The sequence below is a fragment of the Polypterus senegalus genome, chromosome 18 (assembly GCF_016835505.1).
Source record: "Polypterus senegalus isolate Bchr_013 chromosome 18, ASM1683550v1, whole genome shotgun sequence".
NCBI classification, from domain to species: Eukaryota; Metazoa; Chordata; class Cladistia; order Polypteriformes; family Polypteridae; genus Polypterus; species Polypterus senegalus.
The window spans coordinates 56,637,338-56,781,516 of record NC_053171.1 but is presented as its reverse complement, the minus strand read 5'-3'; the positions used below and the strand labels follow the sequence as shown (position 1 = coordinate 56,781,516).

At 38.1% G+C, this 144,179-nt stretch overlaps 2 protein-coding genes across 2 annotated transcripts in view; one reads left to right on the top strand and one right to left on the bottom strand.

Moving 5' to 3' along the window:
• Positions 1-50,238, top strand: part of pex19 (peroxisomal biogenesis factor 19) — a 55,612-nt gene extending 5,374 nt beyond the window's left edge. The window contains exons 3-8 of the mRNA XM_039741482.1: positions 5,369-5,534; positions 11,177-11,262; positions 19,362-19,535; positions 24,872-25,024; positions 45,949-45,993; positions 49,614-50,238. Coding sequence (XP_039597416.1) covers positions 5,369-5,534; positions 11,177-11,262; positions 19,362-19,535; positions 24,872-25,024; positions 45,949-45,993; positions 49,614-49,694 — 705 coding nt within the window. The 3' untranslated portion in view covers positions 49,695-50,238. The remainder of the gene's footprint in view (positions 1-5,368; positions 5,535-11,176; positions 11,263-19,361; positions 19,536-24,871; positions 25,025-45,948; positions 45,994-49,613) is intronic.
• Positions 50,239-66,870: 16,632 nt separating this feature from the next.
• Positions 66,871-131,418, bottom strand: copa (COPI coat complex subunit alpha). The gene is made up of 30 exons (XM_039742232.1): positions 131,154-131,418; positions 130,154-130,267; positions 124,509-124,582; positions 123,476-123,556; positions 123,303-123,379; positions 110,229-110,338; positions 103,646-103,755; positions 103,406-103,505; positions 92,165-92,383; positions 91,935-92,085; positions 83,491-83,557; positions 83,244-83,319; positions 82,256-82,338; positions 81,133-81,358; positions 80,857-80,995; positions 79,745-79,907; positions 79,485-79,631; positions 79,127-79,316; positions 78,662-78,757; positions 78,486-78,574; positions 74,953-75,076; positions 72,327-72,410; positions 71,679-71,779; positions 71,378-71,524; positions 71,125-71,261; positions 70,841-71,027; positions 68,835-68,945; positions 68,139-68,300; positions 67,848-68,042; positions 66,871-67,129 (listed from the first exon to the last, which is right to left on the bottom strand). Exons 1-30 carry the CDS (start codon positions 131,191-131,193, stop codon positions 67,070-67,072), a joined length of 3,660 nt encoding a protein of 1,219 aa, XP_039598166.1. The 5' UTR covers positions 131,194-131,418; the 3' UTR covers positions 66,871-67,069.
• Positions 131,419-144,179: the final 12,761 nt, after the last annotated feature.

Genomic DNA, 144,179 nt, shown 5'->3' with positions numbered 1-144,179 from the left:
ATATTCCAGCGCTTACTTTATATATTCAGAAATATTCCAATGCCGTCTTTATATACTCAGGTTTTGACTTTATATATTTGGGAATGACTTTATATATTCCAGCGCTGACTTTATATATTCAAGTTTTGACTTTATATATTCGGGAATGACTTTATATATAATAGTTTTGACTTTATATAGTTAAATTTAGACATCATTGCATAACTTTTTCTTTACCATAGAAATTTAAAGACTAAATTCAACTTACATTCCTAACAAAGATATTTCTGGCGACTAAATAGAACTTACTTATATCCAAATTCGAGCTATTGAGCTGTTGCCTGCCTGCCTGAATAAGTCACCCTCGCTTCGCTCTTACTTTTTTACCGTTCATTTAATCATGGCTAGTGGCGAAAAATTATAAAATGGAAGGAGGATTACACTGAGTATGGCTTTACCAAAACAATTATTGATGGTGAATCGATTATTCATAAAGCTTCAATTGGTGATCTGTTTTTCTGTGTTAACCTCATATTTTTTCATACTTCTTCTCAAACCAAGCGGGTGCGAGGGTAAAATGAATCGGGAAGCGCTGATCAATGTAATCGGTGTACCAGGAAATCATGCATTGACAGAAGTTCCCCTTTGCTTGTATTGCAAAGTGTGATTAAATGCATGATTTTATTAACGCGTTATGGAGCACATGCATCAAAGCTTCTCAGCTGTGCTTGTGCTAAGAAAAGGAAACATTTTAAAAATAACGTAACACGATTGTCACTGTAAACTTTTGTAAGTAGTACCTGGAGGATTCAGTGTGGAGAAACTGTAGAGACAGCATGTGTATTAACTTGTGGATTTTTCTATGAGCATTTGGTGGCAGTGTCACAAAGTCACTTCCGTAACACTGCATTATAGTGATGGGTCATTCTTGAACGATTCGTTCATTTTGAACAAATCTTTAATGTGACTCGGGAAGAACGAGTCGTCTCGTGGGAGTGATTCGTTCAGTCGCGCATGCACATTTGCACAACTTCCTATAGTTTCTGTATTGGAATTGATTCACCTGTCTTTGGGTTTTTCGAGTCGTTCGTTCATCACGTGACAGCCCCATTAGCTTAACCAACTCAGTCTGAGCCGGAAAGAGAATTGAACGAATTGACTCGAAAAAAAGATTTGTTCATTTTGCTGACCGAGACTCAAAGGTCCGAGTTGGTAAAATGATCCGAACTTCCCATCACTACTGCGTTAGCTGCGGAGCTCAGCTCAGAGCGAAATGAGGTGAATGGGAAGGGAGATGATGATGCGACTCCCCCACCCGCTTTAACTGTCAATCCCTCACAAACACAGTCTCTCGGAATTTGCATAAGCACAGCCCTTCACCTGCAATTTTAACTTAGTTACAAAGTGAACAAAACTCTCGTTTATATCCTGCGTCCTCTCATTAAACTTGTATCCCGCATTACCTGTGGGCATGGCAAACGCCAGCGGCAGCCTGTCTGTGAACTTAGTTTAAACTTAAGGTTTACACCGTGCTTTGTTTCTGAAGTAGCAGCACTCATGAATATGGTTGTATATGTCACTCGCTTGCCTTCTTATTGTTTCGCTGCCTTCTCAATTATATAATGCATGTTTTCTTCAGCGCTTTTTGGAGCTCTTCCTGGTTTTCTATGCACTGCGTTGACAGTCAGTTCACATGATTACGTGGGAAGCGTGATGATGTCACACGAAACTCCGCCCCCCCCTGGCTTTCGAGCTCAACTCCATTACAGTAAATGGAGAAAAATAGCTTCCAGTTATGACCATTACGCGTAGAATTTCGAAATGAAACCTGCCCAAGTTTTGTAAGGAAGCTGTAAGGAATGAGCCTGCCAAATTTCAGCCTTCTACCTACACGTGAACTTGGAGAATTAGTGATGAGTGAGTGAGTGAGTCAGTCAGTCAGTCAGTGAGGGCTTTGCCTTTTATTAGTATAGATGACAAATGCTATTTAGGCAAAGTATTAAAAGAGAGTCATGAAAAGGCTTTTATTGAAAAGACGTACATGAAAAAGAAAGATTTACAAAATAAGGACTTTCTTATTGAGCAAAACGAGAAAATAAAATATGAACCTACTTGTTGCAAAAACTAAGGAAAAAATTTTATTTTAAATTGCACTGAAATGCAAATGGGGAATTCCCTGTCTGAGGCGAGCGTCAAAAGTCACGTGACATTAGAAACGTCATTAACGGGAGCATTTTATACTTTGCTGGTTTGTCATTTGGCATTGCATAGAATACCTAAGAAATGTGTGAAATCTTAATCGTTTCATACTTTGATGTCCAATTTTTGGCATTCTACAGTATAGAATACCTGCATTTCATACATTGCTAGTAACATATATACAGCATGATATTTATATGTGTTTGAGGCACTGTAGCCTCAATGGGCTGAGTTTAGTAGGTAGGTTCTAGAACATTCTCAATCCATTTCAGCGTTTTGTGGACCAGAGGCTGTCCCAATGGGACTGGGCAAAAGGCTGACAACAGGCCTAGGCAGGGCTCTTATCTATCACAGGGACCACTCTTACTCACACAAGCACACAAACACCCATATTCATGTATAGTGACAGTTTGTAAGTGTTAATTTAGCAAAACCTAAATAAATAAATAAAACCTTTGTAATTAATTCCTCTTGTGCAAGTCTAGCCATTGTAATGTATCTTGAATTGGAACCTGCAAAGCTATTTAGTTATAATAAATGTTAAGGAGTAACAGAAGTGAAAGGACAACTTTATTACAGCAAGTGACACTGTGGATATCATGTGAATGTGGCACTCTGATGTTAAATTAGAGTGACCAGATTTTCAAAGACCCAGAATGGAACACTTGTGTAGCATGTATGCTTATTCATAAAGTTCCATCCTCATTTGTTTAATGCTTGCTGTAACTCCTCCTCACAGACAAATCAGGGCATGGAAAAAAAATATAGGTTTGCACAATATGCTTGAAGTATAAACAAATAAATACTGGTGCTCAGTTTTTTTCTGCTTCTTGTTGTGATGCTGCTTAAGTATTATACAAGCTGTTAATCAAGTGGCATTCCATCTTGGAGTTTTGTGCATGCTGTTGTAAATATATTATGGTGACATTTGTTTCAGTGAAGCAATATTTGCAGCAATGAAAAATTTTATTAGATTGGCAGCTGGTTAAAACGGAACATTTTGATAATTTCCAATTATTTATTGTGGCACATATCCTGAAATCAGGACTTTTTCTGTTACCATGATGTGTGTCATACAAGTAAATTATAGTGTTAGTGAAATAGTGCTTCATTCATTTGTTTTCCTTGCTAATATTTTATAATTTTACAGTTAGGAAGGTCAGTTAAATTACGGTGGTTTTCATTCTCTTTGAAAAGTGGACTGTTTTTAATTATATAATCTGTTTCTCAATCCTTTTGGGGTGGGTGGCTTGATTGATTAATGTTCCATTGAAGAGTAAGGGTCCCCTTTGGGGCTTTCTTCGACTTGGTCAATGCTTTTCAATGGGAGATTCTGAAATTTCAAACATTTGTACAGGGCAATCTCAATTAAAATTGGAACTGTCTTGACAAATTTCCTTTTAGAAAATGTGTGCCTCATTTCAGCAAAATTGGTCCACTTGGGACAAAGTTGTTTTATGTGGACAGACATCGAGCCAAATGGGGATTGCAATAGGTGCTTTGCACATTATAGACAAATGCACCTAGAAATCAAAGCCTCAGGCCTTCTCCCCAACTGCAATGCTCTTTACAGAGAAAACAGGATTTCACTTTATCTTCCTTGTCAATGTTTTTCAATACTATAATTCAGAATTGAACAGTAGAATCGGGTATTTGGCATAATAAGATAACAGTACTGTAGGCCCTGCAACAGTCCATCGTGGTGAAGAGGGAGCTGAACCAAAAGGCGAGGCTGTCGATTTACCAGTCAATCTACGTTCCTACCCTCACCTATGGCCACGAGCTTTGGGTAGTGACCGAAAGAGCAAGATTGCGGTTACAAGCGACCAAAGTGAGTTTTCTCCTCAGGGTGGCTAGACTTTCCCTTAGAGATAGGGTAAGGAGTTCAGTTATCCGGGAGAAACACGGAGTAGAGTCTTAGTCTGCTACCCCCACGACCTGACCTCGGTTAAGCGGTGGATAATGGATGGATGGGAGATAACCTCTCACAGAATGGGCTGCAGAACTCTTTCAAGTCAGGCTTAATCATTTCACTCACTGATGATGTGCACAGTGAGAACCTCTTAATACAGTAAAGATTCCTGTGCCAACACATTTCCTTTTATAACACAGGCATAGAATCTGTGAGGTTTTAGTCAGGCAGCCAGCAAACAAATTAGAGAGAAGCCTTGAGACTGAAATGCTTGAAGGTGTAGTATGGGCACACTAGAAAATAAGTTTCAAAGCTTTCTTGAATGCCAAACAGAGTATTACCAGTACACATCATAAACATGAAACTAAAGCCACTCAGGATTGACTTTTAGAATCAAATATCCATTTCCCCCTCTCAGTCATTGACCAAAACACTGCTTTTATACTGACAGCAGTTTTTAAAGTAAGCCAACAAATCTTGGGGCACCTGTATGAATTGTTAGCATCAACTTTCAAGGCTTAATTAACTTCCACTGCTGTTCAATAGCAGTAAGCTGTTAACCCTTATTTGCTCCTTAAAAAATACTTTTTTGTATAACTGTGCAAATTACCTTATTTTTCACTTTTTGGTAACTTTTTAAACCTCTAGCAGTTTGCAACTTACCTTTATACTACTCTGGGTTTTTCAATGGATCGAACATCTTACATTTCACTAAAAACAGAAACAATGAGGATGTTCTAGAATATTTAAACTGTAGTGTATTTGCCCCTTCCCCAATTGCTGCCACAGTTTGCTATATAACTACAGTAATTTGCAAAACATTTAAAGTGATATTTTTTTGTAAAGTCTTAATAAAACATAATTTAAAATTTTGATGAGTCACAACTTCTTTCGTTAAAAGTGAGAACATGGCAAATTACGCTGACATTGTGCCCATGCCCTTTCTCTAGGTCAGTCTCCCAGAGGTGTGTGTAAGGTTAACTACTTAAGACATTTAAACTTATTACACAGCCAGTTTATAGTGAGAGTTTCAATTGCTGTACTTCATTGTGTTATATTAAATTTGTAGATTAAGTGAATGGCAGAATTTTGTATACAGGAATTCAGAGACAGAGTTGGGAGGTTCGGAGATAAGAATTATTGCAGTCAAATAATTTCTCAATCCTGTTACTTGTCATTTTTATGTGAAATTCCATGTCATTACCTTGTCTTTTAATGTCTTTTGACATAAGTACATTTTTCATCCTGTTATGATCATCTTTTCTTCTGTCTTTATAGTGCCCAACACTGTTAGAAGACCAGCAGTTTTTTGAAGCTTTGTTTGAAGGGGAGTTTGCCAACCAGGCACGAGAGGAATTTGATAGAGCAATGAAGGAACTGGCTCAGGAGGAGCCTCAACTAGTGGAACAGTTTAAAAAGCTTTCAGAAGCAGCAGGGAAAGTTGGTATGTTGTATGATAATGATTTTATTTTTCATTTTTCTAATACTGAGGAGCAGTGGAAAATATATACAATAGAGGACAATTTTATCACAACATTTAGAAGTGTTAAACTTTAAAAAGCTCTGCCGTGAAGAAACAAGGAGCAAAGAAGTTACAAAAGATGAAAATGTATGATGTGTACAAGAAGTAATTTTCAGCATTTGCTGTAAACTTTAAGAGTATTCATGGACAGTGGTTACAGTCAACATCAGAAAAGCTAAAAAGCAGTTAGGAATAATGTAGAAGAAACAGCGTGAGACAAAGAGAACCTCAGTTTTTAGAAGTAAATGAACAGTTTCGGAGGTGGAAATTACTATGGAGAGTAAGGACAAAATAAATTATATATAAAAGGATAATAGAAAATGATCTCCCTTCGTATTTTCCTTAGGGTTTGATGTGTAAATAAGTTGATTAGCTCTGTGTATCCATATGCACTATTAAGGTAGCACTCTGTGATTTGGAAATTGAACTGACAGAAAATCTTTTAGCATTAAAAAGGCTAATGTCACATAAATCAATAATAAGTAACCATTTATGCTAGGGTGCTTAAGGAAGTTACTGTTTACATTAATAAATTCTTAACGCACTTTTCAATTCCTAAAAGCTGGAAACTTGGAAAAAGATTTTTCAATTATATATAGATAAAATGTATATATAAGTAAAATGTATTGTAAAAGAAAATCTTGAGACGAGACTATTGCCAAGAGATTTTTTCAAGTCCCGCGAGACGAGACTATTGAAAGAGATTTTTTCAAGTCTCAACCTCCTCTCAACCATTTTCAACCATGCCCATGGTCCTCTCATTTCTCATTCGAGTGAATGCTGTTGTTAGACAAAGTTCTTGTGCTCTCAGCTCTTATAAATTTTTACGTTTTCCTCACTTTAAGTTCCCAATAAAAGAAGACTTACTATGTTCAAATCTTATTAAAGAATTTCATCCCGAAGGGTTATCAACAGAAGAAATGAGTACACGGGCAATCATAGCACCGAGAAACGATGAAGTCAAACGAATTAACATGAAAATTGTCGATCGGTTACACGGCAAATTGGTTAAATGCGCATCAATAGACTATGTTGAAACGGTTGGTGGTGATGGTGTGGAAGATGAAAACATCAACTCACAATATCCCATAGAATATCTACAACTGTTAACACCATCCAGTCTTCCACCGGCCGAATTACTGTTGAAAGAAGGATGTATCATAATGTTATTGCGTAATTTATTTCTTAGTGATGGGCTATGCAATAGGACAAGATTAGTTGTATTCAAAATTGGTCCAACAATTCTGACGTAAAATTTTAACAGGCGACAAGAAAGGTAATATCTTCCAAGGATAACAGACACCAAAGGAAATCTTGATATGCTATTCGTATTAAAATGTTTACAGTTTCCCGTTAGAATAGCTTTTGCAATGACAATAACAAATCACAGGGACAAACATTCGAAAAAGCCGGTTTATTTATTAGAGAGAAAGAAAACGATATTCACTCATGGGCAGTTATACGTTGCGTTGTCACGATGTAATTCCAAACAGAATCAAAATTCAGTGCCATATTGATGAAAATTTAATTCAAAAAATTGTTTTTACTGACGTTTCACAGTAATAGTGTAAGTATAAAAAGTATTTGCTTGTTAATTTCAAAGCCAAACAGAATTAAAATGTATAACACAAGAAACATAATTTTCTTTCAATAAATAAGTTTTACTATTTTTTACTATGATTAATTACTTGCTGTAATGTAAAATAGTAATATTATGCATATGTAACAATTCCCATGAAAATAACAATCTGTTTAAATTGTACATCCACTTCCCCACACACGAGCGGCAGAGCTACGAAGTGGCTAGCGCATAGCACCTGCCTGGGGGTTGGCAAGCGCAGCAAGCAGAGGGCAGAACCCCGTAGTTATTACTATTAGGATAATGTAGGCAGACTTTTGCTAGTATATTCTATAGTTCTGTGAAGAAGGCAACAAATACATTTTATCAGTATACATACATTATCTTAAGAAGCCTTTTGGTACAGTACCTCATGAGAGGCTGTTGATCAAACTAAAATAACTAGGAGTCCTTTTTGTATTGTGTACTGTAAATAGGTGCAGAATTGGCTAATACAAAAAAACTAAGGGTTATGGTGCAGTGAAGTTTTTCAGGATTGGGTAATGTTAAAAGTGGTGCCCCTTACAGATCTTGAATGGGGCATCTGCTATAATTTATATAAATTAAAAATAAAATGTTGATAATGTTCCTAGAGGCAGGTTAAGTTTGAAGGTGGTATCAGTGGATCATGAAACACGGACCGGAGCAGAATTTATACTTTGGCAGTTGTGTGGAAGATGAAAGTTAACATAAATAGCTATAAAGTGTTATACCCAGGACATACAATTATTAGATACAATTAAACTATGATATAGGGTCTGAAACTTGAAAGTATGCAATATGAGAAGTATTTAAGAGTCATAGTGGTCTTGTCACTGTCCTTATCTAGACAGTGTACTAAAGCAGTTATGTTATGTTGGTCTCATCTTGTCATCATTGGTCTTTGATTTGCAATACGCTTAATGTACATTTATTTCCGAACTGCTGGTAATGAGGTACAGTGGAGGAGTTTAATCTTTTTACCTTAAGCAAAATGAATTTAAGAGGAGAGGCGTTACAATTATAAAGATAATCAATACGATGGATGCTCTCTGTTATTTAATATAATTACTTGAACACAGGAGCATAGATGGAATATAGTTTTATGTAAATTTGTCAGAAACATTAGAAAACTTTCTATACACGGTATGGCAGAGATTTTACCAGACACTAAAGGAACACGTAGACCTTTAGTTCTCAAATCAAAGGGATTTAAAAACAAAGTTGGAGGGCATGCAGTGTGAAATTCTAAAGCAAAGGAAATGTATTAAAAAAAAAAAGAAAAGAAAATTGCACAGTAAATCAAAAGAGGAAAAGAGTATTGTCAGATAGAAAGATTCACAAGACTAGTATTGTAAAAAGGCATTCACTTTGCCTTGAAGAAAATTGTGTCAAATATTGAGTTTTATAGAAATTTGTGAAAAAGCAAAGTATAGTTTTCCATGTCAGAAAACTAAGTAACAGGCCAACATTGTTTAAGGTTTGTCCTTGGGCTTTGATGGTCATTGCAAAGGCTTGTCAAATGGGAAATTGTCTGCTTTGAATTTAAAAGGGCATTGTGTGGTCTTCAGTACAGAAATCTATGCAAGGTAAATGAAAAAAAAAGGATTTTGTCCAATAAAAGGTTCTATCTCTACCTCAATCGTGTTTTGAGGAAGATGTGTAATCACACATCTGGTTACACTGACCATTCCTTTAATGCTGTTGAAGTTTCTGAGAACCATTATGATAGTTCCTTTTTTAGAATTAGTTTGTGAGGTGGTAGTCCATACAGTATCAATGAGTGAACGAAGTTAAGTTGTTCATTGGCATCTTCAGAAGTAATACTGACTGTACATTTTAATCTTCCATATGGTCGCATATGGTGTGTGTGTTTATATCAGAACAGTTATATTTTTGGACACAGAATTACATTGTTTTTGATGCAATAAGTGAAGTCAAGGCTCACAAATGGACTAAATGTGTGATTTCGTTTAAGCTTAGAAGCTTATCTGTTCCTTCCAAAAAGTGAAGGATTCAGTTGTAAGGAATGAGAACAGCACTGTCATTATTGTGAATTGTATTACTGCTGAGTGTACCATTTCTTAGTTGAAGTTAATTGTTGGTCAAATTGTAGTCGTTCTAGAGCAGTTTTCATTTTTCTCTCCAGTCTAAACCTGACAATGCGATTCCAAATAAGACTGTTTTTTAATGCAGACATCAGTATTGAGGGTTGTATTTCCATGGTGGATAACAGGTAAGACTTGTCTAAAGTCACGATGCCAGAATCTTTGTATTCACTGGCAATACCAATGAAATTTTAGGATACTCTGTATCTTTCGATACCATGGAAGAAAAAGAACTTGCATTCAGTAGCTTTTATTAAATAATGTTCCTTCATTATTGAAGTGAACAATATTGTGCCTTTTTCTGAAATTCAATATAAAATATATAAATACTAACAGTAACAACAACTTTAAAATACTGCTATATCCGTCAAGTACTTATCCAGCTATCATTTAAGTAAATAAGTATTGTCATTTATTAATATAAAAAAATAACGCAGGGCTTGAATTCTAATGTGTGGAAGAGATAGCAGTGTAACAACAAATGGGGTTAATAATCTTGGGGAATTTCAGCATAGGGTTTATAAAGAATGATATATCATGAACTTCATGAATTATGTTACCACATGAACATTTTACATTTATTTTCAAATTTAAATTTCAAAATCCAAACATCATTATATACATACTGTTGAATTAGTGAATTCCAAGATAATTCCAGATATGTCCCTTTAAACAAGCTCTGTTTTTGTAACAACATGCTTTTTAAAGTCTGGTTTATTAGTGAACCATTTGATTAGGTTTGTAACATTTGCTTTTATAAGATAGATTTTTGCATCATTGGCTGGTTAAAAATATTTAATGGAAAAATCAACTTAATTCAAATTTCATATGTCAGAAACTTGTAGTGCTTTAAGTTTTCAAATCTCAAATTCTTTTTTTAACATTTGTTCCAACTTTAAAGCTTCTTGTATGAAATCAAACTTGTCAGTTTTGCATTAACTGTTTATTTCGTAACTCCTATAAAACAGCCTTTGTTTGGTTGTTTTCATGGTTTGTTGCTTGATTGATCTAAATTTGGTGTTGCTTATGCCAGTGTATAAGTTTAGAATTTGAAAATTACCTGGGTTGTTGTTACTTGTATTTAATAAATTTATAACGTAGACAATATACACTCTTCAACATGCTGTATAAATATACGACTTGTGTACTTTTACTTATGAGTTATACTAATCTTCAAAGCCAAATGAATGACACAAATTTATGTTTTCCATATTTTTATTTCACTATCAAACATGCTGTTTTGCTTGGCCTATTAAGAAATTGTTTCAGTGATTATGAATCTCTGCTAAATACAGTACACTTCATCTTAATAGGGAGATATGTTTTGTCCTTCAAAACATTGAAACAGTATATCTTGTTTTGGTATTTACAAATGGAGTAACTTTGGTCAATCCTGGTATGATCAAACCGAATAGCAGTCACTTATCTGACACTGCACCTAACTACATATTTTTGCTTTGAGTATGATGAACCTACAGAATGGTTTTCTTTGGGTAGAGCCTATGGCAAATTATTTCACACTTACTGTCAAACACAACATCTCCCTTGGCTCCAAGTATAAGTCTCACTGTCTCCTGTTTAGTTCATGGTTTGCTTTGTTTTAATTAGGACAGTCATGGGGTTACATTTTGCTTTATTCTTTGTCCGACACCATCCCTTACACAATTTTGTTTATTCTTAACTGTTGAACAAAACTCTATGCCAGAATGAGCTTAATGATTACTAATGTAAACAGAATTTCTCTAGCATGCGAAGGTCAAGCTGAGGAGGGTTTTTTTTTTTATTTAAATAACTACTAGCAAACCAATACTATCCTTATTAATTTGCTGTCCTTATTTCTTTTATGTCCACTTCCCCAGGAAGTGATGCATCATCTCAGCAGGAGTTTACTTCTTGTTTAAGGGATACTTTGAGTGGATTGGCAAAAAATGCAGATGAGCTACAGGTAAAATTCTTTTATTAAGTTTTTGCTGTTGATCAGACAGAATGTGTATGTTTGCTACTTTTTTTTTTTAATAGTTCCCTGAAATAAGCATTTGCTTTATTTATCAGCCAGAGCCCTGCATCTGTTTATCATAAAAATTGTCCTGGCAAAGTTTACAAGACTGATTTATTTATTACAAAGATCAGGAGATGGGCCTTAACCATAGTGAAGTTAATACCACAAAATTGGAGAATTAGACTGAAAAACCGAAAGGCAAACCAAATCATTTGTCATTAATTGGTCACAAAGAATTCAATGGTGATGAAACACTCAAACACCAATGCACTTAAATTTTACTATGCACAATGTCAGATTCATCAGGCACAAGCCACTGTCTATTTAAAACATCAAACTGGTGACTTCTCACAGGGTAACTATCAGAGCCATGCAACTGAGGGGTGCCTTTTGGCAATGACTTCTCAAATTGGTGGTGCCCATGAGAAAAACAAAATGTGTACTTGGGGGAATCGGGATTTTTTTTCAGTTTTTTTTTTATGATTATGCCTTAGCTTTACTATTCTTATTACCTATCCTATATGTAATCACAAAATTAAATGGGCTAAGGAATTATATCCATCAAGCCTTTTGGGCGTTTTAATATTGATCTGACGAGATAAAAATGGAGATTGTGCCCCTTTCAACCAGTGTTTCCATTCCTCTAATGTCAATTTAAAAACCAATTATTTTCTATTTCCTATGTCATAATTCTTCTGGGTAACAAAGTGTGTCCTGGAGTAAAACCCACATGGAGACAGGTTGTGAAACTCATCTTACTTTTGGGAAAGGATTGTTCCAGGTCCAATATTTGGAGTTATCTACTTTCATAATAAACTTTTTTTATTTGAACTTGGGTACCAAAAGATTGATACTATGGTAGATAATTGTATCAGTTTGTCAAAGAATCTAGGAGAACAAAAAATCTTTTTATGCCTCTTTATAGTTGTAAAAAGGTAGTTGGGCAAATTAATAGAACTATAATTCTTAAATTCATGACAATCATTAGGAAAACCAAAAAATGTCTTCATTTGTTTAATTTCTTTTATACCTTGGACTTGTCCATACTTAAACCTTTATGAGAAAGTATGTATCCTGATAATAATCCCAGTCTAAGATTTGTGAGAACTTCTCAAACTTATTGTACATGATTGTCCAAATAGATAAAAAACATCAGCACTAAAACACCAAGCAGATCACAGATAATGTAATTTAGAAAGTTCTGGAAAAAAGTAGGTGCAGTTGTTAAACCGTATTGCCAGGTCTTGAATTTGTAATTGACTGGTGTATGTACAATTACCATCTTCCTTTGACTCCCTTCCTTTTTATCAACTTATATGCAATAAGAAAATCAAGCTTAATGAAAACTGCTGGGACACATACTTAATTCAGCAATGCTGAATTTAATGGTAGAGGATAGCTATACTTAACAGTAATTTTATTTAATTCTTGGTAATCAATACAAGGACATAGAATCCCACTCTTCTTAATGAAGAAGCTTGTGTGATGGGCACTTCACAGCACTACAGCTTTAAACACAGCTTAACAGTGGTCAGAAAAAGCAAGTCTTGGTTTATATTGTGAAGGGTAGACTTTGTCCAGTCTGCAGTAGTCCACAGCCGGTACTTCAAGATCCTATTTTGTCCTTCAATGAATGGCTTTCTTACTGCCACTCACCCTGTCAAACCTTGTCTGCTATATTTCTCTCTAACTGCCTTCCAGCCTCCTTAATATCGTTCTTAATGGTTGACCTCATTTACTCATACACCCTACAATTCACACTGGAGTTATTAATCTTATATGCCTCATCCATCTGTTTTATTCCTTTGCAGCTTCTTTTTAAACTCTTTATTAACCCACTGCTGAGATTTTTTTATTAAATTTTCTAATTCCAAATTTAGGTTCATACCTGTCCTGCATTATATGTAAAATGTTTGTGAACCTGCTCCACTGCTCTTCAACTGTGTTCACATTTAAAAGCTTATCCCAGTCTGTTCTCCTTAGACTTTGCTACATCTGCTCAAAATTTGCCTGACTGAGTGGTTAAATCACCTCTACACTGTCAGTTCTATCCTGATTATTACAAAATACTAAATTAGGACTTGCTTCACCCTGTGTTGGTGTTTTAACATATTGTGTTAAAAAAACTACCACTGAACTCCTGCTCTTGGCTTTGCTATTTGCAAGGTTATCTTAGTTAATATCCTGGTAGTTAAAGTCCCCATGACTATAATATCCCCCTGAAAACTTGCACATCTTTTTAGTATTATTAAAAAGGCATTGCTGGTCTACAACACACTTCTTAAATAAAACCTCTTTCTCTAATGCTTTCCAGGCAAAGTCACACATTCTCACTAAGATGGAGCTCGTTGTCCAACTAAAGAGAACTTGCATTTAAATTCTGTTTGACATATACAGTAGAACAACCCCACCTCATTTTCTGTTCTGGCTATCCTTCCTAAAAATATACGTGTTCCCATCTTTGTTAATTAGCCAGGTTTCTGTTATTGCTATAATATTATAATTATGCTCCACTACAGACAACTACAAATCATTTGTTTTAGTTTTGATGCTTCTAGCATTACGGCAAGTTATTATTATTGTGTTAATTATTTTACTTTTACATATGTAAATAACCACATACACACACATATACAATATGGTCTGAACACACACCAGAATGACTAAAAAGAGAGGGGTTGGGAGCACTCACCGATAAACCGTGTTATCGCACCCACCACACGACGAACCATTTCAGGATCCCAAATTAGGACCTGAGTGCAGTCATGGGATGGGTGACACCTCAGCACACCGCTAGTTCAAATGGAGTGGGTTTTTTTTTGTTTTTGTTTTTAAAATATACAGTGACTGGAGTGCTAATCCTGCCACCAACCACCAAGTTTTCCCTGAAAGTTGGAGGACACGCTTGCAGGGTTGAATGCAGGTTGCCATACGCACAACTGGGTGGATTCACTTCTGGCATTTACGGAATTCAAACTGGTAACCTTCCTTCCAGATCCCAAGCCTCAGGGCCACCACTCCACCGCAAAAAGAAAAATTAAAAAAGAAATAGTCAAAATGAGACATAATTCACATATGTTGCTGTTGGTATAAAGGAGCTCCAGTTGTGTTTCTTGACACACCTCTACTGAATGATTCGTTGGCTGAAAGTACTTGGTGTTACTTTTTCAGAGAGAGGATTTAGAGCATTGTTCACAATGATAATCGGCTTTGTTTTAATTCTCTCGTCCTCCTATTACCTTTGGGGGTCAGAGTGAGCAACTGAGCTTGCCATTTTAATTAACTTATTGATTTGGTGGGACTCTTTTGAAGTGATGTTATCAGCCCAGCACATCACAGCGCTGAAAATAGCACTGCCCATCACAGAGTTGTAGAAGAAATGATGAATGTCACTACTCACATTAAAGGAGCACAGTCAACTAAGCAAATAGAGCTTCCTCTGCCCTTTCTTATATAGTTCCTCTGTGTTACAAGACCAGGCCAACCTGTCATTGATGTGGACACTCAAGCATTTCTAAGATTATACCACCTCAACATCCAATCCATGATGAGTGGCTAGACATGGAAGCTTTTTATTGCGGTGAAAATCAATAACCAGTTATTTGATTTTGCTGCAGTAAGGATGCAGACAATACTCTTTGCACCAAGAAATGAACTTCTCCATCTGACTCCTCTCCTCTGTCTCCTCCCCTTTATCAAAACACCCCATAAATGCAGAATTATCTGAGAATTTTAGCAACTGACATGACCTGCTGTTATTTTTATAGTCGGAGATGTACAGAGTGTGGAGAAAAGGAGACAACAGGACTGTTTCTTGTGGTGCTATAGTGTTGCTTACATAAGTATCGTAAACACAGTCTCACAAAACTGTGCCTAACAACAACATTTATCTATATAGCACATTTTCATACAAATAATGCAGTTCAAAGTGCTTTACATGATGAAGAAAGAGAAAAAATACAAAATAAATAGGAATTTAAAAAAGGGATCACTGATTAACATAGTATAAAAGTAAGGTCCAATGGCCAGAGAGAACAGATAAAACAAAAGAAAAAACTCCAGACAGCTGGAGAAAAAAAAATAAAATCTCCAGGGGTTCCAAGCAACGAGACCACCCAGACCCCTCTAGGCATTCTACCTAACATAAATGACCTCAATCAGTCCTCATGGTATTTAGGGTTCTCATGGAAGAACTTGATGATGATGGTCATGTGGACTTCTGGTCTTTAATCCATCAATATAGGGACATCATGGTGCTTTGATCAGGTGGTGGTGGCTCAGGTCGCCACCCCAGAAAACCAGAAAAGAACAGAAGAGAAAGTAGGGGTTAGTCTGGATTTTGAACATGAATACCATGAATAATAATGATAGTTAATTTAATATACAGACCATCAGGATTAAACTAAGATGAAGCTATGAGAAAGCCATGTTAAAGTAATGTGTTTTCAGCAGTTTTTAAAGTGCTCCACTGTATTATCCTAGCGAATTCCTATTGGCAAGCTATTCCAGATTTTAGGCGCATAACAGCAGAAAGCCGCCTCACCACTTTAAGCTCTTAGAATTCTAAGCAGGCACTCATTTGAAGATCTAAGGTTACAATTTGGAGTGTAAGGTGTAAGACATTCCGAAATATAAGATGGAGTGTAAGATGTAAACTATAAGCAGGATTTTAAAGTCAATTCTAAATGACACAGGTAACCAAGTGACATTAAAACTGGAGAAATGTGCTTGGATTTTCTTTTCCTAGTTAAGGTTCTAGCAGCTGCGTTCTGCACTAGTTGCAATCGATTTATGTCTTTTTTTGGGTAGTCCTGAGAGGAGAGTGTTACAGTAATCTAGTCAACTGAAAACAAAAGCGTGGATTAATTTCTCAGCATCTTGCAATGTTATAAGAGGTCTAACTTTTGCTATATTTCTTAAATGGAAAAATGCTGTCCTAGTGATGTGATTAATATGTGATTTAAAATTCAGGTCAGAGTTAATAGTTTCACCTAAATTCTTTACCTCCGTCTTGACTTTTAATCTTAATGCATCAAGTTTATTTCTGATAACCTCATACATTTTATATATATATATATATATATATATATATATATATATATTCAAATAATCCATTATTGCCAATCACTAAAATTTCTATTTTCTCTGTATTTAGTTTCAGAAATTACTACTCATCCATTCAGAAACACAAGTACTGTAAGACATTGTGTCAGTGAATTAAGAGAGTCGGGGTCGTAGGGCGCTATTGATAAGTACAGTTGTGTGTCATCAGCATAGCTCACATTATGCCCCAAGGTAATCTGACCTAACAGAAGCATGTAAATCGAAAAGAGCAGCGGACCCAGGATAGAGCCTTGTGGAACACCATATAGAATATCATGGGTCTTTGAAGTATAATTACCACAACTTACACAGAATTTTCTACCTGCCAGGTAGGATTCAAACCAATTTAAGACGCTGCCAGTGAGGCCCACCCATTGACTAAGGCAATTTCTAAGAATATTTGTGATCAATGGTATCGAATAAGGCACTCAGATCTAAGAGGATGAGAACAGATAAATGGCCTCTGTCTGCATTTACCTGTAAGTCATTTACTACTTTAATGAGTGCAGTTTCTGTACTGTGATTTGTTCTGAAACCCAACTGAAACTTATCAAATAACAGTCCATTATCCAGGACACTATAGGCTTATCCACCTGCATATTTCTGAGCTTACTCCTTAAGAGGGATGGTTGGAAGGAATTGAAGGCACTTGAAAAATCAAAAAAACATAATTCTCACAGTGCTACCAGATTTGTCCAGGTGAGAATAAGCCTTGTTGTGCAGATAGATAATTTCAATGGGTCCAGGTGGTCTACCACAAGAGCACTCCTACATTCCAGTACCAGTCTCTCAAAAGTCTTCATGATGTGAGACTTAATTGACACTAGTCTGTAGTCATTAAATGAAGAGGAACATGCCTTCTTTGGAGCAGGAACAATGCAGGATATTTTCCACTGCATCAACACTCTCTGGTGCCTTTCTGTCAGGCTGAACAGGTGACAGAGCATACCACAAAGTTGGTCAACACAAGCTTTAAGAACTCCAGGACTAACTCCATCTGGTCCATCAGCTTTTCCTATGTGTAGCTTCTTCAGTTGTCTCCTTACTTGAAGCTGTTACTCTCAACTTTAGTATTGTAAATTTTTAGTAGAAAGATATACAGAAATAAGTTTTTCAATGTGCACTTAGTCAAGGCACAACAGAGCAGGTTTAAGGTGTTCTGTGTATAAAGCAGGAAAACATAAGAAGACATATAGAAGCAGTAACTGGAGGACTCCAGTGTGGATAAATAAAAAAAACTTAAAAATAAAACTGTAGTGTGTACAAGGCAAAATATTTCAGCACTATCCATACCGAGAGCAGGGGTTAAAAATAATATTAGGAATGCTAAATGTATGTGTCGAGAAATACTGCAGAAAAGGTGAAAAATTACCTAAACAGATTCTTTCATTATTTAAGTAGTAAAACAACAGTCGAGGAGGGAGTGAAGAGAATTATGAAAGGTAGGGGTGAAGTGTGAATGAAAATACACAGCCAGTGAAAATAGTAAATGCTTACACATGTGAAGAATAAGACATCATCTCAGTAGAAACGGTAACAATCAAGGAGGTTCTTAATAATTTTGTAATTGTGCTGCTTATAATAAATATTATAAAATCTGACAACACACTGGGATGAGATAATATTTATCTTAGAGTGCTCAGGGAGGTTAGTTAGATCTTACATAAACTCTTGGCATATATTTCTCGAAAATCACTGTACGCTAGGAAAATTTGTGAACATTGGTAGCTAGAATGTATTATCCTTTTATATAAAATGAGTGATGTGATTGGGCTGTTTCAAGTCATTATAGGCTAGTAAGAGTAACATGCATCATGGGTAAATTAACAGAAGCAGCTTTTAAATAACTAATCAAGCATCATTCATTAAGCACAATTGTAATAATGAGCAGTCAATATATGCTTAGAAGTCAAATAAGTTAAACTAATATGCTGGAATAATATGAGATACTAACAAACGCAAATGATCATAGAGAGATACATATGATGTTATTTTAAGGTTTTAATAATGTAACTCATGAGAGACTAAAAATTAAAACGATTTGGGAATTCAGGGTGCAATGTGTGTAGATGGGTGCGATATTGGCTTAAAAGAATGGGAACAAAAAGGTTAAGGTGAGAGCAGCTTTTTGAGAATTAGATGATGATGAAAGTGTTGTCCCTCAGGGAAGAGTTCTGGGGTGCTGCTGTATTTTATTTATGTAAACAACCTGCACAAATATATACATAATAAGATGTTTACATTTGCAGATTATGTAGAATCGGACAAATCTTGACAGAATTCCAGTTTGGGCAGATTTTTGACATTAAATTTAGTTTAAGTAAATGCAACGTATTACACAGGACATAAAAATATTGGATTTGAATACACAGTAGGATTTTTGAAACTACAAAGTACATCGTATGAGATAGACCTAGGAGTAATGGTGTACGACTCACTATTTACATTCAGGATGTCATATCATACAGTACGATGTGTAGAATACAAAATAAGGGAAGTTGTGCTTAAGCCGTATAGTGCACTTATATAATGCAGTAGTAAGGCCTCGCTTAGAATATGTGTGCATATTTTGTCTACATGTTGTAAAAAAGACATATGGCGGAAAGACTAGAGGAAACCGAGAGAAGAATGACTCTGCTGATTCCAGGCCTGCAAGATATGAACTATGAAGAAAAATTAAAAAAGATATGAGGGAAATAAAATGGGGTTTTGCATTAATGCACTGTATGTTTGACAAATCCTGTGCTGAGTTTTGTATTATTAATAATAAATAAATTCTATGAAACAGAAATGGAGGTAGTTTTTAGAGTGAAATGTTTGATGAAAAAATGTTATTCGTAACTGATAAACCTGTGTAATGAGATTTCTTAGTTTTCCCAATGATGACACATTTCATTATTTGTAAATGTGTATTGTTCTTTATTCTATTTTACATTTTACAGAGTTCTGGAATAGTTGGAGATGACCTTGTCCGGGCGTTAGAAGGATTAAGATTATCTGAGGGCAGTGAAGACGGAGGAGAGGATACCAACATTTTACCAATTATGCAAACCATTATGCAGAACCTACTTTCTAAAGAAGTGCTGTATCCATCACTGAAAGAAATAAAAGAGAAGGTAATCATAAACTGAAACTTTGTGGAATATTCACTTTTAATTAGGGTTCAGTATGTTATGTTCAGTGTATGTTTCATTTATTGTCATACCTTTGTAATTTAGATAAATCATTTGGAAAAAATATGAAAGAAGTGTTTCATTTTCTCTCTCTCTCTCCCAGTTTAACCACTGTTTTGTAAGTTCACCCAGGATGGCCATTTGCTCCTGTCAATGGAGGTAGGGGAGCAGAATATTTGCCCTTTCTGTTCTCTTTTTGTTGCCTATTGCAACAATTAAGAGGGACAGTGAACTTATTTTAACCACAGGGTATTTTCTTTAAATTTATACAGTCATATGAAAAAGTTTGGGAACCCTTCTTCATTCGTTGGATTTTTGTTTATCATTGGCTGAGCTTTCAAAGTAGCAACTTCCTTTTAATATACGACATGTCTTATGGAAACAGTAGTATTTCAGCAGTGACATTAAGTTTATTGGATTAACAGAAATATGCATCATAACTAAATTAGACAGGTGCATAAATTTGGGCACCCCAACAGAGATATTACATCAATACTTAGTTGAGCCTCCTTCTGCAAATATAGCAGTCTCTAGAAGCCTCCTATAAGCCTTTGATGAGTGTCTGGATCCTGAAGAATTTGTTGATATTATGTTGAATTCATGCAACCCTCCACTTTAACAAGGGCCCCAGTCCCTGAACTAGCCACACAGCCCCACAGCATGACGGAACCACCACCAAAATTGACAGCAGGTAGCAGGTGTTTTTCTCGGAATGTGGTGTTCTTCTTCCACAATGCAAAGCGCTTTTTGTTATGACCAAATAATTCAATTTTTGTCACATCAGTCCAAAGCACTTTGTTCCAAAATGAATCTGGTTGTCTAAATAAGCATTTGCTTACAACAAGTGACTCTGTTTGTGGTGTAGTGCAGAAAGGGCTTTCTCATCACCCTGCCATACACATGTTCTTTGTGCAAATTGCACTGAATTGTAGAACGATGTACAGATACACCATCTGTAGTAAGATGTTCTTGCAGGTCTTTGGAGGTGATCTGTGAGTTGTCTGTAACCATTCTCACAATCCTGTGCATATGCCGCTTCTGTATTTTTCTTGGCCTGCCAGACCTGGGTTTAACAGCAGCTGTACCTATGGCCTTCCATTTCCTGATTACATTCCTTACAGTTGATACTGACAGTTTAAACCTCTGAGATACCTTTTTGTAGCCTTCCCCTAAACCATGATACTGAACAATCTTTGTTTTCAGATCTTTTGAGAGTTTCTGAGTTATGCTGTTACTCTTCAGAGAGTCAAAGGGAAGAACAACTTGCAATTGACCACCTTAAATACCATTTCTCATGATTGGACACACCTGTCTATGAGTTTCAAGACTTAACGAGCTAATCCAACCAATTTGGTGTTGCAGATAATTAGTATTGAGCAATTGCATGCATTCAGATCAGCAAAATTACAAGGGTACCCACAATTTTGCACAGCCAGTTTTTCATATTTAATTTCATACAACTAAATACTGCTTCACTAAAAATCTCTGTTCGGAAAACACCCCAGTACTCAGGTGTTCCTAGGAAATGAAAGACATACCACTGTCATCTTTTTTTGTTGAAAGTAGAGTTAATTATTATGCAGGCTGAGAAGGGTTCCCAAACTTTTTCATATGACTGTATATAGTACTGGAGGCTTTGCCCCCGCTTGCTTCGCTCGCCAACCCCCGGGTCTGCGTTACACGCTAGCCTCTTTGCGTTTCCATCGCTCACGTATGGGGACATGGGTGTACAATTTTAAATAGATTTTGATTTTCATGAGTATTGTTACATATGCATAACAGAACTATTTTACATTACAGAGAGTAATTAACCATATTAAAAAAATAGTAAAATGTAATAATTTGAAAGTAAATTATGTTTCATCTTGTGTTAGTTACTCATTACATAGTACAGTTTTGTTTTGTTTGGCTTTGAAATTAACATGCAAATACTTTTTAAACTTGCACTTTTACTGTAAAACAATTTTTTAAATTAAATTTTCATCAATATCGCATTGAATTTTGATTCTGTGTTTGGATTTTCATCGTGACAGTGCAATGTAAAACTGCCCATGATTGAATTTCATTTCTTTCTCTCTATTAAATAAAATGACTTTTTCGAATGTTCGGCTCTGAGATTTGTTAATTGTCTTTGCAAAAGCTATTCTAATGGAAAACTGTTAACGTTTTAATATGAATGGCATATCAAGATCTCCTTTGCTGTGTAGTGTTATCCACGGAAGTATATTACCTTTCTTGGATACATCCTTCTTTCTACATTAATTCGTGTGGTGAAAGACCAGACGGTGTTAACGGTTGTAGATATTCTTCGGGATATTGTAAGTTGATGTTTTCATGTTCCACATGATCATCACCAAGTGTCAGCCTTGTTTTTTACTAGTTGTTTATAATCTTGTCTAGAGACAAGCTGATCAGCATTGGCTGTGTTAAAATCAAATTTGTAACCTCACCCAGGCTTGAATGATAAGGCCCAGTGCCCAAATTTTGGAACCTCATAAGACAAAGTCAGTTATCCTATTAAAACTAAAAATTTCCAAAAGAGTCTTCACCGAAAATTTTACATAGAGCAAATGCATAGTCCACAATACCCTCAGCTTCAAAGTAAGTACATAAAATAGCTTAAAGAAGTACTATATAAATAGAACTTATTCTGATGGTAAACAATATAAGCCAAATTAAAATTTTCACAGCCTGTTTGTGTTTATTGCACTTAGAAGCCATTTAACAAGTAAAGTTGACCTTCAAAAGATAGTAAATCAGTATGATATAGGGCTGTTCGATATAACGATATATATCGGATGACAATATGAAAACGTCTATCGCTGCACATTACGCTATCGTTTGTTTCGTGGTGTCGCAAAATAAACTGTTTACGGCAATATTTTTTTCATTGTTTTGATGGCCACCACGTGAATGCAGACACACTAGCATGGCTGATGAAGACGAGTCAACACCAGGTAGCTCCACACAGAAGGACCTTGTTCCTAAACGAGGGGCTACCTCTGTAGTATGGAGGTGGTTTGGATTTGAAGAGTCTGACACGGGCCAGAAAACGGTACTGTGCAAATTATGCTGCAAACCGATCGCTACCACAGACTCCAACACGACAAACCTCTTCTACCACCTCTGCAAAAAGCACGTGAGCGAGCATGCAGAGAGTTTACAACTGAGAGGCAGGCCACGTAGGATATTACAGTTGTAAAGGTACTATTTAAACAAGCATGTTAAAAGCTTGGAAGATTAATTGCTACCAAAACAATTTGCTTAAGGCATAATTTTCCCTGCAGCGTTTGCTGTCAGCGTTAATCTTGTTAAAATTACGTTTACACCACAACTGCATTAACACGGCAAATCTCCATTAACGAGTTACCGCGGATCGCCCCGTGCTTGGGGCTGGATGGCATCAACACGTTAGCGCCGTCCAGTCCCACGCACGGGGCGATCAGCTGTAGCTCATTAACGGAGATTTGCCACACTACGATGTGCAAATTAACATTTTACTAGAATGTAGCCTAAAAAATATATTTAATATTATATATTTAATATATTTTTGTCGTAAGCCTTATTGCTGCTACAGTTTGAAGTACAATGTTTACATTTGGTTTTGACAGTTAATGTTAGACTAGTATTTATTTTGTTTAAAGGGTTTATATAGTTTAGTTGTTAGTGCTTTGATCCTTTTATATTTAATATATGTTGTGAGAGTTATTGCTGCTACAGTTCACATTTTGTTTGTCAGGCATTTTATATAGCAGTATTTTATATTGGGCCTTTAGTAATTGTTTTTGAAAAGTGTTTTATATTTGATACAGTAACATTTTATGTTTACATTCTAAGTCAAACATTTGCTCAAATGTTCTAAATAAAAGAACAGAAATAATTACAAGTTGAGTACTTCTCATTTTGATTTTTTTTAATTTAAATGAAAAAAAAAGGAGTGGTGATTATATAAACTATTCACTGAATACAAAGAAAATGTACTATATCGGGATATGAAATGAAATATCAGGATTTAAGATTTTGGTCATATCGCACAGCCCTAGTATGATATTAAATGGAAACCTTGCAAATGTGGTATCATTTTCATAAATGAAAGTGAGCTGTAGTTTATTTGGTTGCTCTGAATCCTAATCAATTTCTTAACCATAAATTTTAATGTATGCTGAATATATATCATCATAGATTTTTTCGTTTTTTTTCTGATTGTAAGTATAAATTAATTCTCTTATGCGATTGTTTAAGCTGTATCATGTCAAAGAAATCGTTATGTTTTCCTAGAAAATTACATTTTGGTTTTCTCAGACTCTAAAATCAAAAATATCAAAATTGGGCCATTGCTTAACCAATTTGCAGTTTTTAGTGTTGCATTTCTTATATTTAAATCCACAGTGGGATGTCTGTGACAAGAACACTAGCATACAGCAACAGATCATTTTTGAAAGGCGACACTATGTCCCAGTGCAGTGTATTGAGGACAGGCAGTTGTCAGTGCTGAGGAACCAGTGTGAGTCCATGGCAATAGCAGGCAACGAGAATCATAGCAGGACTCCCCCATACCATTTAGTGAAAGGTAAAGAGAACTGCTTTGTGATTAGAGTAAGCAGGCAACAATGGAGGATAGCTTTGACCTTTAATAGAAGGGTAGAGTTCATGATGGAGAATATAACTGATACATTAGGGAGAACTCTGACAGTCTGATCCCCAGGGGTTCCTTAGCTCTTTCCTGACCCTATAAGTCTTAATTAGATTTCCTTTGAATGTAATCCCTACTGATCGTAAGTCAATTGTACTTGCAGCAGTAACTGACCATAGTTCCTCAATTAATTGTGTTAAAGTTCAGAAATTAATTGTTTTAATCAGTTCAACTTTATTTTATGTGTATTTTAACAAATCTATGTATTAATGTGTACTAAATCGGTAATTAGTGATTTATAAAACTGATACATTTTACTTGAGAACTAGGCACAGCGCTCTGCACCTGCAGAGAGCTATAAAAAAATAAACTATTGAATTGAAGGAGTAGATTAGAAGGACATAGTATGATTTTTGGGCTAGAGGACGGAAGGCAGTGTGTAACAGTGGAAGGAGTTATTTATGTACCCGATAAAAACATAACAGTAAACATTTTTCTTAGCCATCACTACAAACCATGTGCAAGTAACCTTTAAAAAATAATACTTTTTGGGTGGAGTATTACATTAAATGGGTGACTACTTTATTTAGTATTACTGCTGTCAGATTTTATCACACACATTTTAATCAGTTTTTCTCTCTCACAGTATCCTGAATGGCTGAATACACACAAAGATTTATTGTCCCCTGCTGATTTCAAACGCTATGAACAACAGCACATACTGATGGGAGAAATCTGCCGACATTTTGAAAATGAGGGGGAACACTCCTTTGAAAACATTTTGGAACTCATTCAGCAGGTAAATTAGAGACCTAGGTTTTTTGTTTTTGTATATTTTTTTTAAAGAGGGCAATATAATGCAAAACCTAATGCATGACTTTGTAAAATATACCTCTGTTGCAGTTATGATGCACTGTTGTATAAAAGGTCCTGATATGCAGTAGGTTAGAATTTTTCTCGGGACTCTACATAATAATGAAAGTGACTTTTGTTGTATAACATTTATAAGAACAAACAATGCAGTATCGTTTGTATCTTTTGAAAAATGCAGAGTGTCTTGATGAGAATGGAGCATTCAGCCAAACTTTTGTACAGGGGAAACAGAATCAACTTCAAATGGCTGTAATGCGTACATAGTACAGTGAAATTCCAAATAGCCTCAGAACAGTGTCAACAGTACAATGTCAGTGTCAATTTATTTATATAGCACATTTAAAACAACATAGGAATGCTGTGGCCAAAGTGCTTTACAATAATAGAATAAAAGAAAACAAATAACATAAATAGAAATAAAATATGAGAACATAAATAAAATACATCTATACTAATAAAAGGCAAAGCCCTCACTCACTGACTGACTGACTTACTGACTCACTCATCACTAATTCTCCAACTTCCCGTTTAGGTAGAAGGCTGAAATTTGGCAGGCTTACAGGTTACTCACAAAAGTTGGGCAGGTTTCATTTCGAAATTCTACGCGTAACGGTCATAACTGAATCCTAATTACTTACATATATATACGGCCATAGCCTGCAGCTCAGTCGCTGTGTGAGGCGGAGTTGCATCTCCCATCACCATGCCTCCCACGTAGTTGGCTACCTGCCTATATTGCGTCCTCCATCCCCACGCCTCCCATGTAATTGACTGCCTGCCCATATAAGGCTATCCGTCAGCAGCAAGAAAGCAAGGTAAAGAAACGGAAAGAATATCTTATTTATAAACGCGGCAAATATATTCACATGTACTTAACCTATATTACAACTATATACACATATAAATTAGACACCCAGGCACACACAATCCCCACATTTTCCCCAGTCCTTTATCTGAACTTTCTTTTAAAAGATTATAATCACACCGCCTGGGAAGTCTACAGTGAATCCAGTGACCAATCCTGATGTGCGCCGCAGACACGTTTACTTAATTTACATGTCAAGAAGCGCTCTCACCGGCTCGGCAACAGTTCCTTTATTATACTCTCAGGCAAATCCACAACTTCATACAGACACTGACGAAAATTAAACGGCGCAAATATATTCACATGTACTTAACCTATATTACAACTATATACACATATAAATTAGACACCCAGACACACACAATCCCCACACATTCCCCAGTCCTTTATCTGAACTTTCTTTTAAAAGTTTATAATCACACGGCCTGGGAAGTCTGTAGTAAATCCAGCGACCAATCCTGATGTGCGCCATGGACACGTTTATCAATCAATCAACATTTATTTATATAGCACATTTTCATACAAAAAAAATGTAGCTCAAAGTGCATTACAAAATGAATAGAAAAATAGAAGACACAATAACAAATAAACATAAGTCAACATTAATTAACATAGAATAAGTAAGGTCCGATGACCAGGGTGGACAGAAAAAAAAAACTCCAAAAGCTGGAGAAAAAAAATAAAATCTGTAGGGGTTCCAGACCAAGAGACCGCCCAGTTCCCTCTGGGCAATCTACCTAACATAAATCAAACAGTCCTCTTTGTATTTAGGGTTTTCATGGAAGGACCTGATGATGATGGAGACTTCTGGCTTTCAGTCCATCAATGTTGGTTCAACATGATGCTTTGAGTAGGTGGTGGTGGCGCAGGCCGCCACCACAAAGAAACCGGAAAAAGAAACAGAAGAGAGAGTAGGGGTCAGTACGGATTTTGGAGCCACTGTGAATTGTTATTATGATGAATTGAACATACAGAGTATCAGTATTAAGTTAAAGTGAAGTTATAAAAAGGCCATGTTAAAGTAATGTGTTTTCAGCAGTTTTTTAAAGTGCTCTACTGTATTTGCCTGGCGAATTCCTATTGGCAGGCTATTCCAGATTTTAGGTGCATAACAGCAGAAGGCCGCCTCACCACTTCTTTTAAGTTTAGCTTTTGGAATTATAAGGAGACACTCATTTGAAGATCTAAGGTTACGATTTGGAATATAACGTGTCAGGCATTCCGATATATAAGATGGAGTGAGATTATTTAAGGCTTTATAAACCATAACCAGTATTTTAAAGTCAATCCTGAATGACACAGGTAACCAGTGTAGTGACATCAAAACTGGAGAAATGTGTTTGGATTTTCTTTTCCTAGTTAGGATTCTAGCAGCTGCATTCTGCACTCGTTGCAAGTGATTTATGTCTTTTTTGGGTAGTCCTGAGAGGAGTGCGTTACAGTAATCTAGTCTACTGAAAACAAAAGCGTGAATTAATTTCTCAGCATCTTTCAATGATATAAGAGGTCTAACTTTTGCTATGTTTCTTAATTGAAAAAATGCCGTCCTAGTGGTCTGATGAATATGCGATTTAAAATTACTTAATTTGCATGTAAAGAAGCGGTCTCACCGGCTCGGCGACAGTTCCTTTATTGAAGAATGAACTCCGTCTCACCCAGGTGACTTAGCGTTAGCGTCGATCCATGGCCGACACCCGCTCCACAACAGACAAGTAAAGCCATCAGCTCCGAATATTCGTTTTAGTCACCCCTTCTATGTGCACCCAACCGTCCTTATTACGGAGTCTTCCTTGCTTTACCGCTGGTTATGTTATTTTTAAAATGTTTCCTTTTCTTTTTCATAACTTCTTTAACACACTACTTCTGCGCTGCGAAGCGCTGGTATTTTGTTATCTACACATATAAAAGGCAAAGCCCTCACTGACTCATCACTAATTCTCCCATTTTCCATATATGTGGGAAGCTGAAATTTTGCGTGCTCAATCCTTGCAGTGTACTTATAAAAGTTAGGTATGTTTCATGTCCTATTACAACACCCAAGGGGGGGTCTAAACTGTATATATAGATGGGGGAAACCCCTCCTTACTATTTCTGCTACTTCCAATTTTCCCATGCTCATCGTTTACACTGTACTTACAAACATCAAGTATGTTTCATTTCGTGTTGTGCCCCGTAATGAACTTTTGAAAATAATGTCTTCTTTTTGGCGATTCTCACCATTACGCCATAAGGAAGTTTAGGAATTGAGCTCTCCTTTTGGCGGTTTCATTCCTTATTTCCATTAAAAGAGGATTTATTTCACACACAAGGGCCACCCCCGGTCCCCCTTCCTTTTTCCACACGGCTGCTGTCCACACACCTACCACGTGGTTGGCTCCCTGCCTATATACATTAACGACATCCCGTGCTCATGTGCCTCCTCACTCGCTTCCTTACTGTCCTCAGCTGTTCGTGCTAACTGCTCCCTTCTTCTTTATTCCACCGCTTCAAGCCTGTTATTGTTCACCTTGGTTCACGTCTGTCTGCTGGTGACTCTTGCCTTTTCGGGTATTTTGCTATACAGTAATCCCTCATTTATCGCGGGAGATAGGTTCCAAAGCCGGCCGCAATAACTGAATTTCCGCGAAGTAGGGAGACCATATGTATTTAATAATTTAACGTGTATTTGGACGTTTTTAAACCCTCCCTGTACTGTTTACAACCCACCCTTTAGTCTATTAATAACAGGGACAACTGTTAAGTAATATGAAATCGGTAGATAAGTTTACAGTTACTGTATACCGAAGTACACGTAATATATATGACGTGATGATGGTGATGAATATGCTGTGCAGTAAAGATGTTGACGATGAAGGTGATGATGACTTTTACTGTGCAGCCGATGACTGTATTTTACATCTCTTCAGACGGCGGTGCCATTTCCTGGGGCACCTCTTCCACGGTTTCCGAAGGCGTATCCGTAGTAGTAGTAGGAACTGGCTCTTTTTTGCGAGGCTGCAAAAACATTGTGATTGACAGCTGCTGCCGCTGCTTCTATTTCCAGTCGAAGAGCAGCTTGTAGGCAGTCATGACGTCGTCCACCTTGCTGCAAAATTGGACAGATCGAACCATATCGTCGTCCCATTCCTGTGACCGCTCTTGCAGATCCTTAGCCAGTCTGCAGCCACAGCCGCAAACATTCTCGCTTCCTTCAACATATCCAGAAGTTTCACCTTCTCAGCGATCGTCGTCATTCTTCATTGGCGTTTAGGCTCAGCACCAGCCTTGGAAGAAGGAGCACGTTTGGGAGCCATTGCAGGGGGTGAAAATTGAAGCAAAGTTAAACACAAAGATACCACAAAAAAATCTATCAAAGTACAGTGTAAAGTAAACTACTTGGAGAGAAAGCTTGAAGTGAAATGGCCGCGACAGAGAGACAAGGGGAGGTGCTGTGGGATCTGGGCATCAGTCAAAGCACCAATCACAGGCCTGATTAGAAAGCGGGAAGCTGTGATTTGTCGTCTCCCTCCCATGTACCAATCACAGCCCGTGTTACAACGCACTTAGTCACCGAACTTGTTTTGTTGTTCTTACACTAGGAAATACTAATACTATATTTAAAAACCCGCGAAGTCGTGAATCCGCGAGAAGTGAACTGCGAAGTAGCGAGGGATTACTGTAATAAATAGAAGTAATGTTATATAATCACAATGAGGAAACCATCAGTATTACTGAAGGTCACGGAATGCAAATGAATAGAAATGAGTCTTTAATCTTGTTTTGAACAGTTCAATTGTAGACGACTCCTTTATATGATGAGGTAAAGAGTTCCACAGGCAAAGAGCAGCAGCTGCAAAAGCCCTGTCCCCCTTGGTTTTACACTTGGTATGAGGGACAAGAAGAGACAACTGACCAGAATATCTAAGCACTCTAGATGGCTGGTGTAAAACACACAATTCAGATAAATAGACAGGAGCCAGCCCATATAACAATTTAAAAACAAGCAACAAGATTTTAAAATCAATTCGAAAAACTGACAGGCAGCCAGTGTAAAGAAGCTAAAATAGGAGAAACAGAGTCATACTTCCTTGCCCCAACCAGAAAGTGAGCGGTAGCATTCTGGACCAACTGTAACCTGTGTATCAGGGATTTGTTAATCCCAGAATACAGCAAGTTGCAGTAATCGAAGCGAGAAAAAATAAAAGCATGAGTAGCTTTCTCAAGATCCCTAGAAGATAAAAAAAGGCTTGATCTTACCTAATAGTCGAAGCTGGAAAAAGCAACTCTTGACTACAGAATTTACTTGTTTCTCAAAAGAGAGGTTACTGTCAAAGATAACACCAAGATTGCAGACGAGGTTTGCAAAAGACAGAGAGAGAGCCGAGAAGTCCATGACCAATTTGGGCTTTAGCTGATGGACCCACTATAAGCACCTCTGTTTTATTTTGTTTCAGATCAAGAAAATTGTTAGCCATCCAGGATCTTAGTTCAGAAAGACAGTTGTGGAGTTGATTTATTGCCGACAGGAATATAAACCTGAGTGTCAGCAGTGAAAAGAAATGTTAAATTTCCTAAAAATAGCTCCAATAGGGTAAAGGTATATAAAGAATAAATTAGGACCCAAAATGGATCCCTGAGGAACACCATATTTAAGAGGAGCAGTAGACGAAAAAGAGGAATTTAAAGTAACTGAAAAGTGTCTACCAGTTAAATATGACCTGAACCAGTTTAAAGCAGCCCCTTTAAGTCCAACAGGATGTTCAAGCTGCATCAGCAATATCTCATGGTCAATAGGTTCAAAGGCAGCGGACAGGTCAAGGAGAAGGACTGCCATGTCACCTGAGTCAGTAATAATATGAGATGTCGTTGAAAACTTTCTGGAGGGCCGTTTCAACACTATGATAACGCCTAAAGCCAGATTGGTAGATCTCAAATAAATTATTGGAGTTAAAGTGATCAACCAATTGATTATAAATAATTCTTTCTAGAATTTTAGCCAGAAATGGCAGTTGGGAAACTGGGCGAAAATTGGCTAAAACTCCAGGATCTAATTCTGCCTTTTTTAGATGGGGACTGGCTGCAGTATGTTTAAAAAATGATGGCAGAACACCCGCACTTATAGAATCTTTGATAAACATCAAAGGCTTCCACTAAGAGGTGTGGTGGTACTATGTCGAGGGGGCTGGGAGCTGGTTTAAGGGTGTCAATAGTTCTTTTTAATTGTGAAAGTAAGACTGTATCAAAGGATTCTAAGACAATGTCATGATTAACAGTAGGAAGTTCATAGCCAGTTGGAACAATACCACAGCGGATAGTATCAATTTTGTTGACAAAGAATGATAGAAACTGCTCACATGAATGAACAGTGCTATTTAATCCCATCACAGATTGAGAGTGAATGGCCACATTAATTGAATTAAATAAGACCCTAAGATTCTTAGAATGATGGGATACTAAATCGGCAAAGAAATCTTGTTTAGTTTTCTTAACTGCAGCCTGGAAATTGAAAAGGGAAGTCCTAAAAATCTGCTTAGAGACAGTCAGTCCATCTTTTTTCCAACGCCGTTCATTAGTTCGATAGGCGCGGCGCTAGTGATACAGTACCAACAAAGGTGCATAGACACACATACAAAATGGCATCTGATGATTAGTTATAATTTGTCCAAAACAGGTCTTCCAGTTGTATAGTTCTCTGAACAATAAATAACTTGCAACAAATTCCTGATATTTGAAGCAAAGAAGGAAGCGATCCATCACTGATCACTGCTTTTCATGATATGTCAATAGGCAAAACAGCAAGTCTAGGAAGAATGTGATTTTTTTTTGTGAAATGTGAAGGTATGTCTTCATTGTCAAAATATCATAGCACATCCAAGGTTTCTTTTTTGCTTGTCACGTATCATGTATCAAATTACAGCAAGTTGTACACAATTGAAGGGATGTCCCTCCCTTACAGCAGTGGAATCAGAAAAAAAATTATTCAGGGGGAAGATTCAAACTTAAATGAGGATTAATGGTGTGTTGCATTACAGGAAGGAGTTACAGCACCTGGTAACGAAGTGTGCCTAATATATTGTACTAGCAAAATACCCGCGCTTCGCAGCGGAGAAGTAGTGTGTTACAGAAGTTTTGAAAAAGAAAAGGAAACATTTTAAAAATAACGTAACATGATTGTCAATGTAATTGTTTTGTCACTGTTATGAGTGTTGCTGTCATATATATATATATATATATATATATATATAATACAAACCGGATTCCAAAAAGTTGGGACACTAAACAAATTGTGAATAAAAACTGAATGCAATGATGTGGAGATGTCAAATGTCAATATTTTATTTGTAATAGAACGTAGATGACAGATCAAACGTTTAATCCGAGTAAATGTATCATTTTAAAGGAAAAATATGTTGATTCAAAATTTCACGGTGTCAACAAATCCCAAAAAAGTTGGGACAAGTAGCAATAAGAGGCTGGAAAAAGTAAATTTGAGCATAACGAAGAGCTGGAAGACCAATAAACACTAATTAGGTCAATTGGCAACATGATTGGGTATAAAAAGAGCTTCTCAAAGTGGCAGTGTCTCTCAGAAGCCAAGATGGGTAGAGGATCACCAATTCCCACAATGTTCGCAGAAAGATAGTGGAGCAATATCAAAAAGGTGTTACCCAGCGAAAAATTGCACAGACTTTGCTTCTATCATCATCAACTGTGCATAACATCATCCGAAGATTCAGAGAATCTGGAACAATCTCTGCGTAAGGGTCAAGGCTGTAAAACCATACTGGATGCCCGTGATCTCCGGGCCCTTAAACGACACTGCACCACAAACAGGAATGCTACTGTAAAGGAAATCACAGAATGGGTTTAGGAATACTTCCAGAAACCATTGTCAGTGAACACAATCCACCGTGCCATCCGCCGTTGCCAACTGAAACTCTACAGTGCAAAGAAGAAGCCATTTCTAAGCAAGATCCACAAGCTCAGGCGTTGTCACTGGGCCAGGGATCATTTAAAATGGAGTGTGGCAAAATGGAAGACTGTTCTGTGGTCAGATGAGTCACGATTCGAAGTTCTTTTTAGAAATCTGGGACGCCATGTCATCCGGACCAAAGAGGACAAGGACAACCCAAGTTGTTATCAACGCTCAGTTCAGAAGCCTGCATCTCTGATGGTATGGGGTTGCATGAGTGCGTGTGGCATGGGCAGCTTGCATGTCAATCAATCAATCAACATTTATTTATATAGCACATATTCATACAAAAAAATGTAGCTCAAAGTGCTTTATAAAATGAATAGAAAAATAGAAGACACAATAAAAAATAAACATAAGTCAACATTAATTAACATAGAATAAGTAAGGTCCGATGGCCAGGGTGGACAGAAAAAACAAAAAAAAACTCCAAAGGCTGGAGAAAAAAAAAAAAAAATCTGTAGGGGTTCCAGACCACGAGACCGCCCAGTCCCCTCTGGGCAATCTACCTAACATAAGTCAAACAGTCCTCTTTGTATTTAGGATTTTCATGGAAGGACCTGATGATGATGGTCACGTAGACTTCTGGCTTTCAATCCATCAATGTTGGTGCATCATGATGCTTTGAGTACAACAACAACAACATTTATTTATATAGCACATTTTCATACAAACAGTAGCTGAAAGTGCTTTACATATTAAAGAATCAAAAAATGAAAGACACAATTATAAAACAAAATAAATCAACATTAATTAACATCGAATAAGAGTAAGGTTCAATGGCCAGGGGGGACAGAAAGGCATGTCTGGAAAGGGACCATCAATGCAGAAAAATATATTCAGGTTCTAGAACAACATATGCTCCCATCCAGACGTCATCTCTTTCAGGGAAGACCCTGCATTTTTCAACAAGATAATGCCAGACCACATTCTGCATCAATCACAACATCATGGCTGCGTAGGAGAAGGATCCGGGTACTGAAATGGCCAGTCTGCAGTCCAGATCTTTCACCTATAGAGAACATTTGGCGCATCATAAAGAGGAAGGTGCGACAAAGAAGGCCCAAGACGATTGAACAGTTAGAGGCCTGTATTAGACAAGAATGGGAGAGCATTCCTATTTCTAAACTTGAGAAACTGGTCTCCTCGGTCCCCAGACGTCTGTTGAGTGTTGTAAGAAGAAGGGGAGATGCCACACAGTGGTGAAAATGGCCTTGTCCCAACTTTTTTGGGATTTGTTGACACCATGAAATTCTGAATTAACATATTTTTCCCTTAAAATGGTACATTTTCTCAGTTTAAACTTTTGTTCCGTGATTTATGTTCTATTCTGAATAAAATATTAGAAGTTGGCACCTCCACATCATTGCATTCAGTTTTTATTCACGATTTGTATATTGTCCCAACTTTTTTGGAATCCGGTTTTTGTATATATGTATACATATACACACAACTATAACTAACTATATATATATATATATATATATATATATATATATATATACATACATATATACACATATCAGCATATATATACATACATACATACCCATACATACATACAGATAAATATTAGGGATGCACCGAAATGAAAATTCTGGGCCGAAAACGAAACCGAAATTTTTGGATGCACTTGGCCGAAAACCGATACCGAAACCGAAAATGGCTTCATTAAAAACATGTTTAAAATATTTTCTTTTTGTTTGTATTAAAAAAACTACAAATTAATTAAGCAATCAAACTTTTATTGATAATAAATAACAGTAATAAGGCTGTTTAACAATAACAAAACTAAATAAAATTTCTTTCTGTAACAAAATTGTGCAAAAAAAATGCTAGCTGCTTTTTTACTTCAATTTTAAATTACTGTACCAAACAACAGTGCACAAACAGAAGAAAAATAAATAAATCCAACCTCTTACTGTAAACAACATAACTATACACACTAAATTGGTCTGCTTTTAATTTAAGCAAAAGAAGCAGGTTTATCTTTATGAACAAAAGTTTTTCAGTTTTCTGGCTGAAGACACAGTTCCTCTTCTCATGAAGAACATACTGCACTGAATAAAATCACTCAGTCTGTGCTAGCTTTTAGTGCCTTTACGAATTGTGCAAAATATTACCTGCATTAAGCGTTTTACTTCAATTTTAAATTACTGTGCAAAACAACATTGCAATAACAGAATAAATAAATCAAACCTTTAACTGTAAACAACATCAAATTAGGCTGCTTTTATTTTAGCAAAAGTGGCAGATTTCTCTTTATGAACAAAAGTTGTTCAGCTTTCTGGCTGGAGAGACGATTTCTGTTCTCATCAAGAACATGAGATGCTGCACTGAATAATCTCTCACTGTCTGTGCTGGTGCTTGGGGCAGATAAGTACTTGCGCAGTCCATGCAAGCAAAGGAAAGCAATCTTTGTTCGCGCGCCAGTAGTCAAGTGGATTGTCACTTCTGCCAATGGGTAGTTCAGCTAGATAGGTTGCTACTTCTTGTGAGGCTGCGCTTGCTCTTACACCACTGTGGGTTGGGACGCTTTCCTGTAAAATTTCGTCAAACATATCAGAAAGCGAAGGAATGTGCGCCTCATCACTTATGCGTGACCGTTTCTCAGGCACAGTTTGCTCTGTTCTCCCCGTCGCGGCTTGTGCTTCACCAGAGGTTTCAAGAGCCGTAAGCTCTGTTTGCACCATTTCGCGTACATCCTGCCTTTTCTCATCGTCAAAGTAATGGTCTTTAAAGCGTGGATCTAATATTGTTGCAATGCCGTAAAGAGGGTTGGACTCAATGTCTTGGAAGCGTTTGTTAACAGCCTCCAGTAGAGTTTTTTTAGCTGTTTTTACGCCATGATCTGTTTCCGCCTCTTTTCCAAGCAGGCGCTTCAGTGCTGCGATCAGTGGAATAACTTCAGCAACAGACGCTTGAGCTGAGCTTATTTCCTTGGTTAACTGTTCGAACGGGCGAGAGAGACAATGTTTTCCACCAACATCCACTGATGTGCACTCAAAGTTGCTGGCAGGTCGTGATCTGTCATGTATGCAGCTAAAACCCGCTTCTGTTCAAGTAATCCTTGCAACATATAGTATGTACTGTTCCAGCGAGTGGCCACATCTTGCTGTAGTCGTTTGTTGGCATCCCAAACTGTTTTTGCAAATCTTGTAGTCTGGAATAAGCAAGCGGAGAATGCTTAAAATGTCCCACAATTTTTCTCCCAGTTGCTGTGATTTCTGATATACTCCGCTGACTAAGCACTCCCTCATTCACAGCCAACTGCAGCGTGTGTGCCATGCAAGGTATGCTCTTTAATCCACTGTCATCCATAGCCTTTATCATGTTCCGTGCATTATCTCTCACAATCACATGCACTTTAGACTTGTCTATGTTCCAAGTTTCAAACATGTTAGCCAAAGCATCGGATATTGCTGCTGCAGTGTGTGAGCCGACAAACTCCTGTGCATGAAGCAGAATGTTTTGCAATTTAAACTCGCGTTTATCCACTGCGCTGTCAAACTGAGCATGCTAGTTGGACTAACGTCAGAGCTCCATATGTCTGTGGTAAAACTTAGAGCAGAGATATCTGTGGTCATGAGCTCATGAACATGTTTTGCAACACGGTCATACATTTCAGGTAGAGAGGTCTCTGTAAAATACCGTCTGCTTGGCAGTGTGTAACGCGGCTCAATGTGGTGTATTAGCCTACGAAATCCGATGTCCTCCACGACTGAAAACAGCTCGTCATCTAAAGCAATGAATTCCATTACTTTCTCTGTTATGTCACGTGCTTTAGCACTGTCATTTGCAAATTTCTTAATTTTTTCGAAAAATGTGGCAACCGAGGGTGTTGATGTGCTAGTTGGCTTAGTTTTAACCAACGTTGTTTGACGGTATTCCTCAAATTCAATTGCGTGTCTTGACTTAAGGTGGTGTATTAAACCTGTAGTCGAAAATGTCTTTGCTGTTGAACCCCCTCTTGAAACTTTTGCAGAGCAAATGTTGCATATTGCAACTTTGCTGTCCTCATCTGAAACTTTGAAGTGCTTCCAAACCGACATACTCCGTGTTTGATGCGTAATGACAGCCGAACGAGACGGGAGGATGGGAGGCGTGGCGACAATTTCGACTTTTATTTTCGGCGCTTTCTTACGTTTCGGCCGAAACCGATAATGCTATTTCGGCCGAAAATTTTCGGCGGCCGAAATTTCGGTGCATCCCTACTAAATATACATATATATACACACATACATATACGTAGTGACACTGACTGTAGCCAAATGCAAAACTAGTGAAGAAACAGTCAGAAAAGATGAGGAGGGAAAAATGTCAGTGGCCTCCACCTGTTAAACCATTCCTGTTTTGGGTGTCATCTCATTGTTGCCCCTCTAGTGCATCTGTTGTTAATTTCATTAACACCACAGCAGCTGAAACTGATTAACAACCCCTCTGCTACTTAACTGACCAGATTAATATCCCATAAGTTTCATTGACTTTATGCTATACTCTGATTAAAAAGTGTTCCTTTAATTCTTTTGAGCAGTATATATATATATATATATATATATATATATATATATCTATATATCTATATATCTATATATCTATATATCTATATATCTATATATCTATATCTATATATCTATATCTATATATCTATATATATATATCTATATCTATATATATCTATATCTATATATATACATATATACATATATATCCATATATATATATATATCCATATATATATATATATCCATATATATATATATATATATGTATATATCCATATATATATATATATATCCATATATATATATATATATATATATATATCCATATATATATCCATATATATATATATATATATCGCGTTTCGACTTTCGCGGCTTCACTCCATCGCGGATTTTAAATGTAAGTATATCTAAATAGATATCAACGATTTTTCGCTGGTTCGCGGATTTCTGCGAACAATGGGTCTTTTAATTTAAAGTACATGCTTCCTCATGTAAAGTACAAGGGACACTATTGGCGGATGGCTTAGAAGCTACCCAATCAGAGCATGTATTTCGTATTAACTAAGACTCCTCAATGATATACTGATGTGCTTCGGCGTGTTTGATTGTTTGCTTTTCTCGTTCTCTCTCACTCTCTCTGACATGCTCTGCGCCTTACAGAGGGGGTGTGAGCAGAGGGGCTGTTTGCACAGAGGCTTTTTGCCTAGAAGATACGGAGGCTACTCTAAAAAATGCTGAAAGACTACCTTTACATTGCTTCCTTCTTTGCGGCTGCTTTATCGCGCTGCGCATACTTAAAAGCCCAACAGCCCTATTGATTTTTTGATTGTTTGCTTTTCTGTCACGCGCTCTCTCTCACTGACATTCTCTGCTCCTGACAGCGCTCCGTTGAAGAGAAGATATGTTTGCATTTTTTTTTTTTAATTGTGAGAAAGAACTGTCATCTCTGTCTTGTCATGGAGCACAGTTTAAACTTTTGACTAAAGGGTGTTATTTCATGTCTAGAGGGCTCTAATAATGTTAACAGTGTGGGAGAGTTTATAAAGGCTTAAAATATATAAAAATAACCATACAAACATATGGTTTCTACTTCGATGATTTTCACCTATCGCGGGGGGTTCTGGAACGCAACCCCCGCGATCGAGGAGGGATCACTGTAAACATACATACATACATACATACATGCATACATTCATATATATATATCTATATATATATATCTATATATATATATATATATATATATATATATATATATATATATATATATATACTGTATATATATATATATATGTATATATATATATATACTGTATATATATACTGTATATAGCAAAATCTCCAAGCTTCGCAGCGACGAAGAACTGCTTTTAAATTTTTATTAAGAAAAAAAGAAAACCTTTTTAAACTGAGGGGAAATACAGTGGGATGCAAAAGTTTGGGCAACCTTGTTAATAGTCATTATTTTCCTGTATAAATCGTTGGTTGTTATGATAAAAAATGTCAGTTAAATATATCATATAGGAGACACACACAGTGATATTTGAGAAGTGAAATGAAGTTTATTGGATTTACAGAAAGTGTGCAATAATTGTTCAAACAAAATCAGGCAGGTGCATAAATTTGGGCACCACAAAAAGAAATGAAATCAATATTTAGTAGATCCGCCTTTTGCAGAAATTACAGCCTCTAAACGCTTCCTGTAGGTTCCAATGAGAGTCTGGATTGTGGTTGAAGGTATTTTGGACCATTCCTCTTTACAAAACATCTCTAGTTCATTCAGGTTTGATGGCTTCCGAGCATGGACAGCTCTCTTTAACTCACACCACAGATTTTCAATTATATTCAGGTCTGGGGACTGAGATGGCCATTCCAGAACGTTGTACTTGTTCCTCTGCATGAATGCCTTAGTGGATTTTGAGCAGTGTTTGGTCGTTGTCTTGTTGAAAGATCCAGCCCGGCACAGCTTCAGCTTTGTCACTGATTCCTGGACATTGGTCTCCAGAATCTGCTGATACTGAGTGGAATCCATGCGTCCCTCAACTTTGACAAGATTCCCAGTCCCTGCACTGGCCACACAGCCCCACAGCATGATGGAACCACCACCATATTTTACTGTAGGTAGCAGGTGTTTTTCTTGGAATGCTGTGTTCTTTTTCCTCCATGCATAATGCCCCTTGTTATGCCCAAATAACTCAATTTTAGTTTCATCAGTCCACAGCACCTTATTCCAAAATGAAGCTGGCTTGTCCAAATGTGCTTGAGCATACCTCAAGCGGCTCTGTTTGTGCTGTGGGGGAGAAAAGGCTTCCTCTGCATCACTCTCGCATACAGCATCTCCTTGTGTAAAGTGCGCCGAATGGTTGAACGATGCACAGTGACTCCATCTGCTGCAAGATGATGTTGTAGGTCTTTGGTGCTGGTCTGTGGGTTGACTCTGACTGTTCTCACCATTCGTCGCTTCTGTCTATCCGAAATCTTTTTTGGTCTGCCACTTCGAGCCTTAACTTGAACTGAGCCTGTGGTCTTCCATTTCCTCAATATGTTCCTAACTGTGGAAACAGACAGCTTAAATCTCTGCGACAGCTTTCTGTATCCTTCCCCTAAACCATGATGGTGAACAATCTTTGTCTTCAGGTCATTTGAGAGTTGTTTTGTGACCCCCATGTTGCTACTCTTCAGAGAAAATTAAAGGAGGAGGGAAACTTACAATTGACCCCCTTAAATACTGTTTCTCATTATAGGATTCACCTGTGTATGCAGGTCAGGGGTCACTGAGCTTACCAAGCCAATTTGAGTTCCAATAATTAGTTCTAAAAGTTTTGGAATCAATAAAATGACAACGGTGCCCAAATTTATGCACCTGCCTGATTTTGTTTGAACAATTATTGCACACTTTCTGTAAATCCAATAAACTTCATTTCACTTCTCAAATATCACTGTGTTTGTCTCCTATGTGATATATTTAACTGACATTTTTTTATCGTAAAAAACAACGATTTATACAGGAAAATAATGACTATTAACAAGGTTGCCCAAACTTTTGCATCGTGCTGTCAGTTCAGCACTCCGGTTGTAATAGGACCAAGCTGTGCGCTGAGCTTACTTTTGAGAATGCAACGTATAGTTGTCCAGGAGAAAAGCAATGTGGTCTCAAATCAATGAAAACCTTTTGTAGGGTCTGTTCCTGAGACTATTTAATTGTAATCGCGAAGCAGAGCCTTACTGGAAATTTGAGGCATTTGAATTGAAATGGGAGATCAGAGGGTATAATGGTGATGTGAGGAATACATTCAGAGTGTGGCACTCTGCTGTTTTTTTGTGTAGCTGCCTTCACACAGCTTCTCCGCTGCTTTATAAACGAACGCCATATAAGGCCGTCGTTTCTCCTTGCTTCACAATTCTGTACTGTTTTATTGTTCGTTTATTACGATTGTTATAGGTATTGTGTAGCTGTTCGAGACTTACTTTACTGTTCAGGTACCCATTTCCTTTATTTAATCCGCGGCTTGTACGCTATTTTTTGTTTGTTTATTACGATTATAGATATTTATTGATTCCCTTCTTTAGCTGACTGGCTGCTCATATAAGGCACTCCGATGGTTTTTTTAAAGCGCCTTTACACAGCTTCTCCGCTGTTTTATAAACGAACGACATATAAGGCCATCCTTTTTCCTTGCTTTGCCAAGGAAGCTGCCTTTTTATTTAATCCATGGGTTCTCAGCTGTTTTATTGTTAGTTTATTACGATTGTTATAGTTCTCTTTATATAGCACGCTGTCAGTTCAGCACTCTGGTTGTAATATGACGAAGCTGTGCGAGCTCACTCTTGAGAATGCAACGTATAGTTGTCCAGGAGAAAAGCAATCTTGCCTGAAATCAATGGCAACCTTTTGTAGGGTCTGTCCCTGAGACTTATTACTTGTCATCGCGCAGCAGAGCCTTACTGGAAATTGGAGGCATTCGAATTGAAATGGGAGATCAGAGGGTATAACAGGGATGCGAGGAATACATTGAGTGTGGAGAAACTCTAGAGACAGCGTGTGTATTAACTTGTGGATTTTTCTGTGAGTATTTGGTGGCAGCGTGACAAAGTTGCTTCCGCAAGACCGCGTTAGCTGTGGAGCTCAGCTCGGAGCATATTCTTTTCCTACCCTGTCAATTGTGTAATGCGTTTTTTGAACAGGTTTGATGCATGGAAGTGATCAAAGTTTCTTGCCACAGCAATTTTAACTCTGTTACAAAGTGATCCAAAGTCTCGTTTATACCTCGTGTCTTTTCATTAAACTTGTATCTCACAAATAAAGTATTCGACGAAGGCATGACAAACGGCAGCGGGAGCGTGTCCATAAACTTAATTTAAACTTGAGGTTTACATCGTGCTTTATTTCCGCAGTATCTGCACTTATGAATAAGCTTGTATGCATTTTTCTTCAGCGCTCTTTGCGAGCTCTTCCTTCTTTTCTACGTACTGCGTTCACAGTCAGTTCAAGTGATTACGTGGGGGGCGTGATGATGTGACACGCAGCTCCGCCCCCCACGGCCATCGAGCTAAAGTCCATTACAGTATATGGAGAAAAATAGGATCCAGTTATGACCATTACACGTAGAATTTCGAAAATGAAACCTGCCCAACTTTTGTAAGTAAGCTGTAAGGAATGAGCCTGCCAAATTTCAGCCTTCTACCTACACGGGAAGTTGGAGAATTAGTGATGAGTGAGTCAGTGAGGGCTTTGCCTTTTATTAATATAGATTACTGTCCATTATCAAGTCATCTGTTAATGTGTCTTCTTGAATCAGTTTTTGTGTGCGGAGAATCTCATTTTTGTGAATGGCTCTGTTTTCAAATGCTACATTAATATGAAGGATGCAGTTAACCTACTTGTTTTTATTAACTGTACACGAAGTACATCATTTTTTGCAGAAAATTGAAAATAATAACAGAAGAAATTTGAAAAGAAACATTCATGTAGCATTTTGAATATGTAAGCTACAATTAAATACTTTGGAAAATATTAATTTAAATTTTAATTTAATTTTTAATTTAAAAAAAAATTCAAGTCCTAAGTGTAGGCCAATCTGACTGTCGTAGTGCAGATTTGTTTGTTCTATATTTAAAGCAGAAAGCTAAATTTGAACAGCCGCACAGTGAGAGAGGAGGAGATCAGGCTGCTGCTCCATGCGAGGAGGTGTGTATGTGCGTCTGTCTATGGTGTTCTGTGGGTCTGAACTCACTGTCACAAAAATTAACAAACGGTAACTGTGATGCGTATCTGAAGTGAATAAATCAGTACTGTGGAAAATGAGTTTTGTCAGTTGCTCAAAATTTTAGGAACAATATTTATAAATAAATCAATCATTTTGACAATAGTATAGAGAAAATGATTTTGTTTTAAGTTCACTCTCTCAAAAATATTAACATATCTAAAAAGTTACCAATGGCTCACCATGCCTGGTTCATTGAGAATGACACTAATAATTCCCTTGCAAATTTTAAAGACTTTTTTGAACTGTTGCGTGTTAAGTGAATGTAATATTTTGTAATACTAGGGGGCTCTACCACCTGCTCACTTCGCTCACCAACCCCCGGGCCTGCACTACGCGCTAGTCACTTCGCGGCTCTGCCACTCGCGTATGGGGAAGCAGATGTGCAATTTTCATGGGAATTGTTACATATGCATAATAGAACTAACTATTTTACATTACAGCAAGTAATTAACCTTAGTAAAAAATAGTAAAATGTAATAAATTGAAAGAAAATTATGTTTCGTGTTGCGTTGTGTTATTCGTTGTGTTATAGGTTTTCATTCTGTTTGGCTTTAAAAAGTATTTGCATGTTAATTTCAAATTTACACTTTTACTGTAAAACTTCAGTAAAAACAATATTTAGAATGAACTTTTCTTCAATATCTCATTGAATTTTGATTCCGTGTTTGGACTTACATTGTGACAATGCAACGTATAACTTGCATAAATTGTCATAGCAAAAGCTATTCTAATGGGAAACTTTAAATGTTTTAATACGAATGGCATATCAAGATCTCCTTTGGTGTCTAATGTTATCCACAGAATTTTAGAATTGTTCAACAAATTTTCTGCTAATCTTGTCCCATTGCATAGACCATCACTCATACATAAGTTACACTAACATTATGACACATCCTTCTTTCAACAGTGCTTCAGCTGGTAGAAGACAGGACAGTGTTAATGGTTGTAGATATTCTACGCAATATTGAGAGTGGATGTTTTTTCTGCACCATCACCACGAACTGCATCAGCATAGTCTATTGATACGCATTTAACCAATTTGCCCTGTAACCGATCAACAATTTACATGTTAATTCATTTGACTTCATCGTTTCTCAGTGCTAGGATTGCCCGTGTACTCATTTCTTCTGTTGATAACCTTTCGGGATAAAATTCTTTAATAAGATTTGGACATAATAAGTCTTCTTTAATTGGGAACTTAAAGTGAGGAAAACGTAAAAATGTATAAGAGCTGAGAGTGCAGGAACTGTATCTGCCAAAAGCATTCACACGAATTAGAGGTGAGAGGACTGTGAGCGTGGACCGTTAACCAGAAATGGTTGAAAGGAGGATAGGACCACCTCTACCAACTTGAAAAAATCTCTTGGCAATAGTCTCTTCTCATCTCATTTTTCATTTATAATAGAGAGATTATGTATAACAGGTTAGATATCCTTTTTCTGTTTTGTTGTAGAAGTATTTTCCTTTTGAGCAAAATAAATGTTTAACAATGTAGTGTAAGTTATCACAGCATATTATTCATTATTTGGTAGTGTCTCATGGAGGTTATCACAAATTTGTAAGAGGTTTATAGATTATTGTGAATATGCCTTAAATATGTAAAGTATTTTATTCTAATCAGAGGGACTTTTTAGAGCATGTACCTCTTGATACATTTTGAATTTTTTGTTTTTGGAAGATGTTATAAAGAATATGGTTTCTGTAGTTGATAGTGTTGGGATGGTTGTAAAAATTGGATAGGTTCCTTTTAGCAAAGTGTGTAGCTTTGCATGTTTTAAAGAAATTTTTTATTGAAAGTTATATGTAAGGCAAAGTTTAAAGGCTAGTTCCCTGTGAACCTACACATTTTAGAAAGGCTGAGTGTCCGTATACCATGGATGATAGAAAAATATAGTTGTCTTGTAAGTGTGCATCTGACATTAACATCTCAATTTTTAGAGATCGCCTGCGCTATTCCTATATTGAATGTTAAACTCCTAGGTTTGTTCTTAGTTGAAAGTAGTCAATTGTAACTGGTGGACAGAGCTAAGTATAACAATTGAGCAGCTTCATGTATAGCTATACCACCTTTAGAAGTTAACTGCAACACAGCCTTTCACATAGGTAAATTAGGCTGTTTGAAATTCTTTCAATTCATCTTACGTAACTTTTTAAACAATTGCAATGTAGTATTGACAAAGGAAATGGAATGCTTAGCAGTACTTGCTGAATTCCGACCATTTAAGAATGAAGTATATTCTGTAGCAACAGTGGGAAATTTCAGGACAGTTGTGGCATTTTGAACATTAACAAAATGTATAGTTATGTTTTAATCCCTAGAATATAAACATGAGCTTGTACTACATTCCACAAACAACTGTGAATGTCATCCTTTTCATTTCAAGTGTGTATGTGTAAAAATTTTATGTAGTCAACATTTGCTGCACACATAGGAGTATTTCTCTGTTTTGTCTACAAATACTCAAAGCATGCATTGGAATCATGCTAACCTAACAGCAATATGAGATAATAATGTAAATGTTCAGCAATTTTAACTACAATGTGTCAAAACAAATGTAATATAGACATGCAGTTCTACCATACCCTCAAACTTTAAAAGTACTTTTAGGAGTAGTAATCCATACGCTGTGAACACTGTAAGGTGACTTTTACTATGCTACTAGTTAAAGTGGTGGAGTTATAACATGGATTAAGAAAGGTATGTTATAGTACATGAAAAAAATTATAACTTAGCAGGGAATAGTTGAAAAATGAAATCATTGTGCAGCTGTTTTTCATTAATACTGTCACTCTTGAAAAATTATTTGCCACACATTGTTGCTGTGAACTTCCCAGTCTAATTATCTTTAATTACCTTCTGCTCTCTAACTTGTCTAGAAAACACTTTTACAGTTTCTTTTCCTTTACTTTGCTGTCACTGTTGCATCTTGTAGTATAAAAGAAGGCATTGAAAAATGAGAAATACCGGTAGTCCCCAGGTTACGGACATCCAACCTACGACTTACGATCGGGCCACAGCTGCGACACATGCGCCTCAGTAACTGTAACTCAGTTACAGTTGGTCAACAATAACATTTATTAAATGTACGTACCTATTCTGACTTGCATACAAATTCAACTTAAGTACAAACCTACAGTCCCTATCTCGTATGTAACCCAGGGATTGCCTGTATATGATGTAGACATTATATTTAATCTGTAGCATGTTCTAATTAGGTAATAATTGCAGTTTATTTCACAGTTTTCTTTCCATTTCAGTTGCAGGATCTTGGAAAACCACCAAAAGAACTGGCAGGAGAAAATGTAAGTTTAACAACAATTATAAAATTGGATTAAACCTTACACCCGGAAAGCATATTTTCAAAACTCGCTTATTTTTTTAGCAATTTAAGAAACACATGATATTTAAGGATATAGATAAACAAAATATTGTTTTATTGAGACTCCAACTAACTTGTGAGGATGTCCAAACTGTTCACATGAAAAACAAAAATGCCTCTGTTTTTTCTTGTAAATTGAGCCTGCAGATTGAACTTGCAGATGCATTAGTCTAAGAATCCTGGTTCTAAATTAGTGCCCAGTTTCTGTCTGTTTGGAGTCTGCATCTTAACACAGTACCATTTCCTCCCATATCCAAAAGATGTGCATGTATACTGAGTGAGATTTGGAAATTTGATCTTGAATTCTGTCATACTCGGAGAGAGAAATTACATTTACATTACAGAAGCCATTATGCAAATGAGACCATTTTTTCATATGGCTCACAAGAAAACACTAAATTTCAATAATTCAATTGAAAAAAAAAAATATTTTAAAACAGAATGCAGTGTTTAAAGATATGCATATAAAATTTTAGGTGTAAAATAAAACTTTATTTCACTCTATGCTGTCATACTCGCTTGTCCCATATATTATTGACTGTGTAAATTGATTGCTTCTAGTCAGTACAAATGCAGCTGCAAAGTTGCATTATCTTAGGTTTATTTCCAATTTTCAATCAGTATGTGTCAATTACAAAAGAAAGGGACTAACTTTTTAGTTATGCACCTGATAATAGTCTTCAGCACAAAATGAGGCAACTAATACATTTCCAAAGGGGACACATTTTAGGTGCTCAAATTGAAGGTTCAGCAGTCACAAAAGCTGTAAAATAATTTTGTAGGTAAAGAAGGAAAAGTCTGAAAAGTAATAATAGCATATGCCAGACATTGATTAAAGCAGTGTATTCACCAACAGGGTGACCGTCACAAGATAGTTGGTAAGTGCCACAAGCTAATAATTTACAATATCCCATAGAATATCTACAAGCATTAACACTGTCCAGTCTTCCACTCCCTGAATTACTGTTGAAAGAAGGATTTATTGCAGTGTTATTGCATAATTTGTGATGGGCTATGCAATGGAACAAGATTAGTTGTATTAAAAATTGGTCAAACAATTCTAACATTTTAAATTTTAACAGGCGACAAGAAAGGTAATGTAGTACATATTCCGCAAATAACATTAAACACCAAAGGAGATCTTGATATGCCATTCGTATTAAAACGTTTACAGTTTCCTGTGAGAATAGCTTTTGCTATGACAATTAACAAATCACAGGGACAAACATTCGAGAAACTCAGTTTATTTATTAGAAAGAAAGAAACAATATTCACTCACGGGCAGTTATAAGTTGTGTTGTCACAATGTAAATCCAAACACGGAATCAAAATTCAATGCGATCTTGAAGAAAAGTTAATTCCAAATATTGTTTTAACTAAAGTTTTAAAGTAAACATGAAAATAATGCATATGTAACAATTCCCATGAAAATAATCTCTTTAGATTGTATATCCGATTAACCAAACCTGGGGGTTGATGAGCGAAGCAAGCAGCGGGCAGAGCCCCCTAGTTTAACTATATATTAGTGCATAGTCAATGGGAGATTATATTATAACCCCTATAAGCTAAATTGTAAATGGAATGTGCTAATTATTTCTTGTCATTCTAACTATAGACTAGTTCAGTTTATGATCTGACTTGCAGTTTTTGAGTCTTAGTCGGCAAACAGTTTCAAACTGTACAGAATTCTTTCAATGTATTGATGTAGTAAAGTGAAGCCTATGTAAGTTTGCCATAGATGAGTAACAACTTCTAAGTATAGAAAGTAACTGAAGTTTAAACAGAGAAAGCTAAGATTGTAATGAAACAGAGAAGAAGCATTTTTTTCCCCTTTTTGCCTTTTATTCTGTGTATGTAACAACTTTTTTCTGAATTTTTGTCATTTGTTCTTTTTTTAAATTTTCACTAAACCTTTTTAAAATCAACTTTATTGAACTTGAGAAATTTCTTTTGTTATCTGTTTGACTCATGCTGGATACTACGTTGTCAACTCAGTAGCTGCTCGACTAGAAAAGACGCAGCTACACCATCATTGAACCTTTCTGAGAAGTTCTGCAATGCAGAGTCATAGTCAGTCATATGAAAAAGTTTGGGAATTCCTCTCAGCCTGCATAATAATTTACTCTACTTTCAACAAAAAAGATAACGGTGGTATGTCTTTCATTACCTAGGAACATCTGAGTACTGGGGTGTTTCCGAACAAAGATTTTTAGTTAAGCAGTATTTAGTTGTATAAAATTAAATCAAATGTAATTAAATCAAATGTAATTAAATCAAATGGGTCCCTTGTTAAAGTCGAGGGTTGGATGAATTCAACCCAATATAAACAAATTCTTCAGGGTAATGTTTAAGCATCAGTCACAAAGTTGAAGTTACGCAGGGGTTGGATATTCCAACAAGACAATGACCTAAATCACAGTTCGAAATCTACAAAGGCATTCATGCAGAGGGAGAAGTACAACGTTCTGGAATAGCCGTCACAGTCCCCTGACATCTATGGGATATTTGAAGTAGCCTGTCCATGCTCAGCAGCCATCAAATTTAACTGAGCTGGAGAGATTTTGTATGGAAGAATGGTCAAAAATACCTCCATCCAGAATCCAGACACTCATCAAAGGCTATAGGAGGTATCTAGAGGCTGTTATATTTGCAAAAGGAGGCTCAACTAAGTATTGATGTAATATCTCTGTTGGGGTGCCCACATTTATACATCTGTCTAATTTTGTTATGAAGCATTTTGCTTATTTTCTGTTAATCCAATAAACTTAATGTTTCTGCTGAAATGCTACTGTTTCCATAAGGCATGTCATATATTAAAAGGAAGTTGCTAATTTGAAAGCTTAGCCAATCATAAATAAAAATCCAAAGAATTAAGAGGGTTTCCCAAACTTTTTCATATGACTGTACCTGTAGATTTCCATTTTCATCATCTCTCAAGGACCTGGGGGCCTTTCTTATTGAATAATGTTGCAGTACCTCACAACACACAGTTCAGAACTTGTATTAGAGCATTCTAAAGACAAATGGAGTTGTTCTTATAGCAAGGGATGGCTGTATTCCTTATTAGGTTCTTGATATATTTTTTGGTGCTTGCACTATTTTGCCCATTCCCATACACATATACAAATATGTGTGTGAGTTATACTGTATATACAATACACCCTACTTAAAAGGTCCACAGAATCTGTGGCAGTACAGTAGTGTTAATCCTTCCACCCCCAACTTCCAAAGCTGTAACCTGCTAGTAGATGGTAGCAAAGATAACCGAGTCAACAACATTCTGTTACTGTTTTGCATTTCTGGAGAAAACCAAGATGACTACTAACTTACCCTTTGTGCAGACTACACAGTATTTGAAAACTATCTTTTTATTTTTTTTTTCATTGTGGAAAATATCAAAGTAATTAAAACCATTTAGCAATGCTATATATGTAATTGCCACTGTGTACTTTTACAATATTAAGGAGTGTGGTTTTGCATTAGTGTTTAATAATCCAAAATATCTTACGCATGTCAGTGACTTTTTCTTTCCCTGTTTTGCAGTCACCCGGTCTGAACTTTGATCTTGATGGACTGAACCTTCCAGGACCCTCGGGAGATGGAGAGCAGTGCACAATTATGTGATCACCAACCCAATCCCTAATGCCAACTATTTCTTCACATAAAGTAAATACACTTGGCATTGATGTTTTTTTTAAAGCACTAAAAACAATTTTCCCAGCTGTGCCTAGCCAGTAAATTAATAAATAAACCACTCTCACTGAACAGAGGCTCCCATTTTCAGCTGGATTATGTAAATACTGAACAATATGCTGGCTGGTTAACGGTAGATTGAAGAGGTTTGGTATACTATACCGAATATTTACCAATCTGTTTTTGGAGCCACTTATTCAGTGCAACATCATGAGTAATTTATACTTTATTGATTTATATTAAATTTGTTTAACATTTTCGATTTACTTTACATATTTTTGAAATTTTACTTACAATTTTCACTTGGAAGATGCTGTTTCCAATAGACAAAACTGTTAAGCCCTACAACAAAAATCCCTTATGTAAAAGTGAAGCTGCTTACCACAAAAACATTGATATTGTTCAGCTAGAATATCACCAAGGTAGGGTGTTGTCTCAATAAAGACTGGTTCTTCTGTGGACTTTTTAAAATGAAGGTTGTCTAAGTTTCAAATTGCTTTACTTTAACTTTTCATTTTCTAGGTTTGATACAGTTTAATAGGAAAAAATAGTTTTTGTTTTGTATATTAAGACTACCGAGGACATGTTTGCCACACATTTTCTAAAGTGTTTCTGCTCTTTCACAAATCCATTATATGTTTATGTTGTTCTGTCAGCCAGTAGAATGTTTAGAATAAATTGCATCTTAATGCTTCACATATTAGCAACTTAGACATGTCCACTTTAGTCCTTGAATAGAAAACTGTAATTACTAAGAATATACACCAATAATGAAAGTGGCATCTACTGCTCTGCTTACACAGATTGTGACTGTAAACACTTCAGTCTGCACAGTGGTAAACTGCCAAGCTGCATGAGAGTTTACTTGGTGTTTTCATATTATTAATAGTTCATAGCACTATTTAGTGATTACTGGCTCAGAGCACTTTGTCATACAATGGCTATTCAGAATTTCTCTTAGAAAAATAACAGCTTTATTATACATTTTTCAGAAATTCCTTTTTAATCCCTTTCAAAATCCTGTCCTTGAGATGCAATACTCTTTTCCCAGCACTTCTCCTGTTTTTTGTTAACATTTTCTGTACTAATCTTTTACCATGTCTACTGCCTCCAGCGATTTTTCTTGGAATTCTTTCACAGTAGCAAATCTTCTTCCCATCAACCTCAGTTTTAATTTTGGAAACAAAAAGAAGGTTGCAGGGAGCAATATTTGGAGAACTTGGGGGTGCAACTGAACAAAACAACATTGTTTTTGGTCAAAAACTCTTTGACTGAAAAGTCAGTGTGTGCAGATGCACTGTCATAGTGCAGAATGCAGTTTTGGCTGCACTTCTGTACACAGGAAATAAGCCATCTTTTAACAAGTCTGCCAAGGTCATCATTGTTTCTTGAAAATCTGCCATGGTGACTTTGAGAAAAAAAATTGCTCAAGTCATTTGCATGATTGTAAAAAAGCGACATATACATGTGATCAGTTAACTCAGCATGATGCTTCTCATTAGCCAGACTGCAGGCATACAATACCTTGGGGCAAATTCGATAACTACACCCTACTCCTGTGATTATGACCTCTGTGTGTGTAAAAATATATAATATATATATATATATATATATAGTATACATCTACATGTGGAAGTGTTTGTCTGTCCGGCCCGGTCCAGAAATGAGAGGTGAAGTTTGGGTAAGGGCTCCCACCTTCAAGGAAACAGAAAACTAAACATCTATGCGTGTGTGTGTGTCTGTCTGTCCAGCCCGGAAGTGCTAGGCTAATGCAGCATGAAGCTCAGAGAGCTGGCAAAGCGGCCCCAAGTTAACGAGTTGGAAGAAGAAAGCGACTCTCTTGCTAAAGTAAAACTGCCGAGAAAAGAGAGAAACTCTTAAGCAAGCGAGACAAGCACATCGGCAGAAAGGTATCCCTTTTACTTTTCCTCCCGCCATTAATACACAAACGAGGCAAGCACATCAGAACAACACAACCTCCTAGGAGAGAGATGCCCAGAGTAGTTCCTTTCAATTACCTGACATCTGTAAATTTTCCATTTTTTTTCTGATGATTTCAATAGTTTCTAGGACACGGGCCAGAAAACTCGGGCTTACACAGCTAGTGAGTGTGTGTGTGTGTTTGTATGTATGTATGTATATATACGTATATGTATACACACACAGTGTACCTCGGTATACGTCTACTTTGGAATAAGTCCAACTTGGTATACGTCCTGTTTGGACACAAAAAATTTTGCTTGGTATACGACCTTTGTTTGGAATATGACTCGCGTGCTAACCTTGTTTACCTCTCTCAAGACAAAGCCACGACTGCCCACGAGCGTCAGTGCGCCAGTTGCTAGCATTCAGTGAACAACCCGCGCTATAACTCTCTGTGAACTTTCACGTGTGTGATATAGCGGGTCCACAGCTCCTGTCAAAGTCCAGCTTTAAAATAAATAATCACCGCACTCGGAGCTTGGTGAGGGGGCGTAGTGGTTATGTGGCTGAAGTTGTCAGGGCGATTAGCGATGTGGGCGTTTCTCACCAAAGTGCACTTGTGAGGGACCGTCCGCATTCATGATTGTTCCTGGGGCTGCTTATCTTGATAAACAGAAGCGCAAGTCAGCTAGGAGGGGAGTAAAAAGAAAAAAAAGACGGGAGAGAGAGAGGGCTGCTTATCTTGATAAACAGAAGCGCCTTGGCTTGAAGGGGAGTAAAAAGAAAGAATGGATGAGAGAGAGAGTGAGCGAGAGCGCGCATGGATAAAGTGGCTGAAGCAGGCAGAGCGAAGGTCAGCTGCAAGTAGGGCGACTCCCCAGTTGGGAAGCAGGCACCGGGCTTCTTGTTTTTTTTTTTTTAAAGAATGCTTCCTGCTTTTAACTTCGTTGTTTTTAAGAAGACTTTTTTCTATTGTTTTTAACCTCCACGTTTCACTTCTGATTTTATGGATTATTTATTGGAACTTTGGAGACTTCACTTTAATTTGAACACCTTCTTTTGTTAATTGTTTTAATAAAAGCACTTTGTACTTTTTCACCATCCCCTTGCTTTGTTGTTAGCAGCGAGGCACATTACCGACGGTGTAGGATTCAATGGCTCCCCGGCAGCAGATGGGAGCATACAGCAAACGTGCATCGTCACAACGTGATTTTGTGTTTTTTTCATGTAAATTTGAATTGATTGTTGAAAAGTATGAAGGTGGCATGCGTATCCGGAACATGGCTGTTGCATACTGTTTGCCGAGAACGACGGTATACAATACAATACAGTTTATTTTTGTATAGCCCAAAATCACACAGGAAGTGCCGCAATGGGCTTTAACAGGCCCTGCCTTTTGACAGCCCCCCAGCCTTGACTCTCTGAAAAGACAAGGAAAAACTCCCAATAAAAACCTTGTAGGGAAAAATGGAAGAAACCTCGGGAAAGGCAGTTCAAAGAGAGACCCCTTTCCAGGTAGGTTGGGCGTGCAGTAGGTGTCAAAAGTAGGGGGTCAATACAATACAATATACACAACAGAACAATTCCTTAAGACAGCATAATAAAAATTTTAGAATTATGGTTTAACAGTAGATGATATGACATAATTAGGTTTCGATATTTTTAGAGTCCTGGAGACCTCATCCATCTAGCTGCATCTCCATTTGGCCATGCCACGGCTGAAACATTGCTCCGATGAAAGGACCTCTCTTTCCCATGATTCCTGTGATCCTCCATCAGGGATGACTTTACCATAGGCAGGCAAACAACTTGGCAGGTGGGCCGTGGCACCAATGGCCACATTTGGGTACCGAGAAAAGAAACAGAATAGGTGAGGGTTAGTATTCAAATATAATTATCATGTTACTTATGTTATAGTGCTAATGACTAACAACAGAGATGCAGTATGTACAGTTAATCAGCAGCTCTAGTCAGGATATGCTAAACTGAAGTAGTGAGTCTTCAGCCGGGATTTAAAGGCTGAGACCGAGGGGGCATCTCTTATGGAAGCAGGAAGACCATTCCACAGTTTAGGGGCCCTGTAACTAAAAGCTCAACCTCCCACTGTTATTTTATTAATCCTTGGAATCCTAAGCAGACCGGCATCTTGAGATCTTAATGTGCGCTCAGGTTTGTAAGTCATGATAAGTTCAGACAAGTAAGCCGGACCTTGGCCGTTTAATGCTTTATATGTTAAAAGGAGGATTTTGAAATCTGCCCTAAATTTAACTGGGAGCCAGTGTAAAGATTTAAGAACTGGGGTTATGTGTTCATATTTTCTTGTTCTTGTAATAATTCTTGCAGCGGCATTTTGGATTAACTGGAGGCTGTATAGAGAACAGTTTGAACAGCCAGTGAACACCGCATTGCAGTAGTCAATCCTACTAGAGATAAATGCATGAATTAATTTCTCACAATCCTGTTTATTTAGAAAGCGCCTTAATTTCCTTAATATTTTTAAGATGGAAAAAACATGTTTTGGACAACTTTGTAATATGCGCTTTAAATGACATGCTAGAGTCAAAGATAACTCCTAGATTGCGGGCTGATATCTACGATTGTGAAAAACAAAGATTTTATTGAAAAGTAAAGTGAGGTAAAATGTTCATTTATTTCATCTAATTGCTTTTGTATTTATGTATTTTAGTATTAAGCAGTGTTTAAATTATTTTATACAACCCCATCAATGTATAATATGCCAATAGCAATAGGATTTTTTTTTCATGGGAACGAACTAATCATTTTCCCATTATTTCTTATGGGAAAAATTTGTTTGGTATACGTCCTGTTTGGTATAAGTCAAAGGGTCTGGAACGGATTAAGGACGTATACCGAGGTTCCACTGTATGTATATATATATGTATATGTATATATATGTATATGTATATATATGTATATGTATATATATGTATATGTATATGTATATGTATATATATGTATATATATATATGTATATATGTGTGTATGTGTATATGTATATATATATTTATATATGTGTATGTGTATATGTATATATATATTTATATATGTGTGTATGTATATATATATGTATATATGTGTGTATGTATATATATATATATGTATATATGTATATATATATATATATGTATATATATATGTATATATATATGTATATATATATATGTATATATATATATGTATATATATATATATATATATATATATATATATATATATATATATATATATATATATATATATATATATATATATATATGTATATATATATATATATATGTGTGTGTATATATATGTATATATATGTATATATATACAGTGGAGGAAATAATTATTTGACCCCTCACTGATTTTGTAAGTTTGTCCAATGACAAAGAAATGAAAAGTCTCAGAACAGTATCATTTCAATGGTAGGTTTATTTCAACAGTGGCAGATTGCACATCAAAAGGAAAATCGAAAAATAACTTTAAATAAAAGATAGAAATTGATTTGCATTTCATTGAGGGAAATAAGTTTTGAACCCTCTAACAAAAAAGACTTAATACTTAGTGGAAAACCCTTGTTTGCAAGCACAGAGGTCAAACGTTTCTTGTAATTGATGACCAAGTTTGCACATTTTAGGAGGAATGTTGGTCCACTCCTCTTTGCAGATCATCTCTAAATCCCTAAGGTTTCGAGGCTGTCTCTGTGCTACTCTGAGCTTGAGCTCCCTCCATAGGTTTTCTATTGGATTAAGGTCCGGAGACTGACTAGGCCACTCCATGACCTTAATGTGCTTCTTCTTGAGCCACTCCTTTGTTGCCTTTGCTGTATGTTTTGGGTCATTGTCGTGCTGGAACACCCATCCACGACCCATTTTCAGTTTCCTGGCAGAGGGAAGGAGATTGTCTCTCAGGATTTCACGATACATGGCTCCGTCCATTTTCCCGTTAATGCGATTAAGTTGTCCTGTGCCCTTAGCAGAAAAACACCCCAAAGCAAAATGTTTCCACCCCATGCTTGACGGTGGGGACGGTGTTTTGGGGTCATAGGCAGCATTTTTCTTCCTCCAAACACAGCGAGTTGAGTTAATGCCAAAGAGCTCTATTTTGGTCTCATCAGACCACAGCACCTTCTCCCAGTCACTCTCTGAATCATTCAGGTGTTCATTGGCAAACTTCAGACGGCCTGCACATGTGCCTTCTTGAGCAGGGGACCTTGCGAGCCCTGCAGGATTTTAATCCATTGCGTGTAATGTGTTTCCAATGGTTTTCTTGGTGACTGTGGTCCCTGCTAATTTGAGGTCATTAACTAACTCCTCCTGTAGTTCTAGGATTCTTTTTCACCTTTCTCAGAACCATTGACACCCCACGAGGTGAGATCTTGCGTGGAGCCCCAGAGCGAGGTCGATTGATGGTCATTTTGTGCTCCTTCCATTTTCGAACAATCGCACCAACAGTTGTCACCTTCTCTCCCAGCTTCTTGCTAATGGTTTTGTAGCCCATTCCAGCCTTGTGCAGGTCTACAATTTTGTCTCTGACATCCTTGGACAGCTCTTTGGTCTTTCCCATGTTGTAGAGTGTGGAGTCTGCTTGATTGATTGATTCTGTGGACAGGTGTCTTTTATACAGGTGACTAGTTAAGACAGGTGTCCTTAATGAGGGTGACTAATTGAGTAGAAGTGTCTAACCACTCTGTGGGAGCCAGAACTCTTAATGGTTGGTAGGGGTTCAAAACTTATTTCCCTCAATGAAATGCAAATCAATTTCTATCTTTTATTTAAAGTTATTTTTTCGATTTTCCTTTTGATGTGCAATCTGCCACTGTTGAAATAAACCTACCATTGAAATGATACTGTTCTGAGACTTTTCATTTCTTTGTCATTGGACAAACTTACAAAATCAGTGAGGGGTCAAATAATTATTTCCTCCACTGTATATATATATATATATATATATATATATATATATATATATATATATATATGTGTATATATATATATATATATATATAATATACATATATATATATGTGTATATATATATGTATATATATATATATATGTATATATATATATATATATATATATGTATATATATATATATATATATATATATATGTATATATATATATATATATATATATATATATATATATATATATATGTATATATATATATATATATATATATATGTATATATATATATATATGTATATATATATATATATATATATATATATATATATATATATATATATATATATATATATATATATATATATATATATATATATATATATATATATATATATATGTATATATATATATATATGTGTATATATATATATATATATATATATGTGTGTGTGTATATATATATATATATATATATGTGTGTGTGTGTGTGTGTGTATATATATATATATGTGTATATATATAATGATGCAGAGTGAATCTGAAGCAATTTCAAAGAGTTACCTTGAAAGCTTGCATATTGTATTCTTTCCTGTTAGCCAATAAAAGGTGTCATTCTGCTTAACTTCTCACTATATTCACAATGGCCAACACGGTACAACACCCTAGTACTAAAGACAAACATGCTAATAATATAAAATAGATTAACATTATAGTGCTGAAGTAGCCAGAAGACTAAAGGCAGAGGAAAGCAAAAACTCCAGTAGAGTAGTTGTGCCCAAGGTCAATTTTAAAAGGCATAACTAATTTTGAGTTTCTTGCATACAGAACTTTGTGTTTATAAATCATTACACTAAATTCAAAAGGTTTTGTTTGTTACAGAAGTGAAATAAACACTCTTAAAATATTTACGAGGGTGGCTTTCGTTACACCACAAGTTCTTAATATGTTTTTAACGTATCCAGGGTACTAATTTTCAGTGGACCTCGACATTGTGCAAATGTGTAATCAATGGGGGGAAGCATTGATGTCCTGCTGTATTGTCTTTTTAAAAAAGGAGCCTGTTCATACATCCCATGTAGTGTGCACAGTGGTCTGTTAAAATTTGGCAGTGGGGCGAATCCCAGTTTAAACTGCTAGTCTAATTTTAGCTTTTTATGGTTGTGCTACAACTCCTGTAAGTAAAAGATCTGCTTAGATTACACATTTCATGCATTAATTACAGCTTGAAGTGCTTTACAAAAATAAAATTACTAGTTACCTTAATAAAACTAAAAATATATATATACTACTAAGATATATTGCTCTGATATATTATTGTTCTTATTGCTTTTGAAGTAATAATAATAGCAGAAACATCAAAATAAAGAACATGGGCTAAATTTAAAGTGCGTTATTCAATAGGTGATGATATGCTAAAAGTGCTTCAAATCGACATTTGTGTGGCTGATTAATTTCCAGTCAGTACACATTTAAGCAGGGAATGGCGTTTGACTTTATTTAAGCTTAAGTGTACAGTAGTAGAGTTATGTACCATGTTAGCTGGTTGTGAATGCAATATGACCCATTTTACTGGCTGAGTAGATTACAACATGCAAGCTTTCAAGGCAGCTTCTTCAGGCAGTATGTACAGCTGAAGTCTGAAGTTTCCATACACTTCGGGTGAATTCTTTAGAACTCAATTTATAAGCACTCCACAGATTTTATATTAACAAACTGCAAATTTGGAGTATAATTTAAAGTGTCTACTTTGTGCAGGGCAAAAGTATTGTTTTCCAACAATGTTTACAGACCTCAAGAGTATTTAACTTTTTATTGACTATATCAAAATTCCAGTGGGTCACAAGTTGACAGTACATACTTTGTTAGCTGTGCTTTTAAATAGGTTGGAAAATTCCTGTAAATGATGGCAAGCCTGTAGGCAATTAGCCATTTAGCTTGTGATAGCCAATTAGCCTAATTGGAGTAATAACGTGGATGTATGTTAAGGCTTACCATCAAACTTGCTGCTTCTTTGCTTGACATATTGGGAAAATCAAAAGAAATCCGCCAAAACCTCAGAAAAAAAATGGTGGACCTCCACAAATCTGGTCCATCCTTGGGAACAATTTCCAAATGCCTGAAGGTTCCACATTCATCTGTACGAACAATAACACGCAAGTATAAACACCAGGGGGGCACAAAACTGTCATACCGCTCAGGAAAGAGACACATTCTGCCTCTTAGAGAAGAATGTACTTTGTCACGAAAAGTGCAAATCAATCCAAGAACAACAGCAAATGACCTTGTGAAGACACTGGAGGAAACAGGTGGACAAGTCTGTAAATCCACAGTAAAATGAGTCCGACGTCGACATAACCTGAAAGGCTACTCGCCAAGGAAGACGACACTGCTCCAAAGCCGCCATAATAAAGCCAGACTGCAGATTGCAGGGACAAAGATGTTACCTGCTGGAGAATTGTCCTCTGGCTGGTGTGATGAATGCAAAACTGAACTGTTTGCCCATAATGACCATTGTTATGTCTGGAGGAAAAAAGAATAAGGCTTGCAAGCCAAAAACCACCATCCCAACCATCAAGTATGGGGGTGGGAGCATCATGTGGAGGTGCTTTGCTGCAGGAAGAACTGGTGCGCTTCCCAAAAGAGATGGCATAATAAAGAAGGAAAATGATATTGATACCATGAACATGATGTAGATCTGCTGCAGCAACATCTAAAGAGCTTAGCAAGGAAGCTCAGTCACAAGTGGGTCTTCCAAATGTACAATGACCCCAGGCATACCTCCAAAGTGGTGGCAAATGGCTTAAGGACAACAAGGTCAAGGTACTGGAGTGGCCATCAACAAAGTCTTGACCTCAATCCGATTGAACATTTCAGTGCAGAACAAAACATGTGTGAGCACCTCTCACAGTTACACCATTTCTGTCTGGAGGAATGGCCCAAAACTCCAGCAGTTTATTGTAACTTTGTCTTAAGTTAAACAATTTAAAGGCAATGCTACCAAATAATAACAAAGCGTATTGAAACTTGTGACCCACAGGAATTGTGATACAGTCAACAAAATGTGAAACACTCAGAGGTCTGTGAACACCATTGGAAAAAATGACTTTTGCCCCACACAGAGCAGACGTCTTAAATGATATGTCAAATGTATAGTTTGTTAGTATAAAATCTGAGTTTTAAAGAACTCTCCCTAAGTGTATATGTCACCGGCAATGTATGAAAGGCAGGCATTGTATAGAATGCCTGGTGTTTCTGGGCAAAGTATGAAATATTTTAATTATTTTAATATTATATATACTTTCCTTAGGCATTGTATGTAATACCTAGGCATTATATAGAATGACAAAAGCTATTTAGGCAAAGTATTAAAAGAGAGTAATGAAAAGGCTTTCATTGAAAAGATGTATATGAAAATGAAAGAAATACAAAATAAAGTATTGGACTTTCTTATTAAGGAACACAAGAGAAAATAAAATATGAAATACTTGTTGCCATGTGACATTAGATATGTCATTAACAGGAGCATTTTATACTTTGCCGGTTTGTCTTTTGGCATTGCATAGAATGCCCTAGGAAATGTGTGACATATTAATGGTTTCATACTTTGCCGTCCAATTTTTGGCATTCTATACAATGCCTGCCTATCATACATTGCCGTAGTTACACTTCTGACTTAAACAGTAATACAGAAACTGGAGCTACCTGTGTGTTTACATACACACCAGGAACGAAACATAATTCTAAAACCCTTGTGTGAGACATCTTTGTGTCAGAATATTAACAGACCTCTCCAAACTAAGACTCGTTTAGTAAGAGAGGATGACAATGTATGGCCAAGATTTTCTGATATGATAACTGTCCACCAAAGTCTTTTGACATTTTTGACGAGTTTTCCTTAGAATGTGGATCTGTAATCAGAACTTCTGTGATGTAAATAGTCCTCATACCTGGTTGCAAATCAAACCGCGTTTTAATGTGTTTTACATCAGTTTTGACTTTCTATTCCCTTTTTCTCCTTTTGTGTTTTAAAGTTGCCCATAAGCACAATGGCTTTAAAATCATTTTTGCGGTGCCTGTTGCTGCTGAAGTGAGCTCCTACAGGAACATCTTCATCACGAAATTAAATACGACACCTCTGTACATTCATTCAGTCCAGGTTCTCCCACACAGAGCCCACTGTTGGGACGTTTCATGCACAGAAATAAGTAGATCACAGTAGACGATATGCAGGGAAATGATTTCTTTATCTGAAGTTCTTGTTGGCCCGGTTTGTGATGTCAAAGTGAGCACAGGTTTCCTGAATGTTAAGTGTAAAAAGAGCCCCCTTTTCTGTGACCATTGAAGGCTACCTCACTTTGTTTTCTTGATTGACCGGAGTAATAAAAGTTCAGTTCACCCATTGTGCCTAGGATTCTAAAGTGCGAAACGTGAGACAATTTCTAATGTGAAATGGGGATTTAAAACAAAAATATTGGCAATGCTGTGTGCTGCTGTAAAATAAAAACATGTGGTATTGCAATGTGAATCATTGGCAAATAACAGTGAACTATGGCGTTGACAATATACACTTTATTAATGCAAGTTTAAAACATTTGGCCAGTCCCAATGGTATGCTGCTGTGCAATAACAGTTAATGCTCATGAGTCTTAACTGCGGAAAAATGTCTGGATTTCGAGTACAACCCTTAAAACAGCAGGTTGTTATTTAATATAAAAGATTTTTTTCCTGTTATTCGCTGTCATTGTGCATTAAAAGTAAAACCATTTCCTTTTGGTTTAACCTTGAATCTTCTATTTAATACACTCCTCCTGTTCTGCAGTTCAAGCATTTGAAACTGGGGTGTTGAGGGGTGATCTGGGAAGTATCTGCTGGTGCCATAACTCTTAGAAGAATGTCTGTGTGGCATAGCGGGTAAAGCTTTGTATTTCACTCTGTGAGGTTATGGGTTCAAATCCCACTACTGACACTGTGTAACCCTGAACAAGTCACTTGACCTGCCTGAGCTCTAATTGGTAAAAAAAACTAAAGAAATGAAACTGAGTACATCTCAAATGTTTAAGCTGACAAATAAGTAAATGTGGATGTTTAAATCTTTTTTTATTGGAACTTGTATGACTGTAAAAGAACAAGGTCTATGCATCTAAAAGCATATGCTAAAAGTGTGACAGCCTGTGCATTTACAATGTTTAGCTTGTGTCTTGGGGACTTGAATTGTAATTTTTGATTCCTGTGTTATGATTACAAAAAGCCAGAGGCTCATTTAAAATATTCCTTTTCATGAAATGCAGATTCTATAAGAGTGTAAAGAAGTGCTTTTGTCAGTTCGCTGTTTCTTAACCTGATTGAGGGCATTGGAGCCCACACTTTTTCAATGGTGGGTGATTCAGTGGTCATAGAAACACCTGCAGTTATGAGTAGGCAGAAGGACAACGTGGATGTAGTTGGTGGCTCCTCAGTTTTGTTAAAATGCTTAAGCACTTGTATGGCAAGCTATTTTCTAATTTCCAAAAGGTTTAAAAAGCAAGTCTTGGCCGTGTTGTAGTACTCTAGGCCAGTCCTGCGATCCAAGTGGGCTCCAACTGTGGAAAAGTATGCAGGTCAGCCGTTCTACCATATCCTGGTGTATTCAATTCCCTTGGTGAACGCCATCAGCATTTCCTTCCTCCTTTAGACAGCCGCTGCCAGTTAATATTTATTTGCAGTAGATAGATAGATACTTTTATTAATCCCAAGGGGAAATTCACATAATCCAGCAGCAGTATACTGATACAAAAAACAATATTAAATTAAAGAGTAATAAAAATGCATGTAAAAGCAGACAATAACTTTGAATAATGTTAGCAGTTACCCCCCAGGTGGAATTGAAGAGTCTCATAGTGTGGGGGAGGAACGATCTCCTCAGTCTGTCAGTGAAGCTGCTCCTCTGCCTGGAGATGACACTGTTCAGTGGATGCAGTGAATTCTGCATGAATGACGGGAGTTTACTTTGCTACAGATGTGAAACTGTCCAGCTTCATTCCTACAATAGAGCCTGCCTTCCTCAACAGTTTGTCCAGGCGTGGGACGTCCTTCTTCCTCCCCAGCACACCACTGCGTAGAAAAGGGCACTCGCCACCACCGTCTGGTAGAACATCTGCAGCATCTAATTGCAGATGTTGAAGGACGCCAACCTTCTAAGGAAGTATAGTCAGCTCTGACCTTTCTTACACAGAGCATCAGTATTGGCAGTCCGGTCCAGTTTATCACCCAGCTGCACTCCCAGGTATTTATAGGTCTGTACCCTCTGCACAAAGCCACCTCTGATGATCACGGGGTCCATGAGGGACCTGGTCCTCCTAAAATCCACCACCAGCTCCTTGGTTTTACTGGTGTTCAGTGTAAATACTTCATGGTAAGCACGTTAGCTGGAGAGCTGCTGGTTTATTGGCTGTCTGCATCTCATTATTAACTAATGTCTGATTAGTTCTGATCTACAAAGTAACTAAAGTTTGTCTTTGATGAATAAAGGCACTGAGGTAAACACCAACTATCATTATCAGCAAGGACCGAGTTCTAATTAGGACACTGGCTGAAATGAAAATCAGTAGCCACCGTGGACCGGAATGGAGGACCCCTGCTTTAAATCAACAAATAGAAGGCTCTCCATTTAGAAAGAACACTGCGGCTTGAGAAAACAAGAGGACGTAAAAATGAAGCATTCTGGTCCCATCTTTTACAAACATCCATCCATCCATTATCCAACCCACTATATCCTAACTACAGGGTCACGGGGTTCTGCTGGAACCAATCCCATTTTAAAAAAAAAATGTTTTGCAAATGAAAACTGGCAGTTAACATTGTAGTCTAAAAATCTTAAGCCCCAATAATTCCTGTTTTGCTGCTATCTCATATTTCTATTATCCAAAATAATGTTTCATCATATGCAGTTGTTAAACTATACAGATGTGCACACAGAGCTGAAGCTAGAGAAGATTTTAGTTTGCAGTGTGTGGAAGTAAAAAAGATTATTGATTGCTTAGCTTCTAAATAAATGAATTTCTGTGGTGCACATTCACAATTAAATCTGTACAAAAAGATCACAGCTTGAATACAGCGATGATAAAAAGGGGCAGAATGATGTCTTGATGGACAGTACTGCCATTTGTTATCCATTAGGACGGGCCTCAGAATACATATGTAATGGCAGCTGTAATATCAGAACCTGCTGCTAATGTCACTTGTAAACAGTTCTGTGAAGAGGACAGGCAGTTTGCTTCAAGACGTTAATCCGACTTTCATAATGGACATGGATGACATACGTTAATCTGTAGTTAATAGGTTATTAGTAATAATCTGCACTTCCTTGCCATCCAGCCTTAAAACAGGTAGCCTTTATATACTGTATATTCTGTATGTGCATGATATTTCTGCATTTCTGTTTCTTTTTTTGTTTCAGCATGGTTATTTGTATTCCTCCTTCTATATTCGCTTATGTAAATTTGTACAGCAGCTTTATAGAAAAATAAAATTAAAGGAACAACCATGACCAGCACCATAGTTTCAAACAAGGAAGTTTTTTTCAAGCAGCTGAATTCCAAAAACAATGGGCTGGACTGGCCTGAGGCCATGGCCACCTACCATGTTTCATTTCAAAATGCAGACATTAGTGTCCGTTTTCTCCTTTTGTCCACATTACCCCTGCATTTTTTTTTTGCCCTGAAAACAGACTTGAAAATGCTATCCGGTGCGGTAGACTTCTGGAAGCTAATCCCCTGTTATGGCGTTATTTCAGTGCCACTATTCTGAGCACACGTAAAAAAATATTGCAAGTGCAAGTGTTGCATTTTGAAGAGAAATTTATTTTGAGCGTACAAAAGCTGAATTTGAGTGAACAAAATTCATTGCTGCGTGCAAAAAATGTATTTCAGTGTTTGCGCTTATCCATATACACACACAATAGCACCCTCTCGCTCAGTTTTTTTTTCATTTGCGCGCAATGTGCAGTAATGTTGCTTGCGCCACAACATTCTCTGCTGCGAGCGCTCAACTCTCTGTACACCGTTATAAGTGTGCCACAAAACCAACCAATCACAGACTTGGTTTCAAAAATTCTGATTGGCTCAGGGACATGTTTTCGTGCTGCTGTTCAGTATTCGACGACATAAAAGAAAGCTACTCAAATATAATTTGGAGAGTCAGTTGGCATGGTTGTATAATGCAACTACATTATACTACACCAACGATAGTCTTAACAAATAATATATTTTAAAATAAAATAATTAAAGATATTATCCGCAAATTGGGGTTTAATTGAGTTTAGCTGGATTTAGCTACATTTCGACTGTTTCCGAATGCAGCAGCTAGCGAGCTGATTGGAGACCGTAAGAGCCAATCAGAATTTTTGAAACCAAGTCTGTGATTGGTTGGTTTTGTGGCACACTTATAACGGTGTACAGAGAGTTGAGCGCTTGCAGCAGAGAATGTTGTGAGCTAAGCAACACATTGCAGCAAGTTTAAATGAAAAACTGAGCGAGAGGGGGTGCTATTGTGTGTGTGTATATGGATAAGTGCAAACACTGAAATACATTTTTTGCACGCAGCAATGAATTTTGTTCACTCAAATTCAGCTTTTGTACGCTCAAAATAAATTTCTCCTCAAAATGCAACACTTGCACTTGCAATATTTTTTTACGTGCGCTCAGAATAGTGGCACTGAAATAACGCCATACCCTGTGGAGCTGCACTGCAGTGTGGATGGGTGAAAACACAGCCTCTGATTCGTTCATCTTTATTATGTAGCCCTTCCCTGATTGGACTTTGCTCATTAAAATGTCTCATTCCCTTACTTGTCCACAGTCCACACAGACGAGTTGCTTTCCATGGCGCTTGTTGTGGTGTTCACATGTATGAATCTAATCCGCATTTTGTAAATCCCATGGCCGGCAGGGTTACTGTCCCTTCAAGGATTCTTCTGCAGATGTGTGCATGCCCAGTACAGGTGAACGTCAACACAATATGCGTTTTTGGATGTTTTAGCATGGACAGATACTTTCCTAATTGATTTTAACACACTATTGTTGGCAGACATTTTTTTTTGTATAAAAAAAAAGTACATTTTAGATTAAAGTAGTGTGGCTGCAGCCGGAGTTTCCCGTTGTCCTAAGAACAGAGAAGATCGGATCAGGCCTTTTTTTTTATTTCAGTATATGATCTTTTTATACAGAGCTTATTGACATCTTTTGGACCCTTGCATAACACTGTCTTGACACCACTTACAGCCACTTTAGAATTTGTGAAAATAGAGAAATAGAGACTGAGCGCCAGGTAAGACAGACATGTAACATTTAAGACACTTTCTTAGAGACTGCTGTCTAGGAGAGTAAGTAGTTCTTAATGGCAGTCTGTAGCAGAACACCATCAAAGATACAGACACCCAACATTACATAGGCAGACTCCAACCAAAAGCAAGTGTGTGATCATCTTGATTCTCAAAGTGTCGGTCCTAGAAGAGAACTTAAGGAAGAGTAGCACAGGTCGACTAGCACACAACTGGTGGTGGTTGTTATCCTCTTTCCTAAATGTACTGGTGTATTCTCTGCCACTAACTGCACCTTTTTGCTTTATAGTGTTTTACAAGCATTTTACTTTCCGTGGACATCTGAGTTAATGTCATTTTTTTAATATTCATTCACTCAAACATAGTAAGTGTTAATGGACATGGGCACCACTTGTAGTGAATAACCAGTAACAACAGTGAGTAGTCTTACAGAACCACAACCGTGCCAATTAAACATAGATTGGACTCAAATTTTAGAGCTTTTTGGATGTTGAAAACTGCAACAGACATTCAAGATAACCAGTGCAGCACTGGCCAGGAACCCCTGCAGATTTATTTTTTTTTCTCCAGCCGTCAGGTTTTTTTGTTTTGTTTGTTTTTTCTGTCCACCCTGGCCATCGGACCTTACTCCTTTTCTATGTTAACTAATGTTTTATTTTCTTATTTTGTCTTTTTTCTTTTCTTCATTATGTAAAGCACTTTGAGATACTTTTTGTATGAAAATGTGCTATATAAATAAATATGTTGCTGTTTGTATTTCTCCCTCCTTTCATTAAGTCACTGCTTTCATATACCAACAATAGGAGTTTTTTTTTTGTTTTTTTTTTAAAAACTACATTTTTGTGTAAAGGTACTATGGAAAATACCATTTTTAATATCTAATTTTTTTTTTAAACAAGCTCCATATAAATTAAACTGAAAAAAGTCATTATAAATGGACCACAAGAGTCAGTTACCGTGTGAACCTGTAATTTATTACTATATCATTTTCAAGCAGAGGACAAACAGAAGAGTTGTGGCATGTTACAAGAACAAACTGAGTAATAGTGAAGCAGAACTGGGAGTATAACATCTGATCACAAGTGCAACTTGGGTAACTAAAACAAAACAAAAAAATCACTTAAGCAATGCTGCATACCGCTCTGTGCACTTCAGCGGAACTGCAGAGGACTGATTCGGAGGCCAATGACATCTTTGCCAATCTCTGTAACCTGTTGAGAGGGAGAGAGAGGGAGATGAAACGCTGAACTTGCGGACTTCTGGATTTTGGTATCTCATAATAAAAAGACCCCAAGTCACCAGAGCAGAGACAGTACATAAGCTGCATTCTTTGAGGACACATTTTATCATTCAAATATCAGTCAGTAAATCTTCACTGTAACAAAAGTGAGACGTCTGCCTTAATGTGTCCACTGCAAAGCACCTAATCTCCTCTTGAGAGGTTTTAAAAATGCCAGCCAGTACATTTAAGGCTGAGTTAGATTCTATTTGTTAAAATGTTTCACTGGTACACTTGGGTTTAATAACCTGTAATGAGTCTTTTCAGCTCATCTCATTTGGCTCTCAGATCTGCAACAAGCGCTGATGTCTCGGGGGTCAAGGAGTCTAAAAATCATTTTCGTATGTGCTTTGTGACTGTGGGGAAAAGCGCAAGATCATGACATATGTCTGTGGGGCTCCTGGGATGCTGCTGCTTGCCTTTTGGTTTACTTTTTGGGTCATTAAATCAGTTTCATTTTTTTAAGGGTACAACAGTCCCAATTGTGCATCTTGTCTCCTCTTTATAATTTTCAGGGAGAGAATACCGAGGTGCAGCCAGCATCCCAGTTGGAAATCCAAATGCTACATCATATTTTCCATGCATCATTCAGAATCAAAATGTCATATTTATCGAATACCCCTGGACCCAGCGTGCTCTGAAACTCTTACCTGTGTGACACGGCACACCTGCCCCTTGAACTCAGGAGAATAGCAGGCACCCGACAGAGGGCACTTCTCGACAGCTTTACCTCGGTAAAGAGGAATAAAAGATGCAGCGCAGATATCAAATGGATTATGGCTGTCATAATTTAACTGATGGGTATCTACTGGAGTCTTCTCACATGCAGCTACAATCTTACGAGTCTATAGGAAAAAAAACAAACATCCTTCTATTAAGCAAAAAAAAAAAAGAGAAATAAAGTGAAAACTAAATTAACACGGACATTTATGGACTTTTACCTGTTGGGCCACATCTGGCTTTGGCCCAAGTTCAAGCAGCCTTCGAGCAAACCCAGCTGCAGTTTTAAAATTCTTCAGCTTGAAGAACAAGTTGACCGCTGTCCGCAGCACCAGGATCATGTGGATAGGCTGGAGATTGCAGTGAGTGAAGTAGGCCGCCATCTGCAAGATGTTCAAAGAGTCCAACGTTATTACAGTTTCCACTGGTGTGACATGCCTATCTGACCAAGGTGTTGGCCATTACCATTGCACTGCAGGGGCAATTTTAAATGTGCTACAACTAACGTGAAAATACAGATATTAGCCGTTTTCTTTTGCTCTTGAGAAGAAACAAAAGCAGCTACTCAATTCAAATCCCTTCACATTTATGAGCTCATTTTTAAGGTACAGTACTTTTGTTATTTGTGTCCGTTTTTATTGTGTTAATTTAATTGATAACAGACTGCTCCCTTCATTTTTTAAAAATTTCTCTGTTTAAATGAAAACAAAGTCACCATCACTCGCTGTTCTAATAAAACCAGTGTAAAAAAATAAATTAGCTTAAGAAAGCAAGTCTGTTAAAGGAAATGCCTCAAAAGAATCCACATTATTCAGAAAAATCATCAATTTCTGTATAAAATGCTGAACTTCATTTAAATGAACACTTTACAAGTGCATCCTCCTCCATCTCTAGGGAGGACAGTTTTGGTCACATACCTCACACAAACGTTTCTGTTGCTCCAGAGTATCTTTCGGCAACTTCTTCCTTTCAATTTCCATTGAGAGGCCCACAATGTATTCTCGGCAAATTGTTATCAACTGCTGAGCCTATAATGCAAAATCAAAAGAGCATTAAACATTTGGAGACAAAATGGAGTATGCATCATTACACATCGGGCACTTCCGTATGTTACGATTTTACTCATCTTAATGATCATAGCATAAGGTAACCTGCTCTTTCCTAGATAACCCAACAGAAAATGCAAGTCTAGTAGCTTGCAATAGCCATTTCATTGTCTGAAGTGCATTTCGTGACTAGTCAAAGAGCACTTAACAGCTGTTGCCTTAACTTCACACTGTGTTGTGGGTTTCAATTGTGGTGATAAAGTAGTTAGTATTCAGCTGCTGTCCGTTTTAAATTTGTTTATATGCGATTATTACAAGAACATTCTGAAAGTGTTGCATTGCTGGGAAAAAAAATTAATGGAAAGACAACAAGAGGAAGGCAGAGAAACACAATCAGTGGAAATGGTGTGAGATGGGCCAGGAACAACATGAGCTGCAATAACATTTTTAGTTTGACAAAGAGACAGGTGGGAGACACATGATCACCAACGCCTGCATTGGAACCCATGTAACAATTTAGAATTTTAAGTACAGCTAATTTCTAACATAAAAGAAGAAAAAAGGACAAATTACATTGTCCCTTTTAGGTGGTCCCATAATGGTATCAGGATGCTTGTAAATCTTTAGCTGTGGTAACCATGAAATGCTGCTCAATGTATGCAGCTGTGCTTGACTAGAAGTAGCATAAGTGGTTTAATGAGTTTGACTCAAATGATTTTATTATTATCAATTATCTTTTGCAACTTCACCTCAAGGGACTAGACTAGCACAGCCCAGTGCAATCCATAAAGGGTGAAAAAGTCAGCAATGATCTTAAATAAAACAAACTTAACAACAATAACAACAATCAAAGTGCTGCTGGTTCTACCATACCAAATCACCGTGCTCTGTTCCTTTGGCAGTTTCAGGCAAATCAAACGAGTAGCTACACACTCCAGTTATGGCCATGGCTAATTACGTTAATAGTTGGTTTTTGAAAATCATCTAAGTCAGTTAAATTACTGCCAAAAAGTAAACCGGCTTTACGAAAAGTACCACTAATATTTTCTTTGGGCGAACAGACTTGTCAAAAGTCTCATTAAATCTGTAAGGTTATCCCAGCACTTGCCAGCTGCATAAACAAATTAGAAAGAAAGAAAAAAAAAAAAGAATACATGGACGATATAATGAATCACCCATTAACTACCAACGGCAAACATGGGTGTCAAGAGGTGGAGGTGGAAAGGCAAGGTTTACTTCCAGTTCAAAAAAAATCCTGAAATGCTGGTCCTGTACCGTTTTATAGATTTGAGTTTTTCAGTACTTTCGAGTGCTTTTATAACCACACAAATCATGTGAATATTCCTTAGGAGAGTAAAATTAAAAATAAATGGCGTTGTCTTTGACAAAACTGCAGTGATAAGACATTCCCTGAGCAGCAAGACAGGAACAGACTGCCATATCCATGTCATCCAACAATTGAACAAGCAAACAGGCCAATTAAGAAATGCAAAATTAACTTCATTCATTTTGTGCAAAAAGACGTAAGGTAAGCCATTACATGAAAACTGAAGTGGGCTTCACTGATCTCATTATGGTTTCACCAACTCTGAGAGGAGAACAAAGAAATTAAAACTACTGCTCTAAATGGCATGTAGCAGTTATCTGTAAGGCCCATCTCCTAGCACAACTGGTGTGAGCTGCGTTTTTGTTTTCAGCTAGAAATTTGAGCACTGAAGAACTGATGTGGTTTTGGAGAAAGCTTACTTCATATGTTTAGTGCTACTCTGACATTAAAAGATTAATGAATACATTCCACCTAGTCAAGTGCAGGTCAGTGAGAGTTTAAAACACATTTGTTTGCATTCCAACAGCTAAACCCTAAAAAGCGCACTTACCTCAGCAATTTCCTGTTTGTTGTCAACCACAAGGAGAGGAACACTTAGGAGAATGGCTCGAAATCTTTCCACGGCTTCCTCAAACTTGCCACCAGTGGTCAGCTGGTAGCAGATCTGTAGACGGGAAATCAGGTCCGAGAGCTTGAGGCCAACGGCAGGCAAGGATGATTTGGGAGAGGTCTCTTTCCTAAAGTACAAAAATGGTGATCACATCATGCTGTAAAGGTGAAGGCAAAAAGATTTTGGGGGGGAGGTGAAACAATGTAGACATTGTAGGAACCAACCAGTTACGCTGTGGATAACCATATAAGGAAGGTAGGCTTGGAAGACCTTCATAGCAACTTCGACCACGTGTGTAAGTCTGTAAGAACAGTGGCTTATATGGGGCAAAGTTAACAACTCCAATCTGGTCATGAAGAAGCTGCACACAAAAAAAAAAGAAGATGTAACGGGTCTGTCAGATACACAGTACTACTGTGGAATGCAAACTTCTTCAGGGAGTCTATTCTCAGAAATTTGAACAAATACTCTCCTTACCCTCATCGCAGTCTCAAAAGATCCTGCCAGGAGGTGGTCCACCGGAAGCTGAGAATTATTGCACCATACTTGAGCTGGGCCAGTCCCTTTTGTTGGTGGGACAAAAAAGCCATCCTCTGTCCCACCTCCAGATCCTGGTGATATCTCCTATGGATCAATTGCCTCATTACTATTATTTTTAACAGATATATACACACACATATTCATATATACATACACACAAACCACTTATGGCACACAATCAACAGCTTTTAATGGCTCCTTGTCAGATATATTAGAACATTATTTAAATCGGTTTTACCAGCTCGGGTGGAAGGTCCAAGTCTTCATCTACTTCCCATCCGCCACCTTCCTCTTTTCCACCTTCCTCCCCAAGGCCTTCATGAGCATCTACAAAGCCATCTGAAGGTAAACAGTAAAAAACACTCAATACACAAGACCAAGCAATCCCACAGATGTTTACAGACAAACAAAACGTAAAGATGACTTTCACAAGAATGGGGTGAGGGGTTACTGCTTCACTTTATTTATATAAGTTGTAGGGAAGTTCTGGAAGGACTTACAAAGTAGCAAAGTTGATTGGATGACATATCACTGATTTCTTCATTCTTTATTATATATCATTAAAGCTTTCTTTTGTCTATTAGATCCAAAATGTTATACTACGTCTCCACTATTGGCTACTTTTGTTTCTAGACAGATTTGTATTGTATAGCAACAATTGCTATCTTGACTACTCAAGAATACTACCACTTATGGACTTGTCTCTGTAAATAAGCAGGGTGTTACTCTACTCCGCTTCAATGCTGACAATGTTGCGTTTCCATTATATCATATACTAATATAATTAAGAAAATGTTTTACATACTTCTCCATCACTTTTTGAAATTAGCTCTTCATAAGCTTTTCTTTCTCATAAAAGGATGTTATACTCTTAAACATTACATACCCTCATCCAATTGTAGTTCAGCATCTTCTCCCCAACCTTCTGCATGCACCTCCATGTCTAGGTCAGCAGCCATCTGACCAGCACCTTTAGGTCAAAAAGTTTTTTTTAATATTAATGTTAAATTAATTTTTGTAGACAGAATTCACTATAATTTGGGGGTATTAAAGAGGTCACTGTACAAGAAAACATCAAACATATTTTCTAAGTCCATTACTGTGTTCTGGAGAACCAAAGCATATGTAGAACAAAACTGTCACAAAGAGGGGCAAGCAAACACTGGATGATGTATTAAGGGGCTCGCTCGTTCATAAACAGCCAATATACATTCTCAACTTCATAGGCCCATATATGTGATGTGGAAAAACCTAAAAGGACCCTAGGAATACAATCAAAGAAGAAAACATACAAACTTTATCAAGTTGATCAATGTACACATGGCTTAACACTCAGGTGTGCTTAGCGACTTACAAAACGTTCCAACTTTCATATCTGTTAACTATTTTTGAGTCTGTTATTACATTTTTGTTAATTAGTTTTGTAACAATGAGTCATATTCAAAAGTAATAGCAGAAATAAAATACAGTACTAACAACTTGGAATTGCAAGAGATGGCCGGCGCTCAGCCTGGCTAGGACACCCCAGATATGGAAGAATGGGGGAAGGCAGATTTTTTAGGGAACTGCCTCCCCCAATACGCTGGAGGGCAGCTCCTCAATTTTACAGCAATGACCCGAATTCCCACAGGGCACCCTGGGACTTGGGAGTTATGCATCTCTGCCCTGTTGGGTGCCATGTGTGCAGATAGGGGAAGCTGTGAACATACGGGAGCCATTGGAGACGTTTTCGCCTAACCCAGAAGTACTGGCAGGCCACGTGAGCCGAAGCCCAGAAGTAATTCTGAGTGGGTCAATATAAAAAGGACTGGACTGACCTCACAGAAACGAGCCAGAGTCAGGTGGACAAAACTTACTGAGAGATGTGGAGAAGAAAAGAAAAAGAGTGAAAAAAGAATAATTGTGGGCAGTAATGTGCATTTACCTGTGGCGGTGGAGAGCACTGTGAAGAATTTAAAAAGAGGGAATAAAAAGAAAAGAGTCTTGGCGTTTTTAACTGGTGTCCTCAGTGTCTGTCTGTCTGTCTGTCGGGTTTGAGGCATGACAGTGTCCTCTAGGGTTCACAGTACACACTACATTGTGCTTTTTAACAGCATTTTACAATGAGTTAAAAACGGAACAAACAGACAAGCTCAATGGCTTTCATAAACAGATTCCAATTCAAGTGATATGAAAATGTCAGACTAATGTGTGTTAGTTGTGAAGGGTCTGTGACTTATTGTTTTTCAATTTACTTAAACAACATTTTTGAAAGTATATCTAATAAGAGTAGTATCCAATAATCTGCAACTGGAAAATATCTATTAATTCAAAATGACCAATATAAGTATAAAATCAGTTATCATTAACCTATGAAAGAAGAAAAGGAACTGAAAGAAGTTTCCCATCTAGCTATTAATATTGGTTGAAACAGTAATTTGTTAAAATTAGATAAATAAGATCTTGGAAAAGAACTGATTTATTGCATAATGGGAATATGAATGGAAAATGATGGGTAAGAAGATCAGGGATTTACTATAATTGTTTGTGTACATATGGGACTGAAAGAGCAGGGGCTTATGCCACTGAAGCCTCCCATGCCCTAGCACGACTGTCATTTTTTAAACCCATCCTGTTTATATTACTTTGGGTAGCTGTGCCTTTCCCATGATACTAATAAGTTCAACCACCATTTAGCTGTAGGTTGAGAATGTTGGTTCTTTACAATAATAATCTGCAGATAATCTTGGTCAATCAATGCAGCCTTATATATGCTTATATAATTGCTTTTCCCTTCCATTTACTTCCAGAGGAATGCATTTTTTATAGTTTATTAGTTAACTCAAGTAAAGCAGCAGCACAAGGGCACAGCTGTGTGAGCGGTTTGTGGGCATGGTTACTGCATGGGGTCCGACTTACTTGCATTGGCCATCGGAGTGGCTGTCAGACAAGTAAAATAGGTAAATATATAAGCTTAAGCAAACTTTTAACAAGGTAACACTGAAACAGTAAACTAATTTCTAGATGAAGTCGCACAGAATGTTTCCCTGTTTTAAGACGAGTTGGCAAATTTGCCAAAGCTTTTTAATGGGAAAATTGAAATTTTAAAACTTCGTATGGCAAGATCTGTTCGAGATATAACAACAAAAACTGTTGTTTCAACAAATTTCCCTAAAGAATAAGTGTACTACATCTCAAGAAAATTTGTTCAATGGGGTTGAGTTGCTTCATGTGGACGGACAGACGGGCTTCACACATTCTATATAAACACGTCCCCAAAAAAAAAAAAAAAAGTAACTGGGCAGAGAATTAAAATCAGGTCCCAGGAACTGTGTGGCAGCAGCATAGTGTCGTTGATAACATGCTGCACTACTGAAAACATCACAAACAAAATTTTAAAAAGATTTTCCCTTTACAACTCAAACTATTTAGTATGTCTGGGTGGGCACAATGACACTATTTAGGCTCACTTGATCACATACAATAATACAGTTCACTCAAAAATGTACTGTTTTACTCGGTTACAATCTTACCCTTGTTGGAAATTGCTCCTTCAAAGAAACCTTTTGACACAGTCAGTAAGGGCCAGTTAGTATCCAAAGGCATTACTGGAGGTGGGGGCTGCAGGAGTTTGGCATTGGGGTCAGTCTCTGGCACCTGTATAAGAAAATATTTCATATGAATAATTTAGATGAATTCTTTAAGAGGTTACAGTCAACCATGCCTCATAATGTCGTATATCATACGTTTATAAAGAAAAGACAAGTTTGCACCTGCAATGAGCCACTTATTTAAACTACATTACATGGAAAATAATCACAATGGTCATGGAAAACAAATATATTATTTTACTAGCTGCATGTGGTGTTCAGGACAAAAAAAACAAAAACCAACCTGAAGACTCCCTAGCAGTTTTAGTATATTTGTGAACTTGGGATAGGCGTCAGCTAATGCTTGAGAATTACCATGGACAGAGGATGTGGACCCACCTGTGCTTGCTGTCTCACTGGATTTCATAAGACGACACTGGTGATACCATATCTTAACAGTATCACTAGCAAACGAGTCCTATTGATCTTTGTTTTGTGAAAATATGTCCAGATAGACAATGTTTTTAGTTAAATTCTTGCCCATTGTTGCAAAGTGGTTTCACTTGCCTGTTGTTGAGTCACAGCATTTGCTTCATTTCATGTTGTCTCTCCTAATCTGCGTCATTAGCATGATATTGTTGTTTAGCGGCTTCTGTCGCAAACAGGTCTTTCACTGGGAGAAATGAGGCGCATGCATGCACCATCTAGTGGCTGTGGTTGAGGACAAGCAGAGAAGACTGGCCCATACACACACAGGACTTTCTTTTAGATATGTATAATATTATATACACACACTAAAAAGAAAACCACACATTTTACTCATTTTTTATTTTAAATATGCACTTGTGTTGCAGTCATCACGTTTGACAACAAATAATTTGGGACACTTCAGCATTTCCCACTATGTCATATCACTGTTGCGGGTTGAACATCTTGTTGGGCTTAAAGGGGTTGCTCTTAACTGGTTCAGGTCATATCTAACTGGTAGACACTTTTCAGTGACTTTAAATTCCTCTTTTTCATCTACTGCTCCTCTTAAAATGTGGTGTCACTCAGGGATCCATTTTGGGTCCTATCTTATTCTCTATATACCTTCACCCTATTGGAGCTATTTTTAGGAAATTTAACATTTCTTTTCACTGCTATGCTGATGATACTCAGGTTTATATTCCCGTCTGCAACTCTGCAATAAATCAACTGCACAACTGTCTTTCTGAACTAAGATCCTGGATGGCTAATAATTTTCTTGATCTGAATCAAAATAAACCGAAGGTGCTTATAGTGGGTCCATCAGCTAAAGCCCAAATTGGTCTTGGACTTCTCAGCTCTTTCTCCGTCTTTTGCAAACCTCAAGTCCGCAATCTTGGTGTTATCTTTGACAGTAACCTCTCTTTTAAAAAAACAGGTTAATTCTGTAGTCAAGAGTTGCTTTTTCCAGCTTTGTCTATTAGGTAAGATCAAGCCTTTTTTATCTTTTAGGGATCTTGAGAAAACTCATGCTTTTATCTCTTCTCACCTTGATTATTGCAACTCGCTGTATTCTGGGATTAACAAATCCCTGATTTGCAGGTTACAGTTGGTCCAGAATGCTGCCACTCGCTTTCTGGTTGGGGCAAGAAAGTATGACTCTGTTTCTCCAATATTAGCTTCCTTACACTGGCTGCCTGTCAGTTTTCTAATGGAGTTTAAAATCTTGTTGCTAGTTTTTAAATCTTTACAAGGGCTTGCTCCTGCCTATTTATCTGAATGGTGTGTTTTACACCAGCCATCTAGAATGCTTAGATCTTCTGGTCAGTTGTCTCTTGTTGTCCCTCGTACCAAGTGTAAAACTAAGGGGGACAGGGCATTTGCAGCTGCTGCCCCTCTGTGGAACTCTTTACCTCATCATATAAAGGAGTCGTCTACAATTGAACTGTTCAAATCAAGATTAAAACTCATTTCTATTCACATGCATTCCGTGACCTTCAGTAATACTGATGGTGTCCTCATTGTAATTATGTAACATTACTTCTATTTTATTTATGTTCATTTATTTTATTTCTAATTATGTTATTCATGTTAATTGTATGTTTTTCTTTTATTCTATTATTGTAAAGCACTTAGGCCACAGCATTCCTATGTTGTTTTAAATGTGCTATATAAATAAACTGACATTGACTATTTCTTGGGCACTGAAGATACAAGCTGGTTAATTTAGCAAGTGAAATTTTCTACCACTCATCCATTATGCAGGTCTTCAGTGGCTGCTTAGTTGTATTTTAAACTTTACAATGCACCACACAGGTCACACTCTCTGCACTTGTAGTCTGGGTAGATTGTTGTCCTGCAAGAAAATGTAGGCACATCCCTGGCAATGACAGCTTCTGTTATGGCAGCAAATGTTGCTCCACAATTTGTACATATCTTTCTGCATTAATATTCCCCTCACAGATGCCATGGGCACGGACATACCCGCATACCATGGCAGACACTGGCCTTTGGACCAGATGCTGATAACAGCTTGGATAGTCCTTTTTGACCTGGAGAACATGATGGTGTTTTTTCCAAAAACTATTTAAAATTTTTGAGTCTTCAAACTACAACACACAAATCCACAGTACTATTTTTCTTACTAGATAAGACCGAGCCCAGAGAAGATGGCGTTTGTGGGCAGTGCTGATGCTTTTTGCTCTGTACAGTAAAGCCTTAACGCTTTATCTATAGATGCAGCAGGAAAAGGTGTTGACTTGACAAAGGTTTACTGAAGCACTCCCCAGCCAATGTTGTGATATCTATTATAGACACATGACAGCTTTTAAGACAGTGCCATCTGAGGGATCAGAGATCATATGCAACCTTGCCCTTTACACGCTGAAATCTAACCAGATTCCTTGAATCTTTTAATTAGACTGTCCACCATACAAGGTGAAATGCCCAAAATCCTATCAACTTGTCTTTGGGGAATCTTATTCTTGAAGTGCTGCATTATTCGTGGATGCATCCGTTTGCAAATTTACAATCCTCAACCCATCCTTGCCGTTAAAGAATTACACCTTTTTTGAAGCCTGCTTCAATACTTGAATACGATTGCCTAACCTATTTCATATAACCTTGTTATTTTAACTTGTCACATCATCGTACTTCTGTCCCAACTTTTTTGAAACAAGTTTTAAGACACCAGTTTCAGAATATAGATATTCAAAAGACAGTGCAGTTGATTAGGTAGAATTTGAAATACCTTGTCTTTGACTTGTATTCAAACACAAACGGTACAAAGTAAAATTTAGAAATCACTCCTTTTTGTTTTATACTAGCATTTTCCAAACTGTTCTAGCATTTTTAGAACTGGGGTTATAAATAGTAGGTGACTTCAACAAATAACTTATAAAGAAATATTATGCAATAATTGTCAGTTGTTCAAGAGTAGTTAATTGAAGTTAATTTCTAACCAACCAAACAGTGAAGACACATTTGGAATAAGTTGTTCAAAAAAATACCGTTTCTTTTTCAGGATCAAAAGATGCTTTTAGAGCTTCAGCTTCCTCATCCAGCCCATATGTTGCTGCTGTCAAATAGGCAAGAGACTCTAAAAAGGAAACATGGAAAAAGTGGGAAAAAATGAACAACTTCAATGAAGTGTTATTAAAACTTGATCAAAACAGACTTTACTTACTCTGACCACAGTTCTTCAATATGCGCACTCTCTCAGACACATCTCCAAGATAGAGGGCTGCTTGATAGTGACCACTCATGTCTTTGCGAATTTCAGCTAACAATACAAAAATGGAAAGTTTAGGAGGAAAAACAACAGCTTGCTTTAGAAAGAGTTATACTATAGACAATTCCAACAGATTATTCTTACTTCTTGGATTATAATATATTAAATTATTTAAAGGTGTTCCTATAATAGTATATAAACTGCACTTTAAATTTTAATTTGAGATATTACCGAGTAAACTGACCACCTATAATTAAAGGTAGCAGCCGCTATGCTTTAAGTAGAACGTTTTTAGTGTCCACTATCAATGGGTAAAAGCCAAATACATTTAAATAACATGTACTTCTTGTTATACAGAAAAGAAATAGTGTCGGGCACAAACATCCGCACAGGAAATTCTAAACTGATTCATTATCATACCAATCTTCATCATCTTGCGCAGTTTGTCTAGGTTGCCTGTAATAAGGTAAAGGAAGGACAGTTTGTCAAAGTTCTTTGTTCTCTGGTAGCACATCTCAACAATCTGGTGATGGCCTTGCAGAAGGGCGACAGAGCCGAGTTTTTCCCAGCAGGATTTATCATCAAGTGCCTTAGCAGCTTCCAGAGCCACCTAAACATATTATGTAATCAATAAACCAAAAAAGAAAGTTACATTTTTTTCTGCAGAACATTGTTGACTTGCATGAGATTTCAAATCTGCTCTAACAAGAATATGCTTTATGCACAATCAGGATTCAAAATAAAGTAATGCAAGCTAAAATGTTAGAAACCAGATTACCTCAATATTTCCACACTCCAGAGCCAGACTGAATCGGGTTTTTTCATCTTTTACAAAATGTAAGGCTACTTCAGGGTAGCCTTTTTTCTGGAGATAAGCAATGATGGATTGTCCTACTAACTTAGCATTGCGTACCATGTGTAGCACCTTGAAAATAATTGAAAAGAACAGACGTATTAAGAGATTTTTTTTTCCATAAATTACACTGTATCATTCAAATTGTTCCAAAAATCGTAAAAGACAACAAAGATAAAGCTCACCTCTTCATATTTGCGATTGACCAATGCTAACTTGAAACGGTATTCAGTAGGATCAATGGTCAGTACTCTAGGTCTACACTCTCTGTCCAGGCAGTAAACACTATTACCACGAACCCTTGTTACGTAGATGGGTAGGTCCAGTGTACGGATTATGCCATGATCTCTTTATTTGAAAATAAAAAAATTTAATCAGTTTGGGTCTGAAGTTATATATATTACTTTTAATAACTTGAGAAAAAGGAATACACACATTAACTGTTAGGTTTACAGCAAATACACAACTTCTGAAGTAGAATATAATGCACATTCAACATGCAGCAGAATAACTAGTAACATGTATTGTTCCATATGCCAAGACCAAGAACAAAGAAAATAGCATATCTAAAATACTATACATACAAAGAAATGCCTGAAAGTAATTACCTACACAATCATTAGGGGCCCGGAATTGCAAGAGACAATCTTAGAAGGTTAAAACTTTTTAAGTTAAACTCATACTAGTGTTTGCTTAAGTAGAATACAATACAATTTTCTTTCAAAGTTTAAGATTATGGTATAGCCTTTCAGCGCCTGTAACTTAATAGGAGATAGAATTTTCTTGCTGTAAGAATAATACAGTGTGTTATCTGAGTCAGTGTGTATTTGGAATTAGTCTCATTGCTAGCATGGACTGATAGACCCATTTGCATTTTGTGAATGGGATTGGCATACAGTTTTCTGACTGTTTACAAATGGTATTGACTGTATAATCAAACTTAAAGAAATGAAACAAGATAGAAGCTATAAAAACTTTTAACAACTTTACTTTGTAATATCTATGTTTTCTCTATTTTTGTGTGAACCGTTTTACTTTGAAATTTTACTAAAGCTTTTAAAAACATATTTGGTCTGTGGAATCACACTATTGCTAGAATCCCATGAAACAAACTGAAGTTCCAGAACGATGGTAAGTTTGGGTCTTAGTATGTGTCTAGGTCATCTTTGTCTTAGTCATATTTTTTAACTCAAATCTCATTTGCTTGTATACAGGTTAAAAAACAATTCTGACTGCACTGTCTCAATGTTCATGAAGGACTGTAACTGTAAGCAGGAATATTAAAAGTAATACATACCCAGTAGTGAGGGCGTATTTGATGTGATTAGATGTTGTGTAAATGAACACTCCACTTTCATCCCAGGCTCCACTTTTAACACGTATATTCTCATGAATATTAGAAAGAGACTCCAGCTTTCTATTACAGATCATAATAGCTATATAGAAAGCAATAAAAAAAAATATTGCCAACATCAGTAATATTTAAACCAGAACAAAGAAAATATTAATTAAATGCTCAATCGCAAAATAAAATGTGATTTTCCCCAAAACATAAATATAGTAAGGCACTCACCGTGCTTAGCCAATAATGCCACATTGCTCATATCTGCTGACCAAACCACATATTTGACCTTGGAAGTCTTTACAGATGCTAGTGCACGTTTCTGCTGGACATCAAATAACGTGATGGAGTCGGCATCTCGAAGGAGAAGGTTGCCAGTCCCAGCGTAGAAGATCTCCTCACAATTTGGAACTTGTACTTTCTTTGCAATTTCATTCTTGAGGTTCTTAATCAACAGCTGGAAGTTAAAAAAGGAAACAAAATCAGTCTTGCACAAATCATTTAAAATAGCCTTTAAAAAGGTGGAACACACTGCAGTCAAGGGGAGGAGAAGGTTTTTGGGGAAAGCCTAAAGAGACCTTGCCTGTATCAAAAGAAAAATTAAACAGAAGCAAATAAAAATGCTGATAAAAAAAGCATGATTTAATAATATGCTAGAGCTAAAGCAGCAGTTCTTAAAGTTTTTCCCTCTCCCTTACAACCCCTTTTTGCCTTTTGTGTGCAGACGCACAATCACAGGGGGATTCTTCCCACTTGTGGTACTGCCGCAACTCGTCAACTGAGGAGCTGGTTGTCCCCCTTGGAGTTTCACTATCCATCATATTCTTAGGTGTGGGGCACAATATGGCCTCCCTTGGACAATTGCAGACATGGTTGTATTTTTTGGCGGGGGGGATGAGGGGAATTGTTTTTCCCTTGCAAGCAGGAACCCATCATGAGGTATTTCAAAAGCTGTTTCGCAACTCTTTCCCTATTCATTAATCAGTGCACACCTAATTCAGACATCACAGGTCCTGACTTACAAAAAGCTTAAGCTTTTGTTTCATAAGCACCAGGCGGTCAGTCTTACAACATTTCCACTGTTATGGAATAGTGCTTTTATAACTTTAGAATTTTTTTTTCCACAACATGCATACATAGATAGATACATACATAGATAGATACATATATAAATACAAGTAATAAATACAGCAGAAAAAAATCAAACGCGCTTGTGAGTTTGTAATGAATGCCTTTTTACCACTTTCATAAATAAAGTATACTACTAGAATTGGAATGAACTGAATTAAAATGTACTAAAATGAGTATTTGTATTACACATTGAGAATAAAATAGAAAAGGTAAATGCATTTACCGAATGCATGCGGTCAAGAACAGCAAACCGATTTCTGGCTACCCAAACTGCAGTAAGCCCAGATGAGCGCTTTCCTTCAGGAGCTGAAAAACAGAGCATTATTTATAAGTTAGCTAAATACACTGTGGAAGTGTGGCATTATTATCTACATAGAAATGATTTCCATAATTTGCAATTAAAAAAAAAAAAAAATTATGCAGCTTGTGAGAAATCAAGCAGATTAAACAAATATCTTTTTCTGTAATAGAGGAAACATTTTAAAAATGTATTCCATAATATATCATTTGATTTCTTTAAGTTCATGTGTTATAAATAAAACACTTATTTTTCTATTGCTCTTAGGACTATAATCATTAATTCATTTCTTATTTTAGACTGCCCTATTTCAAATAAATAAACAGGTTATCTCATTGTTTAGGTCTATACAGTAGTAGTTCTCAAAGTGTTCAGAACTGAGGATCCCTTTAAGGTCAAAGATAAAGCAGACCACCTTTGTCCAACAGTGACTTCCTTAAGTAATCTCCACATAACAATTACTGCTTTTATTTTACATGTGTATTCAAAAGTAAAATAACTGTTTTTGAATCCAGCATTGTCAGATGTGTTACAAAGCTTAGAATTTCAGGCAGCAATCCATAATACTAATTGTTGTGTCAGATTCTCTACACTCTCTTCATTATTAGGGTGCATCTCCAGTCATGCTGAATTGTGGGATTCCCTTTACCAGGAGTGGGCTTCGTTATGGTAAGCCTATTTCTCATTTAATTTGTTTTTGGATATCAAAATACAAAATAATAATAATAATAATAATAATGCCCATTTCATTGTTTCCTATATTTTTATTGATTTTAATTTGAAGCAAATAACATTTCATACAATCAAGTTAAACTTAACAAACCAAAATTCAACATCCACCTAAGAAAAACCGGACGGCCTAAATTTTTCAGTGCAGTCTAAATTTTTGCTAAACCCATCAACATTTACTCACCATCAGGATTCTGGGAGTCTGTTTCTCGAGGTATTGAATAAAGGTCATAGGTACTATTCTCAAGATTGGTGGCTCTCTGCAAAAAGAAAAAACACACATGGAAAATTTAAATAAACGTCATATTTGAAACATTTTTATTTAATCAATAAATACACATAAAATAATGCATATCAAAATGTATCTGGATAACCATTTCTAAATAGTACAATACTATAATGCAGTGTTAAAAAGGTGTAGAAGAGCTTACTGTGCAAAGCAGTACAGAATTTTCTGCTGGGTTGTATGACATGCTGAACACTGGAAATTTGGACCCACTGAAAGAACGTTAAATGAGGGGGAAAAAAAAAAGAGGTTAACACAAGGGTAGCACCTTAAAAGCATCATCTGTACAGTAAGTGTTAATGTATTTTAAATACCTTCAAAACTTCAGACAATATTATACAATATTAAGTCAGTGTTTCTTAAACTATAGGTCAGGACCTATGTTTGTCACTGGTTGTCAAAAGGCTCTGCAGTAAAGTTTAGTTTGTTTTTTGTGGTAGTATGCTATGTGATACATACCCTATAAACGTTTTGTTTCTGTGGTATGAAAACAAATACTCCTCAAGACCCCATCTCTGAAGCAGTCAAAATGAGATAACACATATAAGGGGGGGATGGAGGGAATGAGAGACAAACTTAAAATGAAGGGACTGTGGCCCTTTTGTAAAAATGTCGAAACAAAGAATTGCGGAGGCTGAAAGAATATGATGGTTCTTGGGGTGTTATTTGAGTCAGTATGGCAGGTGCACATCTAGTACCTGTCAGTGTTTCACATTAAATGCAGTTTAAGTGGTCACATACAGCTGCTCGGTGCCTCATCTTGTTATGGCATACATTGAACCTACAGTAAATCGGTAAGAGAAGTTCAAAGCAGATTTTGTATTTAGTTTAATGCATTTCAGTCAGGAAACATTCCATCGCCTCACATCATTTTACAGTGGTTCAGTGAATCTCAGTCTACTGAGAATAGAGATATATATGTTTGCTAGACCGTTGAGAACTGTAAAAACACCAAAAAGGGGAGACAGGGTGTAGTGCAGACCCTTCTCAGTTGGAAGGATTAAAGATTTCAGACTGGACAGTTCACAAAATTCATAAAGATTCCTTACAATGCTTAAAACATACAAATATTGTGTATATTTCTTAATAATAATTTAGATACACAACTCAAGTGTTTGTTCCTGGTTTATTGAATTGTTAAATGAACACTGGGAAAGAAGACTTAAAAAGTGATTTAGAATAATGTATTAATGGTGCAGCTCATTTGAAAAAAAATGTTATTTAAAACAAAGTAAATAAACTGTCTATTTTTCCACTGCTTTATTCTTTATCTGGTGCAATGAGTCATGTTACAAAGTTAAGCCAGCGTTCGCATGTCCTTTCAAAAATCATTCTCCTTGTACTGCACCTGTTATGAAGAAAATTGTATTTCTCTCAGCTTAACTAATCCTTACACTAAACATTTACACTGACAGCGATACACCTCAGAAATCTATTCCCCATTCTAAATGCTAATTGTTTTATTAGCAAAGTATTTCTTTCTACTTTTCTCTTTTAATAACATTCATGTCAGAAATATGTTTAAATGGAAACAAAAATGTAATATTTTTTAACATATGGCCATTGTTACTTTTATGGCTCCATCGTAATTTTGGTAATAATTCTCTTCTTGGGTCGCAGTTTTATTTTCCTTATCTAGGCCCTCAGATTAAAAAGTTTAAAAACCTCTGCTTTAAAGTGTTCACATTAGATATGGAAGTTTTAAAACGAACTATATACATTTGATTTTGGGATGAAAATATGCAGCAGCTCTTTTAGTCGCTAGTGGAATAGCCACAGGTACACATGACTTTTACTTGTGGCAACTACAGTTTGCACTGAAAATTCAGAGATTCCTTTGGATGCTCCAGATTTTCTAACCACATCCCAATTAACATGCAGGTCAGATTTGCTGAATGCTCTAAATTGGCCTTACGAGAGTTACTGCAGGTGTGAAACCTAGTATGCTAGTGTCTCCTCCAAAGAGGGTCCTGTCTTTCGCCCATTTCTACAAAATAAAAACACCCACTCTTTGCGATCCTGAACTGCAACAAAAGTGGATGGAAAAAGAATGAATAGTTGGCAGGACAAAGAAAGCCAAGGTGTCAGAGTGTACTATTTCCCTATACCAAAGGAACTTGGAAACTGAAGACCCAAAGCCAAAAGAGAAGCAGAAGAGAACTTTCTAAAAGTCAACACCTTGTGTGACAGGCACCTCATAGGAGAACAGCTTCTTGCACAGTTTGAGTGATTCAAGTTACTTTCAAACGTGAAAAGAAGACTTAATAGTTCAACTGGCAGTAAGAAAGCAAATTCTAAATGCTTAAGGTTTAGAACAGCCTATTTCTCCAGATGTTACTGAAATTTACACGGTTTTAATATCTTAGTGTACTCTGAAACTTGTGACTGTATATTTTTATAAGATTTGTGTGGTTCAAGTTACTTTCAAATGCAAAGAGAAGACTTGACAGTTCGACTGGCATTAAGAAAGCTAATTCTAAACGCTTAAGGTTTAGAACAGCGTATTTTTCCAAATGTTACTGAAATTTACACAGTTTAATATCTTAGTGTACTGTATATTTATATAGGATTTGTCAGTGCACATTTTCAAAGGAAAAAGGTCAACTGTAATTTACATACTGTAATGGAAAGAAGGTTAAAGACATGTGTCACCTGTATAGCCTTTAACAGGATTTCCCTGATAAAATTAGTTCCCATAATACTGTGCTTCTGAATTGAAGCTCTTTCACTTCACATCATTCACTGGTTACAAGATCAGTCTTCAATTAAAAAGCACAGTGTTACTGGAATAAATGTTCCCATTTACGATGTGCGCGGATAATTCCATAAATGTCTATTTAACAACAGTTTAGGAAAAAAAATGCATGCTATGCATGGTTTGAGTGTACGACTGGATAACTGACATGTGGATTTTGCAACACAATAGGAATTTTTTTCCCCCCTTTATTCTCCATGAACATTTTTCATATTGTTGTTGTTTGCCACTGAAGAGCACTGGCTATCATTCAATTATATCTTGGTTATCACTACAAACTAAATAATGTATACATATATATATATATATATCCCCTCCTTGAACCGTCACCTTATCGTGGTGGAGGGGTTTGCGTGTCCCAATGATCCTAGGAGCTATGTTGTCCGGGGCTTTATGCCCCTGGTAGGGCCACCCAAGGCAAACTGGTCCTAGGTGAGGGATGAGACAAAGAGCGGTTCAATAAACCTCTAATGAAGAATAAAAACTTGGACGACGTTTTCCCTTGCCCGACGCTGGTCACCGGCCCCCTCTGGAGCCAGGCCTGGAGGTGGGGCTCGATGGCGGCGCCTGGTGGCGGGCCTGCACCCATGGGACTCGGCGGGGCACAGCCGAAGAGGTAACGTGGGTCCTCCTCCCCATGGGCTCACCACCTATGGGAGGGGCCAAGGAGGTTGGGTGCAGTGTGAGTTGGGTGGTGGCCGAAGGCGGGGACCTTGGCGTTCTGATCCTCGGCTACAGAAACTGGCTCTTGGGACGTGGAATGTCACCTCTCTGAAGGGAAAGGAGCCTGAGCTAGTGCGCGAGGTCGAGAGGTTCCGGCTAGATATAGTCGGACTCACCTCGGCACACAGCTTGGACTCTGGAACCAATCTCCTTGAGAGGGCTGGACTCTCTACCACTCTGGAGTTGCCCGGTGAGAGCGCCGAGCAGGTGTGGGCATACTTATTGCCCCCACTGGAGCCTGTGCATTGGGGTTTACCCGGTGGGCGAGAGGGTGGCCTCCCTCCGCCTTCGGGTGGGGAAGGGTCCTGACTGTTGTTTGTGCGTATGCACCGAACAGCAGTTTGGAGTATCCACCCTTTTTGGAGTCTCTGGAGGGTTGCTAGAGGGCATACCTTCTGGGGATTCCCTCGTTTTGCTGGGAGACTTCAATGCTCACGTGGGCAATGACAGTGAGACCTGGAAGGGCGTGATTGGGAGGAATGGCCCCCCCGATCTGAACCCGAGCGGTGTTTTGTTATTGGACTTCTGTGCTCGTCACGGATTGTCCAAACGAACACCATGTTCAAGCATAAGGGTGTTCATATGTGCACTTGGCACCAGGACACCCTAGGCCTCAGGTCGATGATCGACTTTGTGGTCGGTCGCCGGACTTGCGGCCATATGTCTTGGACACTCGGGTGAAGAGAGGGGCGGAGCTGTCAACTGATCACCACCTGGTGGTGAGTTGGCTTGATGGTGGGGAAGATGCCGGTCAGACCTGGTAGGCCCAAGCGTGTTGTGAGGGTCTGCTGGGAACGGCTGGAAGAGTCCCCTGTCAGAAGTAGCTTCAACTCCCACCTCCGGCAGAACTTCAACCACGCCCCAAGGGAGGTGGGGACATTGAGTCGAATGGGCCATGTTCCGTGCCTCTATTGTTGAGGCGGCTGACCGGAGCTGTGGCGCAAGGGGGTCGGTGCCTGTCGTGGCGGCAATCCCGAACCCGTTGGTGGACACCGGCGGTGAGGGATGCCGTCAAGCTGAAGAAGGAGTCCTATAGGACTTTTTGTCCTGTGGGTCTCTGGAGGCAGCTGATAGGTACCGGCAGGCCAAGCGAACGCGGCTTCGGTTGTTGCTGAGGCAAAACTCGGGCATGGGAGGAGTTTGAGAGGCCATGGAGAGCGACTTTGGACGGCCGAGGAGATTCTGGTCCACCGTCCGGCGTCTCAGGAGGGAAGCAGTGCAGTGTCAACACCGTATATGGTGGGGATGGTGCGCTGCTGACCTCGACTTCGGGGCGTTGTGGGTCGGTGGGAGGAGTACTTCAAGACCTCCTCAATCCCACTAACATGCCTTCCAATGAGGAAGCAGAGCCTGGGGACTCTGAGGTGGGCTCTCCCATCTCTGGGACTGAAGTCACCGAGGTGGTCAAAAAACTCCTTGGTGGCAGGGCTCCGGGGGTGGATGAGATACGCCGAGTTCCTTAAGGCTCTGGATGTTGTAGGACTGTCTTGGTTGACACGTCTCTGCAACATCGCATGGACATCGGGACAGTGCCTCTGGATTGGCAGACCGGGGTGGTGGTCCCCTCTTTAAAAGGGGACGGAGGGTGTGTTCCAACTATAGAGGGATCACACTCCTCAGCCTCCCTGGAAAAGTCTATTCGGGGTTCTGGAGAGGAGGGTCCGTCGGATAGTGAACCTCGGATTCAGGAGGAACAGTGTGGTTTTAGTCCTGGTGGCGGAACAGTGGACCAGCTCTTCACCCTTAGCAGAGTCCTGGAGGGTGCATGGGAGTTTGCCCGACCGGTCTACATGTGTTTTGTGGACTTGGAAAAGGCATTCGACCGTGTCCCTCGGGGAATCCTGTGGGGGGTGCTCGGGAGTATGGGGTACGGACCCCTGATAAGAGCTGTTCGGTCTCTGTACAACCGGTGTCAGAGCTTGGTCCGCATTGCGGCAGTAAGTCGAGCCCGTTTCCAGTGAGAGTTGGACTCCGCCAGGGCTGCCCTTTGTCACCGATTCTGTTCATAACTTTTATGGACAGAATTTCTAGGCGCAGCCAGGGTGTTGAAGGGGTCCGGTTTGGTGGACTCAGGATTGGGTCACTGCTTTTGCAGATGATGTTGTCCTGTTTGCTTCATCAGGCCGTGATCTTCAGCTCTCTCTGGATCGGTTCGCAGCTGAGTGTGAAGCGGCTGGGATGAGAATCAGCACCTCCAAATCCGAGAGCATGGTCCTCAGCCGGAAAAGGGTGGAGTGCCCTCTCAGGGTTGGGGAGAGATCCTGCCCCAAGTGGAGGAGTTCAAGTATCTCGGGTCTTGTTCACGAGTGAGGGAAGAATGGGCGTGAGATCGACAGGCGGATCGGTGCGGCATCCGCAGTGATGCGGGCTCTACATCGGTCTGTCGTGGTGAAAAGGAGCTGAGCCGTAAGGCAAAGCTCTCAATTTACCAGTCGATCTACGCTCCTACCCTCACCTATGGTCATGAGCTATGGGTAGTGACCGAAAGAACGAGATCGCGAATACAAGCGGCTGAAATGAGTTTCCTCCGCAGGGTGTCTGGGCTTTCCCTTAAAGATAGGGTGAGAAGCTCAGTCATCCGGGAGGGGCTCAGAGTAGAGCCGCTGCTCCTCCGCATCGAGAGGAGTCAGATGAGGTGGCTCGGGCATCTGATCAGGATGCCTCCTGGACGCCTCCCTGGTGAGGTGTTCTGGGCACGTCCAACCGGAAGGAGGCCCGGGGAAGACCCAGGACACGATGGAGGGACTATGTCTCCCGGCTGGCCTGGGATTCTCCCGGAAGAGCTGGAAGAAGTGGCCGGGGAGAGGGAAGTCTGGGCCTCTGTGCTTAAGCTGCTGCCCCGCGACCCGACCTCGGATAAGCGGAAGAGGATTGATATTGATATATATATATATATATATATTATTATATATATATACACACATACATACATACATACATACATACATACATACATATATATATACACAAACATATATATATAAACATACACTGTGTGCACAATTATTAGGCAAGTGAGTATTTTGACCATATCATCATTTTTAATGCGTATATTGCAACTCCAAGATGTATTAACTTGAATGCTTATTGGATTTAAGCACGCCAGGTGATGTGTATTTGTGTAATGAGGGAGGGTGTGGCCTAAGGAGATCAACACCCTATATCAAGGTGTGCATAATTATTAGGCAGCTAGTTTTCCTCAGGTAAAATGGGCCAAAAAAGAGATTTAACTGACTCTGAAAAGTCAAAAATTGTAAAAAGTCTTTCAGAAGGATGCAGCACTTTTGGAATTGCTAAGATATTGGTGTGTGATCACAGAACCATCAAACGTTTTGTTGCAAATAGTCAACAGGGTCACAAGAAACGTGTTAAGAACAAAAGACGCAAATTAGCTGCCAAAGATTTGAGAAGAATCAAACGTGAAGCTACCAGGAACCCATTATCCTCCAGTACTTTCATATTCCAGAGCTGCAACCTACCTGGAGTGCCCAGAAGTACAAGGTGTTCAGTGCTCAAAGACATGGCCAAGGTAAGGAGGGCTGAAACCCAACCACCACTGAACAAGAAACATAAGTTGAAACGTCAAAACTGGGCCAAGAAATATCTGAAGACAGATTTTTTTCAAAGGTTTTATGGACCGATGAGATGAGAGTGACTCTTGATGGATCAGTAATGGGCACAGAGCTCCACTCCAACGTGGAGGTGGGGTACTGGTATGAGCTGGTATTTTTAAAGATGAGCTAGTTGGACCTTTTGCATTGAAGATGAACTCAAAATCAACTCCCAAACCTACTGCCAGTTTTTCAAGACACTTTCTTCAAACAGTGATACAGGAAAAGACCATGATTTTTATACAGGCCAATGCTCCATCACTTGCATCGAAGTTCTCCACTGCGTGGCCAGCCAGTAAAGGCCTTAAAGATGGAAGGAATAATGACATGGCCCCCCTTCCTCATCTGACCTAAACCCTATCGAGAACTTGTGGGCACTTCTTAAGCGCTAGATTTACGGGGGAGAAAACAATACACCTCTCTGAAGAGTGTCTGGGAGGCTGTAGTCACTAGTCCATAAAAAGCTGATCGTCAACAGATCAAGAAACTGACAAACTCCATGAATGGAAAGGCTTATGACTGTTATTGGAAAGAAGGTGGCTATATTGGTCATTGATTGATTGATTTATTTTTGAAATGTCTGAGATGTTTATTTGTAAAATTTGAGGTGTTTGTTTATTATTCTCACTATAACAGATGAAAATAAACAAGTGAGATGGGAAAATTTTCATTTTCCTTTAGTTGCATAATAAATCTGCACACTAATAGTTGCCTAATAATTGTGCGACATATGTATTCCCTGATGATGTTCACACTCACATTTCCGTTAGAAACATTCAGGTTTATTAACATTTTGGATTGACTGATAGCACTGTGTTTGTTCCATATTAAAATTAATCCTCAAAAATACAACTTGCCTAATAATTCTGCACTCCATATATATATATATACATATACATGTACATACATATATATATATATATATATATACATACACATATACATATATATATATATATATATATATATATATATATACACACATATATATATATATATATATATATATATATATATATACACACATATATATATATATATATATATATATACACATATATATATATATATATATATATATATATATATATATATATATATACACATATATATATATATATATATATATATATATATATATATATATATATATATATATATATATATATATATATATATATATATATATATATATATATATATATATATACATATATATACACATATATATATATATATATATACATATATATATATACACATATACATATACATATACATATACATATACATATATATATACATATATATATATATATATATATATATAAAAAATAAATAAATATATTTGGGTGGAATACACCTTTACTAACTTTTATCAAGGTAAAAGCAAAGAATTAATCAGAGGACATAAAAATGCTGTTTTAGATTACAAAGTTGGTTTAAACAGAAATCTTATCAGTCTGATTTTATGGCTGCAAAAACTGAAATACACCATACCTGCGGAGCTGCATGACTGCAGTGTCCTTAGAGCTGTTGAAGTCCAACTGACGAAGAAAGCGGTCTTTCACATAAAATAAGAGACTGCCATGAACAGCATAAGCTGGTCTCTCCCGTTCCAGTTTGAAAACAAGCATTCCACTATCATGACCTGTGACATCAGCCAAAAGATAAATTTTTTTTGCAGTACTGAATTACCTTTCATAAACAAAAAATAAATCTTTAGTTACCTGCAGCAAAAAGATTAAGGTTGGGATGTGCACCCAACACCCAGAAGCGATCATGGTCCCGTCTGAATGTTTGGACTCCTGTCCTCTTGGACATATCCCAAACACGAATACTTTTATCCTCAGAGTTGGAAAGAATGAGCTCCTGTCTCGGATGGAAAACAGCACACGACACATTGTTGTAATGGCCACGGCATGTATCCAGTTCCCAAGCCTTAGATTCTGTGTGGGAAGATAAATCCAGTTACATGTCAGTGCAGCAAAGGTGTTTTTTTCTATTTTACAATAGGCAGTGAGCACATAATATAACCATTCACCTATTTATACAAACATTTTAACCATATTTGTTATCATGAAGTAAGTTCCTTTATCTTTTTCAGAATGTTTTTTTTTCATATACTAATAAACCTTTTTAAAAGTTAAGACTCAATTTTAAATGACCAAGCATTAAAACAAAAACAACGACTGCAGAGACCCAAGATAGGAGGTGGCCAAGGGCATAAGAAACTTTAGTTTTATTACTGAACTGCACATATACAGTGCATCCGGAAAGTATTCACAACGCATCACTTTTTCCACATTTTGTTATGTTACAGCCTAATTCCAAAATGGATTAAATTCATTTTTTTCTTTAGAATTCTACACACAATACCCCATAATGACAACGTGAAAAAAGTTTACTTGAGGTTTTTACAAATTTATTAAAAATAAAAAAATTTGAGAAAGCACATGTACATAAGTATTCAAAGTCTTTGCCATGAAACTCAAAATTGAGCTCCGGTGCATCCTGTTTCCCCTGATCATCATCCTTGAGATGTTTCTGCAGCTTAACTGGAGTCCACCTGTGGTAAATTCAGTTGATTGGACATGATTTGGAAAGGCACACACCTGTCTATATAAGGTCCCACAGTAGACAGTTCACGTCAGAGCACAAACCAAGCATGAAGTCAAAGGAATTGTCTGTAGACCTCCGAGACAGGATTGACTTGAGGCACAAATCTGGGGAAGGTTACAGAAAAATTTCTGCTGCTTTGAAGGTCCAAATGAGCACAGTGGCCTCCATCATCCGTAAGTGGAAGAAGTTCGAAACCACCAGGACTCTTCCTAGAGCTGGCCGGACATCTAAACTGAGCGATCGGGGGAGAAGGGCCTTAGTCAGGGAGGTGACCAAGAACCCTATGGTCACTTTGTCAGAGCTCCAGAGGTCCTCTGTGGAGAGAGGAGAACCTTCCAGAAGGACAACCATCTCTGCAGCAATCCACCAATCAGGCCTGTATGGTACAGTGGCCAGACGGAAGCCACTCCTTAGTAAAAGGCACATGGCAGCCCGCCTGGAGTTGACCAAAAAGCACGTGAAGGACTCTCAGACCATGAAAATCAAAATTCTCTGGTCCGATGAGACAAAGATTGAACTCTTTTGTTGTGAATGCCAGGCATGACGTTTGGAGGAAACCAGGCACCGCTCATCACCAAGCCAATACCATCCCTACAGTGAAGCAGGATGGTGGCAGCATCATGCTGTGGGGATGTTTTTCAGCGGCAGGAACTGGGAGACTAGACAGGATAAAGGGAAAGAGGACTGCAGCAATGTACAGACACATCCTGGATGAAAACCTGCTCCAGAGCGCTCTTGACCTCAGACTGGGGCGACGGTTCATCATTCAGCAGGACAACAACCCTAAGCACACAGCCAAGATATCAAAGGATTGGCTTCAGGACAACACCGTGAATGTCCTTGAGTGGTCCTGCCAGAGCCCAGACTTGAATCCGATTGAACATCTCTGGAGAGATCTTAAAATGGCTGTGCACCGACGCTTCCCATCCAACCTGAAGGAGCTTGAGAGGTGATGCAAAGAGGAATGGGCGAAACTGGTCAAGGATAGGTGTGCCAAGCTTGTGGCATCATATTCAAAAAGACTTGAGGCTATAATTGCTGCCAAAGATACATCGACAAAGTATTGAGCAAAGGCTGTGAATATTTATGTACATGTGATTTCTCGTTTTTTTTATTCGTAATAAATTTGCAAAAACCTCAAATAAACTTTTTTCACGTTGTCATTATGGAGTGTTGTGTGTAGAATTCTGAGGAAAAAAAAATGGATTTAATCAATTTTGGAATAATGCTGTAACATAACAAAATGTGGAAAAAGTGATGCGCTGTGAATACTTTCTGTATGCACTGTATGTACACTTAATTAAGGGTCTAAACATCTGAATGAAGGGTGGCACGGTGGCGCAGTGGTAGTGCTGTTGCCTTGCAGTTAGGAGAGCTGGGTTCGCTTCCCAGGTCCTCCCTGCGTGGAGTTTGCATGTTCTCCCCATGTCTGCGTGGATTTCCTCCGGTGCTTCATTTTCCTCACAGTAAATACTTTTTTTTTTTTAAAGAAATACCATGATTGTGTTTTCAAATTATAAAATTGTAGCTAATCAAGATAATACTGAAACAGATTGTGTTGTACTGGTGCTTCATTGTCTCTTTTAAAATGGCAAATATAACCTTTAAATTGAAAGTAATCAAAAAGTACAATAGGAACTAACGATTTGGAAAGAAATACAAGTTGTTAAAATTTTAACATTATTGAAGGCCATCTGAAATGGTTATTTTAGGGAGAATTCTTTCATTCACAACTGCTATTTATTTTGTGAAACCTTTAACACCACTTTTTCTTAGCTTTGTGCTTTTTTAATATCCTGTCAAATATTTAACTTCTTTACATCCCTTCTAAAGTTATACAGACTGTCGTCTAAAAAACTATTTACATTTCTTCACCAAAATATAACACTGAACAATTGCTTTTAGTAATATAACAAGGCAAAGCTAGGCTCTGTCTAATGTCAGAAAAAGAGGACGTATGAAGTAAAAAACTCACATACTGTAAGTGTACTAAATCAAACTTACTTAAAATAAACCAAACTTATAAAGGTGTATGATATTCGCCACCAATCTCAGTTCTTCAATGAATGCAACCCTCATTCAAAAAGTGCATGCCGAGCAGTCCTCTTCAAATAGATAGATAGATAGATACTTTATTAATCCCAAGGGGAAATTCACATAATCCAGCAGCAGTATACTGATACAAAGAAACAATATTAAATTAAATAGTAATAAAAATGAAAAAAATTAAAATAAAATTAATGTTAGCATTTACTCCCCCAGGTGGAATTGAAGAGTCGCATAGTGTGGGGGAGGAACAATCTCCTCAGTCTGTCAGTGGAGCAGGACAGTGACAAAAGTCTGGCACTGAAGCTACTCCTCTGCCTGGAGATGACACTGTTCAGTGGATGCAGTGGATTATTCATGATTGACAGGAGTTTGCTTAATGCCCGTCGCTCTGCCACAGATATTAAACTGTCCAACTTTAATCCTACAATAGAGCCTGCCTTCTTAACAAGTTTGTTCAGGCGTGAGGCGTCTTTCATCTTTATGCTGCCACCCCAGCACACCACGCGTAGAAGAGGGCACTCGCCACAACCGTCTGGTAGAACATCTGCAGCATCTTACTGCAGATGTTGAAGGATGCCAACCTTCTCAGAAAGTATAGTCTGCTCTGACCTTTCTTACATAGAGCATCAGTATTGGCAGTCCAGTCCAATTTGTCATCCAGCTGCACTCCCAGATATTTATAGGTCTGCACCCTCTGCACACAGTCACCTCTGATGATCACAGGGTCCATGAGGGGCCTGGGCCTCCTAAAATCCACCACCAGCTCCTTGGTCTTGCTGGTGTTAAGGTGTAAGTGGTTTGAGTCGCACCATTTAACAAAGTCTTTGATTAACTTTCTGTACTCCTCCTCCTGCCCACTCCTGATGCAGCCCACAATAGCAGTGTCATCAGCTAACTTTTGCACGTGGCAGGACTCGAGTCATATTGGAAGTCTGATGTATATAGATTGAACAGGACCGAGAAAGTACAGTCCCCGCGGCGCCCTGTATTGCTGCACACAATGTCAGACCTGCAGTTCCCAAGACGCACATATTGAGGTCTGTCTGTAAGATAGTCCACAATCCATGCCACCAGGTGTGAGTCTACTCCCATCTCAGTCAGCTTGTCTCTAAGGAGCAGAGGTTGGATGGTGTTGAAGGCTAGAGAAGTCCAAAACATAATTCTTACAGCACCACTGCCTCTGTCCAGGTGGGTGGGAGAGGGATCGTGAAGCATATAGATGATGGCATCCTCCACTCCCACCTTCTCCTGGTATGTGAACTGCAGAGGGTCGAGGGCATGGCGGACCTGTGGCCTCAGGTGGTGAAGCAGCAGCCGCTCCATGGTCTTCATCAGATGTGACGCGTCAGAGCAACAGGCCGGAAGTCATTCAGCTCACTAGGACGTGATACCTTTGGGACAGGAGTGATACAAGATGTTTTCCAAAGCCTTGGGACTCTCCCTGTTCCAGGCTCAGGTTGAAGATGCGCTGTAGAGGACTCCCCAGTTCCAACGCACAGGCCTTCAGCAGTCGTGGCGATACACCATCTGGACCCGCTGCTTTGCTGGCACAAAGTCTTTTCAGCTCTCTGCTCACCTGGGCTGCTGTAATTGTGGGTGGGGATGTCTCACCTATGCTGGTATCAGCAGAAGGATGGTTGGAGGATGCAGTACTCGAGGTGAGAGTGGGTTACTGTGATCAAACCTATTAAAGAAGTTGTTCATTTGGTTTGCTCTTCCACGCCTGTCTCGATGGTGGCACCCGCTCGAGCTGCAGCCAGTGATAATCTTCATCCCATCCCACACTTCCTTCATGCTGTTGTTCTGCAACTTCTGCTCCAGCTTTCTCCTGTACTGCTCTTTCACGCCCTGAGCTGGACTCGAGTTCCTTCTGCACGCTTGAGCTCATGCTGATCACCACCTTTAAAAGCCCTTTTCTTCTGGTTCAAAAGGCCCTTGATGTCACTTGTAATCCATGGCTTGTTGTTAGCATAGCAGCATACTGTTCTTACTGGAACTACAATGTCCATACAGAAGTTGATGTAATCAGTTGTGCATTCAACAGCCTCTTCAATGTTCTCACTATGTGACCCAAGCAATATATCCCAGTCTGTAGTTCCAAAGCAGTCTCTCAGAGCCTGCTCTGCCTCAGGGACCACTTCCTGAATGAGCGTGTGGTTGTAGGTAGCGCCCTCACTCTTGGTTTGTATTGAGGCTGAAGCAGAACCAGGTTATGATCTGCTTTCCCAAGCGCAGGCAGCGGGGTGGCGCTGTATGCGTCTTTAACGCTTGCATACAGTAGGTCGATAGTCCTGTTTCCCGAGTGTTACAATCCACATACTGGGAGAAGGCAGGTAATGTTTTGTCCAGCGCTACATGGTTAAAGTCTCCAGCGATTAGCACAAGTGCCTCAGGGTGCTGCGTTTGTAACTTAGCAACTGCGGAATGGATGATGTCACTCGCCATCTCCATGTTCGCTTGAGGGGGGATGTAAACAATAACAGCAATCACGTGTCCAAACTCTCTGGGCAAGTAATAGGGGTGCAGACTTACGGCCAACAGTTGATGTCCCTGCAGCAAGTGGAGATTTTAACGCTTACATGTCCTGAGTTGCACCACTTTGTATTGACATAGAGAGCGAGTCCTCCTCCTTTCTTCTTTCCACAGGTACTTGCGTCTCTGTCCGCTCTAACTGTGCTAAACCCGGGTAGCTCCACGTTAGCATCTGGGATGGGAGACGTTAGCCACGTTTCACTAAAACACAGCAAGCTGCATTCTCTGTAGGTTCTGACATTTTTCACCAGCACAGCCAGTTCGTCGATCTTATTTGGTAGTGAGTTTACATTTCCCAGGATCGCAGAAGGCACCGACGGTTTATAACGCCATTTTCTCTCAAGTTGTCTTGATTTAATCTTATCTTTTATCTTTGCGCTCGGCTGCCCGATATCGCCTTCTTACCTCGTCAGGTAAATAAGGAACCACACCGACATAAGCATTTCTTCTCAGTGCTTTAAGCGGACTACTTGAATAGGCGATTCTCGGAGTGTAAAAATCCATGTCAAATAGTAAAATAGTAAAAAGTGTCCAGGGAGCAATTCCACATAAAAGAACGTGGTAGAAGTGATCAGTGAAATAGAGAAAAATAGAGATAAAAAGCTGCTGGAAAGGCTGCCACTCGGATGCGGCGCCGGAAATGAATAGCCTATCATTGCACTGTGTTAGAGTGGCCCTGTGCACTGGCACTGTCACTGCAGTTTTGTTTTTATGAAATTTATAGATTCTGTTGGAACAAGTAGGAATAGTTTCACACAGGTTTCAATAGGTGTGTATGTTTGTGTGTGTTGTTATTCTGTCCAACAGAAGTCCACATCCTGGCAGCACTGCATGAAAATTCTGCTCCATTTTATTCTGGGGTACACAAAGTGCAACTTTTATTGAAGCTACAATGAAGTTCATGTGTGGAAATTAAACTTTTTTTAAACAAGCACTGACAGTAACACCATGGGGAAGGCAAGAGCCAATAACCCTTCAATTTAATACAGATCACTTAGATGTGTGAAGAGCATAATTACTCCACATTCAAAGTCAGCAGCGCAAACCAGCATTTTTCCATAATTGCTGCTATGTAAATAATTTGTAGGTATGCACCACAGGAAACAAAAGGTAATATTTTGATCAGCCTTTGAACCAGCTGGATGCATCTTTATGTAGGTTATTAGTCTAATACTCATTACCAATATAAGAACAAAGTTCTTATGAAGTATCTACCTTATTGCTGCATGTCGGCACTAATGATATTTATTTACAGCAATCTGAGGTATTAAAGCGGAACTTCATCTCTCTATGCACCAAAGCTAAAACAAAATGTCGGAATTTAATTGTATCTGGTCCCTTACCAAGATTATATAGAGGGGATGTGATTTATAGTAGATTGCATTCCTTTCACTGCTGGCTAGAAACCTGGTGTGCAAATAAAAGCATAGCATTTGTGAACAATTGGGATGATTTTTGGTTAAGGCCTGGATTTTTCAGAAGAGATGGTCTTCATCCTAACTGGAGGGGATCTTATGTATTATCCCAAAATATGGCAGCAAAACTGCCTGGTTGACTGATTAGAGCACCATCCAGGCCGCAGTCATGTGATCTTAAATCAAAGGCTGTTCTTTATCCCACCTGTTATTTTCCTGAAGCTGTTACCCATAATCCCTGTTGTGGGGCATCCAGTAAATTTAGTCTTGATACAAACCATAAATTAATTGATAACCAAAAAATAAGGTGTATAATTAGACCAAGGGATAAAACCAGACACTCCACCAGGGGCATCTGTAATAGAAATTTAATTCAAATTAAAACAAAAAATATATCAGCAGTTCAGAAAGAACCATGCAGTTTTAAATGCTGTTTATTGAACATTCGCTCTCTTGGCACTAAAGCTGTTTTGGTAAATGATATCATATTAAGTACAAAATCTGATCTGTGTCTTCTTACTGAAACCTGGCTTAGTAAATATGACACTGAGGCGTCACCAGATGGATACTCGTTCCTTCATAAGTCTAGAGATTCTGGTCGAGGAGGAGGCCTTGGAATAATTCATTGTAACAAAATGCAAATCACTCCTAAAATTTAGGCAACTTTACATCCTTTGAGGCATTCATTTTAAATATTAAAACAGATTCCAACACAATTATAGTGCTAGTCTACAGACCACCAGGGCCATATTCATTGTTCATGACTGAATTTAGCAACCTTCTGTCTGATTTGGCTATAAATTATGATCACATAGTTCTGATGGGGGATTTTAATGTACACATTGATGTGGAAACTGACACTTTTAGCAAATGTTTTACTTATTTGTTAAATTCAGTAGGATTTTGTCAGATTGTCAAAGGTCCAACTCATAATCATAACCATACATTAGATTTAATTATAACTTACAAAGTTGAAATTCAAAATTTAAATATTACTCCATTAAATGTAGTTATTTCCGATCACTTCTTAATTACATTTGATTTAGTTCTGCCCATGCCAGCGCACTCGCAGATTAAAACAAAGACAGTGCAACATCTAGATTGTAATTCTGCTTCAAAATTTATAGATACCTTGAGTAAGTCGAGTGTAATTGTGGAAAACCATTTAGATCAGTTAACATCAAATGTAAACGTGGAAAACAATTTAGATCAGCTAATATCACATTATAATGTGACCTTGAGAGATGCTCTGGACACAGTGGCTCCCCTAAAACAAAAGTGATCAAAGCACATAGAAACTCTCCCTGATTTAATGAAAATACTCGAGCTCTTAAATTAGAGTGTCAAAACTGGAGCGCAGATGGAGAACAACAAAGCTACATGTCTTTCAAATTGCATGGACAGAGAGTGTTAATAAATATAAAAAAGCCCTCTTTAAAGCTCGCTCAGAATACTATTCTACATTAATAGATAGCAATAATAAAAATCCTAGGGTACTTTTTAGAGCAGTGGCTAAATTAACAAATGGGAATTCAGATCAACAGTGCAAAATACCAACAGATATTAGCAGTACAGACTTTATGAACTTCTTCAATGAGAAAATTAAAAATATAAGATCCCAGATCTCAGCATCACAGTACAAACCAAATACTAGCTTAGCAGACCCTGTCACATTGCATTCAGCACTTTAATAATTTTAATCCTGTAACTCACCAGGAAGTCTTAACTTTAATTACTAAAATGAAGCCCACTACTTGTTCCCTAGATCCAGTGCCAACAAAACTAGTAAAAGTGCAATGGATGTTCTTGCAGCCTATTCTAACATTATCAATAGTTCATTACTGCATGGCACATACCTGATGCACTAAAAGTGTCAGTCATTAAACCTTTACTTAAAAAGTCAGACCTAGACCCACACATACTAAATAACTATAGGCCTATTTCAAATTTACCATTTCTCTCTAAAATACTAGAGAAAGTAGTCGCCAGTCAGCTTCAGTCACACCTTACGCATTACAATTTATTTGAGAAATTCCAGTCTGGCTTTGCACTGGTCATAGTACAGAAAGCACTAACACGGGTTGTAAATGACATTCTGATATCCTCTGATGAAGGAAATTCCACTGTAATTATGTTGTTGGACTTAAGTGCAGCATTTGACACCATTGACCATTCTATTTTACTGCACAGGCTAGAAAGCGATGTTGGGCTTACAGGCCCGTGCTCGCTTGGTTCAGTTCTTATTTATCAAATCGATTCCAGTATGTACAGAAATGTGCAGACAGTACTCCATCATTATACACAGAAGTTCAATATGGTGTCCGGGCTCAGTACTGGACCTTTACTGTTTTCACTTTACATGCTTCCACTGGGATCTCTCATTAGGAAACATAATGTTAATTTTCACTCATATGCAGATGACACCCAGTTATACCTTTCATTTAAATCAAATGAAGTTTCTCCGATGTTGTCTTTAATTAGTTGTGTTAGTGAATTAAAGGAATGGATGAATGAGAACTACTTGTCTTTAAATACAGATAAAACAGAGATGTTAATTGTTGGAGGGAATGGCGCTGATCACAGCAATATTTTGTCGTCATTTAACTCAGTTGGAATCCCAATTAATTTTACTGAATCAGCCAATCTAGGAGTTATCTTTGACTCTAGCATGTCATTTAAAGCGCATATTACAAAGTCGTCCAAAACATGTTTTTCCATCTTAAAAATGTTAGGAAATTAAGGCTTTCTAAATAAACAGGATTGTGAGAAATTAATTCATGCATTTATCTCTAGTAGGATTGACTACTGCAATGTGTTCACTGGCTGTTCAAACTGTTCTCTATACAGCCTCCAGTTAATCCAAAATGCGCTGCAAGAATTATTACAAGAACAAGAAAATATGAACACATAACCCCAGTTCTTAAATCTTTACACTGGCTCCCAGTTAAGTTTAGGGCAGATTTCAAAATCCTCCTTTTAACATATAAAGCATTAAATGGCCAAGGTCCGGCTTACTTGTCTGAACTTATCATGACTTACAAACCTGAGCACATTAAGATCTCAAGATGCGGTCTGCTTAGGATTCCAAGGATTAATAAAATAACAGTGGGAGGTCGAGCTTTTAGTTACAGGGCCCCTAAACTGTGGAATGGTCTTCCTGCTTCCATAAGAGATGCCCCTTCAGTCTCAGCCTTTAAATCCCGGCAAGTCATCCCTGATGGAGGATCACAGGAATCATGGGAAAGAGGGGTCCTTTCATCGGAGCAACGTTTCAGCCGTGGCATGGCCAAATGGGGAGGCAGCTAGATGGATGAGGTCTCCAGGACTCTAAAAATATCCAAACCTAATTATGTCATATCATCTACTGTTAAACCGTACTTCTAAAATTTTTATTATTATGCTGTCTTAAGGAATTGTTCTGTTCTGTATATTGTATTGTATTGACCCCCTACTTTTGACACCCACTGCACGCCCAACCTACCTGGAAAAGGGTCTCTCTTTGAACTGCCTTTCCCGAGGTTTCTTCCATTTTTCCCTACAAGGTTTTTATTGGGAGTTTTTCCTTGTCTTCTCAGAGAGTCAAGGCTGGGGGGCTGTCAAAAGGCAGGGCCTGTTAAAGCCCATTGCGGCACTTCCTGTGTGATTTTGGGCTATACAAAAATAAACTGTAAACTGTAAAAGAATATTAATATGAAACTGTATATATTTGAGCAGCACAGTGGTGCAGTGGTAGTGCTGCTGCCTCGCAGTAAAGAGACCTAAAGAGACTCCCTGTGTGGAGTTGCCATGATCTCCCCGTGTCTGCGGAGGTTCCCTCCGGGTGCTCCGGTTTCCTCCCACAGTCCAAAGACATGCAGGTTGGGTACACTACCGATCCTAAATTGTCCCTCGTGTGTGCGTGAGCACTGCGTTAGGCTGGCGCCCTGACCTCTAAATACACGTTTTCTAATTCTTTCATTCACAATGTCTTCTAACAACGCTAAAGCAGCCATGGTAGTTGAAATAGTTTGGCCATGTTAGCACAACTGTGGTTACTGACTTTGTGTGCTGCAAAGAAGTATTTACTTAATACATTTTCAATGTTTATGTATTGCTTGAGTCAAAAGATTTTTTTTTTAAATACAAGTGCTGAACTGGAACCAGAGAATACGAAGTTTTCCATACACAAAATAATTTTCCGAGAGTGCATTACAACAGACATTGCAACATCACCCAATTATAGATTAATTAAACAGCAGTTTTATACATCTCTCTTTATTTTCCCTCAGATATCAACAAAATCATGATTACTGTATACCATTTGTAAGATAAAAGATGTACATCCCCACCAAAGCAGAAGTAAAAAATACTTGCCATTCATTCTCCAAATCTTGACCTGTCTGTCATCAGCTCCAGAAACAATTAGGGGCATTGTAGGGTGGAAAGCAGCCCAGTTTACTCCACGGTCATGACCCTGAGCAAACAGGGGATACAAATGAAGTTAAACATAAAAACAGAAGCACATACATACAGAAAAAAAAAAATTGAGACATTTCCATCCATAGCAAAAGCATTCAACTTAAAGCTATAGAAATTTAACAAACGAAGGTTTACCTCTAAGACATGCTTGACTACTGCGTCTGTGGCACCAAAAAGATCAACACCGGTAAGTCCTCTCACTTCAGTATCTACTGCTCCTGGGGAAAGATTCTTTTTTCTCAAGCCTGCAACCATTACCCAGAATAGCAAATTAGAAAGAAAGGGGAAAAAAACCAAGGGATAAACATCAACAAACATTCAGAGGAGGGATTGTAATAAAATGATGACAATAGAGGAATTAAACAAAAACTATTTGCTTTTAGAATGCTACAGACAAATTTGTGATGAATAGAAAAAAAGATAGAATCTACCTACTAATTAGGAGATAAATTAACCAATTTTACATAATACATTAAAGAAATACTCTACCCAAAAAATTACATTTTTTAATATTCTATTTATCCTAAGTAGTTTGTATCGATGGTAGAGAATTTAAAATTTTCATGCAGAATGGAGATAAGAGTTTCTGATAGAATAGACATCTATGGCGATGGAACACAAATTTTGTTTTCCCCCCTAGACAGTTTTAGTAGTTTTAAATCTTGAAAAGCATATTTAGCTACATCTTCAGTAAGAAAAAGTGCTATAGAAATAAATGCTGTTGTGTGCCTTTAGCAAGAATTGACACCAGGTGTTTCAGACTCACATCACATTGTTTTTATTATACTAGGGGGCTTCGCCCCCTCTGCTTGCTTCGCTCACCAACCCCCGAGTTTGGTTTTACGGATACACACTTGTAAGATTTTTTTTTCTTTGAATTGTTGCTATTTCATTAGTTTCACTTTTATTTCAGAACTTCTGTAAAACCAATACAGTAATCCCTCCTCGACAAGGTTGCATTCCAGACCCCCGATAGGTGAAAATCCGCGAAGTAGAAACCATGTTTGTATGGTTATTTTTATATATTTTAAGCCCTTATAAACTCTCCCACCATGTTAACATTATTAGAGCCCTCTAGACATGAAATAACACCCTTTAGCCAAACGTTTAAACTGTGCTCCATGACAAGACAGAGATGACAGTTCTTTCTCACAATTAAAAGAATGCAAACATATCTTATCTTCAAAAGAGCGCTGTCAGGAGCAGAGAATGTCAGAGAGAGCACTCGCTAAGAAAAGCAAACAATCAAAAAATCAATACGTGCTTTTAAGTATACAGAAGCACCGCGATAAAGCGGCATTTTGTAGAGGAGCCTCCGTGTCCTCTGTGCAACAGCCCTCTGCTCACACCCTCCGGTCAGGCAGAGAGAGTGAGACAGATAGAGAGAAGCAAACAAGCACGGCGCGGGAAGCATATCTTATATCATTGAGGAGTTTTAGTTAATATGTAATACATGCTCTGATTGGGTAGCTTCTAAGCCATCCGCCAATAGTATCCCTTGTATGAAATCAACTGGGCAATCAAACTGAGGAAGCATGTAACCTAAATTAAAAGACCCATTGTCCCAGAAAGCGCGAACCAGCTTAAAAAATCCATGATATATATTTAGATGTGCTTACATTTAAAATCCGCAATAGAGTGAAGCCGCGAAAGTCGAAGCGCGATATAGCGAGGGATTACTGTATTTATAATCTTTCCTGTCCCAATATGCTGAATCTTTTAAATGAAGTCTGTGAGACTTGTGTTTAATGACTTTGTACCATAATTTAGGATAGGTTTCTCCGTTTGGAATTTCAGCCCAGACAAAACGATCCATATCATCAGCAGTTAATATTTTTTTTTGCAAAATAACCAATAAATGCATGCGAGTTAAACACTGTGTATGAAATTCTCTGACTTAAACTAATTTCCTTTTGTTTGCGTCAATGCGATCTACTCTATCTTTTTTTTGATACTGTGGTGACTGACGTAATAAAGTGGCACAAAAGTTCTACTTTAACAATCGCTGACTGCATACCCCAAACACAACTGTCTAGCACCCTCTCCAACCCCTCCCCCCACGGGTCTCGTCTCCCACTTACTGCATCAATCAGCACCCAGCTATCAGTCTTCTGTGCTGTACTCCACCCTCCCATTGTCATTTCATTAGTTTCACTTTTATTTCAGAACTTCTGTAAAAATAATATTTGGAATCTTTCGTGTCCCACTGTGCTGAATTTTTTAAATGAGGTCTGTGAGACTTGTGTTTAATGACTTTGTACCATAATTTAGGATAGGTTTCTCGGTTTGGAATTTCAGCTTAGACAAAACAATCCACATCAGCAGCAGTTAATTTTTTTGCAATGTAACCAATAGATGCATTTGAGTTAAACTCCGTTTTTGAAATTCTCCGACTAATTTCCTTTTGTTTTTTGTCAGTGTGATCTGTGTTATCTTTTTTTTGATACTGTAGCGACTGACGTAATAAAGTGTCACAAAAGTTCTACTTTAACAATCGCTGACTGCGCAACCCCAAACAACTTTCTAGCACCCTCTCCAACCCCTCCTCCCACGGGTGTCACCGCCCCCTTACCGCATCAATCAGCACCCAGGTATCACTATGCTGTGCTGTACTCTGCCCTCCCTCCAGTTTGGCTGGGACGCTACAATACTTTCGCCTGTTACTGCTTTCACATTCTGTACCTTTCTCTGCATATGTATCGCGCCTTGGGTGTCTTTTTCTCCGCGATGCTCTTTCTTCTTTGCTAAAGGCACATGACTGAATGTTTTGCTGGCTGCCTGTGGTCTTATTTGATAAGAAGGGCGTGTCTTGCAAGAATTTTATGTTCCACGGCCCCACGAGACGCTCCGTTGTCAGTCTTTTTTGTCTCGAGGGTCTTTAAAATGTCTTTTGAGAACTTCCGAGAAGATCACGTCTCGTCGCCTGGCTATTACATTCCAGGATTTTCTTTTATATATAGAGATATATAGAGAGATAAAAGTAACAACAGCTCACTACTCAAAACAGAAAATGTAGGGAAAACCCGGGATCAAACCTGCAACCTCTAATTCAGAAGCAGCCCTTCTTACCTCTAACCCACTCATACAATTGACAAATGGGTTTTGTTTTTTGTTTTTTTGAAATTTTATTAATTTTATTGCAATCATTCCATACAAATCAATCAATTTTTACAAAACGTGGGATTAAGAACAAGTCGATCCTCACCCCTGAGAGAGAGAGAGAGAGAGAGAGCGCAAGGCCAACATAATTAAACTTAAGGCTTCTAAACATACCTAAATTGATGAGTTAGATAAGCCAATAGAGATGGATGGAGAAGAAAAAGAAATGCAGAAATAATTGCTTCCTCTGTGCTTCAAGAGCTTATTCTAAAATATTACTAATTAGATCCTGCCATGTTTTGAAAAAAATCTGTACAGATCCTCTGAGTATTTGATTTTTTCCAATTTCAAATAGTATAGAACATCGGTTTCCCACTGACTTAAAAGAAGAGAGTTAGGATTCTTCCAGTTTAGCAGAATCAGTCGGTGTGCCAAAAGTGTAGTGAATGCAATCACAGGTTGTTTGTCCTTATCCACTTTAAACCCAGCTGGAAGAACCCCAAACATAGCTGTTAATGGGTTAGGAGGGATTGTGAGACCAAGGCTGTCTGAGCGGTAATTAAAAATTTTGGTCCAGAAAGATGTTAATTTGGTGCAGGACCAAAAACATGTGACCCAGTGAGGCTGGGACTTGATTGCAGCGTTCGCAGGTTGGATCTTGCCCTGGAAACATTTGAGAGTTTTAGATGAGACAGATGTGCTCGATATATAATTTTGAGTTGAATAATTGTATGCTTTACGCATATGGAGCTCGAGTGAATTCTCTGCATTGCTATTTTCCACTCCTTTTCTGATATATTGATTGAGAGATCTTTTTCCCAGTGTCCTCTTGGATCTTTGAAAGGGAGGGACTGTAAAATAATTTTATAGATTGCAGAGATGGTGTCTAAATCCTTGAAACTGAGCAATATTTTTTCCAGCATGAACGAAGGTGCAAGATGAGGAAAATCAGGTAGGTTCTGTTTAACAAAGTTCCTAATTTGAAGATAGTGAAAGAAATGTGTAGCTGGAATGTTAAATTTTGAATGTAATTGTTCATACAATGCAAAGACGTTGTCTATATAAAGATCTCTAAGCAAGTCAATCCCAAATTTTTTCCAGATATTAAAAACTGCGTATGTTGCGAAGGTTAAAAGAGATGGTTCTCTTGCATAGGTGCCATGGATAAAAGATTCTCCATCTTAAAATGCTTTCTAGATTGGTTCTGTATTCTGAGTGAGTGGAGCACAATTGGGTTATTAGTATACTGCCGATAACTTGCATTTATTGGGGCACAGAGAAGGGAATATAAAGAAGTACTGCAGGATTTTAGTTCTATTGCGGACCAAGCCTGTGTATGTTCATCTATTTGTGTCCAGGTTTTTATAGCTTAAATGTTTGCTGCCCAGTAATAAAACTGGAAGTTAGTTAGAGCAATGCCACCTTCTGCCTTTGTAGGGTCGCTCTTTGGATACGTGGATGTTTTGAGTTCCAAATAAATGGTTATTGTTGAATCTAATTGCTTAAAAAATGATTTATTGATGTATATTGGAATGCTTTGAAATAAAAAGAAGCTTAGGAAGAATATTCATCTTAACAGTGTTAATTCTTCCAGCTAGAGTAAGATGAAGGGTTGAACATCTATGCAAGTCTTGCTTAATTTTTTCCATGCAGACGGCTAAATGTTGTTAATAAAGATCTTCGTTTACCCCAAGGTATTTAAACTGTTCTGCAATGATAAAAGGCAGGTTGTCTAATCTAATAGTATATGCTTGAGAATTCACTGTGAAGAGTACACTTTTGTTCAGATTAATTCTGAGACCAGAGATCTTTTGAAATTCTGTGAGTGCTGTTAAGACTGCAGGCACAGATTTCTGTGGGTCTGATATACAGTACCATCTCATCTGCATATAGAGAAATTTTCTGTTCCAGTCCTTCCCTGATAATCCCCTTTATCTGATCAGCATTTCGACAGTATATTGCCAGTGGTTCAATGGAGATTGCAAACAGCAGCGGTGACAAGGGGCATCCTTGTCTGGTACCACATTCTAGTTTAAAGTAGTCCGAACAGATGTTGTTAACACAAATGGAAGCTTCTGGATTGGTATACAGTAGTTTGATCCATGCACAAATGTTCAGGCCAAAGCCAAATTTCTCCAATGTAGTAAAAAGGTAGTTCCATTCAATCATGTCAAATGCTTTTCTGCATCCAATGATAGTATTTCTGGAGTGTCTGACTTAGTTGGTGAGTATATTACATTAAACAGGCGTCGAAGATTTGAGGATAAGTGTCGACCCTTGATAAATCCAGTTTGATCTTTTGACATTACTGAGGGGAGCACTTTCTCCATCCTTCTAGCTATAATTATTGAGAGTATCTTAACGTCATTATTCAAAAGTGAAATAGGTCTTTATGATGCACATTGTAATAAGTCCTTATTTTGTTTAGGAAAAACAGTGATTAATGCTTGGCGAAAAGTTTGAGGAAGAGTTTGATTGTCTCTGGCTTCTGTAAATGTTGCTAATAGGAGAGAAGCTAGCTGAGCAGATAATTTCTTATAAAATTCTACAGGGTAGCCATCAGGGCCTGCTGCTTTTTAGCTCTGCTACTTTCTTGGTTTCTGATTTATTTCTGTGGGAAAGATACAAGATAAGAGCCTTAAGAGCTTCCCAGAGTATTCCTGTAGAAATCTCTGAGGATGTATTTGTCTATAGGAAGAAACTGATTTGTTTGGATATAAATTCTGTACAATTCTCATCTACTAATAGAAGTGGGTTGAGACGCCACCTGCGAGATGAATGTGTGGGGCATAGTGACTTCAGCTCCAAGATCAGAGGTGCATGGTCAGAAATAATAGCATCATATTTGCAAGATTTAATCATAGGCTCGGTTTTTACTCAGACAGCAACATGTAAATCGAATAATTTTTTTTTGGTTATATTCTTGATTCTTGAACTTTTTTGTTATACGTTTTGTGAAAGTTATTTGATATTTGGACTTCACTCTTCACACATTATATATTTCACATCAAAGGATTATCAATTATTACTATAACATGAAAAAAGTTTCTATTTTAGTTATGTGTTCAAAATTTCTTGCCTCTCATTTCCTGTCATCCTCCATTTATCTAGATCCTTGTAGAAACAGAACAAACAAGTATGTATTCCAAAGAACGATACATTATTTACCCTATACAATTCCAAGCACTTCACACTGTGATAAACACACTTGAGCTCTGAGAATTTTGCATCTTGCTTCAGTTGCGTCAGTGGGGGATGGAATAGTAGGTTGCTTGCTGCCTGTGCCGATAGACACATTTGCAAAACAAAGATGCTAATGAGGAGGTGTGAAGGATATTATTGCAGCCTGGCATTACAACATTTTCGTAGGCTTCAGGGATTCTAGTGTTAAATTTTATTATTTATTTTTAACAGCAATATTTCTAACAGGATATCCAAGTTTATTTCAGTATAGTAGTTAGCAGGCACCCATGTAAGGTAACAAGCTTTTGACAAATCCATTTTAATTTTAAATTTTTTAGTGTTCAAGTGATCCAATCAATGGGTTTGCAGGAGAGGTTCAAATTATCTTCTTACTTTTCTCTCTACCATTTTCACTGTGCAGTATATTTTTACTCACCAGAAATATCCCACACCCGCACAGTTTGATCCAAACTTGCAGATACAACCAAGTCTTCAGAAGGATGGAATTGAGCACACATCACATAGTGGTTGTGGCCAGTCAATACACTAGATTTAAATTTAAAAAAAAAAAAAAAAAAAATTTTGAATGTTTTGGAAATATTCTTTAAAGGTGATGCCTACATACAAAGATCACAACATATCAAAGAAAGAGTTTGAAAAATGAAGAATTACTTCAAATATCTAAAACAAGACAAATGTCTGACAAAATACAAGGGTCTTCAATACCAGATGCAATTTTTCCTTTGTTAAGGTTTCATAGACTTTTTCACAAAGACTGAATTTACAGAGAGAATGCTGCAATTTTTACCCCAATATGGGAGGTCTTCTCTAAAAATCACAACATTTAAGAAGGAATTTGAGAGAGAGAAATAAACCACCACACAACTACCACAATATTGGAGGCACATATACTGTAAAAAGAAAACTATCAACCCACAGTAGCACTAAAACCCTTGCACACTCCAAGTAACACACAGCCTCAATTAAATGAACAGCCTGATGCCATTAAGGCAGCTCATCCACAGACTATACATTATTTGTCCAGTCTATCGGTACTGGTATCACTTATGTCCCATGTCAGGAATCACCCTTCAAGCTAGTGTAAACAAGCGCTTTATAGTGCCCGATCCGGCATAGAATACGCAGAGGCACGTGTTCACACTCACAGGTATTTATTTTTTTTTCAGCTGTGCGACACGTCTTCCCCGTGCCACACAGCCTAAACACAGTCCAAAGCACAAACACACAAAAAACCAAACTTTCCTGCTCCACCACTCCTCCCAGGCAACCTCGTCCTCTTCCTCCCGATTCTGGCCTCGATTGCTGGGAGGCAGGCCCTTTTATGCCCCACCCGGGAGTGATCCAGGTGCCTGACCAGCTGGTCTTAATTGCACCTCGGGTGGGGCTGATCCGATCCAGTGTGGTGGCTGGATCTCTGCAGCACCCCCTAGCGGCCACCACATCTCCCAACCGGGCTGCTGTGGTGGACTCCATGTCCCATGGAGCCACGGGGAGATTGAGGAGGAATCCACTGCCAGGGAGACTGCCCCAAGCGCCCCGGGGGAGGTATTGCAAAGTCCATGATGGCTCCCCCGGGACGTATGCATCAGAGGCGTCCCGGCCGGGCATGGGACCCGGCTGTCCGTCACACTAGACAGTGTGTACAAAATTGGGTTTTTGTACAAGGATTTCTTATTTATTCCTATCTATTCTCACAGTGCCTTACATACACCAATTTACATGCATGTGATCTCTGACAATCACGACAATTTACTTTTGCTGTACATCTTACTAATGGAGAATTTTAAACTATGGGCTCAGAATCTGAGATGTGGTAAAAGGACTACAGATTAATAAGAAATAACCTTTGTAGGAGATTTTTAATACAAAAAAATCCAATTTAGAGTCTTCTTTCCTATTTTTGAAAGTCTGTTCTTCAACTCTAAGGTTGCCTTAGAAAAACTGTTAACAATTAAGATATATGGAATACCTTGTATCATAACATCTATCACGCACATATGTCCGAGAACCACCTTCCTGGTTCTGGTGAATTAAGCAGTTCCACGTCTGGACAGGGTGGGTGAAGTTAATGGTATAATCTCCTTCCCCAGTACCACTGAAGGGACACCAAAGGAAGACGCATAGCTCTGCCACACACCTACAAGAAGACTCTGTCCTCGGCTGTGCCAACACTATAAAAACCAAGCGACTAGAGAGCTGGGTGTCTGCCCTTCACTCACGAAAGAGGGTGAACAAAGCAACCAAATCCTAAGCCACAAAAACCACAGACGATTTATTTTTTTTGTTTTGCCACCATGCACTTAACCCAGCTGGTGCCTCAAATAATCGCCTACTTAAAATAGTTTGCTTCCAGCCATATTACACTACAATTACTTCGACATTTTGCCATATTGTTCACCCCTCTGACTTTAATGCATACAGTATCTCACAATAGTGACTACACCCCTCACATTTTTGTAAATATTTTATTATATCTTTTCATGGGACAACACTTAAGATATGAAATTTTGATACAATGTAAAGTAGTCGGTGTACAGCTTGTAGAAAAGTGTAAATTTGCTGTCCCCTCAAAATAATTTAACATACAGCCATTAATGTCTAAATCGCTGGCAACAAAAGTGACTAGACCCCTAAGTGAAAAATGTCCAAATCTTTACTCTCAGTTTCTTTAGCTAGGCAGTGGTCATCTTGGAGGTGTGTTTGGGGTCATTACGTTGGAATACTGCCCTGCAGCCCTGTTTCCAAAGGGAGGGGATCATGCTCTGCTTCAGAATGTCACAGTACGCTACAGTACATGTTGCCATTTCCCTCAATGAACTGTAGCTCCCCAGTGCTGGCAGCACTCATGCAGCCCCAAACCATGACACTCCCACCACCATGCTTGACTGTAGGCAAGACACACTTGTCTTTGTTCTCCTCACCTGGCTGCCACACGCTTGACGCCATCTGAACCAAATAAGTTTATCTTGGTCTCATCAGACCACAGGACATGGTTCCAATAATCCATGTTCTTAGAGTGCTTGTCTTCAGCAAACTGTTTGCAGGCTTTCTTGTGCATCATCTTTAGAACTTCTCAACTGAAACCCTCCACCTGCGTCCTTGACCCAGTACCAACAAGGTTTTTCAAGGAAGTATCAGGCGTGCGAATTGATAATATTCTTGACATAGTATATTCGTCATTAAATACAGGGGTCTTCCCAGACTGTCTTACGACTGCTGTAGTTAAACCCCTACTTAGGAAAAATAATCTTGACCCCTCTGCTTTTGAAAATTTCAGACCCATCTCTAACTTGCTGTAATGGAAGGATTTTTCTAAAGAGATGGGGGGATCAAGAGAGCAGATGGGCGTTGGTCGCTCAGCGCGAAACCCAGCTGCATTACTAATGTTTTGGGAGAAACAGCCGGGAATGTTCTAAAGATACAGCCAAGGCTATGTAAGGAGTTGTTTTTCACTTCGAGAAGCTTTTTTCACATGTAAGCATATTACTGTCTCTTCTGGTATCAAGCACTAGTCTCAAGGCAGAGTAGAAGAAAAACATAGCGCCGTGTCCCGTGGAAGGAGGGGGTGTGAGAAACTGATCACTTCTGCATACACTGCTTCCACGTAGGCCGCTTTTGGGCAAGGACACCTAATTAGTATATAAGGGAAGGTTCCGCCCTCAGTTTCTTTGGATGCTCAACCGTGGGGAAAGGCGCAACCGCCCGGTATCTGATAAAAGGCACACGGGGTGATCCTCTGACGAGACTGACATGCGGGCTCCCTCAGTCTACTGGTCTAGGATGATGGCTCTGGGTCTTTTGATGTATGTTACTGTATGTTATTGTAAGTATAAGTTTGTCTCTTTAAGCATATATATTTATTTCTATAACCCATTCATATGTATTTATATGTTATAATTGAATAAGTAAATTTTATTTAAGTAACGGACCTCTTCTCTCCGATTCTTTGCCTACTTATGTTCTAATCCCTTGAACCATTTTCCCAAATCAAAACATTTTGCCGTCACTTGCAGGATTTTGGGAAATCTGGTAAAATATTGAACTGTTAGGTGAGGCAAAGGAAATCAGAGATGCTTAAGAAGAAGAATAAAGACCCTGAGGCAGCTCCTTTACCTCTTCCCGGCTGGGAGGAAGCGGTGTGAGAAGACTGCACCAGAGAATTGAGATGTGGGGGGGGATCAGCACAATATTGGCAGAAATTGAATCCCCCAACACCAGTGAACGTACGAGCTGCGCTTAAGAAATGTCAGGTGTCTGAAAAAGAACCCATAACGGGCTTGCAGACGCGGGGGTGGGTTTTGTTAACTGCGGTTAAGAATTTAGACGGCTTGGTAAGCGAAAAGGAAAGGGAGATTAAGAAAATGCAAATGGTCTTGGTGGGTGCGTTAGGGCGGGCCTCGATGGCCGAATCCCAGGTAGCTGTATTATTGCCGCGGGTACAGCGGGCCGAGGAGATGACGGAAAAGGTAGCCTTATGCATAGCCAAGACGAATACTGAAAAAGATGTATAAAGAGAATGCCATATAGATTAAGCAACGATCGCTCAGTGTTAAAGTGTGTGGTGGCAGTGGTTAGCACTTATGCCATGATTCGAGTTTATTTGTGATTTATGTTGAAGCTTACATGTTGTTTGTTTTGAGTTAATATTCTCAATGACAGTTTAGTCTTTTTGACGAGAGTGCCGTCTTGCTGTAGTATCGAACCGCGTGATTTCTTGATAGTTGGATTTGCCCTAATTGTCGCAGGAATGGATCGCCACGGAAGCAATTCCTCGTTGTCGCCGAGTCATTTCGCCAATGGAGTCTCCTTGATCTAGAAACCAGCGCCGTTTGAGCTGAGTAGAATCGTGTTAGAGTTAACATCCGCTAACGTCATGAGAGGCTGTTTTATATTATAGTCTGATAAGTAAAACAACCTTCAGAAAAATGTAGGAGGATAGCACCAAAAAGAAAAATTAAGCGATAGGAAAATGTTTGAGTATATAGATTTGTGTGCAAATATGTATATATCTGTACTTATATTTGTGGGGAAAGAATAACAAGCGTTGAGAAGAATATAATGCACGAAAAAGAAAAAGTGCACTTCAAAGGTACCTGGCGCTCACTAATGTCTGTGTATGTGAATATGTCTGTGCTGAACTTATTCAATGTGTGTGCCTGCATATTATGTGTATGCCTGAGCATTAATTGTTCTCTGTGTGTGTGTAAATATGTTTGTGCTAAAAATGTGTGAGCGTGCCTGTTATTTGTTCCGTGGGTGCGTGCGTGTGTTTGGGAGTAAGAAAGCAAAAACATGGAGACTTCTGGGTAATGTAGTTCAATTATGATTTGCTGAAGCTGCCGTGTGCATATAAACTTCCAGAGCTCTGAGTAAATATGGGTTAAAATAAATGTGAGTATGAGTAACATTTGATAAAATGAAAAATGCATTCACTTTTAATAATAAGTGATAATAAGTGACAAAACTGAGGTAAAGTTGAATGTGTTAAAACAATAGTTTGGGTGATTTTGTGTATGTTATATAGTGTATTAAAGGGATCCCTATGTGTGTATGTTAAATAAGTTTCAGTGTGTTTAAAAGTATGTGTAAAAATATGTGGTGTTGTTTGCAAGAATTAAATAATTGATATTATTATGTGTAGGAATGTGAATGTTGGAATTAAAAGAGCAGATAGATAGATAGATAAGTTTATTAATCCCATTAGAAAAGATATGAACATGTGGTGTAAAAAGGTCTCCAGATTAAGCATATTATATGAGCACCCCTTTTATTTGAGTACTGGCCAGACTCTGATAAAAGGGAGGATTTGAATTAAAATGAGTACATTTCGATTGAAGGAGACATTCTTTTAGCAAAATGAAGCTGGTTATTGGTAACACTCCTTTCAAAGCCCATGTTGATTAGTGCTGCTTAGAAAACAAAATTTGTATATTGGAGAGGCAGAGTACAAGGAAAGCTGCTATAATGTGAGGGTTACTTGTATGTGGTAATGAAGGAAAGTGTAAGTCACAATATGGTGTGCATTTGTTTAGTGATGGTCAAATGCAACAACTGGTATGAAAAATGGCATGTGGCAGTATAAAAACCAGCCAATGCCAAACTGTAAGTGAAAGAAAGGGAATAAGGAGGGCTAACTAAGAGAAAAACAGACTGTGCTCTTTGGAGTCAACATTCTGAAAGACGTGTAATAAAACATCTGGAAGATAACAATGAAAGAATGTGCAAGATCAACTGTCTTTGACAGAAGGTTATGGGGAAAGGAAAATCAGTGTATATAATTGAAGTAGATTTTTATTTAAATATGAAGTATTTTCTTAGTTTGAGATTCTGGGAAAAATTTACCTGATAAAGAAGTGGGTTCTTCATTCTAAAATATGGGTGGAAATGTGCAAAATTCTTAGAGGGTCTTATAGTAAATAAATAAAGGCACATTTTGCATTATAGGGCATTCTAATATATTGATTTCTTTCCTCAATTCATTTCTGTGTAATATTGACATGTTTGTCTGAAATACAGTGGAATACTGGGATCACAACAAAACTAATAGAAGGTTCATTTTTATATTTTTGATGCATTAATGAAATATTGAATAAGACATTTTATTAAGATCCAAATGTAATGTGGTATTTTAATAATTAGTAATAAAAAGAAATAAATATTACTTAGGATACATGTATAGAAACTTTAAAAATGAACACCTTGTGCAAAAAGAAAAATGTTTTAAGGACTTTGTATAACTGAACAATGGTTTGTGATTAGATACATGGGGAAGAAATGTGGAGCCTAACTTTTTGTTATATTTAATGTCACCAAGGAAAAGATTAAGAATTTACCCGTCTAGATTGCGGATTTCTTTCTTGACTCTGCTTGATATGTTAAGAATGAAAACAGCAATATTGACACAAGTGTCAATAAGGGGAGTATTGGTATAAGTATGTTTAATTTTATTTAAATTTTACATTTTGAAACCAGTTTAAATTTTGGAACTTTTTAATTATTAGGGAACAAATGCAAATAATTTGAATATTATGTCAATGTTATTGGGGCCAATTTTTGTAATGATTTATTATTGAGTACTTTTCCTTTTGTAATACATTGATTGACTTTATTTTAATAATGATTTGGGACATGTTTTTTTTTTTTTAATTGAGTGGAAATTGCAACCGCAGCCAAACTAGAAACAGCTATAAAGGAGGACTTGAACTTTGTGCTTATCAATTGAAACTTTTACTCTGACTGTTTAAAGACAAATTGACTTAGACAAGCACAGACTGGATTGAACTGACCGTTTGTTTCACTGCTAGCAATATTTTTAATAGGGGTACCCCCAACGAAACAGATCTGACATCTTATGATCCATAAGTAGCTACTAATGAAGAATTAATAGGCTGACAATTTAAATGAGCGTTTTTAAGTCTTTACGTCTGCAGGTGAAAGCTGTTTTTTTCCTAGTGCCTCGTAGATGACAGCATTTGAAGATGAACCAGAGATTGGGCTGTGATAAAGGTCTGCAGATAAATTTATTATCTGACTCCAAGGAGAACCCAGCCATACCAAAGAGGGAATCAAGTCATGAATCAGGCCATCGATCAGCTGACTACTGGACAACGCACCTTGATTCCAGTTCCAGGCATCATGGATACCTCCTGCCAAGAGCTTAATTATGCTGGTGATGTTTGAGCCCAAAAGATCATCGTAGATTCCGAATCATAGATGACATCCACCTACTTGGGTCCTTTTTGCTTGGGATGTTGGACCCCAACACCTGCTTTGGTCCTTATTAGAGAAGAAAATCTGTCACACTTTTACTCTGCAGGGCTCAATGTTCTTGCTGGAGCCTGCTTTGACTGTCCACTTGTTTGACAAATGGCAACATCTTTTGGGTTAAAAGTATTCGAACCGTGAGGTATGAAAGATATAGAAGGGAAAGCTAATTATTTGTAAACAAAGCAGAATATAGGGATTCCTAAATAATATGTATTTAATGAATGTTTGTATTAATGGGAATACTATATAATTTGTATTTTTAGATAAATGTTTTGATATGCCTTCTGATATTTTGTATGAGATAATAAGTCACCTTTAAGGACCAATGATTTGGTTATTTGTAAAGTTAATCAGAATTGAGTCTAATCTAACATAAGGGATCTATAGAGATTGTTAAGTGATTGTCATTGAAGGGACAATGCACTATTACTAGTCAGGGTCAGTCCAGTTTAGATATTTTAGGTTACTGATTGTAGTGTTATAGCAAATAATGTAGAGCTTACATTTAGGTACATTTATTTAATTAAAAAGAATAATAGTAAGCATATGGGATGACACACACTAGTATTTTGGGGATAGGGGACACATACTATAGGTCAGAACATCCATAGCTTTTAGAAGAGGATAAAACAGTTTAGGCTAGCATGTTGATGGTGATACAGGTCAAATGATTAACATCATGGCTCAATGAGTATGGAAATCAGTAAAATGAAGTAATAATTTGGCCCATAGGAGATGGAGTGTCTTATACATACAGTGGTGAGTGTGTGGTCTGTGAATTAAAAAGCCCAGATGAAGTTTGAAGATCTCTGAAGATATGAATCCTTAATAAGAAGCTTGGATATAACCCTTGAAATTGAAATGAATGTGACCTCAAAAATGACCCAGTGATTTGCATTTTGGAAGGTAGTGCTGACATCTTCCGAAGGGAGGATTGACACCTACCGTCCACAAAATGGTAGCATTAATGTGATAAAGGTGGCTCAAGGTTGAGACCACAGCTGGGTGTATATTTGGGCAATTTTATAAATGAGTGTGTTAAGATGTGAACATGGTGAGGTGTGTAAGGACTTTATCTCTGATTACCATTGTGCACAGCGGTGACAACCTAAAACTGAGAACTTTTGAGTTATTTAAGATAAATATTTATGCCATCTGTACCATCACCAACAATATTAATTAGTATTAGCTTTATTTGAACCTGGGTATCATGGGGGTTCATGTTAGTGAAGCAAAAATTACTCTCTTAATAGTATGTTGTTGCTTATTACCAGTTTCCTAATTAGTTATTACTAGAGTTGCTGTCAAACAGGTGTGCACCCAATTTCTTGAACCATGGACACCTTCAGTTAAAGATTTTTATTCTTTTCTTGATGACAATGTGGATGATGAAATACCAAATCAGAAGAAACTCCTTGGGTGAAGTGCTAGTAACCGCTCCCCAGGGAGGTGACCCTCTACAGTGCGCAAAGTACCTGGGTTGAAGACAAATTGTAAATTTCACTGGAAAAATATTTCTCCAAGCGAAGAAAAAGCATTTATTATGGACAATTGTTTTATTATTATTGCTTTAATGACTATATTTAACTGTTATGTATTTTGTGCTTTACAAAAAATTGCAATCAGAACAAGAAGGGCAAGGGCGCTGGGTTTGCGCTGAGCGAGGGGCCGATTTGTAATGGAAGGATTTTTCTAAAGAGGGGGGGATCAAGAGAGCAGATGGGCGTTGGTCGCTCAGCACGAAACCCAGCTGCATTACTAATGTTTTGGGAGAAACAGCCGGGAATGTTCTAAAGATACAGCCAAGGCTATGTAAGGAGTTGTTTTTCACTTCGAGAAGCTTTTTTCACATGTAAGCATATTACTGTCTCTTCTGGTATCAAGCACTAGTCTCAAGGCCGAGTAAAAGAAAAACATAGTGCCGTGTCCCGTGGAAGGAGGGGGTGTGAGAAACTGATCACTTCTGCATACACTGCTTCCACGTAGGCCGCTTTTGGGCAAGGACACCTAATTAGTATATAAGGGAAGGTTCCGCCCTCAGTTTCTTTGGATGCTCAACTGTGGGGAAAGGCGCAACCGCCCGGTATCTGATAAAAGGCACACGGGGTTGATCCTCTGACGAGACTGACATGCGGGCTCCCTCAGTCTACTGGTCTAGGATGATGGCTCTGGGTCTTTTGATGTATGTTACTGTATGTTATTGTAAGTATAAGTTTGTCTCTTTAAGCATATATATTTATTTCTATAACCCATTCATATGTATTTATATGTTATAATTGAATAAGTAAATTTTATTTAAGTAACGGACCTCTTCTCTCTGATTCTTTGCCTACTTATGTTCTAATCCCTTGAACCATTTTCCCCAAATCAAAACACTTGCCCTTCTTAAGTAAAATTCTAGAGAAGGCAGTCATTATGCAGTTAAATGACCACCTCAATAAACATGCTATTCTTGATAAATTTCAGTCAGGTTTTAGAATAAATCACAGCACAGGAACTGCACTCATTAAAGTAGTAAATGACTTGCGGGTAAATGCAGACAGAGGCCATTTATCTGTTCTCATCCTCTTCGATCTGAGTGGCGCATTTGACATCATTGATCACAATATTCTTAGAAATCGCCTTAGTCAATGGGTGGGCCTCTCTGGTAGTGTCCTAAATTGGTTTAAATCCTACCTGGCAGGGAGAAAATTCTTTGTTAGTTGTGGTAATCACAACTTAAAGACACACGATATCCTATATGGTGTTCCACAAGGCTCTATCCTGGGTCCGCTGCTCTTCTCAATCTACATGCTTCCGTTAGGTCAGATTATCTCAGGTTACAACATGAGCTACCACAGCTATGATGATGACACACAGCTGTACTTATCAATAGCACCTGATGACACAGACTCTCTCGATTCACTAACCCAATGTCTTATTGGTATTTCTGAATGGATGAATAGTAATTTCCTCAAGCTAAATAAGGAGAAAACTGAAATTTTAGTGATTGTCAATAATGGATTCAATGAGGTTATCAGAAATAAACTTGATGCATTAGGATTAAAAGTTAAGATGGAAGTAAAAAACTTAAGGGTAACTGTTGACTGTAACCTGAATTTTAAATCGCATATTCATCAGACCACTAGGATAGCATTTTTTCACTTAAACATGGCAAAAGTTAGACCTCTTATATCATTGAAAGATGCGGAGAAATTAATTCACGCTTTTGTTTTCAGTCGCTTAGATTACTGTAACGCACTCCTCTCAGGACTACCCAAAAAAAGAAATAAATCACTTGCAACGAGTGCAGAATGCAGCTGCTAGAATCCTAACTAGGAAAAGAAAATCCGAACACATTTCTCCAGTTTTGATGTCACTACACTGGTTACCTGTGTCTTTCAGAATTGACTTTAAAATTCTGCTTATGGTTTATAAAGTCTTAAATAATCTCGCTCCATCTTATATATCGGAATGTCTGACACTCTATATTCCAAATCGTAACCTTAGATCCTCAAATGAGTGTTTCCTTACAATTCCAAAAGCTAAACTTAGAAGTGGTGAGGCGGCCTTCTGCTGTTATGCACTTAAAATCTGGAATAGCGTGCCAATAGGAATTCGCCAAGCTAATACAGTGGAGCACTTTAAAACACTGCTGAAAACGCATTACTTTAACATGGCCTTTTCGTAACTTCACTTTAACTTAATCCTGATACTCTGTATGTTCAGTTCATCATAAAAACTATTCATGGTGGCTCTAAAATCCGTACTGACCCCTGCTCTCTCTTCTGTTTCTTTTTCCGTTTTTTTTGTGGTGGCGGCCTGCAGCACCACCACCACCTACTCAAAGCATCATGATGCTCCAACATTGATGGACTAAAAGCCATAAGTCTACGTGACCATCATCATCAAGTCCTTCTGTGAGAACCCTAAATCCAAAAAGGACTGTTTCACTTATGTTAGGTAGATGCCCAGATGGGACTGGGCGGTCTCATGGTCTGGCATCCCTGCAGTATTTTTTTTTCTCCAGCCATCTGCAGTTTTTTTTTGCTTTTTCTGTCCACCCTGGACATCTGACCTTACTCTTATTCTATATGTTAATTAATGTATACTTATTTTATTTTCTAACTGTGTCTTTTATTCTTCATTATGTAAAGCACTTTGAGCTACATTCTTTTGTATGAAAATGTGCTATATAAATAAATGCTGTTGTAGTAAAAGAGGCTTCCTTCTGGGATGACAGCCATGCAGACCAATTTGATGCAGTGTGCGGCGTATGGTCCCAGCACCGACAGGCTGACCCCCACCCCTTCAACCTCTGCAGCAATGCTGGCAGCACTCATACGTCTATGTTCAAAAGACAACCTCTGGATATGACACCGAGCATGTGCATTCAACTTCTTTGGTCGACCATGGCGAGGCCTGTTCGGAGTAGAACCTGTCCTGTTAAACCGCTGTATGGTCTTGGCCACCATGCTGCAGCTCAGTTTCAGGGTGTTGGCAATCTTTATAGCCTAGGCCAGGGGTCCCCAATCACAGTCCTGGAGGGCCACAGTGGCTGCAAGTTTTTGCTCTAACCTGGTTGCTTAATTAGAAAGCAATTCTTGCCAATAATTTAATTTCATGGCTTGTTAGTGCTTTAACTCTGCTATGTCAGGTAATTCTCATATCCTAGATTTTCTTCCCCTTTTTAAGGATATCATTGAAATGATTTGAAGCCTATAATGGATGAGTAATTCTCAGTCCTTCACTTTCCTTCAAAGTATTTAATTAAACCCAATAGTGCATGATAAATACACAGGTGTAAATGGTAACAAGCTAAATGGAGAAATGCTGGTCTCTTTTGTCATGTGCATGTTATTGCTAATTGGGAACAAATAAAAACCAAGAATATAGCTGTTTAAGACTAAAATAAGCAATAAGAGTTCAAAATCTTAACGAACAAGACAACTAAAATGAAGCATAAGTGTTACTTGAGCAATAAGTGCTTCTTATTAACCAATTGGGTTGGAGCAAAAACCTGCAGCCACTGTGGCCCTCCAGGACTGTGATTGAGGACCCATGGCCTAGGCCATCTTTATGTAGAGCAACAATTCTTTTTTTTAAGATCCTCAGAGAGTTCTTTGCCATGAGGTGCCATGATGAACTTCCAGTGACCAGTATGAGAGAGTGTGAGAGCGAGAACACCAAATTTAACAGACCTGCTCCCCGTTCACACCTGAGACCTTGCAACACTAACGAGTCACATGATACCGGTGAGGGAAAATGGCTAATCGGGCACAATTTGGACATTTTTCACTTAGGGGTGTACTCACTTTTGTTGCCAACGGTTTAGACATTAATGGCTGTGTGTTGAGTTATTTTGAGGGGACAGCAAATTTACACTGTTATACAAGCTGTACACTGACTACATTGTATCAAAGTGTCATATCTTCAGTGTTGTCCCAAGAAAAGATTTAATAAAATATTTACAAAAATGTGAGGGGTGTACTCACTTTTGTGATATACTGTATTTGTACAGTATATACACAAAATTTAAATATTTGACACAAAGCTAAAAAATATGAATATCTGTCCCCATCACATCCACATTACACTGAAAACGAAGGCAATACTATACTGCATCAATATTTCCCTGCCTCCAACAACACAAACTTTTACTCCTTTAAACTAAACAAACACCCCTTGAAAAAAATATGCTACACTTTTGAAAATCTACATGCATGTACTAATTTTCTCTTACCAAACACAAGTACGAGACTGCCAGTTCCATATACGGATAGTCTGGTCATCAGAGGCACTCAAAATCCAAGGATATTCCTTCACAGAAAAAAACAAAAAAATATCCAATTACTTAAGTGACTCAATGAAACATTCAATAAAAAAATAAATAAGAGTAGAAATCTAAGAACTCACATGATGGAAGAAAGTAGTTCGAATATAGTCTAAATGGCCCAGAAGAGTGAACAGGCAGCGACGCAATTTGTAATTCCACACCTAAACAAAGATACATAAACAAAACATGTATTTTCACATTAAATAAAAAACACATGCATACATCATGTTGATGCAAAACACAGATAACCATAACTAGGCCTTAACGAGCATAGTAACAGCATCTAATGCAAGGACTCTGTAGCTTAATCATACCTAAATCAATATAATGAGTGCAGTGGAAGAATGCAACCATTTTCAGGGTGCTGTGTGAATTGTGTGTGGGTATATATAGCATGGTGGTAGTTCTGTATATTAAGTGTATTTACAGCAGCCATGAAAAGTGGTTGTGCATCATCATGTGTTCAACATTATGACATTAGTTGAATATACAGCTGTAACAGAGGGGCAAAGTAGATTTAGTAGTATGTTTAACAAGCCTCAGCAAGGAAGACTTCTTTCTTTTGGCACTATTTTAACAGGGTGTGATACCTTTCAATCAACTGGTGGTGTAAAAGACTTGTTTCTGGGAGCACTGAGAACTGTCAACATGCCAGAAAATATTGAAAGGGTGACAGGCTAGAGAGTGGAGCCTTCGCCATTCAGCACATCAGCTGGCAGCATTCAACATTTCAGACTGGAAAATAAACTTAACTAATCAATGCAATTTAAGTATGTCATTTGCCTCTGGCTCTTTCCATCCATACTGTCCTTTCAAAAAATTATCACAACCTTGTATCGTATCAGTTATATATCTCACAAATGAAAAACTTTGGAATGTCTCCAAGAATAAATAAAATACAATTATTGATCAAGCATTTTTTCCTGAGAGTATAACAAAAAGACAAAATAAATTTCTTAAATAAATAAAGAACCAGACATGATGAAAATACAGCTATTTCTGAACATATATATACATTTTTTAATGTGCTCATAACTAACCTCCATTTTATCATCTTTATGCTTGTAAAAATAAAACCCACCATGTGAAATATTAAAAGGGCTGTAAATTTACCTTGATTTTATAGTCATCCCCTCCAGACACAAACAGAGGCTGCTGTTTATGAAAATCAATGCCTCTAACAGGACCTAGAAGATGACGTTACAATAATAGCATTAAAAATACGATACTCTGGGAAACACAATTGTCTGAAATTAATTGGATTTAAAAAAAAAGTAAACATTTTGGTTATCATTCTGTACATTAATGTCTAACAGTCAGTGATACTGCATTAAACAATGAATTGCTTAATTTTTACTGACCTAATTATAAGCACAAAAAAGTGAGCAGCATTGAATGCACCAGCTTAATCACTGCCGGAGTACCCATTATTGTGTCAGGAGATGGGAGAGCATGTAGAAATGAATGAGAGTTTATCATTAAACAATGTCCAATATTTTCCAAAATGACTGACACAGTCAAAAACATTAGTTGTTGGGAGAAATGAGCTGAACTTTTCTTGTCTATTACATAAAAAAAATCCTGCAACAAGACAAGACTTTTTGAACAAATTTTTTCAAGTGCCGCGAGACTTTGGCCATGAGATTTTTTCAAGACAACCCTCCTCTCAACATTTTCAACCACACACGGTAATCTCGCCTCTCATTCGTGTGAATGCTTTTGACAGACGCAGTTCCGGCACTATCAGCTCTTATACATTTTAACGTTTTCCTCACTTTAAGTTCCCAATTAAAGACGACATATGTCCAAATTTTATTGAAACACGAAAGGTTATAAACAGAAAAAATGAGTACACAGGCAATCCTATCACTGAGAAACAATGGAATCAAACGGATTAATGTCAAAAATGTTGATCGGTTACACTACAAAATGGTTAAAAGTGTATCAATAGACTATGCTGAAACAGTCTGTTATCGTGTGGAAGATGAAATCAACTTACAATATACCAAAGAATATCTACAACCGTTAACACTGTCCAGTCTTCCACCACACAAATTACTGAAAGATGTATCCAAGAAAGTTAATGTAGTACATCTTCCACGGATAATATTACACAACAAAGGAGATCTTGATATGCCAATTTAAAATTATTACATTTTACTCTTTAATATGGTAAATTACTCAATGTAATGTAAAATAGTCAGTTCTATTATGCATATGTAACAAATCCCATGAAAATAAAAAAAAAAAATCTGTTTAAATTATACATTCGCATCCCCATACGCGAGCAGCAGAACCGTAAAGAGACTAGCGCATAGCACTTGCACGGGGATTGGCGAGCTAAGTCCCTAATAATGTTTAAAAAAAAAAAAAAAAGAAAATCAACCTTTAACAGCCTGTCCACTAATGTTTGCTTAATAAATACTTCATAATCAATTTATAGTCATATGAAAAAGTTTGGGAACCCCTCTCAGCCTGCATAATAATTTACTCTTAATTTCAACAAAAAAAAAAAAAAAAAGGATCACAGTGGTATGTCTTTCATTTCCTAGGAACATCAGAGTACTAGGGTGTTTTCTGAACAAAGATTTTTACTGAAGTAGTATTTAGTTGTATGAAATTAAATCAAATGTGAAAAACTGGCCATGCAAAAATTTGGGTCCCCTTGTAATTTTGCTGATTTGAATGCATGTAACTCCTTAATACTGATTACTTGCAACACCAAATTGGTTGGATTAGCTCGTCAAACCCTGAACTTCATAAACAGGTGTGTCCAATCATGAGAAGAGGTATTTAAGGTGGTCAATTGCAAGTTGTGCTTCCCTATGACTCTCCTCTGAAGAGTGACAGCATGGGATCCTCAAAGCAACTCTCAAAAGATCGGAAGACAAAGATGGTTCGGTATCATGGTTTAGGGGAAGGCTACAAAAAGCTATCTCAAAGGTTTTAACTGTCAGTTTCAACAGTAAGGAATGTAATCAGGAAATGGAAGGCCACAGGCACAGTTGCTGTAAAACCTCAGGTCTGGCAGGCCAAGAAAAATACAGGAGCAGCATATGCGCAGGATTGTGAGAATGGTTACAGACAATCCACAAATCACCTCCAAAGACCTGCAAGAACATCTTGCTGCAGATGGTGTATCTGTACATCGTTCTACAATTCAGCGCAATTTGCACAAAGAACATCTGTATGGCAGGGTGATGAGAAAGAAGCCCTTTCTGCACTCACGCCACAAACAAAATCGCTTGTTGTATGTAAATGCTCATTTAGACAAGCCAGATTAATTTTGGAACAAAGTGCTTTGGACTGATGAGACAAAAATTGAGTTATTTGGTCATAATAAAATGTGCTTTGTATGGCAGAAAAAGAACACTGCATTCCAAGAAAAACACCTGCTACCTACTGTCAAATTTGGTGGATATTCCATCATGCTGTTTTGTGTGGCTAGTTCAGGGACTGGGGCTCTTGTTAAAGTCGAGGCCGGATGAATTCAACCCAATATCAACAAAATCCTTCAGGATAATGTTCAAGCATCAGTCACAAAGTTGAAGTTACGCAGGGGATGGATATTCAAACAAGACAATGACCCCAAAACACAGTTCGAAATCTACAAAGGCACTCATGCAAAAGGAGACGTACAATGTTCTGGAATGGCCGTCACAGTCCTCTGACTTGAATATTGTCAAAAATCTATGGGATGATTTGAAGCAGGCTATCCACGCTCGGCAGCCATCAAATTTAACTGAACTGGAGAGATTTTGTATGGAAGAATGGTCAAAAATACCTCCATCCAGAATCCAGACACTCAAAGGCTGTAGGAGGCGGTTATATTTGCAAAAGGAAGCTCAAATAAGTATTGATTTAATACCTCTGTTAGGGTGCCCAAATTTATGCAGCTGTCTAATTTTGTTATGATGCATATTGCATATTTCTGTTAATCCAATAAACAATGTCACTGCTGAAATACTACTGTTTCCATAAGGCATGTCATATATTAAAAGGAAGTTGCTACTTTGAAAGCTCAGCCAACGATAAACAAAAATTAAAAGAATTAAGAGGTTCACAAACTTTTTCATATGACTGTAAGTGTAAAGTGCAATTAGTTCTGTTACAGTATATTGAATTGCTTGGCTATGCATGTTTTTGTTGATAACTTACCATAATGCAGGTATGATTTCAGAAGCTGTGGAAGTTAAACAAGCACGTTGTGCTACTGGCTCACAATTATGGTGTCAGACGTATAAGCTAAGGCAGCTGATTTGGGATGACTAAGACAAGCATGCCATGCTATAGACTTCTGATATGGCAGAAGCATAGGAGCTCCAAAAACATTTTTGTAGACAACAAATTTAATCTATATATATAATTCACTAAGGCAAGACGACCATGGAAAGCAACTCCAAGACCATTGGATACGACGACAACTCGCAGAGCCACGCCCACCAACTGAGACGCGACGACACAGAAAAAATGGCGTCATTTATATTTGTCTGTTGTAGAGGCAACATGCAGCTCTGACCCACGCTGACTGTTCATAGAGGCATGTTTGGTGAATCACCATATGCAGCGTGTAAAACAGTTTGCGAGGGGTATACCATGGGATCCTTAAAACATTCCTTTACAACTGAGGTTAGAACACAATGAAGTAAGCAGTGTTTAAAAAACAAGTTTTCGGTTATGACGCACGACCGCGTGACCATAGCAAACTGTTTTACACGCTACATACAGCAATTCGCATCCGCGACAAACATGCGTCTTCTTAGATGCTCCTGCACTTTGCACACACCCCCATCCCACCTCGCTACTACCGTCGTTGGGTATCTTGGTGGATTATATATAGAAAGGCAGCCAAAACCACACAGAACAATGGAAAGTCATCACAGGTGCATCTGAACTGTACAAAGACGACAACGACTCGAGTGACGAGTTGAAGGTGGCCACATGAGCAGGCCGTGCATACTGAACGAGAAATCAGCAGACTAGCATGAGGGAGGGAGCGGAGTGGATGTCCTTCTCTTCTCCTCCCGTTCCACCCTCCGCGCCACACGGACGATTGTGTGTTGGTTCGTTCCGTGCATTGGTTAAAACCCAATGAAGGAAGCAGTCTTTAAAAACCAATAAGCCCTGTGCCTCTGTTTCATTACCGTCTCACCTGCTTCACCAATGCAGGCCCCGCAACAGGGCAGCCAACCAGGTAACCAAAGTCTTTGAGTTCAGGGCGGAGTATGGTTACAAAGCTGAAACTTCAAGGAATTGACGGAAGGGCACCACCAGGTGTGAAGCCTTTCGCTTCATTTGACTCAAGACACAGGAAACCTGACCCAGCCCAGACACGGAGAGGATTGACAGCTCTTTCTTGATTCTGTGGGTGGTGGTGCATGGCAGTTCTTAGTTGGTGGAGCGATTTGGCTGGTTATTTCCGAAAACGAACGAGACTCCGCCTGCCAAATAGTTACACGACCCAACAGCGATCGGCGTCCAAATTCTTAGAGGGACAAGTGGCTTTCAGCCACGTGAGATTGAGCATTAACAGGTCTGTGATGCACTTGTATGTCCGGTACTGCACGCACGCTACAATGAATGGATCAACGTGTCTCTACCCGGCGCGGGGAGGCGTAGGTAAGCCGTTGAACCCCATTCGTGATGGAGACCGCGTCTTGCAATTGTTCCCCACGAACGAGAAATTCCCAGTACGTGCAGGTCATACGCTCGCACTGATTACGTCCCTACCCTTTGTAAACCCCCCCACCTCCAATGTTCGTGAGACTTGGTGGATTATATATAAAAAAGCAGCCGGAACCACAAAGAACAATGAAAATTCAACGTGGAAACCGACTGAGGCGGTGTTTGGAAAATTAACAGTCAACATGACTCACAGGTGCGTGTGGACTGTACACAGACGAAAGCGACTCAGGTAGGGAGTTGGGGGCGGGCACATAACCGGGCAGTGCGTACTAAACGAGCCGTTCAACCCCGTCCTTCGCTTTGGAAGGAGAAAGCGCGACGGCACTCCTCCGGTTTTCAGTCACGGACAATTGTATGTTGGTTCATAGCGTGCATTGTTGCAATATTACTTTTCTTGGTGGTTTATTAAATTACGGATTTTTCAAATGTTTATTTTTTCCTTTGTGCTTAAAAATTATTTAAAAAGCGGCCTGATTATGCGGCGTGCGGGTTGGCTAGTTGTAAATAAGTCAAAGCTGTCTTGGACACAAGACAACCATATCTCAAAAATTGGTTAGCTTTATAAGATCAGTAAAAAAGCGAGCAGAGGAAAGAGATGGGTAAAATGTTGATCACAGAGAAAAGACAGGATGGGGTCAAACCAAGAATGCTCTGGCTGACTTAACACTTCAAGCAATACAAGAAATGAGCCACATGGAAAAGACTTAATGACTAGCAGTTCCTGGTCATATTGATATTTATTGGCATACTTTATTTTGCTTTCGTCTTATGGCCCTATTAATTTGATCTGTAATACATGAATATATTCAATTCCTCCCCCCCTATTCTTTTACTCCAATAGCCTGAGGTTACAGGAAGGGGCAAGCGCTCCGAACAGTGTGGTAGGAGATTTGAGATATTTTGTTATGGTCTACATAATGAAGAGTATAAAAGGGAATAGGGCAACCCTAAGACCCTCCGATGACAAAACATTAGTAAAGTAATAAAAAAAACAACTCTAAAAAGGAGTGTTATGATTTATGGATTATGTTTTGTCAGGTTCCACTACTGGCATCAAATATATTATCACTTACCATCATGTTCATCGAATTTGTCGATCAATGTGCACATTCGGTAATCCCATAATTGTATCACTCCATTGTGAAGGCTAGCCAAAATCCAGGGCCGTTTTGGATGAAAGCTAAGACCTACATGGAATATAGATAGTAAGGGAAATAAGGCTAGTTTTAACGGAGAACACTTAGAAAACAACAGTATACACTTAAGCCTAAATGAAGACCTTTTTTCTTGGGGGGAAAAACTAAAACATGTCGATTAATATTCATGCAATTTTTGTTTTTGCAATCGTATACCATAAAGGTGAAAACTGTGCCCCTTTACTTTTTTTTGTTACAAGTAAAATGTCACGTATCAATCAGGAGCCAGAACTAATATGTCAAAATATGTAGAAATTTGCAAAGGTTTTGTGTTTAACTCGCATAAAGAAAAACAAAAACTAAGCATTTCTAACCTTCTATGATACTATTACTTCATTCACAATGATTACTAAAATAGCGGCAAGCTATTACCTTGTTGAAATTCAAAATTACATTAACTTAATTTACACTAGGATATGTGACCAAATGATAACTATTAAATAATTTGTTGTTCTTATATGCAAGGTAAATTTAAATCTAGAATTTACACAAACTAATTAAAGACAGTCAACTTTCCGTAGTAGAAACATAAATACGTAATCTTACACTTTACAACCAAATAGCAAACTTAATATCGCATAATTATTTTAAAAAACACTTGTTATAATGACTACTTAAAATGATAATATACGAATGCTTTCCCCAAGTTTGAAATACTCTTATAATTATTAAAAAGACAGTCTCAACACTTTAAGCATTAGATTTCAAAATAAAAACATCCATTGATAAATGACGGGTACACTTTGTGATCTGTATAAATGATGAGCTGTCCGCAGGTTTTGTACCTTTGAGTCAAAAGAGGTCCTCTTTACACTCGGCAACAACCCCAACAGATGCTAACGATAACTGTGCTGAAAGAAGAAGTTAATTTCATTACCTTTCACTCGGGCCGATTTTGTCTCAAATTTAGTTAACATGTCGAAGTTCCAAATAACCACGAAGCTAAAAATCCTTGTCCTGGAGACTTTTACGAGCTTCTATTCACTTCCCTCCTTTCAAGGGCCCAGTACACATAGATACGATATACCAATTCGTGAAATGCAGTTTATTTCTTTTTTTGCTTCAGCTCTCAATTCCCACCCTTTCCTCCACACAGGCCTCCGCAGCCTGCTCCACGAATGCCCTGACACGTCACCCAGAGATACATCCGGAACTTGCCTATGACGCCTATGCTCGCTTCACTGAAAAGCCAATAACCTTGTGTCTTTATGTCACATGATTTAGAAACTACAGGACTGCTGGTTAGCCAATCACATTACGTCTTTATGATTTAGACTTCCAATATTCCTTTCAGAGCGGATCTTCACATTTACGTCTCATAATTTGGATTTGGTCTACCTGCATATGGAAGGACACGGTAAAAAAATTAAGCGATATAAAGTTTTCAAAGACGTGTAAAATTCATGATTTCAACGGACAAAATCCCTTATACAAAACTACGTTTCTAGGTGTAATGCAAAGACATACATGTTGTCATAACGTTCATTTAAATAGTCAACTTAACTGTGCATTGCAACTCTAAACATTATAAGATTTTTTTATTCTTTTTTATAATATAGCCTATATTGTAGCGAGAGAAAAAAACAACCCAATTCAATATACTGTACTTCATTTATGCTTTCTTACTGTTAACTGCTTATTTTACTGGCAATAATAAAAGTGAGCCTGGGGGCTGATAGAGAACCGCGCCTCAGACCTTGCCGAGCCGGTCGAACTACCTGGACAAGCCAACCGCAAGTGCAGCTCCAAGAGCGTCATTGAGGGGGCGACCCAGACTGCAGTAAGAGGATTCTCTTGGATTGTAGAATCTAGTGGTGTGCGACACTGCAGAATTTGGAATCGATCCGATATCATGTAAATACAGGGCCAGTATCACCAACACCGATGCCGATACTTTTTATAGACAAAGTGCACACAAGTATTTGTCAAAAATAAATAACATGCAAATAACTCAACAAAAACACAAAGTATTGCTGGCGCTCATTCTCAACCTTTGCCTTTTTACACCCAAAGCCCTCTTGCGTCCAAGGAAATATTCTATACAGGAACAATGTCGAGTGTTTCTAATTTCTTTTTACTCCATACAGGTATTAAAATACAAAAAAAAACTTTGAAGAATGCATCAGACCGAGGAGAGGTGAACAATACGAAGCAATCAAGGTTGTGGTAATAGTACTGGCAAGAATTTAAAACTACATTCACCCCTGGACATGACTAAAATATTACTTTCACTACTATATAAGCAACCTGGATATTCTTTGCCTCTTTGCAAGGTCTCTGTCAGTGACATCTGTCTCTGTGTCTGGGGACTTGGTCTGTTGGAGGGATTTCCCTCCTTCTCCTCTATTTGTTTCTTTTGCGGCATGAGTTCTTTTTTTCATGCTTTTTTATGTGTTTGTATAAATCGTTGGTGCTGCCACAAAGCGAATACCCTTCCTACACATATTGCAGTTTGTAAACCGTACTTCCACACAACGTTTTCCTTTCTCTCTGCCATGCTATCATGCTCTCACTCTCTGTTGCCTAAAATTGTGGATCTTCATTCTGTATTGCTCTGCTAGCACCTCTGAGTAACGTGATGGCACAACTACAAAACACAGCAGAGGAGGGAAGGTGGAGGAGCAAAGTGTGCATGCGAGATATGAAAGGAGTGGTGTTTGCAGGAGACGTCTTCTTTTTGATGAAAAGGGAACAATGTACTGAATATAGAGGACAGAAACTGAAACTGAAGTATCGAACCTGTCATGCTAGTATCACTCTGATACCAATACTAATGTTGATATCAATACTATTGATATATGGATTGATCCATCCACCCTTAGCAGAGACCATTGGCCCTGATGCACACTTGTTATCAAGTCTCAGATGTGGACCTTGGCCCTGGGTTGGCTCATGGAGTAGGAGGAATGAATGGCTTACAGGTTACCTCTGATCCTGTGTAAGTGGAGTGAGACAGGACTTGAGCAGTGTGGAGGAGTGGGCAAAGGTTGTGAGCAGCTGGAAGTGAATGTAGGGAGCCACATAACACCTCAGCAGTGTGGCAGAAGCAGCCATTGAAGATTATATAAAAATATAAGGAATTTGATAATCATAAAGGAGACAATTCAATCCATCACACTTGTTTGTTTAGCTCTCCCAGTTTCTGATCCAGGTACTTCTTAAAGGTTGTTAATGTTTCTGCTTAAACAACATGTTTTAGTAGATTGTTCCAGATTCCTATGACTCCTTGTGTAAAGAAGTGTTTCCTGGTATCAGTCCTAAATGTACTTCCACTTCATTCAACTGGTGTCCTTGAGTTGAAAGCATTCTGGTGGATCTGCTTTATTAATGCCTTTTGAGAATTTTGAAGACCTGGATCTCATCAGCTCAAGACTAATAAACAAGACTAATAATATATCTCTATTATAAAAAAAAATCCTGGGAGAGAAAGATGGGAGACGAGATATGATTTTCACGTTAAGATCACGGAAGATACTTAAAAGACCCGCAAGACTAAAGAGATTGGCCACGGAGCACCTCGTGGGGATCTTAAACATGAGACTTTGTGCCAAGAGTTTGACCCAGGACCGTCTTGCGATGACATAGAGCATGAGATTCTTGCAAGACACACCCTACTTACAACCAATATCAAATACGCCCACGGGCAGCAAAACACTCAGTCGTGTAAACTAAAGTTTTGAGCATACACAGATACAGGGCTCTCAGCGCGTATAAAGCGTGTAAGGACAATACGTTATAAATGAAATGTCGATGACTAAGCGAAGAAGAAGGCAACTCGGAGAAAAGAGACTCAAAAGCATTGGAAAGAAAAAAGAGCAAAAAAGAATAATCTAGGTGAAAATTCAGAAAATAAGGAAAGTAATTATCAACCCAGAACAAGTGGAATGGAAAAAAAGTATGTCCAATCAGGCTCAGAATTAAAAGACAGAGAGTAAAAGACAAAGTAGAACTTCATAAAAAGTTCAAAAACGTTGGCGCTATACACATAAAGAGCAGGTTAGAGATTATGAAAGCAGTGGAATTTGAAAGGCTCAAAAAAATAAATGGCGCGATGCACATGTGGAGAAAGATATACAAAATGAAAGTAGGAAAATTAGAAAGTATAAAAAAAATAAAGATCGCAGTAGCGTAAACAAACGGAAATTATTATTTGAAAAAGGGAAAATAATCACCAAGGACCAGGTGTCATTGAAAAAAAAGGACAAAGCGAGGTCAGAAATAAAAGACAGAGTAGAAAACAAAGTAAAACATAAAGAGTTTAAAAAACAAGGGGGCCAAACACATGCAGAGCAGGTTAAGGATAATCCATCCATCCATCCATTATCCAACCCGCTATATCCTAACTACAGGGTCACGGGGGTCTGCCAGAGCCAATCCCAGCCAACACAGGGCGCAAGGCAGGAAACAAACCTCGGGCAGGGTGCCAGCCCACCTCAAGGTTAGAGATAATGAAAAGTGGAATTCAAAAGACTCAAAAAAAGTAGGGGCAAAACACATGCAGAGCAAGACACAGAATATGAAAGCAAAAAAAAATGAGTGTCAAAACAAAGAAAATAAACATCGTATTAGCACAAAAAAAGAGAAATTATTACTCGGATAAATAATGAAAAGGCAAATAGAGATCGAATATATGGACATAGGTGATATCTCAGAAGTATGTAAATATTGTACAGCTTTGAAGTTTAAGTCAGAGAATTTCAAAAACGTGGTTTACCTCACATGCATTTATTGGTTACTTTGCAAAAAAAATTATTAACTGCTGATGATGTAGATTGTTTTGTCTGTGCTGAAATTACAAAGAGAGAAACCTGTCCTGAATTATGGTACAAAGTCATTAAGCACGTCTCACTGACCTCATTTAAAAGATTCAGCATATTGGGACTCGAAACATTCCAAATATTGTTTTTACAGAAGTTCTGAAATAAAAGTGAAACTAATGAAATAGAAACAATTCAAAGAAAAAAAAAATCTTAAAAGTGTGTATCCGGAAAGCCAAACACGGGGGATGTTGTGCAGAAAATTAGGATGACTTTCAAGGGGATTAAAATATATATATATATATATATATATATATATATATATATATATATATATATATATATATATATATAAACTGCTCAAAAATTAAAGGAACACTTTGAAAACACATCAGATCTCAATGGGAAAAAGAAATCCTCCTGGATATCTATACTGATATAGACTGGGTAATGTGTTAGGAACGAAAGGATGCCACATCGTTTGATGGAAATGAAAATGATCAACCTACAGAGCCCTGAATTCAAAGACGCCCCAAAAATCAGAGTGAAAAAAGTATGTGGCAGGCTAGTCCATTTTGCCAAAATTTAATTGCAACAACTCAAAATTGTACGCAGCACTTTGTATGGCCCCTGTGTTCTTGTATACATGCCTGACAACATCGGTGCATGCTTCTAATGAGATGACAGATGGTGTTGTGGGGTATCTCCTCCCAGATCTGGACCAGGGCATCACTGAGCTCCTGGACAGTCTGAGGTGCAACCTGGTGGCATTGGATGGACCAAAACATAATGTCCCAGAGGTGTTCTATTGGATTTAGGTCAGGAAAGTGTGGTGGCCAGTCAATGGTATCAATTCCTTCATCCTCCAGGAACTGCCTGCATACTCTCACCACATGAGGCCAGGAATTGTCGTGCACCAGGAGCCACTGTACCAGCATAGGGTCTGACAATGGGTCCAAGGATTTCATCCTGATACCTAATGGCAGCCAAGGTGCCTTTGTCAAGCCTGTAGCGGTCTGTGTGACCCTCCATGGATATGCCTCCCCAGACAATCATTAACCCACCACCAAACTGCTCATGCTGAATGATGTTACAGGCAGCATAATGTTCTCCATGGCTTCTCCAGACCCTTTCACTTCTGTCACGTGCTCAGGGTGAACCTGCTCTCATCTGTAAAAAGCACAGGGCACCAGTGGTGTATCTGCCAATTCTGGTATTCTATGGCGAATGCCAATCGAGCTGCATGCTGCTGGGCAGTGAGCTCAGGGCCCATTAGAGGACATGGGGCCCTTGGGTCACCCTCATGAAGTCTTTCTGGTTGTTTGGTCAGAGACATTCACACCAGTGGCCTGCTGGAGGTCATTTTGTAGGGCTCTGGCAGTGCTCATCCTGTTCCTCCTTGCCCAAAGGAGCAGATACTGGTCCTGCTGATGGGTTATGGACCTTCTATGGCCCTCTCCAGCTCTCCTAGAGTAACTGCTTGTCTCCTAGAATCTCCTCCATGCCCTTGAGACTGTGCAGGGAGACACAGCAAACCTTCTGGCAATGACACGTATTGATGTGCCATCCTGGAGAAGTTGGACTACCTGTGCAACCTCTGTAGGGTCCAGGTATCGCCTCATGCTACCAGTAGTGACACTGACTGTAGCCAAATGCAAAACTAGTGAAGAAACAGTCAGAAAAGATGAGGAGGGAAAAATGTCAGTGGCCTCCACCTGTTAAACCATTCTTGTTTTGGGGGCCATCTCATTGTTGCCCCTCTAGTGCATCTGTTGTTAATTTCATTAACACCACAGCAGCTGAAACTGATTAACAACCCCCTCTGCTACTTAACTGACCAGATTAATATCCCATAAGTTTCATTGAATTTATGCTATACTCTGATTAAAAAGTGTTCCTTTAATTCTTTTGAGCAGTATATATATATATATATATATATATTTGAATATATATATATATTTAACAATTTTTTGGTCCTATAAATCCTCATTACAGTGAAGTCCATTTTATCTTCAAAATGTATTACAACAAAGTCATTTTCCTTGGAAAAAAATAGTAAAAAATGCCTTTGTATTCTGGTCTTGGCCCAAAACTTCAGAAGAGTCTTTCGGCAGATCTCTGCAGCTCCACATTTAAGGAGCACTGCGTTTATGTTACTTGATTTATTCAACAGTCATCATTATTTGGCCTGCGCCACCTCCACCTACTCAAAGCTTAATGATGCTCCAACAATGATGGATGGATTAAAAGGCAGAAGTCTACGTGACCATCATCATCAAGTCCTTCCGTGAGAACCCTAAATCCAAAGAGGACTGTTTCATTTATGTTAGGTAGAATGCCCAAAGGGGACTGAGCAGTCTAATGGTCTGGAATCCCTACAGATTTTATTTTTTTCTCCAGCCGTCTGGAGATTTTTTTGTTTTTTCTGTCCCCCCTGGCCATTGGACCTTACTCTTATTCAATGTTAATTAATTTTTATTTATTTTGTTTTCTTATTGTGTCTTTTATTTTTCTATTCTTTATTATGTAAAGCACTTTATTATGTGAGCTACTGTTTGTATGAAAATGTGCTATATAAATAAATGTTGTTGTTGTTGTTGTTATTTGAGTCAGATAACCCTCTCACAACCCTAAGCTTAAGCATAGTGTAAACAAGCATATTGTGTACTGTAACATTACTGACATATAATGGAAAGTGTTTCTCAGGTTGGTGAGGAAAGTCACAATGATGACCAAAATGATGCTGAGCAAAAACTTAACTTTTCTGAAGTCACGCCTGTCTCTTTCAAACAATATTTGTTTTGATGTCCTGATGTTGATGAAGAGGTTTACCATTTAATAAACGAAGTTGAGAACCTTTTGCTGATATCTGTTATGAAAAACACTATGCAAGCTGAAATCACATATTTAAAAAAATAGAACTATCTTCTGTTCCATACTCCCCAAAATAACTTAAACAAATGCGCAGAAGAGGGGGATATTCTATCAAAAACACAGGTTGAGAGCAACCCCCAAAATGTTCCCTGTAAGTTGGTGGACCTGCTTGCCGGACTAGATGCAGGTTAATGTCATACCCAGGATGAAGCAAAACCTAGGTTAGATACAAAAAACACCATGTAGAAAATTAAATATAAAATATATTATCACAAAACTGCTCTGTAAATACATGAAGCTATTTAGAACACACAAGGCAAAAAGGAGTTGCCAAAAAGGACAAACCAAAGTGAACAAGTGCCAGTACACAATCCCAAGGCAAAGTTAAACAAAAGAGCAAAATGGTCAAAAATGCAACAAATCAAAGTAGTAAAAACACAAATAAAAATCTCCAACTCCTTAGTGCATTCAAAATAAACCTCCAGGAATTGTGGAACACCCTCTGGATTTATAAGGCAGTTGGCAGTTTCAAGTGGTGATCAGCCACAAACATAGCACAGGCATAGAAAACAAAGCAGATAATAAACAAAAGTAATATTAACATACCACAGTGACTCCAAGTTGAACAAAAAAAGACATAAATTAAGACTCTGAACCCCAGCCACGATAGGAACCCTGGCTGAGACACTGTATAACATGTTGATGGGCAGTTAATGTCGAATCAGCTAAATTGTTACAGAGTGACTTGGGGAGAACAGAGGGAGAACACAGATTTGGGTGACAGAAAAGGAAGACAACACAGTTAATGGCAGTGCCACCTCCTGGCCCACAGTGAAATTACATACCTGGAAGGAACCCAGAGGGTGACCCTATGATGCACATGTATGACTGGACTTCCAAACTTTTTTTAAAACAAATGTATAATTAACAGTAATGAAAATAAAATGAGTCCCACTTATAACAAATTTAGGCCCACCCTTTTATGAAATCCTGCCAACACTACTGGTCTGAAGTGTCCTGATTTGCTCTATTTGTTCTCTTGAAATATTATTGTCATTTTTGTTGTTTCCAATTGCTATTCCTTTTTATGAATGCTGCCATGTTGTTGAGAACAACTACATCATTGTTATAAACTGCCACATACAACATTGTGTTTGATATTTGAAACCAAAAAGAGGGCTCCATTCACACTGCAGCTCCATTCCCATTTTTTTACTCATATGTGACACACATCTGATTTTTTTAGAGAAGTATGATTAGCAAAAACATCAGGGAATTAAAACTTTTCAAAAAGTATTTACAGTGTTCTCATAATGGCTGTTTTGCATCCGAAATGTTCACATTGCTCTTGCCAGTCCTGTCTCCTGTCCTTCTCGGCCACTTGTTTCTATTGTACAGAATGTTGGCAGGGATAAATGTGCTCAGACTAACAGCCCTGAACTTTCATTTCTTGATTCTCTTCCTTACCGTTATCAGCTGACAAATTTGCAACACGTTCTGCACTGAAATGATGTGAAACAGTGCAGCAAGGATTTGCAGGGCCATCTTAACAGCATTATAGGTCCCCGGGCAAAGCATTGTGCTAGGGCCCCTGTTTTGATTGAAAAACAGAAACATACATAGGTATTAGAAACATCATGGACCCCTATAAACCTGCAGCCCTCGGCCAGTGCCCATTGTACCCATACGTTAACACGGCCATGTCTTTTAGTTTACATCTGTCCGACACAATTGTTTTATTCATTTTGTGCATTGGGGACACATTCAGGATAGACAGATTTGGATCAGTTAATTTATCTAAGCATCCAAAAAAATAAAAAGATAAGGGACAAAAATAAGGACAGAGAAAATCACTTTTAGTTACCGTATTCCACTCTATATATTTCTGGAGCCCTGGAGCTCCAAGTAGGTTAAGTTGACTCTAAAGGGCAGACCTATATTATGGTTAATGTTAGGGTTGTGGAAGGGTTATCTGAATCAAACAATGATGAATGCCCATTAAGTCAACTCCAAGCTCTCAGAGTGCCAGGGTGGAGGCTCCAGGCTGCAGAGATAATCAGACTTGTAAGACATGTTGTAGAGGTTAAAGAATTAAAGGTACCTTTACATTTAGCCAGTGTTGATGGTGGTCCAACCTGTGAGGGGCTCATTACTTCAGTAACCCCTGCAACATGTGTTGTATATCTCTATGCAGAATGCATGTCTTTTTTCATCCTTCCCATGTCCAATCCCCCAATTATTCTTCGGTTTCTGGCTGAAGAAGTATTCTTCACTAGGAGAATAAGGAATTGGTATGGGAAGTTATTATTAAACTCCTGTTCATCAGATGGTTATACCAGGTCAGGTACCTATGTTTCCAATGTTTTATGTAAAATTTCAAGACTTATATCTAAACAAAAGTCTCTCCATCTCCCACCCCATAGAGCTTATAATTGTGCTGTTGATCTGTTTCCAGTGCACCTGTACCTTAAGGTCACATTTATTCTCCATCTCATATGTAGTCTAAAATTATGGATGATTATATTAGACACCAGTAATGGCGCAGTGCACGAAAACGTGTAGTGAATACACTTGACTTTCTAACGTGCAGTGAATACGCTTGACTTTCTCTGTAAGTTTAGCATTCGTTTGCTCAGAGGTTGATGCGCTTGCTGCTTCATAAGCAGATCTTCTTTTCTCCACCCTAGCGGCCCACTTCTTCTCTTCTTTTGTCTGCATCTTTTCGCATTAAAACTGATTAAGTCAATGGTTGTGCTGCAATTACTTAGTACGTTTTCCTTAATTTTTCACTTAAGCTGGCACTTCAAGTCTTCAATCTGCCTTAAGAATGATTTAAGATATGAAGAGGTGTTGGAAGTGATAGCAAAGGTGGTAGGGATAAGAGCAGCGCCCATACGCATGTGTACAATAAAATAAAATAAAAACAAAAAGAGGAATAAATTTGGAGGTCAATTATCACCCTGTAAGTGGATAGTAGACGTCACATAGTATATGTGTACCAAATTTCAAGTCAATAGGTCAAATGGTTTGCGAGCTACAGGTGATTTAAAATCCTGGGCAGATTAACGGACATCCACGGTAGTGTATTATATATAACTAGCTGTGTAAGCCCATGCTGTAAAAAGCACGAGGTCCAGAAACTATTGAATTCGTCAGAAAATAAATTGAAATGCAGAGATATCAGGTAGTTGAAAGGAATTACTCTGGGCATCTCTCTTCTAGGAGGTTTTGTGTTGCTGACATACTTGCATTATTTGTGCATTAGCGACTGTCTTTCTTCGGAGATTTACTTTTGCCGGCGTTCTCGCCTCGCTTGTGTTTTAGCCGCTAAGTGAGTGACTCTTTCTTTGGAGGTTTCGGTTTGCAGATGTGCTGGCCTCGCTTGTGTATCCTTGGAGGTGAATCTCTTACCCTGACTCCACCACTCACTTCCGGGCTGGACCGACACACATACTTCCACGTGTAGACATTTATATATAAGAAGATAATTTGGCCATTGGAGTTATTTGCCCATCCAATGGTCCTTTGGAGGCAGGATTTTTTATGTATCCAAAAGGGATGGATCTCCCCACCCTGCATTGATTTTCTTGACTTAAATAAAATAATGGTTAATAATAACTAACTTCACCCCTTTATTTCATCTCTCATTGATCAAGTTACTGGGTTTTCTATCTATACTAAAGATTGATCTGTGCACTGCATACAATTTGATCCATAATAAGGAAGAAGACAAGTGGAAGGACAGGTAGCAAGTGCACATGCGCCCCAACTGTATTTTAAATGGGCTAAAATATGGGTCCCGTATTGGGCCTATCAAACTGTGCACCCAACAATCATATGGGCCCTTATGAGTTAGTCCAATGTTACTAATTGCCTGGTACAACTGTGCCAGGAATGTGTAAAAACCTGAACAGTTTGGAGGTCCCCGGGGACTTGGTTGGGAACCCCTGGACTAGATAACATGCACCTAAGCTTGAAGCAATCATTTAAAATAATAAAATGTATCAACTTAAATTTGCTTATTTGGCTGACACTTTACACCAAGGCAACTTAAAACGTTTAAGATACAACTGGTTACATTTCATTTTCCAATTATAGCACAGGTAGGTGAAGTGATTTGCCTGTGGTCACACAGAGTCAGCAGTGGGATCTGAAGGCACGCCCTCAGAGCTTGAAGCCCCAAAGCCTTAACCACTATGTCGCACTGCTAACCTTAAGTCAAGAATTTTGTAAAAAGAACATTCAAGCCTTTTTTTTTCGGAATCAGAATTCACTTTATTGTCCAGGTACACTAATATAGGACTTGAGTTGACTGTTGAGTGACTTTTTTTGGTGTAAAATTTGGTACAATTTAAAGGACATTTTGAGTTGGACAAAACTTAAACGTTAAACGTATAAAATATTTTGATGTTAATTGTAGCATAATGGTTAAAGCTTTCAGACTTCAAAAACTGTGTGACCACGAGCAAGTTACTTCACCTGCCTGTGCTGCAAACTGGAAAAGCAGGAAATGTAATCACTTGTATCTCAAATGTTGTAAGTCACCTTGGATAAAGGCATCAGTCAAACACATACTGTAAATGTAAATCAGTGGGTGAAGGCAGTGTAATGAAGTGGTTAAGGCTTTGGACTTCAAACCCTGAGGTTGTGGGTTCTAATTTTGCTACTGATGTTGGGGGATCCTGAGCAAGTCCCTTGACCTGCCTGTGGCCCAATTGGAAAACCAAAAAAAAAAGAAGTCATAACCAATTGTATAATAAATGTTGCAAGTCTCCTTGGATAAATGCATCAGCAAAATAAGCAAATGTAAGTCAATAACTCTTAATATTTTAAATGACTGCTTCTGGCTTTCATATCTTGACAGGGGCTTTCCAACCCAGTCCTTGGGAACCTCCAAACTGTCCAATTTTGTATGTGCCCAGCACACCTGTACCAAGCAATCAGTAACAGTGCACTAACCTAATATGAGCCTCGATGGATGAAAAATGTGCTGGGTCCCCATATGGAACCTATATAAAACACAGTATGGCTTTGCTACCTAGGACAGGGGTCGCCAACTCTGGTCCTGGCAGACCACTGTGGCTGCAGGTTTTCATTCTAACCCTTTTCTTAACTAGTGACTTGTTTTTGTTGATAATTAACTTCTTTTGAACTAATTTTAATTGACCAGGGGGTATTTTTTGTACGTTGCTTAAATCATCGGAGATCAGATGCCTCATTTTGGATGAGTTAATGCTGGTGAAAATTATCCGGAATAAGTTGGTTTTTCAAACACAGTGGTGTAGTAGATTAGTTTAGCTGGATCTAATCATCCAAGATAATTGCGCACGCCTGCACTGAGTGAAAAGCCCATATATATTGAGTCTAGAAAACATGATCAGCAAGTCTTTGATAGGCTGCAACAAAATGACGAAAGAACAGGCGCATTTTTTCACACAAATTAGTGTGTGTGTGTGTTACTCAAAGGATTTCAAGATTTAATATGCACAAGGGGTAACACTGGAAAAACAGCCCAAACCAGGAAAGACGGCTGGCAAAAGTGGCCGACAAATTAAACGCGTGTACATTACTTTTGTCACTGTCCTGCTCCACTGACAGACTGAGGAGATTGTTCCTCCCCCACACTATGCGACTCTTCAATTCCATCCGGGGGAGTAAATGCTAACATTAGTTAAAGTTACTGTCTGCTTTTACATGCATTTTTATTATTATTTAATTTAATATTGTTTTTTTGGATCAGTATACTGCTGCTGGATTATGTGAATTTCCCCTTGGGATTAATAAAGTATCTATCTATCTATCTATCTATCTATCTATCTATCTATCTATCTATCTATCTATCTATCTATCTTACTAAAAGCAGCGTTTCATTTCCTATGTGTCAGATTAATTATTATTTAATATGTCACAATTCCAGATCAAACGTGAGCACTAGGAGAACATGGGAACAGGTTAAAATAAAGTACGAGAATATACTTCAAACTGCTAAATATTGGTATATAACTATTTAAAGAATTGTTGACATAAAGAATCATCTACACTAATAAAAGGTAAAGCCCTCATTGACTCACTGACTGACTCACTCACTTACTCACTCACTCACTCATCACTAATTCTCCAACTTCCCGTGTAGGTAGAAGGCTGATATTTGGCAGGCTCATTCCTTACAGGTTACTTACAAAAGTTAAGCATTTCAAGGTTTCATTTCAAAATTCTATGCGTAACGGTCATAACGGTCAACAACGTCCGCCATGTTAAACTTTCTTATTTAT

Coding starts and splice junctions, on each gene's coding strand:
- copa (XM_039742232.1), bottom strand. CDS start 131,193: ATGTTAACTAAATTTGAGACAAAATCGGCCCGAGTGAAAG. Junction 103,506..103,645: donor TAGTCAAGCATGTCTTAGAG/GTAAACCTTCGT, acceptor CTGTTTGCTCAG/GGTCATGACCGTGGAGTAAA. Junction 68,301..68,834: donor AACAGAAACGTTTGTGTGAG/GTATGTGACCAA, acceptor AACATCTTGCAG/ATGGCGGCCTACTTCACTCA.